Source organism: Dermacentor andersoni, chromosome 3, assembly GCF_023375885.2.
Source record: "Dermacentor andersoni chromosome 3, qqDerAnde1_hic_scaffold, whole genome shotgun sequence".
NCBI classification, from domain to species: domain Eukaryota; kingdom Metazoa; phylum Arthropoda; class Arachnida; order Ixodida; family Ixodidae; genus Dermacentor; species Dermacentor andersoni.
The window spans coordinates 20,192,587-20,336,765 of NC_092816.1; the positions used below are offsets into that span (position 1 = coordinate 20,192,587).

The 144,179-nt window shown below is 46.3% G+C and overlaps 5 protein-coding genes and 1 long non-coding RNA gene across 11 annotated transcripts; 4 read left to right on the top strand and 2 right to left on the bottom strand.

The window, feature by feature from the left end:
• The first annotated feature begins 7,173 nt into the window (after positions 1–7,173).
• On the top strand, positions 7,174–13,557 carry LOC140212837 (uncharacterized). The gene is made up of 3 exons (XM_072286697.1): positions 7,174–7,550; positions 12,329–12,558; positions 13,543–13,557. The coding sequence occupies exons 1-3, from the start codon at positions 7,376–7,378 to the stop codon at positions 13,555–13,557; spliced, it is 420 nt and encodes a 139-aa protein (XP_072142798.1). The 5' UTR covers positions 7,174–7,375.
• Positions 13,558–13,903: 346 nt separating this feature from the next.
• On the top strand, positions 13,904–24,164 carry LOC126519568 (uncharacterized). Its single transcript, XR_011892976.1, has 3 exons — positions 13,904–14,031; positions 17,057–17,186; positions 24,026–24,164. It is a non-coding gene; the product is annotated as an uncharacterized lncRNA (long non-coding RNA).
• A 687-nt stretch (positions 24,165–24,851) lies between these two features.
• On the top strand, positions 24,852–28,677 carry LOC140216330 (cholesterol transporter ABCA5-like). Its single transcript, XM_072286704.1, has 2 exons — positions 24,852–25,828; positions 28,173–28,677. The coding sequence occupies exons 1-2, from the start codon at positions 25,498–25,500 to the stop codon at positions 28,469–28,471; spliced, it is 630 nt and encodes a 209-aa protein (XP_072142805.1). The 5' UTR covers positions 24,852–25,497; the 3' UTR covers positions 28,472–28,677.
• A 2,724-nt stretch (positions 28,678–31,401) lies between these two features.
• Positions 31,402–66,408, top strand: LOC126519495 (phospholipid-transporting ATPase ABCA3-like). 4 transcript variants are annotated; one of them, XM_072287082.1, is made up of 11 exons: positions 31,402–31,556; positions 32,547–32,789; positions 39,644–39,973; positions 42,152–42,277; positions 45,108–45,398; positions 46,874–47,071; positions 48,763–49,181; positions 49,706–49,893; positions 53,240–53,413; positions 60,258–60,477; positions 64,864–66,408. In XM_072287082.1, the coding sequence occupies exons 2-11, from the start codon at positions 32,621–32,623 to the stop codon at positions 65,134–65,136; spliced, it is 2,388 nt and encodes a 795-aa protein (XP_072143183.1). In that variant the 5' UTR covers positions 31,402–31,556; positions 32,547–32,620; the 3' UTR covers positions 65,137–66,408. The 4 variants fall into 4 exon arrangements, with proteins under 4 accessions (XP_072143183.1, XP_072143182.1, XP_050024933.3 ...); XM_072287081.1 differs by lacking the exon at positions 31,402–31,556 and having other exon boundaries at positions 32,178–32,789; XM_050168976.3 differs by lacking the exons at positions 31,402–31,556; positions 46,874–47,071 and having other exon boundaries at positions 32,178–32,789.
• On the bottom strand, positions 66,207–110,986 carry LOC126519584 (cytochrome P450 4V2-like). Of its 3 annotated transcripts, none has more exons than XM_072287084.1 (11): positions 110,430–110,986; positions 88,264–88,382; positions 86,332–86,417; positions 83,011–83,147; positions 79,104–79,173; positions 77,915–78,041; positions 76,748–76,936; positions 75,962–76,135; positions 75,335–75,401; positions 70,743–70,922; positions 66,207–67,640 (listed from the first exon to the last, which is right to left on the bottom strand). In XM_072287084.1, the coding sequence occupies exons 1-11, from the start codon at positions 110,662–110,664 to the stop codon at positions 67,474–67,476; spliced, it is 1,551 nt and encodes a 516-aa protein (XP_072143185.1). In that variant the 5' UTR covers positions 110,665–110,986; the 3' UTR covers positions 66,207–67,473. The 3 variants fall into 3 exon arrangements, with proteins under 3 accessions (XP_072143185.1, XP_050024938.2, XP_054921506.2); XM_050168981.3 differs by having other exon boundaries at positions 83,011–83,204; XM_055065531.2 differs by lacking the exon at positions 110,430–110,986 and adding an exon at positions 89,292–89,582 and having other exon boundaries at positions 83,011–83,204.
• Positions 92,039–96,661, bottom strand: LOC126519463 (calcium-activated chloride channel regulator 1-like). Its single transcript, XM_050168972.3, has one exon. It carries the CDS (start codon positions 96,133–96,135, stop codon positions 92,980–92,982), a length of 3,156 nt encoding a protein of 1,051 aa, XP_050024929.2. The 5' UTR covers positions 96,136–96,661; the 3' UTR covers positions 92,039–92,979.
• Positions 110,987–144,179: the final 33,193 nt, after the last annotated feature.

Sequence of the window (144,179 nt, forward strand, 5' to 3'; positions counted from 1 at the left end):
GATTTTTCTCATGGGAATGCACAATTTGTGGAAAGCGCAAATCGGATCGCAACGCCAAACCGATTGTACCAACAAGGGTGCATTTCATTCAGATGGCTGTGCCAGAGAAGCAAGCATTTTATTTCAGTTCAATGAAGAATTAGTATTTCGCCATTCCACTGTGATAGTCGAGGGAAAACGTATAAAATTACGCGCTAATAATTTTATTTTTTTGTGGTTACTGCCTTATTTGGGTAATAGGAAAAGTTTGAACTACGAATTATTTGCTGCTTCGGGGGGGGGGGGGGGGGGGCGGAACGGTGCTGGCGGTTATGAGGGCGTGGGCAGTGCTTCACTGCAGATTTAAGTTGCATCCGACTATAGCAGCGTTTTTTGAGTTAGCTCTGGAAGAATTATAAATATATATTTGCGGAACAATCACAGTTCTTCTGGATCCCTCGTTTACTGCTCTACCAAGTTAAGTGCCAAAACCGACTCGTATTGTTATTTGGGGAGTTGCGTAGTGGCCGCTAGTCCCGTACAACCGCGCAGAGCGCAGGACGCTGCGATTCTAGACGTACTGTGCCCACCGCAGAAGGCTACAAAAATACCTACATAATCACAGCAGAGAAGTGGATAGATACGTCAGGTGGCTTGACTGATAGCTCTAGAAGCGTCATTCAAAACACACGGAATCATTCTCCATTTCCGGCGGCGTTCTCACTGCTTCCTTTTTAAATATGGTTTATGTTTATTCATAAATATTTTCACAAACAACCGTTAAATGTGTTAATTTTCACTTTTCCTTCCTGTTTGGCTGTTGCCTCGGCTCTCTCCCTTAGTAGATCGCTTAATTTGTCAACTCCTTGCTATTCTTGTTTCCAGTTGCCAATTTCGCACGAAAAGTGCTGTACAATTAGGGAAAAAACCAGACGGTAACAGCCATATTACTTATGGGTTTAAGGGTTATTACAGGGTTTGAATATGGACGCTGTCTCGCATTATTTTATTTTTCACCTTATCTAACCTATATCGCGGGTATGTGGTTCCGAGGATATGCCAGCGTCGCGGCGAACCGTCACTCGAGGAAATAATGAAGCAAAAGCAAAAGTTAAACGCAACTGGCGTTTTTTTCCGGCCGCAAATCGTTCCACGAGCATACAGACCAGCCGATCACGAACCGAATCCCTTTCCTAGTCCCTGGATCAGTCTAAACAAAGAATGTTGAACTAACGAAGCAACACCGATGCGGCGCGTGACCGTTGAATAGGTGGTGACAACTGAACGCTACTCAAGTTAATCGCGCAAGCACCGAATCGATGAGGAAACTGGCCTTCACAGCCCGGGAGATGCCGATTACTACCGCTATCCAAAAGGAGTGAAAAAAGCAGCACATTGTTGGCTGTCGAAAAGCTGTCAAGTCTCAACATTGATTTGGCGGCGCTTTATGGAATGTGTGTGAGGAGTGGTGGCCTAAGCGGGTAGGGGGGCGGGGGGGTATGCCTCTTAATATCGGGGGGAGGTACCATTACTACCATGCACGGTAGTAATGGTAGTAATGGAGGTAGCATTACTACCAGGCACGTTATCCCCCCCCCCCCCCCCCCCCTGGGTACGTGCCTGGTAGTAATGGTAATTTAGATTCATGGTAGTAATAAGAGTAATGACAATTTTTACAGCACGCCGCCGCCCATAGCGGTGCTGCAGCAACATTGAAATCAGTTGCTAGGCTGGTTATTTTATATACGAAAGGCTAGGCACGTCACTCCCCATGTCGCAAGCTGCCGTCGCTGCGGTAGCTTGCGCAACAGTAATCTTCACCGAGAAACGTACTTCGCATTGTTATCTTAAGCGCCTTGTCATCAGTTATTTGATTCGGATGCTTTGTTTCGCGCTTGTTCTTTGTTGAGACGTATGCTGTTCTGTATGTTGTATACGTGATTCCAAAGAATGTATGCACTGTTCGCTTCACTTTGCGGTGTGCTTGAAGACTCTGCCTTATTGGGGTACGAGCCTCTGTTCCTGGCCTTAACTGCCGCCGGGATCGCGCCACATTTCTGCTAACGGACGCGGACACGAAATATGCTGACTACCGACCTTCGCTGTAAAAAAAATTAAAACTTCAACTGTTTTTCTATTTTCTTTGCTGAGGTATACTAAGAGCCAGCTCTTTGCACGTGTCACTTCAGCTTGGGACCAAATGCCTTAGACCATGCAATGCATAATGTTCGCGTGTACTCAAAGAGTCAAAGGTATACTTAGGCCCTTTAATGAGCGGGCCCGAGATCGGCCCGGGCCCGTGGCTTCAATCCCGACCCGGGCCCGTGCCTCATGCCGGAGTCCCGCTCGGGCCCGCCGAAAATCGATTCGGACGGCCCCGCCCTGCCCGCGGGCCAGGTCGCGCCCGGGCTTTCGGGTCGGCCCGGGCCCGTGCAGCGCTCAAGGTTGTGCACCTAAAAAATGTTTATGATGAGTGTGATATTCAACCGAGACTGGTACCTCACTTTGGTGAGGGGCCTAATCCTTACCGCAGTCCTAAAGCGCAACCTGCATTTTCACTTAAAGTATGAACAGTGCTTGTGATTGTGCCTCTTCTGTGTGACTGTCACTGTGAACCCCCCCTCCCGCTTTTCATAAAAAAGAAGTAGTGATCGAGAGCTAACACTTTTCATTGGCAATCGAGGCTGCGCTACTATTTTTTCTTCGATTTTTTTTTATAGACGTCTCTAAAACACTTCGGGATTACTTCGGCAGACGTTCCGAAGACTAGGCTATACTCGGTGACAGCTTTTTGTGGCTATGAAGGGAAAGCTACGAGTGCGTGGCTGCTGCGCAAGTGTTACAGCGCCAAGTAGTCCGGCAGCGTTTGACAGTGCTTTTGGCTGCTCGGAACAGACGCTGAATCGACGCAGCGTCCACGTGCAACGGTTTCGCGTTTCCCAAGACGCGGAAGGGAAAAGCGGCAAAATAAGTAAACCTTTTCACTCAGTGGTGTGTTCTGTCTTATTGAACTGTTGATGATAAGGTGTTTACGTTTTCTCTTCCCCAGCCTAAAGTTACGTGGATTAAAACGCGGGACTATTTTCAGAAGCGTACTCACTTGTGCGCGCTTTTCATCCGTAGGTTTCTCTTCATAGCCACAGAAAGTTGTCCGCGAGTATACTTTTGTAATAAAAGATGTTGTAAAATAAAGCGTATTCTGTTTTTCGGCCAAATACGCATTGAGAGAAAAAGGGCGCAATCACAACAAAGAATGACCCTTTCAAACGGATGTATAAGTTCGCCTAAACACCCTTTTCTATGAGTGTAACTGTAAGGGGATTAGTTATAGAGAGTCGAGAAAACACCCTTAAAGGTGCAATTTGCTTTATTGCGTGCGCATCTCAAAGACAGCTCCCCCACTCGCGGCCCCGTTGTGGGCAAGTGCCTTTACAGAGGAACGACGCCACCTATTTGAAAAGACGACGAAACAAACAACGAGAACGAGCCTCCCTCGAGCTCTCGCCGCGCTCGCAGCAGTAATAATGTCTTTGTGGTGGCTCCACCTCCGCTTGCTCTTGTGGAAGGACGTCTACACGTACCAGTTTCGCCGGCAGAGGTTTCTGACCGTGCTGGAGTTCCTGCTTCCAGCCTTCATCACCTACGTGTACATCTACGTCGCTTCGCTGACCAGCACCTCCGCACACAAGAGGAACGCGCGGCTAGGCCTCGGTGCGTATACACATGTATAGTACACGACGCAGACTGTGGGCACACGCACCCAACACACGCGATGACTACGTTCATCGTGGTAAAGCTGCGGTACTTGCGGACGCTTTGATCAACAGCAAATACTTTCTTGGGCTATCATGTATCTTCCTCTTCTTCACTCCTTTTTCTGCTCAAGGGCAGGTATACAAGATTCGGCCCAGCGCTGGGCGTTCAAGGGATGACAACCGTGCCTATTGCGTTGTTAAAAAAATAAAAAAAGTACTGAACGTTGTAATATAGTGTCCTGAAGCCATCGAAGTCAGTTGCATTGGAACGAATTTGCGTTTCACACCGTATGCAAGATTTGCAGGATTTCCTCCATGCGTTACTGCACACAGCATATGTTGAAGTCACATGAGGCTATGCCTAAGGCAGTGCTTAATGTCTGGGGGGGGGGGGGGGGGTGGCACCCCTTCATTTTTTAAGGAGGGGCGCGGCCCCCTCTAGGCATGTCAACTGTAGCACTGCGGCACCCATTCGACAAGTTCTCTAGGATATAGTGCCTTATCTGGGGCAATTCTAACTTTCCAATTTTTTGTTTGGTCGTTCGGCTTCAATATTTTGGTTGGTTTTGGTTTTAGTCGCAATTAATCGGTTGATGTAACGAGCAAAAACAGGAAAGCAGATATTGTCGTACTGCTGCATGGGCATTTCCCCAAGGCACTGCACATGACGCTCACCACCCTTGTTCGACTAAAATTCTTGGCACAGAAAACTGTTTCATAAGTCACCTGAGCGTGAGGCTAGCTGCTTGTCAATGAGTGAGGGTTCACCTTGGTTTCTTTAGGTTTTTACCAGTTAATTTTAATTCGTTTAGTTCGTTATGAGTGCTGTGTTATGCCAAAGATGCGTGTACTTTGTACCCTTTTGTAGGTAAGTAGGTGTGAAAACAAACTATATTGTTGTAGAGCCTGAGCTTATCAATGAAGCAAGGCAATTAATGTTCTGTGTTGCAGCTACACTTAATTGCTTTGAGTTCACATATCTCTAAACCTTTACCTCCAAAGCTGTGTTTGAAAATGCGTTTCCAAAATGCCAATATTGTCCAAGTGCTTGATTGAATGGGCCCATATTAATAGATGCCCGAAATACACTCATAATAATATATTTATTTCCATGAACATCCTCAAAAGTTTGGTTAAATCTAGGGAAAGTTGGCTTCACTACACTGCTTGAAGTTGACTTTTTCTGCGCCAATAAAGTAAACACAAATGCACGTCTCAAACAACTTCTGTGGCCTGTGAGCGTTGCGATGAAACCGACTGTCACGTAGAATCGCATTTAGTCATGTAGAGGAAGGCCCTAGCGCGTCACATCAAACCCAATATTACAGAGAGAGTAATTCCACAGTCCTCACAGCGCGCATGCGTGTCCTTTCTTTATACTTTGTCCATAGTGTCACTGTCGCTTTCGACTTCAAATTTAGTCTAAAATTAATTAAATTAAAATCTGGGGTTTTACGTGCCAAAACGACTATTTCGATCGAACCACTAATGTCGACAAACACACACACACACACACACACACACACACACACACGCTCGCGCGCGTGCGCTGTGGCTGAGCGTCATGTAAGGTGTTTTTGTTACAACGCACTTTCCAGACGTATTCGCCTGGGCAGCTTCTTTCCTCGGCGCCTTCTCAAGTGAGAGCGAAAACCTGATCCCGATGGTGAGTTCGATTTCATCAGAGCAGAGCTGCATCGTTGTTGGAAGTGTGTAAGGCGATGACTCCATTCACTAAGCAAGGACGTATCACTTGCAATTTAGAACAGCCTTTAAGAGAACATTGCGATATAGTTGTTATAGCAAGCGAGACGATGCATGTCCGACGACGTTCAATAAACACGGTATGCAAGTAGAGATATCAAAAGAGAAATAAACAAAGTACATTTCACCGCATGCCGAACACATCCCTGAAAGTGACCTTGCGGAGTCCCGTTTGCTTCTTTTCGAGCCACATTGTTAAATCTGCTTCGTTAAATGCTGCCGACAGGAGGGCGACGACGCGTACAGCATTCAGCAACCGCCGGAGGCACTCGATGAGGAGCTGCTGTTGCCGGGCGACGTGGAGGAGCAGAGCGCGACCCGCAGCGACGCTACATACATCAAGATCATGTTCGGCATTTTTCCCTGCTTGGTCAGCATGTGCATGATTCAGCCTTTCCTGGTGAAGAAGACCGCCTCTGAGCTGTGCTCGGGCACTAAGGTAAGCGCGCGGAGGGTTTTGTTCCAGGAGTAGCGTTTATGACAAAAGCAGGTAGGTTCCCGATTCGGAATGATTGCGTCCACCTTCTCGTTACCTCATTCATTCATTCATTCATTCATTCATTCATTCATTCATTCATTCATTCATTCATTCATTCATTCATTCATTCATTCATTCATTCATTCACAATTAATTTATTTAAAAAGCGGTGCGTCTTTCAATGCAAAGAAAGTGAGAATGAGTCAAAAGTGTTGAAATCGCTGATGCGTGGAAGAAACAATTGTTGGAACACGAAAAACGAACCGCTCATCGTGTCAGGACAAATTATGACATGACCTACGCACTGTGTTAGCAGCAACCGTCGTGTATAAGCAACGGATATGCGAAGTGGTGGCGGCGAATGTCACTTTTGTGTGAAACGCAGGAGCTGATGGTAGCCAATGGGCTGTCCGAGTTCGTCTGGTGGCTGGGCGGCTTCTGCTGGTCCTTCATCATACTGCTCATGGGCTCGCTGCCCGCAACCGTGCTCACCAAGACGCACGCGTTGCTGCCGCGCTCGAACATCGTCTTGTTGCTGATGGGTGTTATCATGCATTGCGCCTCGAGCTCCCTCTTTTGCCTCGTTGTCGCCACGCTCGTACCCAGGCGTGAGTGTACCACCACCACCATCACTACTACTACTACTACTACTACTACTACTACTACTACTACTACTACTACTACTACTATCAGTAGTGGGTGGTAGTAGTAGTCACATTCAATTCTCATCCACCTGAATGTACCATAAGGCTACAAGTGAACTTAGACTGCAGCGTAACACATTTGTTTTAGCAATTGAAGAAAAATGTAATCCTAATCTGGTGTTTAAACCGAACACCACAGCCTGCCCATGCCAGTCACTCTACCAATCAGGCTATCTGTTAATTTACTGCTTGGTTGTGGGAAGGCGAGTTAATAGACAGCTTGAAGCGTACCTACACTTTCTTTTAATGATTAATGCTACAGATTGTGGTCTGCTTGCGCGTACTGCCGTCACTACCACCTATAAGGTGGTCTTTTCCCCACAATGTCTCTTAGTGCGGAAAAGCCAGCTTTAACGAGTTCTTTTAAGGGAACAAAGAGCACTTGCAGATAAACTGAAGCACACCGCTTGTACAAAATGGAATGTACAACATGTTAAACGCTGCTCTAACCCTTCGTGACGAGGACAGAGAGAGAGGGAGAGGGAGTAGAGGCAAGGAAAGGCCACGGAGTTCCGACGTCTATGACTACGTTGCGTGCAAGGCAGGGCCGCGTTGGTGCGGTCAAGAGGTGTCTTTTACTGCGGCGCTGGTATCGATGAACATTCGAAGCCCTCTTAACCGCGCGCACTGAGGCAGCCGAGGACTACAGATATGACTCTCTCACTTTCGTCGCAGCGTCGGTGGGCCTGGTCACCATGTCGTTCGTGGTGTTCGGGTCTCTGGTCGTTCCTTTCGGCCTCGCATCGTCCGTTCCGTCCACCGTGGCTCGTGGAAATGTTCTGGAGAAGGTCATTACCCTCTGCCTCCTGTTGCCAAATGTGGCCTTCAACTACTTCCTCATAAACGTCGGTGATCTCGACTATCAGGGAGGTGAGAGGCCACCAGTTTCTCCGATATCTTCGCAGCATTTGAAGAAATATAAATTTGTGTATATGCGTTCCGTTTTGTTTCGCATGACAAGAACGGCATCGCCTGAAGCAGAGCGCGTTACAGAAATGTCCGTTTATGTCGCTCGTTTACCTTGCGCATTATTGTACAGCTGTTACTCAATGCCCGCACAAACAATGCGATAGAAAATATGCAAATCCAGCGCACACATAGGCATATATGGGAAGTGAAGCTTTAGTGAAGAGGTTAATTAAATGATTTACTACTAACGGCGATGCCTATAGTATTGCTTGCTTTCATTTTATGCGTCGTGTTATCTCATGTATTTGGTTTATGTTTATTCACCACAAAGGTCACAAATTTATTGACGTGCAGTTTTATAGTGGAGCTGTATATGTATACCCTCCCGTAGATTTTTCAATATTTGTGCCTCAAGGCTCCCGCGCACTTTCAAGGTCGCGCCATTGGAAACTGCTGGCGGTACTTCTCGGAACGCTCATTCGTACTACTTCGCGTGCTGGTATATGCGTTCAGACCGCTCAAACGGTATTTACAACTGCATATGACATGTATTTATGCCTTAGGAAAAGATGCCGTTCTTTTTCTCCTTTGTTTCATTTTTTTAATACCGCTTGGTGATTGCGCGTGCATTGCGGCCGCGGTGTCGGCTTTCATTCTACTATGTTTTTGTATGGTTCCCTGTGGAGAACAGATATCTTTCTTCTTCAAGCAGCATGCACCTCTCGTGTGTATTTCTGCGCACATAGTTTTCCGTCAGTAGGTCTTGCGAAACACAGACGGAAAAGCACATGTAAACTTCCCAATTGCCGCTTCAAGCAAATAAAACATATCTGCCCCATCCGGCGCCCTGCACTCAGATTTACGGGAAGTATTCTTATAAATAAAGAAAAAAAAAGCTGCAGTGCAACATTCCAGTCATGTTTCCGTCTTCCTCGCGTAACAGAGCGCGGAGTTACTGGTACGGGTTCTTCTATAGCGGTCGGACCTCGGGCGCCGAAAACAGTTTTAGGTAGCCGTTACATACACTAATCGTTGGGCCGTAAGCCATGTGAAATTTTTTGTCCAGTTCATGCTTATCACACACACACAAAAGCGGCGCGGTTGCCTAATTAGTGGCTACATAGTGGATATGGCGTTGCACTGCTAAACTCGAGCTCACGGGTCCAAACCAGGTTGCAAAATTCGATAGGAACGAAATGGAAAAACACTCGTGTACTTCTGTTTAGAAGCACGTTAAAGAACTCTAGGTTGTGAGAACTGAGCCTCATATAACCATATCGCCAAACGTAAAACGTAAAACGCCAGAATTTGTTTAATTTAAAAAAAAGGAAGGTATAGCTGTCTCCTTCGGCTTTTTTCTAGGGGTGTAAACGAAAGAAATTATTTCCGAGTCTGATTTCCGAGAAAAACATGTTGCGCTTAATTTATATTTCCTACCTATATGTGATGCCTTTTCCAACTGTACGTCGGCTCAACTAAGTAGCTTCTGTATTATAAACAGCTGCTTTCAGTTATCCGGTGCACTATCATAAGGACAATAATGAAACAACTAAAGGAGCGGCATGCCTCACATACGCGTAGACGCACTTGTAGATCTGCTGTGTTAAGTTTGGTACCACATTGGACACCCAGTTTTCATGGGTTGCAGACATGGCGAGACTGTTAAAAAATGTATGTTTTTTTTTGCCTGAATCAAGTTAGCAGATTTACAGGCTGCCCCGAAACGGGGCGTTTATATTGAATGACAGCTAGGAACTTGTTCAGCGAAACCGATCAGCACCCGTGCGTGAATTCTCTCAGGAACGGGTGCGCCTCTGCGCAAAAGCCACGGCTCTCCACCAGGACAATCATTCGGACTAAGAGTCCTCACTTGCATCGGCCCCTCCCCTTCGAGACTTCAAAAATGCTGTTATGCATTACATTCGAACGGAAACGGCTATTCGATAATTTTTCATAGTGAATTCTGAACTCGAATGCGATCTGAATAGCAAATACCATTCGGTTAGACTGTATGTTTCTACTTTATTTAAAGAGATCGCCAGTGAAGCCATGGAGATTACATTGGTAAAGACCTCCCGGTCTCCCCGATTCAGTTTGAGTACATAGGCAATATCTTTTCCCTAATACTGTTGTTCAAATTAACGTCCAATGATTGCCTTGATTCCTTTTCTCGGAAAGTCGATTGGTTCACCTAGGGTTGGTGCAGCTTTTAAAAGAAACACGTTTCTTCTGGTCGGGAGTTTTCACTTTTTTATTTAGAGCATTTAGAATATGCGGAATTTCTCTTACATATATGTAGTGTACATATATATGTCTAGTGCCCTTACATTTACCTAGAAGTGCACTGATAATCTACATTTAATCGCGCGACGCAGTAAACCTGGTTTATTTCATTATAACATTGTTTTCGTTGATCATTCTCCCCGATCGACATTCCACCAACAAGAAGCGTGCGTAAAATGACATGATATCAATAAAATTTTCTTACGTAGCTTCACGTCGGAGATAAACTGCTTCTGGCAATAAATTACGTGTTACTCTCAGAAAACAATTTTAAAAATAACAGTTCACCTGGCTAATACTATTGATACCGGCCGCCAGGAGTCGCAGGCGCACCAGAGCAAGTAAAACAATAAAAAAATTACTGCACATACTTTCTGCCAGAAAAACTGGGCGTCCGCCAGCGTCCGCGCAACGAACGCGTGCTCGCTGTATACGCTGGCTGTATCAAATATGTATACGTAGCAGAAAGGCGTCAATATAAATTTGCAATTGAAATAAAGCACCATTATAGAAGCGTGCGTGCGCAGTCGGTCTCAGCACCCGCAGCGAAATTACGTTGAATGTGCCGCGAGCCGCGTGTCCGCCCCAAGCCAGTTCGCTCGCAGCGCCCTCGCACATTTTTTCCACACGCGACGCCTCAGCGGGAGAGCGCTGTTCGGTCCACTCGACCATTGCGTAGTACACTCTAGTTGACAGCTGCGCCAGCGCCGCTTCCGCCAGGGAGGGAAAGGGCAGGAATTTAAGGGTGTCGCGCGTGCTGCCGCCGGCTTCGTTTCCATTCAGTTCCGTGTTGGAGAACAAATGGGACGGCCACGCGTTGTGCGTTCCCCTGAAGAACGGGAAGCCTTCGACGAGCGGCGGCGAGAACTCGCCCGTGAAAGCGCTGGCCGTAGGCGTACCGATCCAGCCGTTAGAGCCGTCCGAGCTCAGGCAATTCGACAGAAACGAGACGATCCCGAGCTGAGGGAGCGGGAGACCGAAGCAATCTGGAACCTTTACCTGTGGGTTACTTAAATGTCACGAAGGTTAGGTGCAAACAGGACAAGCTTCGCTTACCCCCATTTCCCGGTAGCGGAAGGGTTGGTCTTTTTTGTTTTTTGTTTATGCACTGCAACGTTCACAAGATATATGCTGAAATGCAAAGCTTAAGTCAGGTAGATGCACAGTGTGAGATGCATACGCAGCGATGTCACCAGGAGTAAAAGAAGAATGGTGATGACAGGATTACGCACAAAATAGTGCGGCACGTATTAAGCAACATTTAGGTATTCTGTACTTCTTGTGTCACAGTGGGACATGACCATGCATTCTGGAGGATTGGCAATGAACGGGCACACCCCCAGTGGCACATGCCGAACGGCTAAATCAAGTAAAGTAAATCAAAGAACCTGCGAAATGTGATTCGCCATTTTATGAACAGATCGGTGTGCTTAAGAGATACCTGTGAGCCGACATGTGTTCCTATTTCATGTAGGAAGTTATTTTTTATGTTAAAACAGACGTTTTGGCGAGTTGGTAAGACATATTTGAAACAGAACAGCGCGGTATTCACGGGGACAAGAAGGGAGCAAGAAGGGAGACAAGAATTGAATACCGTGCTGTTCTGTTTCAAATATTTTTATGTTACGCAGAGAAGAGCTGGACATATGTGGTTAGCATACAAGGTTTATATGCATGAGCCATTTCGTGGGCACCTTCATATAACCTTTGTATATATTTGCACAAATATGTCCGCCGAGATAGCGGCCAACCCAACAGCCAGGAAACCATGCACGTCAAATTGGGGAACGTTGGTAAAGAAAGATTCGTTTAATAACCAAAGTGAGCCAGTGCGAAACGATGCAGCCCGTTTTATTTGCCACGTGAAACTGACCGTAACTCTTCGTTGCTTTTAGAGTTACCTTCTTCAAATTTGAGCAAACTCTTTTAGTGGTTATATTCAACTGTTGATATTTTTCTCGTGGCAATGAATTATCCATCATATGCATTCCTAACTTAATGCACAGAAAGAGACACGGATTAGCGATGTCCGTGCCTCACCTGCTGCTGCACTAATCACGATCGCGCCGTATTCGTAGAATCGGGCGCGACCTTCAACATCTGCGACAGGCAAAATCACGAGTTACAACGATGCGGGAGTGAGAATAAGAAGTCGCCCCGAGTGCCATGCAAAGCCCGCGGCGACCTACGCCAAGCGGATGCACGAGACGAAAGCCTCCCCGATGATGAGACAGTCTAGCGAGGAGCTCTCGGATGAAACGCATGAAACGCTATACTTCTACCATTCATTCTTTCACCGCACGCGGCTTCTCCGCCTTCTGAATCTGTTGTTATAAACAAATACACGCTCTATATTTTACACACATACGTGTAGCAGTCTTCGATGGTGGAAACATTCTTTCGTGCCTCACAGACCCACGAATACGAACGGCTGCCGCGCTGAATGCTGCGCGCAGGTCCCGGCGCGCACTTCTTCAACCTGGGCCGCGTGGGCCTGCACGGCACCAGCGTGTACCGCGTGCTGCACGCCATGGGCGGCTCGTGCCTCGTCAGCGCTGTGCTCTGCTGGTACCTGAGCAACGTGTGGCCGCACAGCTACTCGTTCCCGGCGACGTACTGGTTCTTCCTTCAGGTGAGCACACTCCCAGTGTACTCGTTCCCGGCGACGTACTGGTTCTTCCTTCAGGTGAGTAAGCGTGCGCGAAGCTTGCACAACGCCCGCGTTGCATTCTCCGTTTTTCAGTGTAGCTCGCATAGAAGAATCCACGCTGCGCAGCTGAAGCTATATGCGGGGTGAACCGAGATGCTGATTAACCAAATCGTAAAGGAATTTAAGTTTCTTGCATTCTGCCGGTGGCACTTCTTTACTTTATATATTGGTTTACGTCAATTTTAGGCCGTTATCTTACGAGGACATGGCTAAAGGTAAGCTGTTGCCTTGCTGGGCAGTGATGTCATGGCGTTGTGCTTACCTTGTGTGCCTCTAAATATCCTCCTCTAGAACTAAAAGTGGTAGTGAACAACAATTGTGTGCGGGAATTACGGTGTTTCGAAGTTGAGAGAGAAATTAAGAAATTAACAATATGGGCGGACTACATCATTCATGCAGGCATCAAGCTCATGCCTGTGTCGCACCTGCTGCGTTATACTCAGTGGCTGCAGCGTTGCGCTTCTGAGCTTGAGACCGCGGGCTCGAACCCCGCCGTGGCGGTCGCATTTCGATGGGGAGCGAAATGCAAAAACGATCGTGTACTTCCGGGCACGTTGAAAGATCTTAATCCAGCGTCCCTCACTGCGGCTCGCCTCATAATTACGTAGATCGTGGTATCGGCGCGTGAAACCTCCAAATTTAATTCAATTTTAACACCCGCGTCGCTCCATTCCGCTCGCTTACTTGGATACTAGCTCGCACCTGTTCTTGAGACTGCGTTTGGGCTCAGGTACGACGTGTAGCTTAAAGAAAGCAAAAGCGACGTAAACAATCACAAGGGCTAGCTCCTTGTTGTGTTCGTTCGCGAATATAATAATCGATGACGCCCAAAAAGGTTTCTGCGGTGATTTCTGGTTACAGGTCACTTCAAATGTATGATTGCGGCCATTTTTAGCAACAAGGAGAAAGTTGTGCGCACTGGGGGCGATATAACACGATATACACTATTTTCTTGTCCAGGCGGCCGCGGTGTGATACGGCCGCAGCCAAGCAGTTAATCATCCAGAATGGCATTACGCCACATAAGACACCAGTTATGAGGACGAGAGACGGTTAAAATTGACTGTTTGAGCTTTACATCGCAAGACTGGACACATTATGGACAGAAACATATTGCTTGCTTTAAGTCTAACGGAACACGAGGAGTAAACACAATTATACACCATGTGTCCCAGCAAAGAACGCGTCAACGTGTTTTAAAATATGGTAGCAGCCAACAAGCCCGTCTTGCAGTAACTGCATGATGTGTATTTAACTCGATATATGACTGCATTTGAGCGCTCCAAAAACACTTTCCTGCCACTTCCCACGCAGCCTTCGTATTGGGGTCTCTGGCGACGCGTGGACATCCCGGAGGAAGGCCTTACTGAGATCAAAGAGAATACGACGCTCTTCGAGCCTTTGCGCGAGCAGAAGCAGGCGCACCTCGTCATCTACAAGCTGAGTAAGGTGAGAGCTGCCATCGAACTTTTTAGGGCCGTATTCAACAGTTCAGCACGTAGCGTCAAGCGTAAGCGAGCAGTCAAGCGACGCAGAGCAAGAATAGCTGGAAACCCGAACGTCTCACACTCGCGCCAATTACTGGCGATCCGGCTGGCTCACTGAGCTTCACTGCAGACTTCGCATCAACGATTTGGCTGACCTTGTCCGTACGCTCTTCTTCAACAACAAATCTTCCCAGTCCCCAGTAATTAGAGAGTTTTAGAATACGGGCCTCAAATGTTTTGGGGCCCCAAACAAATAGCGTCGAAGCCACTGCGCATGCGCAAGACGCAAACTGCCTTTGGGTTTTGCGTTGGGAACGCTATTTCACCGATTTAGCGGGAGCCCAAATGGACGTCAGACTCTGGAGTTTTGCAAGACGCGTAGCGCCACCTGTCGTTGCGAAGAGGCAGTAATTGAGTAGTGCGAAGCCCGACTCCCCTGCTAAGTTGCCTATGCAGCTAGCGACTGCGAAACAACGATTTAACTAGATTTTGGTCCATATTGCGAGTGTTTTGCGCATTTAACACCCAGACAGAGAGCTATGAATTTCTACGCTAGTCGGACGCGCCGCTGAACTGCCATAAAGCGCTTGCTGGCTCACTCTTCAGACTGATGGCGGAAACAACGGCAACCGCGATAGCTCCGCGCGCTACGAAGAAACGCCGCAATCGACGTTACTGTTGTGTTGTAAATTGCCATGAACGTGAAGGACGGAATAACAACGTTCAGTTTTACCGATTTCTATCGCGATCGTATGAAGGGGAATGGCGAGAGCGCTGGATACGGGCCGTTCAACCTGTTGGGTAATCGAATTACTTGCATTCCCCACAACACAGCGGCTCGCATGAGAAAGTGCGACAATTTTGTTCTGTAATTGTGTTGCGTAGCCCTGACGGAGGACAGTGGTAACCAAGCGAAAACTCAAGAATATGCAGCCCTTCGTCGGTAACAAAAAAAAAAAAAAAAGAAAAAAAAAAGAAAAGAAACGATGTTGCGAACCATCCTGCTTATGTGCCATCGATATCTCCACCTTTAGCAGACGTCCGCCTCCGCTTAACTCAACTAGTGGAACGGAGACATTTGGCAGGTCAGCTTATAACCAAACATTTTGGTTCGTTTATGAATTCAAAATCCTGTTCTAGAGCATCGTTGTATCGCGAGCTCATTTCTAATTTCGGTATTTTGTATGTCCTGCGCCGATGCAACAAGCACGCTTCGCAACGTGCTGAGCCTGCTCGACTGCGTTTTTCAAATGTGAGCAATAAAGTTGCTGTAGAAGCACTGGATGAGTAATTGCGAAGTAACGCACGTGTGTAAAGAAAAAAATGTCGCGTTTATTTACATTTATTTGTGCGCGCTTGTTGCTCGAAGCGTCTGCGAAAAGTTCAAATTAAGGTACTGAGCGATGCTGTAGATCCTGCGAGAAAGAAAGATGCAGCGCGCAGTCACTGTAGGAAGCTTACTTTCGTTATGATCGCACGCTGTTTGCTGCCTTGGAAAACGTTTTCTCTTTGCTGCCCTGGAAAAGGCTATGAAAGGATTTACTCTCTGTAAATAATTGCGAGACAAAACATTACGATAAAATACATAAAAATATAGGAGATACTTAAGTCTTGTGTTCAGGACATATTCAATATGAACCAATGTGAAATGCTTAGATGTTTATGCTGATATGCATATAGACAAACCTGATGCTCTCTGTACTTGCGAGTTGCAGCACGCCGAAATAACACTTGAGACTTTATTTTATATTGTACACGTACTTCGCCCTGCTGAGCTTCCTTTCCGAAGAGGGGATGGGCAGAAGAAGCTTTCCAGGTCCTTGATTTTTAGGAAACCGTGCCTCAACACAAACGAAAGAGAGGAGTCTATTGTGGCCTATGCACCTTCGCTTGCGGACAGCTCTCCTTGCACTACTCAGTTAGCGCTAAGGCTGCGATGGGGGCGCTGGTGACGGGTTTTTCCGCAGCGCCGCCTGGGCAGAGTCTGAGGTCTATAGCGGTCCCGAAAGTTTTGCGTCGGCAAACATGGCGGCACCCATCGAAGCGACGGCTCTAACCTAGCAGCAAACTGGGTTCGGTTCGCGGTAACGCGTGAAGTTCGCAAGCTAGGAGAAGTGACTGCGGTTATCGCTTTCTCTCAACTAGCGTGTGTTATGAAGATTGACTCATTAGACGCCGCTGATTTTGAATTCGATCGTGGATTTTATGGCTCGTAGGCCTAACACGGCTAAGCTTGGCTGGTGAAGGCTAGTAAAGTTGGTTTACTCAAAACTAAGCGCAACTAATTGTTTGCTGCTTACAGAATAACCTCTAAATTGTAATTAAATGCGAATACACGAAAGTCAAAATTATTATTCCTATCATAAAATGGTATATTTTATTTAATTATTTCTAATAGCTTTTCTTTGACGCCGTAGTTGCGCTGTCAGCGCAAGACGCTATCCACAAACGTAAAACCCCATTCTAAAACTCTTCACTCCTACGTGCCCCAACGCTAACACCCGCAAAGCTCTTTGGGGCCCCAAACTATTGGGGCCCCTATTCTAAAACTCTCTAATAGCCTTCTTTAGGCTTCGTTCGATAATAACAGTGCCGACGGAACTGCATTATTTTGCATTGAGCTGCGGGCATATAGACGCGAAAAATGTGGGCCATTTCCACAAGTTTCGAGAGTTTCAAGCAGTGTTCGGTTAAAACATTTTCCTGAGGCGGACAGGGTTGCGTAAAAACGGCTTCAAGCGCGTTTTCGCGCTTGATGTGTCCGTTCACGCGGATGTACTTGGACGCTGGAGACTTCGATGCTTCGCACGCTTGCGTTTTTTAGGCCACCGACACAGGCACCATATGATATTGTGCGATCTGCTGCAAGCGGTAAATTTTGCAAGCTTATTGTTCAGCTAGCTGTGAGCTGTTATCGCAAGCAGCGTGAAGCGGGTGCTGCAGGCTGAAAGCTGGCGTTAACTACATCCTTATTTTTCTACCCACAGGTCGTTAATCCGTTGTACCTGAAACATTACATCATTAACAACGTCACGATAAAATGTTACATGGACAGCATCACAGTCATACTGGGAAGAAACGGTTGCGGAAAGTCAGTGCTGATCCGAATGCTGGCAGGTAGGTGCTCAAACTGTAGCTTTACTCATGATCTGTTAAATTCTAGTCGTTTTAGTCCATACACGTTCCTTATACGCTCATGGTGGAAAGTCTGAATACCGCCGCATATGCCACTATCGGCCATGTACACTCCATTTGCTATAAAATGTCGCTAAGCCGTACCTGTATGGTCAACGAAAATGTGCGCACTAACCGGTAATACGAGTTAACCGAAAGCTACAGTGTTCCATTATAGTACTCACCTGCGCAAAGCGAAAAATTACGAAACGAAACGCCCACAATAGACTATTTCACTCAAAACAAGAAAATTCAGTTGTTTTAGCCTGCGCACGCGGCGGTATGCGACGACTGTACCCTCAAACTTGTTCTGTAAAAAATACGCTGTTTTCTGACATGTCGCTCTTAGTGGCCAAGAGGCGTATGATGCATCAACGCATGCTTATTTACTGCAATTCTCGCTTGTTCATGTCGTCAGCGTCGTTGTTCACATCACTTGAGTTATCACAGGTCTGTCGACGTCTGAATGCGTTCACGTCGCGACAAAGTTAATAGAGTGTTTTAGTTGAGCGTCTTTACGGTACGCTCCGCTCCGAGTGGCCCCGCCATAGAATAAAGAACAACTTTAGAGAAGGGAAACTGTACCTTCCGCAGTGGTTCGAAAATAAGCAGCGGCAGCGCATGGAACTTACCTAGGTGGACGCCAGATGACGCTGCTAAAACAGGAAGCGGAAATCCGCATATTTTTTTTTTTTAGAGCATTATTCAATATGGCCGCTTTTTGCCGGTCGTGTACGCTCGCTTGTATCCGCTCGTACGCGCCGTACTCGCCTCGGCTGCCGCGTAGCCGGTGCGTTCTAATTGCCAGGAGACCAAAGAGCCTCTACTGACGCCCATACAAACAAGCCACAAGTGAGTGAACAGAACGTGCGACTTTATTGGCAGAAGACAAGCAGTGTATGTACATCCTCGTGCAATAGCACAAATAAAATTTGTATGTCGAGATACACTGGAATCTTTGACGCGAGCTCGTAAACGGCTCACCGTCGTCGTCACACATGGCGGTCTAGTAACGAGCGACAACCAGCGGCTCATGCAGATTGGTCAGTGTCCCGCTTGTTTGCAGCGGCAGTCGCCGTTAAAGATGAGCAACTTGCACTGCGAAACAATCGGGTGAACCAGGCATCTGCTGCCGCAGCCAACACAGCGACATGGACTACCCGGCATTTTAGCCTTAACTCCTTTCCAACCTGCACGTTACTTTTCTTTCGGAGGCCGCTAATGTGTGGCTCGCACTTGGTGTCCCACATTGTCTCAATATGGACAAGTCGCTTTCGTGGGCATCACCTTCATCAGCCACTTTTGCGGGCCTTTGCACCCAACTTCACACACGTCGGACCATGTAAGCACGTATGCCGCTCTCCGTTCGTGCTTAATCGCGGCCGAGAAAGGCAACAGGCACAATGGAATTTGCCCATGGCTGCAGCAGGAAAGGCTGAACGTGAACGGGGAGCACGAATCACGGTGTGTAAATTGGGAGTCTAAATATGTCGCTGTGCAGATTGCAGGAGCAAATGCTTACTTCGAGAAACTGCTTTCCAGTGCAACTGACCAGGCCGCCAGATCCGATAAGCATAACACGGCGACCGTAACCAAGTGAGATAACATCATTCACCACATAGTGTTCAGAGAATACGTTATACATTGGCTACAAACCATATGGCAACAGTGAGCATTCACATACACGGGTCTCTTAGGATACATTCAGCCGCCTACTTACAGGCATAATGCTTGCCTTCGTCGCATGTGGTGGTCTGGTAACGAGCGACAAACAGCAGTACAAACAGATTGGACAGAGCGTCGCACCTGTTTGAACCGACAGTTGCCGTTGAAGATGAGCAACTTCCATTGCGAAGAAATCGGGTGATGCAGGCATCTGCTGCCACAACCAACACAGCGAAATGGACTATCCGGCATTTTAGCGTTAACTCCTTTCCAACCTGCATGTTTCTTTTCTGTTGAGGGCCACTAATGTGTGGCTCACATTTGGCGTCCCACTTTGTCTCAATATGGACAAGTCGCTTTCGTGGGCATCACCTTCGGCAGCCATTTATGCGGGCCTTTCCACCCATGTGGCTATGAACTTCAAACACGTTGGACCATGTAAGCACGTATGCTTGTCTCCGTTCGTGCTTAATTGCGACTGAGAAAGGCCGCAGGCACAATTTGCACATGGCTGCAGCAGGAAAGGCTGAACGGGGAGCACGAATCATGGTGTTTAAATTGGGAGTCTATGTCGCTGTGCGGACTGCAGGAGCAAATGCTTACCTCGAGAGACTGTTTTCCAATGCAACTGACCAGGCCCCCACATCCAATAGCATAATACGGCGACCGTAACCAAGTGAGATAACAGCAAAAATAAACGGCAATCATTCACAACATAGTGTTCAGAGAATACATTATACATTGGCTACAAACCATATGGCAACAGTGAGCATTCACATACACGGGTCTCTTAGGATTCATTCAGCCGCCTACTTACAGGCATAATGCTTGCCTTTGCACATGTGGTGGTCTGGTAACGAGCGACAAACAGCAGTACAAACAGATTGGACAGAGCGTCGCACCTGTTTGAAACGACAGTAGCCGTTGAAGATGAGCAACTTCCATTGCGAAGAAATCAGGTGATGCAGGCATCTGCTGCCACAACCAACACAGCGAAATGGACTATCCGGCATTTTAGCGTTAACTCCTTTCCAACCTGCATGTTTCTTTTCTGTCGAGGGCCACTAATGTGTGGCTCACATTTGGCGTCCCACTTTGTCTCAATATGGACAAGTCGCTTTCGTGGGCATCACCTTTGGCAGCCATTTTTGCAGGCATTTCCCCCCGTACGGCTATCAACTTCATACACTTTGAACCATGTAAGCACATATGCTGGTCTCAGTTTTGAGCAAATCATGGCCAAGGTAGGCCACAAGCACAATTTGCCCATGGCTGCAGCAGGAAAAAATGAACGGGGAGCACCAGTTATGGTGTGTGTACACTGGGAGTCTATGTCGCTGTGCGGACTGCAGGAGCAAATGCTTACCTCGAGAGACTGCTTACCAATGTAACTGAGCAGGCCCCCACATCCGAGAAATGTAACACGGCGACCACAACCAAGTGGGGCAGCAAAACCAGATTCTGCAATCTATCATTCAGTGTAGCTTGCGCAAAGACCCAGGCTATCGAGGAAGAAGAGCAACCATCAACAAGACTAGGAATATGGAAAATGAGAAGGCTTGCATTCAAGAGAAGCCACCCTGCTCTGCAAGCATTGAAGGCCAAAAACACCAAGAAAAGTAAAATGGTGCATAGCAAACAGTGCGTACGTTAGTGCAAGAAACATGTCGATGTTGCATCAGCTATTTCAGGAGAGGAATTGTGAATGACAACATGCACTAAAAGGTACTGCTACAGATATGTTATGCTACTAGACAGTGACTGGTATTAAGTATCAGCGAAGAATCGGTTGACCTTTATGTTTGGATGAGGATGAATGATCTCTAACGAGAATGGGCAATGAAAAAGCTTGCATTTATAGAAAAAAAATTACACTTGGCACAAATGGAATTGACATGGCCAGGAAGCTGATTAAGGGCAAACTAATGGAACTCTTTTGGCCAGCATCATCCGTGCTTGATCAGAAGTTGCAGGCACATCTGAAGACGAATTTCCATAAAGTCCTTTTTGAGTTACCTGGATGACTCAGCCAATTTGTCCGCGCTGGTGGAATGGTGGCTGAAGCTCTTTTCAGTCTTGACATAGTGCTCTGCAGACTTGATATCTCATGTAAATTCTTCTGCATGCGCTTCTTTGTTCGTGGTGTAAAAGCCTTGCAAATTCAGCTCCAGCCCCTTTCTGTTGGTGTGGATAGGAGCTCCTGTGATGACCAAGGTATGCTTGGCATGGACTCTGTTGGGGCAGAACGGTGACACATGAGATACAGCACAGATTAGCCAAACTTATGTGTGTTTTCTTTTATGTTCGAACCAATTATACTGAACCATAAACATGAGCAAACATTCATTTCTGCTGCAAACAAATGACTTGTATTTCAAGACTAGCAAGACAATACAGCATATATCAGGCATACTTATTTCTGAACCACATGTTGTTTACCTTGTAGTAGCAGCCAATGGCCTTGTTGTAGTAGGCAGCAGCTTCTGTTTAGAGTGTGGAGTGTGTTGCTTTATGCTGGTGCCATCCTCATTACTGCATGTCTGGAACAGAAATTTTGACTGAATCAGAAATTGAAAAAAGCACAATTTTGCAATATGAAATGCAAAAAGGTGTGACATATATATTGTAATGGTTTGCGACTACAGAACACATGCAAATATACCCTGTCTGTTCTAGGGCGCTTAAACAGCACGTTAAATAAATATTGCTATTGTCCATAAATTTATGCCTGCCTAACTATACAATGCATGTAAACAGTTTAAGTATTATTAATATCACAAATGAGAACATTTGTGCGTTCATTTATACACTGGAAGAGATCACACTGCTGGTTCCACAAGCAAATACATGAAAGTCATGAAGCTATTAGAACTGATGCATTATTTTTCTGCACGAACGTTATGCACTGCTGCACTACTGCAAAAATAAATGCCCTACGGTAAACCAAACTGAACAGCAAGAACATTTGGAACCAACAAGTACGAAATATGAGTGAATTATCACGCTTGCAATTGTTTAATACATTAAATTCTGTACTTTCACATCATTTTACCAAAGGATTATTCGATTTTGTGGACGAAAAAAATTGCCGGCGGACTCGAAAATAAGTTTTACATGTATATTGTTAAGGCTACCCAGTCACCTATGGCCACGGCTACAATAAGATGAAAAATGAGGCGCGCGTTCCGATATCGCTCTTTCTTTCCCGATTGTGTGTGTATAACGACAGCCTCGCAAGTAACGGTTTATTTAGAAACAGCAACGGAGGATCCCGACTACCATATGCTGTGCAGGATCTAGTTCGTTAACTTGTCTCCGCCTGTAAGTTAATGAGACGAATATTATATAACGATTCAAGCAGCGGTGTTAAACGACTCACCGTTATTGCCGTTGTCAGCCGCACCAGAATCCAGCTCCCGTTTCGATGCAGACGTGTTCCGAATGGCTCACGACCGATACCCAACTTTCGGGCTTACATGTCCGCTTGCAAACACGTCACTTCACCCCAGGTTAAATAACGCGTGACATCGAAGCGCAATAAACTAGTTTTAGCGAAAACGAAGCAACCAACCTGAGCGCACGAACGAATGAATCCGTGCCGCCATGCACTCGAAAATACCGGTAAAAATTTTAAATCCAGGCCAGAGGTCACGTGAAAGATCGATGATGCTGAACGCTATTTGCGTTTATAATGACAAAGAAACAATGAACTTACTTACAAAGAATATAATATCAAATTAGCAATGATAATTTCGCCCTCTTTTTCATGTAATAAACGCGCTTCGGTAATTGTAGGAGAAAGCTTGCAAAAAAAATTGCGCTTATTACGGCGCCTCCAGCGGAAAATGTTCAAACTAACGTAAGCATCCCGAAGTGATATTACTATGCTGGTTTTGTTAGCAGCAGCGCGCGGTCGATTTTTTCGCCCTCTGTGGCCATTTGTTGAACTTGAGAGTGTGCGGGGCCTGGCCCCGCTAAGCCACAGCGGAGCGGCGGGCGATTTTCACGTTTTCACGTTTTAGTTGCACGTTTAGCGTAGCGGAGCGGACGATGGATGGATGGATGGATGTTATGAGCGTCCCCTTTGGAACGGGGCGGTGGCTTGCGCCACCAAGCTCTTTCGTAGTTGCAGCGCCCCCTGGCTAAATTCAGAGTAATGAAAGAAAATAAAAACACTTTATGATCACTCTTATACCGTAAAACGTATATATGTATATATATAACTTGTTTCTGCATGAAGTATCTAGACGTGCGCTTGTAATGCGTTACTGGTGCATTTTATCCAATGGAAAATAAAGCGCCGTCTTGGGGAACGCCACGTGTTAGCCAGCGCGCTTGCTTTCTGCATCCAATCCAATCCGTTCTGACGCCAACGCTAGCCAAAGTGCTGCGCGGCACGCTCCGCTCAGGCAGCTTCTAAGCGGACCGTGTTCCTCGCTCCGCTATCCCGCTTACGGCTAAGCGGACGACGCATGCGCATTCGCGCCTCCGCTCCGCTTAACTGCTTAGCGGAGCGTAAACACGCTCAACTAAAACACTCTAAAGTTCGAAATACGGAGCTTCGTTCGAAGCCCTGCAGCTAAACAGTCAGCTACTAATTTTTTGCAGGCTTCATTGTCATACCCTCGGCAGTGTCATTCGTGCGCTCTTTAAAATTATACACGCGGGAAAGCATTCTGCACCGTCATAGAGTTGACCTAACCGAGTTGGTCGGTCTCTGTACTGGTTGATCCTTCGTCGTATTCACGAAGGTGCGATTATAGGGACAATGGGTCTTTTCACTTCGATCATTGCAAAAGCGTGAAATTCTCCAAAAAGAACTGCTGAATTTAACACATAGTCATGTTCCTTGATTAGACAGGCCGCGCGCATGCGCGCGTGTGTAATAGGGGGGAAAAGAAGGTCGTACAAACTAATATTAATGATAATAAATAGTGTGGTTTTACGTGCCAAAAGTCGGTGCAGCTGCATGTTGCTTTCCGGGCCACCAACCTGTTGTTTAGATGCGGAACAGGAGTAGTGAAATTAACAACACTGTACTTAGGATTTTTTCGTTACTGCTTGCTGTTTTGGGAATGCCCCCACTTACAGCGCAGTCTCTCTCTGTCCTTTCGAAGGTGCGATAATGCCGTCGTCGGGGACGGCGTTCTTTGATGGCGCGGACATGCGCACCAACCTGTGGAAAGTGCGGGCAAACATCGGCTACTGCCCGCAGAACAGCACGCTCGTTCCATTTCTCACGGTGGAGGAGAACCTGCTGTTTATAGCACACGTGAGCCACTTTTTATCGCCTCATCTGTGGCGCCAGAGTTTCGAAAGGAACAGCAAAAAAAAGTTGCAATGTGGCTTACGTTAGCTAAACAAATAGTTTACACCAATAAAACGCTAAGATACAAAAATTCAAAAATTCAAAAATAAGCGTACTAATAATACTAACAGCAATAAACATACTAGCAACAAAGGTGTTGTAAGTATCCAAGGATACACAAAATTATGACATATGATTCGGATACACAGAACTATTCACTAATATGTTCATTGAAGGCGTTACAACGAAGTGGACAGCGGGAAAAAGAAATGGTTCATGATGATGCTTCTGCAGTTGTTTGGTTTTTTAATGTTCTAGAAATCTTCCAACACACGATGCATTCACGAATGCTTCTCCGCTTTTCGTTACAGTTGCGCGATGCTCCGGACATCGAAGACCTGATACTGACGCTCCTGATGCAGTTCCAGTTGATCGATCAGAGGGAGAGCCTCGCAAGCAAGATTAGCTACGCCGAGCAGCGGCGGCTTCAAGTGGCCATGGCCCTGCTCGACAGCCCAGAGGCGAGTCTGCCATGACCAAGTCACATATGCATGGCGGCAGTAAGAACGCCGGATAACGCAGCTTTGAAGACTGCTTATCGTTTTGATGAAAAATAAATGATGGACATGCTCGGAGAGATGGAGAGCAGCGTGGCTTTAAGAATAGAGAGTGCTGCAAATGTCTTCGAAAAAACAACAAAACGAATTGAGAGGGTGTTCTAACTGAAATTAGCAGAAGAGCACTTCGAGCGTCATGTGATGCATCGGGCTGATTACCAATGGTATGTTAGTGACAACGACGTGCAACGTATGTGACATATTCCAGGCGCGGTGATGCCGCTGCAGAGCGTGACGTTACAAAGAAGTGGTGGCGACGCCGTAACATTCCGTGCAGGAAATAAATAAAAATAAGAAATGTGACGTATTATATTGTCACGAAACTTTTTTCCTAAGTCAAAGTTAATGACGTGACCAAGTTTTCAGAGGTTTCAGGGTTAACATTGCCGCTTGTTCAAAGCTGCGAGCAGCGAAGTGGTAACGATTGAGCTTTCTATGCAAGCGCTTTTTTTTTTTTTTACAAGCATGTAGGTGTGACAATTTGAAGCCACAGCTGAAATACGTTCTATGAAGCTGCCGCTGTAGGCCACTGAGAGGATGGGAATATTGTCGAAGACGATTAAGGATAAAGTTGTCACATGGAGCGACGCTCAGGTCAGTGGCTGTCGGCTCTGTCGGCACCTACATTTTGGAAATCTCATTTCTTAGCTCGAAAGTTAGTGAGATGTTATCGCGCGCAGGCTGGCTGACATTAGATCTACGAGATAAGTTTCCTTGTCGCAGGTGGCGCGGGCGCCGTAACTGCACCGCAGTCCGAAACGAGCTCTCCTTTTTTTTTTTTCAGTTCGCCTTTTTCGACTGCCCGACGGAGGGAATAGACTCGGACTCGCGAAACGTCATCTGGGACGCCATACTGAAGTGCCGCGCCCAGACCACGGTGCTCCTCGCTACGAACAGCACCGACGAGGCTGAGATCCTGGGAGACCGCATCGCCATCATATCCAGGAGCCTTATAAGCTGCTGCGGCTCTGCCATTTATCTGCGCAAGAAGTACGGTGAGTGGTCCCCATAGTATTTACGGCAACCCACTAAGACGACGTATACCCTAGGCTGCGTAAACTATTATGGGAGTGAAAGTATTCACGAGGGGTTGCTATATGTGGGCTTGTTGGTAATGCATCTTCAAGGGGTCTACGGTAGCGCGAATAAACGACGGGACAAAGAAGACACACAGGGACACACACAGCGCTATATAACTTCCAACAATGTTTATTATGGAAAACCAGGTCGCACCTATACTCAGCCAACATGAGTCACAGCCACGTGAACAGATAAACATTCAGAGCGAGACATTTTTATAAGTGATATGTTAAGCCATGCGCAAAAATTTCAGTTCTTTTTCAGAGAGAGCCAATGCCGGTTTGCTGATACAGGAATCTCCTAGGAAATCAATCTGCTCGGCTTCTATTGTAAGTCTATAAGTCTTCTATTGCAGTTCGCACTCGGCAGTTCGAAAGTATTGGGTCGTCTGCGAGAGGAAAAGCCCGGCGCACGTGTATTTCTTCGCCGCTGCTCTACGCTGTACCTAGCCGTCTCTCGAGGCCTACTGCCAGATTGATTTGCAGAAACTTCTGTTTACCTTAGTAATGAATTTGTATTCGTGTCCGCCCGGATGATATATATGATTCTGACGATGATTGCAAGTAATATGTTTTAGCGCGTAACTTGCATTTGTTCTTTTGATTTTGAAGGTTCGAATTTTAGTGAACTTCATTAAGAAGAACTGACGGCGTAAATAAAAGTATTGTGCAGGACCCATCGACGATGATTGTCAATGAATTTAAGCGTAGAGAACGAACGAACGAACGAACGAACGAACGAACGAACGAACGAGCGAGCGAACGAACGAGCGAGCGAACGAACGAGCGAACGAACGAGCGAACGAACGAGCGAACGAGCGAACGAGCGAGCGAGCGAGCGAGCGAACGAACGAGCGAGCGAACGAACGAGCGAACGAACGAACGAGCGAACGAGCGAACGAACGAACGAACGAACGAACGAACGAACGAACGATTTTCTTGCCGAATCCGCGACCACCGGTCGTCGACCGTCACAGAAGACCTCCGACCAACCACGAGAACGGCTGAAAGAGCCAAAGAAAACTATTCGTTTTAAAACTGTCCCACCGAAAATTGTTCGACTTCGATCTTGCTTTCCCAGTGCAACATACACCGTTAAATTTGCTTCACTGGTTGCCGAGCAAAAGGTTTTCTTTCTCCGTGTAGGTTAAGCTCCCTCTCAAGGGCATTTCGTCTCTTGTTCTCTGGTGCAAGTTCTAACATGAAAAAAAAAATGGCAGACTATGAATCACGGAATATCGTAAGAAAACACGTTTTCTGGGACCAAATGAGCTATTTTCTTGCAATAGTTAGGCATTGCTAGACTTTTGTTTGACTGGCTGCTAATTAAATGCTTTGCTATCGCGATGTCGTTGTTAAACTGTTGTTTTATTGCACACATGATGCACATAGTCATGCACAATGGGATAGTTACTCGGTGGACAGGAGGAGGATCGCAGACTTGCACAAAGACCGTTTTGTGGTCCGTATAGCATCGTCCGAGGTGAATGGAGGCACAGCCGGCCGTTTCGCGGGCACAGCCTCTTCGCGCGTTTCCCGCGAATGCGCGCGGCTGCATGAAGAGGCTTCAAACAGACAGAGGCGAGTTGCAGGTTGGTAGGCTAGCAGTGCTTTCTCACTGAGACAAATAGCCGGTAGCACGTACCACATCAGTGAGCTACAGCTTCGACAAGCCAACCTTTTCTGACGCTGCCTTCAGGACCGATCTGCGCGCTGACTTTTGGCAAATAGACCATATGCATGGTTGCCCGACATTTTAAGGCATTGTTTGGTTCGTGGTAGCACTTACCGACGCCCTCGTCACGATCGGCGCTCTCCTCCCTCTCCCCACGCTACACTCCCCCCTTTCCGCGCGCTCGGCGGCTAGAAATTGCCGCCTGCCTATCACGCGTTGAAGGCCGACTTTCCACGAACATTTCCTTCAGATCATTTTATTACTACGTTGATGCTCCCAGCTGGACTTTTTTCTTCATCCATGAGTTTTACACCAATACCGCCCTACGACGTGCGCGTGCCCCCAGCCAGTTTAATGCAAGTATACAATATGAATTGCAACACCGGTGCCCGTGGTCGAAGGGGCTCCAAGACTGTATGGCTGAGCAGACAGGGTAAGTTCCAGACCTAAGCACAGCTTCAATTAGTGGTGTTTATTAAACTGCTATTTCGCATGTCAGAGCTGCTGCGCAGCCCTGGAGCCCCTTCGACCACGAACAAGAGTGTTGCAAGTCATATTGCATGCGACTGTACGCACAAATCGCAGGCCAGGGCTACCGTCTGCAGCTGGCCGTGTCTTCCAAGTGCGACAAGTCGCTGGTCTGCTCGTTCATCGAGAAGCGGCTGTCGACGGCGCAGAAAGTGCTCGAGCGGCGAAACATCCTGGTCTACTCGCTCGGCTTCACCGACGCCGCCGACATCGTGCGCCTCCTGCAGCAGCTCGAGGACAGCCGCATCAAATTGCGCGTGAGGAGGCTCTCCGTGAGCGCCTCGTCGTTGGAAGACGTCCTGCTCAGGTTGGGACCCGATGCGCTTTTGTTAAGCACGAGGCGCACGTTTGACTGACTTGGTATGTGCCATACTTAAGCACCACAGCCCTGCACAAGAAGACAGGTTTCGCCTACGGGCGAAGAAAGAGTGCTTAAAGGGTCCCTCACCAGATCACAGCAAATTTTGGTTATACGCTGGAAGTTCTTACGTGACCTTCAGGGAGCGCTCTATAGCAAGAATTTTTCAAATTGGTTTAATAATAGCCGCAGTGGAAATATTTCAGTCCCGCGAACCCATGATTTCAGGAGGCGAGCGTCACCGCGAACACAGACTCCCTCCGCTTGCCCCTGTCTAGCTTCTGCAAGCAAAATTCCACCCCTGCGTTCTCCCATACCGGAACTGGAGGCTCGCGTGGCACATAAGTCACGGGCCGACCCTCCTTTTGTTTTCTCGCTTTTTTGCTGCGCGGTGCACTTCCGCTGATGGTCTCACGCCTGAGCTGTTGCGTTTGTCTCGTTTTGTGCATTAACAACCTTCAAGTTTTGCTTCCTGGGATGGTATGGTAAAGCTTTACTCTGGTCCTTCGGAATGCGCGTCAGCACGTAGCGGGCCGCTCCCACGTCGGTGCAGAAAGGCCGAGCCTCTCTGCTGCGTCGCGGGTCCGACGGACAGCCCCTAGCTGTGCTTCGAGATCGGGGCTGCTTAGGGCAGCCTCCCATTTGGACGGCGTGACGCCGTCGCGTAACGCGGGACACCGCCAGAGCACGTTTTCTAAGTTAGCTACGTCTGAGCATAGCTCGCAAATATTGGTCGTTTGTATCTCCGGATAGATTCCGCTTCCTGGGATGCAGAATTTAATTTCGCTGTTGTTTGTTTGGATAGCCAGTATCACGAACTTATCAAGTAAAAAAGAAGAAAAGAGCAGGGCAGGACACGCGCGCAAATATACAGATCGGCAAATGCTGCACGGTTTGTCCCAGGAAGGCCACAGTTTCGTTTGCGCTCTATGTTATATAAAATCAAAGTGTATACCGTGCACTAGTACGAACTCGTCCAAGGTTGAGCTCCTGCTGGTTGCAGAGGTTGATCTTGCATTCCAAGTGGATTCAACAGCGCGCCAATTTGTCACGAGACTTGCACTTTGAGAGACAGCGGGAGAAGCGAGAAGTCGTGACGCTCTATACCGTTTCCTCACCTAGACAGGAGCCAGACATGCCAACAGCAGGCTATGTTGAGGAATATGTGTGCCATATTGAGAAACGTTTACTTTGTAATCTGTTCTTTATTGAGCCGTTTCTAAATTGCGACGGAAGGGCATACTTAATGGATAGCTGTCACTTTAGAATATAGACCAGGCCGTTCAGGGGCGAGCGACTGACCGCACCATCACCGGTTCTTCTACCGTTGCTATAGCCACTTCGGCGCCCTTGCTTATTATTTACCCCCTCAGGCAATCGCAACTCAAGTGCAGTTCAGCTACAATGATAAACACCACTTAAACATATGCATGTGTGTGCGTCGTTCCTTTTTTTTTTTTTTTTTACAGCGAACGTGTTAAGGGCTAGCTTCCCCAGCATCGTGTCCGCGTGTAGAAAAAACTATCGTCATCGGGATTGACTCTAGCGACGTCTTCTTCCACAGCTGGCTCGTCGGCGCGTTCGGCATTCATTCATTCATTCATTCATTCATTCATTCATTCATTCATTCATTCATTCATTCATTCATTCATTCATTCATAAGCACAAAGGCGTAATCAATAATTGATAAGGACTTTAATGCAGCGTTGGGATTTACCCAGTGATAAACACCTGGGCCGCACGTTTCAGCTTCGCTGGTTAACCATCTGTACGGAGTGCTTGGGCTGATAATTTTTCGAACCCAACTCTCTTTGGACGTATTAGTAACTAGCAGCACCGAGGCATGATATCGCCTCATCACTGCCCCGAACAGCCCATATGATTGATCCATAGGTTCAATACTGGTACTGGCTTCATATGATAGCGCTTATGAAAGGCTTACCTGTTTACATTCTCGTGTGTGAATATTGAACCTGTTACATAGGCTCTGTTGTGAGGCCCGATGGAGCAGCATAACAGGCGAGTGAGCGAGCCGGAGCAAGTGTCAAGAGGTCGCGATGCATGTTCCCGTATGTGACATCCATCTCCTACATGACATCTGGCTGTACCGAAACTATAGCCGTATATATATATATATATATATATATATATATATATATATATATATATATATATATATATATATATATATATATATATATATATATATATATATATATATATATATATATATATATATATATACACACACACACACACCCGCCGTGGTTGTTCAGTGGCTATGGTGTTGGGCTGCTGAGCACGAGGTCGCGGGATCGAATCCCGGCCACGGCGGCCGCATTTCGATGGGGGCGAAATGCGAAAACACCCGTCTACTTAGATTTAGGTGCACGTCAAAGAACCCCAGGTGGTCGAAATTTCCGGAGTCCTCCACTACGGCGTGCCTCATAATCAGAAAGTGGTTTTGGCACGTAAAACCCCATAATTTAATTTTTTTTAATATATATAATTTAAGGCGCTTTTAGATTTGCCAGCTTTCAAGTAGGTATAGAGGTGTGGAGCCCACATATAACGCAAAAAATAAGGTATCGAAAATATCAAGCCAGTACACTCCTTTAACTTGTAATTAATCAGTTTATTCTAAGCATTGCAGTTGCCGAATCGTTTCACGTATTTCACGTTTATCAAGCGCATTTTCCTTAATGATAATGCTAATACGTGATGTTAATAAGCGTATTTTTTTTTATCAAACGTCCCCGGTTAGCGTAGTACGGCACGAGAAATAATTACCAAAGTTCACCAAAAGTGACTCTCCCACATAACGTGAAATTAAACACGCGATGGCGATTATTCGCGTAACTAATGCTCCGATTCCCACGCTATTCTTCGTGTCACTTTTCGAGCCGGCTATATATGGTCACTTGCCCGCGAAACGTTCCAGCGCTCTGCGAGCCTTGGCACCAGTCATCTCGCGAATGAATAGGGCGTAAACACGTCTTTTTCATTCGGCTGGGTTTTCTCTTGTAACAGGCTGGACGAGACACTCGAGAAAGGCGACACCGCTGCCGCGGAGGAGGACAAGGGTAAGTGACAGTCGAGTGGCGCTTCTCAAAGCTTTCGAAAACCTTCAGCCACTTGACGTGTATCTGACGAAAATAATTCGATCTTACGTGCTCTTAGACATGCAAGGTGTTTGCTTTTATACTTTGCTGAGCGTAGCGAACGTGGTGTTTTTGTAGAGGGGTTGTGAGTTGGGGCGGACGTACTTTGCCGCGAATAACGTAACTTTGAGAAGACTAAAAAACAAACTTTTGTTAATTAACTTCTTTCTAGAAGCTCGTCGGGGGGGGGGGGGGGGGGGGGCAGGTATTTATATGGCAAAGCGGGAGGCAGCCACACTTCAATGCATTCCCACTTTTATGTTTGTATTAAATGTCACACCCAGTTCGAGATATTCACCATTAAATTCCAGCGCTTTATACAAACAATGTCCAAACCGAGTGCACCGGGGATGTAAAAAAAAGTCTCTACGAGAACGCCCCTTGACAAAGCGTGGGACGAAGTTGATGGCATGTCACGGCAGATATTGATAGAGCACGTCGCAGAATATGTTTTACAGGCATATGTTTTACAAGCGCCGTATCAGTATCTGCTTCTGCGTTCGGTACAAATATTTTATTAAAAAATCCAACAACAACAACAACAACAACACACTCAACTCAACACTCAACACACAAAACGCACTCGGTGTGTGTGCCGTTGACATACTGCAGCATCTGAAGCAAGATTCATCTTTACATCGAGATATTCCTGCTCTTTCAATCTGCAGACTTTCTCGCTTTGGAAGCAATAAAAACGAGGTATCGCGTGTAACTGAAGAGTTCCTGAACTGCATTGAGGATCTTCTTTAAGTCTCTCCTGCTGAATTAATGAAATGCGAGGGTGTTACGTGCCAAAACCTCGATATGATTATGGTGCACGCCGTAGTGGGGGCAGGCAGGCAGGCAGTGAAATTTATTTAGGTCCTGAGGAGCGACACGTGTTGCAATGTTTCAACGGACTGCATGACGCAGGCGACGTGCCGTCTCCGGAAGCGAAGGCGCTCGAACTACGGACGGACCTGTTCAGAGCTCAAGTTGGCGCCATAATGACCAAGAAGACGACGTATCTGCGGCGCAGCTACGTGGTGGTTCCGGTGCTGCTGCTCCTGCAGGTGTTGATGCTGGGGGCCGAGGAGATGTACCTGCGCACCGGCACGCTGGCATGGGCGCGCGTCGAGGCGCTGTTCCCAAATTTCAAGACTCCTCAGGGACCGCGTGAGTCGCCGCGCTGATGAACACGCTTTCCCTTTTGGTTTTGTTTCCTACAGACACGGAAGAGAAAGAAAAATGAGTTCAGCTTCTGTGCAGTAACGAAAAAGCCACTCTTAAAAAAATAGATAAGATGATGAACAGCTAAATCTAAAGACCGGTGGCGACGCCGCCTTGAGGTTCATGCACCAGCCCGCCGCGATGTCATAGATTTTGACAGTATCTGCGCAAGCCTAGTTAATTTTTTATCGGTAATCACGGACTGCATTGCATTTTAACAGAACGAAAAGCCTAAACTTAGCAGGCTTAAATAATGTCTCCGCCACAACGGGCCAAATATGAAGAAATGCTTTAAAATGTGTGCCGCCACACCGACGTGTCGGCACTGATTTCGTCGTGAAAAATAAAAAAAACCCTTGCTTCCATTTTTTTATTCCGGGTCCTTTGGTTTCTTTTTGTCTCGTTCATTGCTTGGCGATCTAGCGTCTCAACTCCGGCAAGTTCGATTGCCTTCAGGTAGCATACGAGTGTTTATTGGTCAGCTGCTTGCTCCTAGAGGTTCATGTAGTACGTGATACCATCGGTCAAAAGGATGTTGCACATTCACCACCATGCTCATGACTGGTGCTGGCTAACAATTCCTAGCTGAGATATTGGATGAATTCTGGAGTTTTACGTGCCAAAACTATGATTCGATTATGAGGCACGCCGTAGTGGGGAACTACGAATTAATTTTGACCACCTGGGGATCTTTAATGCGCATATGAATGGGACACGGGTATTTTCGCATTTCACCCCCATCGAAATGCGCTGGGATTCGACCCTGCGACCCCGTGTTTAGCAGCTCAACACCAAAGCCGCTAAGCCACCACGGCGGGTCCGGCCTGGATCTTGTACGCATACATGAACACATGCAAATATTTGATATTCTCGAATATTCGATCGCATATATGACATTCCATAATCGTTTCGGCTCGAATTTCAGTATTTGAGGTTTTCGAAGTATTTGAAACAAACACATGATTATTTTACCCCGAATAACCCGCAGCCCTAAATGCAACACTTCGTAAAGAAACGAAACGTGCGCGTATAATCCGCGGAAACGACTGCATACTACACCCAAACCTTTGTAATATGCAATCTTCATTCGCGTTAGCGGCTCTGATCCCCACCCCTACGGCGCCGCTGATGACGAAGGACTTTGCCCTGAAGATAATTTCACGGCAGCGTAGGTCATACTGCCGTGAAAGCACACCTCAAGGTGAAATTTGCGCTGCCGTGAACCCACAGTTAAGTCGAAATTAGTCTTCGCGAATCCCGATTTTCCTGTTAAATAATTTTAAAAAAAAGTTTGGTGCGTGTTATTCGCGCAGAAGTATGATAAATTTTAAAACATACATAATCGACAGTTTCAGTTTTGGCGGGCAAGTCGCATCGCAGCGGTGGACGGCAAATGGTCGCGGGAAGTTTGCCGCTTCGCAATGACGGGCGTCGAGACATGCGCGCAGGCTAGACTGCGCTTACAGGAACGAAATGGCTAAGCTCGCGTGTACACGAAAAGCATCCAGCTGAACTTTCCCGGCACAGCATAAACTGCCGGCGTCGAGCAGTCGCACTTCACAGCACTGCTGCGACGACGCACGACGTGCGACCGTGGCCTCAACGCCCACAAAACTTGAAGCAGACTGAAGCACAACATTGAGTGAGCAAGAGCTTGTAAAAAAAAAGAAAAGCCTCTGTTTCCGGTACGTGACGGTGCAGTAAATGAGTGGGAGTGGGAGGACAGAATGACAACATATAATGGCATCACGAAACACTATAGGTTGCAGAGGGGCATATTCCCGCGACCTCACCCAAAATTGACAAAAAAGCAGGCTGTCGCATGGCGGCAGTTACGAACTAGGACGTATGAATCCTGCGCTCTTGCACATTATATATCCGGATATATATCAAACGGAAAAATGCAACACGTGTGAATCCAGAGCCACTCTGGAGCATATATTATGGGAATGTCGAGAGATACATAACAATAACGAGAACGCGGCCTCTAGCAACAGCCTTCGCACGCGCTGGGAAGCCACGCTGCTCAGCCCCTCCCTTGAGGATCAGCTATGGGCCGTCCAGCGGGTCGAGGATGCCGCCAGGACCCACGAACTCCTTGCCGTCACCTAGGCGGGGCCTTTGGCCCTCCCCACCAACTCGCAGGACACGCAATAAAGCTATTTCCTCCTCCTCCTCTGCTTCTGGAGTTGTAAGAGATATTCAGCTTGAATTTTTCCAAGAAAATGCCTGAATGATGGCACTTTGAAAATAAACACTCCAGAGATGAACCAGCATCTCTTACGACACGTAAAGAGCCAACTTATTTTAAAAAGTTTGTCGACATCTGGCTCTTGCGTCGTTTTTATGAAAATGTGCAAATATTCGAACTATTCGCTTCGAAATTATACCACACTAATTACTATTCGCTTCGACTTCGCCTAGGGCCAAAAATTTGGTATTCCCACGATCCTAATAAATACCCAAGAATGTGGACGTACGAACAGTCGCCGCCATAGCTCAATTTGTAGAGCAACACGCGCGGAACGCCGGGAATGTTGGTTCGGCTCCCACCGGCGGAGAGCTGTTTCTTCGTCTACTTTCATTTCCCTTTAGCTTATCATTCCTGCACCTTCATTTCATTTCACTTATGGAAGCCTTAAATGCCCGGAGGCATTACATAAGGCGGGGGCAAACAATGTATGAGGAACTCTTCATCAAGGAGGGAAAAGAGGAAGAAAACATCGACGAAGCTCAGGAAGGAACCGAGAAAGCGGCACTCGTCGGAATCACTGTGTAAAAAAACATACATGCTATGCATGATAATGAATCAGTAAGAATTAATTACTTAACAGGGGTCAAGTAGGAAATGCATTTTTAACAAAGCATTCTAGGTGAGGTGGATTGTTAGTTTCTCACGGAAAGTAGTGTGGTCGGCGGAAGAAACAATACAGTCGGTAAGAGCGTTCCACAGCGCTATTGCATTTGGGAAAAAAAAATCCTTCATCGAAGACGTGCGGCACTGAGTGTGCGCGATTGGACAGCTGTGGTTGAGGCGGGGTGAGATTCTAGGCTGGGATTGTAGTCGAGGGTGTCTGGCTATTGGGCGATAGTAGAAAGAGTGAAGCATGCAGAGACGCGAGATGATACGACGTGATTGGAGACTGAGAAGATCGAGTGTGCGTTTTAGTTAGTTATGCTGGTTTTACTTGAGTAGTTTGACATGATAAAGCGTGCAGCACGATTCTGAATGGCTTCTAATTCGTAGGTGAGATGTGCTTGTGAGGGGTGCCAGATAAATGAAGCGCACTCTAGTTTCGGCGGGACGTATGTCTGATATGCGAGTTTTTTAATAGCGGACGATGCAGATTTAAGATTGCGACGCAAAAAACCAAGTGTGCGTGAGGCGTTTGCGCATAGTTTCAATGTGAGTAACCCATGATAATGACGATGTCAAGTGAACACCTAGATACTTATAGCAGTCTGCTCGTGGTATTTTAGTTGAGCTTATATGGCACGCGTAATTTGTGATGCTGCGCTTACGAGAAAAGGACGTACATTGGCACTTATTAAGGTTAAGAGGCATGAACCATTTTTCACACCATGAAACGATAGTGTCTATGTCTTTTTTTGTAGGTCAGTGGAATCACCAGGGTTATGGTGGCGTTGTAGATGACGCAGTCATCAGCAAAAAGTCGAAGTCTGGTTTTTGTGTTAGATGGCAGGTCACTGATATAGATTAAAAATAACAGGGGGGATAAGCCTGCTCCCTGGGGGACACCGGATGTAACATCAGAATGGTGCGAGTCATGAGAGTTAGTGGATGTGTGTTGTACGTATCCTTTTAAGAAATGTTCGGTCCAAGTAATCAGTGATGGGAGGATTCCAAGAGTAGATAATTTGGCAAGTAGGTGATTGTGGGGGACACAGTCGAAGGCCTTCGAAAAGTATAAGATGGCGTCAATTTGTAGGTGATCATCCATGTGTTGCAAGATTTCATCGGTGAATTCAGAGAGCTGAGTTTCGCAGGATAATAGTTTTCTAAAACCATGCTGGTATTAATAGAAGAAGTTAATTGATTCAAAACAACGAAAAACCTGTCGTATGCGTTCCTTGGCTTTATTATTATTTTTAATTTTTGGCTTAATATGGTTGTGACGAAGAGAAATCGGGTCCTTTGGTTTCGCTTCTAACTACCGAAAATATGGTTTCGAAGCCGTATCAGTCTAAGCAATTTGGGCGATACTTCTTTAGTGTGCCTTTAAAAATTGGGTGAACTCCAGGGGTCCCCCTCTCCACGCTCTTCGTGCCCACTTATGACCAGATGGCTTTGAACACGGGAGCTGGTGACATCTGGTACGACCAGCGCAGTATAACGGCGGCACCAGATATAGATTTAAGCATGCGGAGCACGTGCGCTCTGATAACCTACCTTCGCACGATATGCTGCGTCATCGAGGCCTGCACGCGTCGTCTGCTACGCAAGTTCCGAAGCAGACGTAATTAAGTGCTGAGCTACACACCAAAGCGGAAATTCCCTTCGAGCTCCCCTTCTGCTTGTGACATCTTGTTTACGAACAGCGGGAGGAACGGTGCAGACATTGTGCTTGCTCGGTATAACTCACTTCCGTCGATTGTAACCGCCACTGTTCGAACACACGCCCACGTGACCAAGTATTGATCAAAATTTTAGCAGCGCTTAATGAGGGTCAGAAGCTCTTGAAAATCAGTAGGCAGTGATTTCTTTATTTCTTTATAAACGCAGAAGTCTTTAGCGTGTTCTTATTGCGATGCCGTTGAGCTTCTCAGGGCGCCGTCCGTATACTTTACCTTAACTCACCGGCTAAACAATGAGGAACTCGCTATGCTGCTTTCTTTCGGCGTCAGCTGTAAATATCGAGTTGCTACGCAACCTCATGACGCCCATTAAGATTTTCCTAAGTACCCGAAGCAGATGACAGCGCGCCGCACTCATGAGAGCAGAGCAACTGAAGTTCAGCGAACTCGAGGTGAAGGAATTGAGACAGCTGTAGTAAACAGAGAAACATCATCAAAATATAAATTTGAAAGAAAGAGCTGTGGTTTCATTGCGCTCATAATTAATCTATAACTCTTACGAAAATTCAAACAACATTTAACCTTTAAGCTCTGAAATTTCGCTTCAATGATTACTGGTACCCGCGCTGACGCAACAAAGCCACCTACGGAACAGCATGTTACTGTAGAAACAGATTACAGCATATTACAGCAGATTGTAGCAATGGTGGTAGAACTGCAGGTTACAGTAGAAAACGAAACTCGAAGGAACAGAGAAAGTGTTCTGTTTATACAAAGTTTCGTTTAAGCGAAGGACGTGAAAATTGCCCAGAATCGTTTTATTCGAAAAGCATCGGAGTGTTTTCATACTACTGTGATGAAAGAGAGAGAGAGAGAGCGACATTACATGCGCTTATCTTCTAATACTGTAGCGTCTTTTGCCCACAGTAACGCACACATGGGACAGTAATATCTGTCTTCGTCAACAGATACATATTCGTGGTTACGAAGTTCACCGATAGTATTTTTAACTGCCTCCTCAACTGAGGTCTCTTGTTCCTGGTGGTATGAACGAAGCAGTTCATACGAAACACACACACACACACTATATATATATATATATATATATATATATATATATATATATATATATATATATTGACACGTGTGCTTATCTTTTCGGGCGACCACGTTTCGCCTCCTAACAAATGTTATCGCACAGCGCGGACGCGCCTGCATGTATCCGAAGTTTCTGGAAGTTAACGATGCTTCTATCCGCTGTCTGTTGTCGCCGAACCTTGTGTTATCTGCTTTCATCGCCTGACGCGAATGGTGTAGAACTTTGTGGAAGGCACGCGGGTCCCAACGATTAGTCTGGAACATTCGACGATTGATGTATAAAAGCCGACGCGCTTGACCCGTTGATCAGATTTTCGACGATCGCCGACCGTGTTCGCCGCAATCGTTTTGCTATAAGTGTAGCCTGTCTTGTGGGCACAGGTTCGCCCAATATATATATATATATATATATATATATATATATATATATATATATATATATATATATATATATATATATATATGTGTGTGTGTGTGTGTGTGTGTGTGTGTGTGTGTGTGTGTGTGTGTGTGTGTGTGTGTGTGTGTGGCGCTCTCCGCTCCGTAGCGCTCTCTCCCGCTTCAGGTATCATTATTCGCCTTGCGAAGACCTCGTGAGGGAGACACCGTTGCAATTTCGACACCGTTAATTTGCATTAAGTTTACCGCTACTGCCTGATGTATTTGCCTTTTTTCATTATTTATAGCATCACGATTTGACATGTTTGTCGTACTTTTTCTGTTACGTACGCCGATGAGGCAGGCGGTAGTTTCGGTTAAGTTCAGTTTAACCGGAGTCACAAAAAGATGAGTTCCGTTTAACCCAAGTTTGCCAACATTGTGCCTATTGTCCGCTAATCAAAGCTGTCACCATTGTTCCGTTTATCCGGTACTTCCGTTTAAGCGAATGTAGTTTATCCGGAGTCCTCTACCTATAATACGTGACTGCTGTGATGACGTATGCGCGCAGAAAAATCTGGTCTCGAGCACAAAGAGCCTTTGAAGCATCGTTGTACGCTGCATTAAAAAAGCATAAGCATTCGTTACGCTCTAATCCTATGACTGGTGTTTCCGTTTCCACATTAAAAACAAACAAAATTAAGCAAAAAATGAAATTAGCTATAGCACCCCAGGGCCTCAGCGCTCAGACCGCGACTGTGCCTGTATGTGCGGCGCCATTTTCCCAGCGGACAAGGTGAACCAGGTGATGGTGGCAGCGGTGGACAGCGCGGCGTTCGAGATGCACACGGCCATCTTCGCGCAGCGACTGGCCAGCATGGTGCTGGTTCCGGTGTCGATGTCGCTGACCGGTTCGGCGTACGTCGACCTGCCGGTCAAGGAGCGCGTGAGCGGCCTCAAGCTGTTGCAGCTCATGACCGGCCTGTCCTCCGAGCGATACTGGCTGGCCACCTTCGCCACGGACCTGCTGACGCACGTCGTGTCCTCCCTGTTCTGCACGCTGCCGCTGCTGTTCCTCGACCGGGACATATGGTTCTGCAGGGACCACTACAAGCTCGGTGCGCGCTTGACACTCGAGTGCAGGGTTGCTCACCGGTGTCTTCGCGCTGTTCTTGCATGTAAAAATAATTTTGGTGCTTTGTGACATGATTTCTGAAAGCTAGTAGCCGTCGCTTCTTCAAGGACTTCGCCGCAACGTTGTCCCACCGTGGCCGGTTCAGTGACGGATGAATAAGTTTTCCCAAAACGCAGGTCTCACTAGCGCTGACTTTCAGTCACATATGGTTTATTCCTCTCCTGCGATGTCACGCCCTGGCGCCTGTACGTCCGGTTGCTTTGTAGCCTTGAATATAAGCGGAGAAAGTTAAGCAAGTAAGTAGGGATTCGTGTTTACTGAAAGGCAAACGTGCTAGCCGGGCGAAAGTACGAACGAAGTGCGTTTGTTTTGACGTCTTCGTTCGTATACAGGATTGCCTCTGTAGCGGAGAATATTGACTCTGTATCGGCCTGTTGCACTGTTGCAAATCGGGATGCAGCATTAAAGAAATTTAATTTTTTTGCCGAATTGGGAAGGTGGGAGCAGGGGAAACGTTGTGGGTTCGCTGAGAGTAGAGTCTAAGCTTGTCCGCCACAGTGCTTACATTGTCAGGGATTCGAATCCTGCAAAATCTGACGGGCGACCGCATCTCTCCAGCAGTTGTGCGCCCCTGGAGTTATTACGCCACTGCGTGCGCATGCCTTCGTGAAATGATGCAGAGGGATCGAGGCATCGCGATAGCAAGAGGGAACCCAGGGGGGCATGTGCCCCAGCATCAATGGCGCGGAAGGATCTTGTCGAAAGTGAGGACACGGCCGGTCGTTCGATCAATGACAGTGCGTGATCGCAGGGTTGCCTATAAAAAAATTACTTAAGGGAAATATTGTCTACGAGAGCTGCAAATACGCATGGCGGTTCAGTTAGCATGGCAATTATCGGTAGTGCATAATACCTAAGGCTAGTCCACGCATGCGTGTCCCTTACATTACTTTTACTTCCGACGAGGAACTGCTGAATGGTTGAAAAAGACATATGCAGTATATATCTATGGTGTGTATTTACAGTATATTTTATGTGTATGTCATATAGTTACAGTATGTTTCAACGTATATGTACGACAGTATCATAGATGTATAAGAGCGTACATAACAGCATACGTGTCAAACGCATAATTTTTGAGACAAGAAATAGCTGGCGCCGCTTTCGTGCGCCAAACATGTTTTATCTTGCCAATAATAAAGAAAGAAGATGAAGCTTTGAGGCAGCATAAGCGCCATATTACATCCCGTGCAGTGACTTCATTGAGCAACTTGGATGCGTGAAAGTCTTGTAGTACATAGTATTTCTCAGTGGATGTGCACCGTGTCTTATCTGCGAGTTCATTATCCTCAATAATTTAAATCCTCTATCGTTGCAGGCTACTGGGTTGTGTGGGTAGCTTTTCTTTGGACCACGAATGAAAACTTGAGCAACGATATTAATGAAAAAAAAAAGTTTCATGAAGATGCGTGCCCGCTTACTTGCGTACACATTTAGCAGGCCTTTATAGCACTCTGTGTACTTGGCCACTTGTATGTTATTTCTCATTTTCGCTCTACAATGTGACCTAACATAATAGCCTAGGACGTTGTAGGGCCTTGGACGAAGCGGAGCGTAGACGAGGTATACGTCAAGTTCGAACAAAGGCAGGTTTATTATGACTGCCTGTCACGTGCCAGATGCGCCGGCCACTACGAGCGCCAGCGCACGCAGCTCGAGCCTTCATACCGCGGCGACCGACCGTGGTGCTGCCGCAACATTGTATCGCGCCTACAGCGTATTGAGTGGCTAAGACGTATCTCTCTATTGGAGTAGGTGGTACGTAGCATTCGCAAGTGCCATTCATTCATTGGGATTGAGTCACTAAATGCAGCACTGAGGCTGTCAGGTATATGCGGTAGTAGAGGGCACCGATCTTTTTTTACCGTCTGGGATTCCTTAACGTGCATCTAAATCTAACGCCACTCTAATTCGACCGCCACCGCGCGGAATCGAACCCGCTATACTGTGCTCAGTAGCCGAGCGCAAAAGCCATTGAACCACAGCAGCGAATTATTCGCGAGTATATCAGCACAATTTTCCGCTGTGCTTTTAGGAACAGCGTCCTTTATCCGACTCTGGTATGCCTTTTGCAAGTGTCTGACGCCACTTGTGCTCGCAGGCACCACCTTCGGGCTGTACTTCATGTTCGGCTGGGCCTTCTTCCCAGTGACGTACATCTCCTCTCTCATGTTCGAGTCGTCCCTGCTCGCCTACTTCTCTCTCGTCAGTTTCGGCGCTCTCTTCGGTGAGACCTCTGCTTGTGCAACATCGAGTATATGCATACCGCTTCCAATCGCGGAGCGTACAATGTTGAATTTCAAAGTGCGCATAACTTTACTGGACATATTGGAATCAAAGTTCATTTACATGAAGCCGATGCGAGCCTGTCGAGGAAGAAGTCGGGATGAAACAGCTATAGAGCAGTTGCTGCGACCTATAGCTGTTTACGTACGTATTAGGGACGAGTACAAAAATACAAAGTGACAGGACACACTCAGCGCCAAGCGTGTCCTGTCACTGTTTCTTTTGTCCTCGGCCACGATGCGCTACGTTTATTGCTCGGAACGGATCACCAACAAGCCCAGATAGCCACTCTAGTAAAGCGCTCGAGGCGTATAGCCGCGTTTGCGCGAACTCACTTCTGTCGCTCTGAGATCGCAGTGGTCGAAGCGAGAAGACAGAGCATGCGCAAAGAGGTAAAAAAAAATAAATTATGGGGTTTAACGTGCCAAAACCACTTTCTGACTATGAGGCACGCCGTAGTGGAGGACTCCAGAAATTTTGACCACCTGGGTTACTTTAACGTGCACCTAAATCTAAGTACACGAGTGTTTTCACATCTCGCCCCCATCGAAATGCGGCCGCCGCGGCCGGTATTCGATCCCGCGACCTCGTGCTCAGCAGCCCAACACCATAGCCACTGAGCAACCACGGCGGGTATCGCAAAGAGCTTCCGTGGTTCTGTTGTGAACATTGCCAAATTCTGCCATATTGTTTGAATTCACCATTTTGGCAGCTCTGATTGGCCCACCGGGCTGCTACTGCCTCTCTGATTGGCTCAAACTACGCCATTGCAAACTGACAACATGTAAGAATTTGACAATGGCCGGAATACATGGGGGAAGAAAATGAACTGCAGGAAAGGACATTACGTCACGCAGCCAGCCTTGTCAAGCGAACGCTCCGTGAAGCCATCCCCTTCGCTTTTTGCCCTCGCAGTATCGGTCCAACACGTGACTTCTTAGACTCCGCGCACTGGCCGTAAATGTTTGGTTCGCGGTGGTTTTTAATCAATCGGGAATTTGTTCGGCTGCCCTGCCGCCTGCAGAGTGGGAGCGCTAAAGCCTACTGCGCTCTTTGATGTTACGATCGTGTGTTGAGCTGATACGTATGGCTTCAATCGTGTTGCACAATGCTTTCTATAAACTGTTTCCTTCTTTCATGCCGGAATACCACTTCCGGTCACTATACCCTCCCGCGTATAGTGGCGGGTGAGAGAGAGAGAGAAGAGAGAGAGAGAGAGATGTACACCGTGCAGTAGCCAAGTGAATGTTCATGAATCAATTTTAGCTAGAGCTGTTACCGCGCCACCAATAATGTGCTGCCGAGGAGATAACTTATCTAACTTTAATTTAGCTCAATCTTTAAGAATCACTTGGTGTAAGGAGTGTACTCATTATGACACATAACATAGCGTGTACACTCTAAACACGGTGAAACAGCCCATTCTCACATTTATATATAAAGGGATCTATTTACTGTGATTATTGGTAGCAGCATCACAGGCATTGATGTTTTGTAATTTCTTTTGTTTCTATTTGATTGTAGAATCGTTATTGCCGTAAAATTTAGAGGGGCAATGTAAATTTTACTACGAGCCATGATCGATGACAACATTACAATAGTGATGAAAAATATTCCATATGCAGCCCGATTTCTGCAGATATTTACATTATCTAGGGCAAAAAGTGCTAGCTAGCTATACAGTGCGGAAAGGTGCACCTTTAACGACATACTAAAGAGAAAAATAATTTGAGACGTAGTAAATTACCCTTCTTAAAAAAACAAAGAGAAAAAAAAGCACTGTTGCTGTGAGTGAAAGCTCGGTAAGCCAGAAAAGACGCAATTTGAAGTTCACCCACCAGCACGCCATGACGTCACTCATTCTGACCATCTCTTCTCGGGCCTAGTTAATTTTTTATAGCCGGAGATGGACTGCATTTTATTCTAATAGAGCCAAAGGCTGAACTAAGTTAGCTTCAACACATTTCACTGAGCTAAATCACCCAAAACACACAGAGGGCAACTTTGAATTGAGTGACATCACAATAAAGTACAGGCGCTGGGCTTTCAGTGCCAAATTAAAGAGTTGAAAATTTGACCTTCATTTTCTCTTCTAACAATCGACTTATTATCACGAAATTTACGAAAATAGAATTTTGAAAGAATACGGGGTTTCTCTAGACTGATTTAAAGCGTCTTCTTTTTCTAAATACTGCCCCTTTAACACTGTAACGCCCAAACTTAGTTCAACATGACGGACAATTAGAAGAGCATGTTCACCTCCATGTCTGGCTGTGGAAGGTACATGTGTACAAATATCAGTGAAATGTTATTTGAGTTATAACTTAATTTGTGCAGTAATTGTTAAATTAGTAATTGGTTTGCTGAACTGTGTACAACTGAAAAATCTCAAGCCTACCAAAACCGCTATTATAGGTTACGCGTTAAGTTCTCTCTGCTTAACCCTGTAATGCCTATAGGCACAGTTCCACGTCACGGAAAATTAGAAAAACTTCTTCGCCTTTACTTTTGGCCATGCAGAGTGTATTTGTACGAGAACAAAAAGAAATGTCATTGGAGTTCGAACCTGATTACTATAATAAATAATTATTATTTGGTTTTTTGAACTATCCGCAACAAAAAGCCCGCTCCAGCGTATCGAAAAATCCCAAGTCATGTGCTAAGTTCTTAGATCACACTTTTGAGGCACTCGGCACACTATATGCGACACGCTTGCGGTGGTCGGGCCGGGGGGCGAACGGCGTTGTTTAATGCGCATGGTCGCGACGCAGGCACGGTGCTGAACGTGTGCATCAGCGTGTTCGCCCCGCGCACAGTGTCGACGTACCGGCCGAGGCGCGACCTGGACGGCTACTTGGAGATTGGCTCGCTGCCGCTGCGCATCATGCCCCAGTTCACGCTGGCCCGCGGGACGGGCCAGTTGCGCAGCGCGTACCTGGAGTACGTCGCCTGCTGCCACCTGGGGACGAAGTTCCTGTTGCACGTCTGCAACTACACCTTCCTCAGCCCCACGACGCGCGGGGAGGCGCACATCGTCTCCAGGATACTCAAGTGCTGCCAAGGTAAGGGTGGTGATGATGATGATCGACGATTCCTGATGGCATACACCCTTTGAAACGGGGCGGGATTTGCGTTATTGCAGTCGTGCATTTTGTCTATCTCTACTTCGTACTCTTCGTTAAAACCTCATCCTCTATACTGTAACGTTACCTATGTCTGTAACGACGCCGGGGGTTCCTGTGACCCGAGCGTACGCGATCAACCGGAGTCGAACAAGGAATGTCTCTCTATAGTTAACGCTTCGACAAGGGGACTGTCAGGGCAGCAACTGCTTTCTTTAGCAGCCGTTTACGTACGTGTGGCTCACTCTTTCTCTCCCTATGTGGGGGAGTCTAATAAGGTGGTGCGCGGAGTAGGTTGTCAAGAAAAGGTGGGATTGGGGTGGGATAGGGTGAGGTTGGGAAGAGAAGAAAATGCGGTCGTGGTGATGTTTAGTTGTGATAGAGAAGGAACATACGTAGGCACCTGTTGTTGGTAACAGAAACAGACGATTCATTTAGAGACGAATGTGTGTCGGTGCCTGTTATTCGTATCTTGTCCGTCTCTGCGCTGTAGTCGCAGCGTACGAATAGAATATATAGTTATACTGCTTACAAAGGCTATTAAGGCGCTATAGCGAAAAGACGTCTGCTGTGCCTTCATAGTAGTCACTGTTAGCGATGACGTTATAAGCGTCGCCTTTGAAACTAGCCAGTGTCACGTGCCACCAAGCTCCTCGTCCTTTAGACATTTCGTCTGCGTCTTTACCTTTAAATACTTATTACGTTAAATTAAATAACTTAAACGTCTATGTTTGCTTCATTGGGTGTTTTCTCTTATTCATTTGTGCCACTAATCATTCAGTGGCCCCTTGCCAGTCTGCACCGCAGATCCATTTATACGCAAGTCTCCAACCGTACGGGCCACTGGACGGGCAGACGAACTTTGTTAGCCCCTCCCTTTGAAACGTAGCAGTGTCTACTGCCACTATAAGCTCGTTTGTTTACCTTCGCGCTGCGTTTACTCTCTGTCCTTAAAGCGACACAAAAGAGAAAAATAATTATGTGTGTATTGGTGATTTACCTTTTTTACAATAAAAAAAAGAAGCATTCTACTGTAAAAAGGCTTTCCAAACCAGAAAAGACTCAAACACGAAATACGGGTCACGATGCCGCCACGTCATCTCGCCAGCCCTCCGTGACGTCGTAAAATGTTAATGGCGTCAATTCGGCTAAATTAGGCTAAAAAGGGGCTAAATTCTTTAAAAGCCAGAAACAGAACCAGGCAAGCTTCAAAATATTTTCACTGAGCCACATTGGCCCAATTACGCACAAAAATCGCGAAGTTCAAGAAATCAAAGTCTGAATTTCATTTCATCTTCTGTGCACAATTTACAGAAGCGCGAAACGAACAGACAATGGAGTTTCGGAAGACTGCCACCGCAAACTGATTCGCCGTTTTGCCGCATTCGGCGCACCATTTAACGCACACCGCGCAGTTCGGTGCGACCACATCTGCCCCGTGTACGAGGAGCAGCACGCCGGAATCGCGCCGAGCAGCAACTCGCACGTGTGGGACCTGACCATCTTCTTCCTGAGCGGACTGCTCTACCTGATGCTGGTCGTCGGCTGGGACATGCAGACGCAGGGAAAGTTCGACCCGCACACCCTCGAATCGTTCTTCGCCGAGGAGCCAGGTATAGGGGGCACCGCGCGGTTGGGCCAGTCCCCGTTGGAGACGTGACGCTGCGAGCGACCCAGGGGGTTCGGGAACGTACTGTGCATATGTGATCCAGGAACAGACTGTGCAACTTAATATATGCACGGGGACCTCGTATTTCGCAGAGACTGCGCGTTTCTGCGCATGCCAGCGGTTGCATTTCTTTATTACTATTGTTATTTGTTCAGGCCACTTTTTTCGGGGCGTTGGATATGTGGAGTGTCCCTAAGTTCATCTATTAATTTATGTACAGTAGTGCATCGGACAGGACGCTGTACAACTGTCCACCCGTTTCAAAGTGCAGAGCCACACATCATCATCATAATCACCTTAATAATAATGATGATGGTGATCATGATCATTGTCATCATCAAACAAAACGCGAACGATGAATTGCAAAGTAACTGCTTAGTCGCAGCCTTAGTGCGCGCAAGAAAAATAACTGTTGTCCGTAAAGCGCGTAAGGCTCGACCGAGCACGTATGATGTATACGCTTATCCGGTAGCTTTGACAGGACTGTTTATGTGAATGATCACCTGTCTCCCGAGAATAAAATAGTGTTTGTCAAAGCCCTTCAAAACCACCCTTGTAATTAGATTTAGGTGCACGTTAAAGAACTCGAGGTGTCTAAAATTATTCCTGAGCTCCCCACTACGGCGTGCCTCATAATCAGATTGTGATTTTGGCACGTAAAATCCCATAATTTCAGATATCAAGGCCCTTACACTGTTAAAAGCGCACACATGATAATTCTTGTGGACAGACAATTGCCGTTTCAAGGCTCGCAAGACTGGTGATAGCAAGGTATATTGCATTGTCAAAGAAAATGACCGAAGCGTCTTTACATAGCAACGATGTTCTTTATGCATTTTTGTTCTGAAAACTTTTTCGTTTCCATCTTTTCGTGATGGCTTTGCTATCTCCTGAAGAGGCGCATCACATGCCAGCTGAAAGTAATCGTTCCCTGGCATATTTTAAAGCACGAAACTCCGGAAGGATTCAAATAATGCCAGTAACTTTATAAGTTCTCTTGCTGATTCCTTCTCCATCGGTTGCATTTCGAAAACTTGGCTATGCTCGTGTGACGCGAACCTTTTCGGCCTGCCATCGTACGAAGTTGAGTACTGCCACCGTTCTTCAGGTAGTTATGGTGGCTCAGCAGTCTTTATCACCCAAGGTATACCGCAACAAGATCTTGCTTTAGAAGTCAGGGTCCCGTTGCTTTCTTGTACTTGGGAGCGTCGTCTGTATATTTTATATGCTGTAATTAACCTGCAATATAATAATAATAAATTGATTGATTGACCAGGCTTGCGTATGGACGATGTGCGTTCGTTCACAAAAAAAAAGAAAGAAAGAAAGGAACAGTATGCTGCGCATGTTATGTCTGAGTGGCCCCCGTATATAGCATGGCCGCCGAAGCGACTGAAGGGACGGAGCAAGTCAATCACGACGTCATGGGGCATCAACTTCCCGGGTAATATTTGCAAAGCGTTAATGTTTGCCGGTATTTTTTCTTGCCGGTATAACGCAATAAAAGAAAGTGAGAATCGCGTAGTCAGCTGTACGCATTGCATTAATTACATTCATCTTGAGGCTTGTTTGCTTTAACTATTTGTACACGATTGCGCGAATAAACAGGGCACATCGTATTATACCGTAACGCAGACAAAGCGGACAAGCCCGGCGGCAAGGAGCCGAGCAGCGAGGAGAAGAGCGTGACGGAGGAGAAGCAGTTCGTGGCGGGCCTCATGCGCTACCTGTTGCTCAACGCGGAAGTCAAAGGAAAAGGGCCGCAGGCCTCGCGCTCCTCCGAAGGGGACGCCAGCGGCCGATCCAGCGCCGGGACAGCCGAATCGGTCGCCGACCTGCACCGTGCGCCCGCCGGTCTCGTGGTGCTCGAGGCGACCAAGACGGGCACGCTGGGGCCTCTCAGCTTCCACGTGCCGCCGGCCGAGGTGTTCGGCATCCTCGGCCTGGGCCAGGCCGGCCGCTCGCTCCTGCTGCGCATCATCGCCGGCATCGTGCGCCCCGACGCCGGCAACGTCTTCATCAACGGCATCGACGCCCGCCGACGGCCGCTCAACGTGAGCCCCCGCGTTTCGTTACCCACGCTCCGGGCGAAGTGCAGAAAACGCTAGCGACCTAAGTGCGCGTTGAAGAAACCCAGTTGATCCAAAATGAGTCCCGCATCACGGCGTGCCCCGTCGATCGGATCGTAGTTTTTGCACGTAGAACTCCCAGAAGTTGATTTGCCTCCCGCTCACACTTTTTAGCAAATGGGGGTTTCGAGCTGCCGCGGTGGCTCATCAACTATATATGTCGTCCAACTGCCGAGAACGAAATCGTGGATCCTGTGCGCCGAGGGAAAATGGGTCACGCTATACGCCGGAGAAATGACATAGTTGGACGTTTAACAAGCGCGCACCTTATAGACGGGACCTAGAAGTAGACAGATGACAAGCGCCAGGGTGTTGTGGTTGCTTTTTTGTCCCGTCTAAAGTATATGGTGCAAAACTGCAAGTTTTAACCACCTATCTCAGCGACACGCTCTTTGAGTGACGTAGTATATGGCAGCTATTAATATTCCCGTGATCCACGGCGCTTGCAGTACCAGCAGCAAGTGGGCTACTGCCCCCAGCAGGACCCTCTGCTGGACAAGTACACGGGCGAGGAGCTGGTGCTGCTCATGGCGCGGCTGCGCGGAGTGCAGAAGCAGGAGCTGCAGGCCGAAGTGCACTACCTCGACTCCCGTCTCGGGCTGCGCAAGGCGCTGTCGCTCACGGTCTACAACTGCTCGTAAGCACTGTATAAGTACACACAGGGGGGATCATTTGTAAGTTTTGCGGAATTTTTAAAAATCACCTGTTGCAGGTAACGTAATTCTAGGCCTTGAGTAGGACTATTCAGAGAGGCGGGCGTTACTTGCTCGAGGAATCAAAATACATAAACTATTTAACAAAATGTCACTAATTATCTTCTTAATTAATTACTTTACGGCACATGTGACGCATTTGCAGATTGTAACCGGTGAGTTTGCAAGGCGTATCTGCTTAGAACGAATTTCCAGAATGAGGCCAGTTTGAAGATATATGCGCCATCGAACGCGCCGCGATAATGCACTGTTGTTCCATTCACTTTTTTTAACAAGGCGCTCTTTTATGCACTGCAACACGCAAGTAACTGGAACGCCCATGTATTTCGTCCCACACTTTGGGAAATAATATGTCGAAACTGGTGTAATCCGGGAAATGCATTTCCAGTGGATGCATCTTGCAAACTCACCGGTTACAATTCGTAAATTGCAATATGTGCCGTAAAGTAATTAATGAGGAAGTTGTTTAGTTGAATATGTGTTTCGGTTTCTCTTGATGTCCGCCTCTTCGAATAATACAGCACTAGGACTAGAATTACTGTTACTGCAGGGGTAGATTACTGAAAGAAGCTTCAATCAGCAATTTCAGCCAGTGTTATCGCAGTGCGCGTTATTTTTGGAAATAAAGAAGCTGTTCTGCGCCTTTTTCTGTTTTTTATCGGAATTTTTAATTAAGTAATAATTATGTACAAGCCAGATTATAATAAATTTCTAATATAGCAAACACATTTTATGCAACGAAGGTGTTGGCTATATCCAAGCTCGACTTACCGAAATAAAATTGGGAGGAAGAAAAGGAAGAAGAAAGCTGGCCAACGAAATGCATCACTTGTAGTTGGGCCAATGTAGACCCTTTGTAGGGTCAACCTTAACCGATGTAGGCATCACCAATAGAGGTTCAAACTGTGATTTATAGACTTATTTCTTTAACGTCGCCTACGACAGCACTGTTTCATTTTTGGAGTTGGACTACTCGAGAGGTGGTTATTACTTGCATTATAAATTGAAATACATAATTGAATAATGAACAAAATTAACATTCTAAGTAATCACTTATGGGCACATGTTACAATTTATGAAGTCGGTCAGTTCTCGTGACGCGTGCATCCGCTTGGAATGGTTTTTAAACGAGCATCAGTTTTCTTATAAGACCCGTCAAGCAAGAATGCACTGTTCTGTCACTTATTTTTGCACATGACGGCGTCCTGAGCAGTAGAGGACATATTTAAGTGACCAATTCACTTCGTCGCGCATTTTGGGAACGCATGCGTGAAAGCTGGTGCTAGCTCAGAATTTGTTTTGAACTGACCGGCTCCAATTCCCAAATTGCAGCATGTGCCATAAAGTAATTAGAGAATGTTTAATTTGTGAATTATTTTGTTAGTTAGTCCATTGCAATAGAACTCATTCAACAAAACCTCAAGAAACCGGAGAAGCAGGTTCCTATTAACCGGAGTTCCGTTTACTTACGAATACGTGCAGAGGATTAGCGCAGTACTTATGTCATAGATAGATAAATTAAGCATAAAAATGGAATTTTTGAATTATTTTGTTAGTTAGTCCATTGCAATAGAACTCATTCAACAAAACCTCAAGAAACCGGAGAAGCAGGTTCCTATTAACCGGAGTTCCGTTTACTTAAGAATACGTGCAGAGGATTAGCGCAGTACTTATGTCATAGATAGATAAATTAAGCATAAAAATGGAATGTAGCAGCTAGTTTGTTCCGTGCTTTACGCATGGTCAACAACCACGGGATTGACTACGCTTCGTTCGCTGCGGTTTCGAGGAGGTGTCGGGGATGTATTGAAAAAAAAAAAGAAAGGAAAGGAAAGAGAAGGCTAACCAAGTGTCGACGTACCTGAAGGTTCAAATGACTTAATGATTAAAGGGCAGCTCCGGCGTTTTTTTTTAACGATATTAGGATATTGTCATATTCAAATGGCATTGACAGTCCTGTCACCGTTAGAGTGGTTCAAGTTGCTTAGAAATTCATCAGTAATTTTAAATAGCCAATAAACGAGATACCGAAACCGAAACGGGTAGCTGCTTCGAGTGACGTCACGATGAGTCGATGACGTCAGATACTACACTACCGTAATGTAAACACACAGAACGCTTGCTAAACACACAGTGCACGTGGCGCCTCACGCCAGAGAAGCGAAGCTGATGATGCCTCCTGACGACACAGGGAGCTTTTGCAGATTTTCCGAACTAGACAACGGCGATTTCAGCGACAGTGGCGGTGCAGTCTCTGACGTCACAAACACAGGGTGGCCACCAAAAAGTCATGAGTCGGGAACACGCAACCCATTTTTAATATTCATCTTCAGAAAAACTAAATGATTTGCAGCCATATTGTTTGGCACAGACAATCAGAGTGCAAAAGAAAACGTATATTCAAAATTTTACTGATATCAGCGTACATCGAAAAATCGCCGGAGTTGCCCTTTAAATGTTGGTTGTATCTGTCTATTCTGTCTCTTTTTCATGTTGATTATTCACTCATTCCGTATCTTGTTTCACACGCATTACGTATACCTTGTCTAGCGTTGACACTTGTTTGACCCTGTCTTTCTTATAGCGTTAGCAGCACCAAAACGACAAAAAAATGTATGTGTGTGGGAAGTGTGGGAAGCCGGCCACGTGGTAGAGGTATATAGTGCTACTGACGGTGGTCTGCTCCCAACCACCGCCAGTTGCACTGCGTTCCTCGAAGAGACAAGATGTATCGAATGAGTTCCACAACGACACTTTGTAATGTGGTGAACGTGGCTTAAATAATAAATCAGAGACCTCAAAGAAGTGCGACGCTATGCTAATGCATTTCTCTCGCATTTACCGCTAAATCACCACTGATATTTTTTTTCTGGAAGTGATTACAAGATAGCCAGATCCCAGATACGCTAAATCCATGTGAAGTCAGCAAAGTCGAGGGTTTCGACGGGACTTGAGAGGCACAGGCTCCTTTCCCAGGCATATCACCTGAAGAAAGCCGAGCGCCAGGCCGGGGAACGCTTGTGCCCACGTTCAACGGCGAACCGGTGGGTGCCCGGCGGCCGTAGGAATCGAACCCACGCAAACTCGACACGCATGGCGGGAACATGCCGGATATGGCGCGCACGCGTGAAGTTAGCGCATACTCGGCACACCGCGGGCACCTGCCCCCCCCCCCCCCTCCTCTCCCCAAAAAAGATTCCTGGCTTTGCACTGCAAAGGAGCATGGTCGAAGACGTGAAGACCCTATGGGTGACCTGCACGTTCTTACAGAAGCACGCACCGGCGCAAGCTGACCGTGGCCATGGCGCTCGCGGGCCGACCACCTGTGCTCGTTCTGGACGAGTGCACGGCGGGTGTGGATCCAGCCACCCGGAGCCGCCTCTTCCAGTCGCTGGGACGGGTGCACAACGAGTGCAACCTCACCGTACTCTTCACCTCGCGCCGGTGAGGATCCCGAAGTGACCGACTACTCTGCGTTTTTATTCTGATGTCTTTGAAAAAAAAATGATGTTGCGCTTACGGCTGCTTTGTTCTCGCTTGTACTGAGTAACGAGATACCATGATACCGTTTTTTTGTTCGAATAGTTTTAGAAAGCATTCGGAATCTTTGCTTGCGTGGTTCGGCATTGCATGTGTGCTTCGCCATGGTCGAAGGGAGCTGCTGCGGAAATGTGAACTGGTTTCGCTGCCTGTTAGAGGCCTAAATGTGCGGTCGAACCAAGCAAACAAGACGGGGTGACAGAAAGATTTGTTATCAGAAAGGGTCCGAAGAGTTCCGCGAAAGCTGTTTTAGGGTCCTGCGAGCGACCAAGACGAATCCACCAAACCCCCTTTTGGCGGATGTTTACGTTAGAGTTCAAATTTCTTTCTTTCTCTCTCTCTTTCTTTCTTTCTTTCTTTCTTTCTTTTCTTCTTTCTTTCTTTCTTTCTTTAAGACAATGCTCAGATTGTCTTGGGGACACGACTAAAGGCAAACATTTCCCTGACTAGGCCGTGCCACCCGTACATTGGCAGCAAAATGGCAGTGGCAGGCTTTCAGGAAAGCACACGTGAAATTAAAGTAGTACACATTTTCCACCACTTGAGTACACAATTCACGTAAAAAGAAAGAAAAAAAGGTTAAATCTTACACCGTTTTCTAAGCACTTGAAGCACACAAACAAAAACATGTACGAAATTCTTTGTACTTGTAGTTGAACATTTCTATTAGTCTTCGGGTAGTAACAATTCTTTTACCGTCTGCTTAAAGCTTTGCTTTGAACTTCCAGAATTTAGCAGGTCGAATACCAAGGGGTAGTCGTTTAGAAGGTTAGGAAGTTGAACTGCTAGTTCTTGATCTCCGTATTTTGTTCTGCAACATGGTTTTCCTCTCAGAGTTTTTCTGAGGTTATAGCTTGTCATGCTGCCATGGTATTTGCTTTGGAAGGAACATTTGGTTGCCCGGAATCGCCGTGAAATTTCAAGGAATAATTTGTAAGTGTGAAGTTTTGATGCTCTTAATATTTTATATTTGTTATAGTTTGGTTTAGTGGTATCAGTACGTTCTAAGTTACCTATCGCGCGCAGTGCGCGGTTCTGGAGTGTTTGAAATCATTTTAAGTTAGCTTGTGTAGTGGTTGACCAAACCAGGAAACAATAAGTTAATCGCGAATGTATAAGCAGGTTGTAAATGTGGCGCTTCACATTGATCGGTAGCAAATATCGCAACCTGTTTAGCAATTTACCAATCTATACCCCCCCTTCCGTATTTCAGTAGTCTTGGCAAGAAAGATTAATTCATCGCAACAATCATCGCGAGGCTCTGGATAAGCACATGGGTGGAAAAAGAAGTAGGTAAAGGGGGGAGGTTCCGCAGCACTCTGGGTAAGCAGGTGGGGTTCTCCAAAGCCATAAAGCTTGGAAACTTCTTTGAGAGATAAAAGACAAGTCCCCTTGTCGAAACGATGGCTCCAACAACATTCGTTATTGGAGCACTATTTTTCTCAGCCAGCTTGTGCCAAGTGTTTTATTGAACAATGCTGAGTGAGTGAGTGAGTGAGTGAGTGAGTGAGTGAGTGAGTGAGTGAGTGAGTGAGTGAGTGAGCGTGTGAGTGAGTGCGTGAGTGAGTGAATGAGTGAGTGTGTGAGTGAGGTGAGTGAGTGAGTGAGTGAGTGAGTGAGTGAGTGAGTGAGTGAGTGAATGAGTGAGTGAGTGATTGAGTGAGTGAGTGAGTGAGTGAGATAAATGCTAAATGATTTTTTCAACTTGCCAGAATAAAAACATGTCGCTGTAGACAAACTGCAGAGCACGATGTCACAAAGAAACTGCCGCCACATTCCATCCAGATAAAAAATTGAGAAAGACGAAATACTATGGGAACAAATAGGAACGATTTATAGACGTACGTGGGTTAAGTTTTCAAAAGTTTGTTGAGTAAGGTTCAAGGCGGGGAACTGACGAGGAAAGTGCCAATGAGTCGCCTGCTTTCCTTTCCTGCACTGTACGAGCAGACAGCTTATCAATAGCTGAAGACCTAAGCGTTTTCGATCTAAAGCTGGTACAGCGCAACATAGAAAGGAAGAAAGAAGCCGAGCCGGCCAAATGAAGGGACAGAGCGCCGACTTCCAATTGTTTCTTTCTTTCTATGTTACGCTGTACCAGTTTTAGAATGCAATACCAACTCGCCCCATCCTCAACCCTAGTAAGCGTTTTAAGCTGCAAAATCACGCCATAAGGTCAGAGCCCATGAAAAGGCTGTGACGCAACGGTGGCGACAATTAGCGTGATATATTTTTTTCCAGAGCTTGATTGTGGATTGGCTCTTTGACGTGACGTTCAGTTCAAAACGTGCAGACCTGCTGTGGTGTGCGGCTGCTGTTGTGACCCGCTTACTATACAAGCGTGGATTCGGCCAGAAAATGAAGATGATGCTTCTACTTTCAGATACATAGTAAAAAAAAAATGCTTCATCTAGTGAAGTTCTTACCGATGTGAATAAAATTTGTTTCATTAAAGAAAACATCAACTTCTGCTGAATGTTTTGAGCAGAATATTTGGTAAACTTCCTAGTGCATTTGAATAAAATTCGTTGTAATTAAATACACAGTTCTGATAAATATCTGGAGCAGATTTAATACTTAGGACCTGTATTTGTAGGCACAAGATAGCTGAAAACCGTAAATTACAAAAAAAGATAAGTCGAGCTTTTAGTACTGTAACATTGCAACGAAATTGGGTATCACAGTTTTTTTACCTTAATCCACTAGGGTGTCCTAGTCGGACAAAATTGCGGTATTTTTTTCCTTCTCGTAAACAAATAAACCAGCTCATGCAGTCTAATGCAATGTTATAATTGTCCGTTCTAGATGCCCTAAAGTTCTAGCTTACAGAATAGAGCTAGCTATCTTTTCGTTGCTCATTTACACAGCTGTAAACTTCGTGTCTTAATCTATTTTCGGCAATTGCAAAAAAAAAAAAAAATTGGAGAACGCTTAAGCTTCGCCTTGAAGTGTGGAACGCGATAGCGTTATCGCACCCCGTTCTCACCGCCTACTCATTCGCTCGGCATGCTCTTGACGAGACGAAGGGGAGAAGCGGGCGAGTGGCGCGCCACCTGTCGGGGCAGCGCCGTACATTGCGAGGAGGGGGTCTTCTGTGTTTGTCGCAAGATGGCTCTGCGCGTGCGCTAAGCGCAGAAGAAATGTAGCGGAAACGTACTTCGCTACTCGTTTAACTGCGACTTCTGTAATTTACATGCTCATAATTACTGATATACACCGCTTTATAACTTTCTACGGCACGCTTCTAAGGCAACACCGCATTCACTAGAGGCGCTTTTGTCCCGCTTTGAACTATCGAACTCATGGCTGAGTGGTAGCGTCTCCGTCTCACACTCCGGAGACCCTGGTTCGATTCTCACCTAGCCCATCTTGCAAGTTGTATTTATTTATGAATTGCCTTCAGGGATTTTTCGCTCACGGCCAACGCCGCCGGCGCCGATGACACCGGCTTTTCTGCGACACGAGCTCGCTGTCGCGTTAAAAATAAAGAGGAAAAAACAAGTTAGTGCCAGGTCAAAAATGCCGCGCTGGACTAGTCGCTGGAACTCCAAGTTTTAGCGCGAGAGCGTCAAGGGCCCCGTGTCGCAAAAAATCCAATGCAGGTGTCGGCGCCGGCGGAGTTGTCCGTAAGAGAACATTTCCGTATGTATTTGGGTATATGTATATGCCACGCCCTGCTATATGACATGCGGTATATGCGGGGTGTATTGTCACGCCATTCTATCACTAAAGTGGCTCATACCTTGTCTTACATTCTTGACAAAGTTATTCCTCTGAATTTTGAGAATGACAGCCCTACAAAGAAATGTCATTAAACAAAACACCGACATCGCATGCCTTTTATGTTAAATCTTCTCAAACTGAAATGTTAAAAGTGCCAAACAATAACAAAAACCCGAAAATGTCAATTTTTTTTGGCACGGCTGTGCACTACCTCCGGGATCGGTCTACGCAAGAGGCCGCGTTTCTACCAAAAAGCTCACCTTCGTTCAGCGTTCGCCGCCAGCGTTTACCGGTAAACATTACGGTTACATAAGCTGCAGTTAGCGGGAAGCGTGAGGAGCATTCAGGGATCTTTGAAGGCGATCGCGTTCCACTCTTAAAGGCGAAGATTAAGCGTACTACAATTTTTTATAATTAAACACAACAGATTTTATCCGAGTCAGATACGTCAGCGGTCTTCTATATCGACGTAATCTGTGTTTCACATTTATGATATTAAAACACGCTGTCGATCCTTCCAAGTGTTGTGGTTACTGTGAAAACTCGCACACCTTTTTATATCGTTCAAGAGCGCATTTTTATAACGATATTTCCGTAGAGCTCCTGTTTATTCGCCGTATAATTCATTGCAAAAGTCAGTTTTTTCTTCGAAAGAGACGTCTGCAGACTTTGGCCATTACCATTGACTCCCACAGTTGAAACTTTACGTGCTCTTGGATACATAAAAATTTCCGTGATGAATGATATCGTTGCTCTCGTGATTTCTAGTCTCAGATTTTGGAAACGTTTGTGTCGTGGTAAAACCCTGCTGGTTGCCTGCGGCATTGTACTATAACAAGAACGCTTTTCCGTAAAACTGTGCAACAGTGAGCTATTGTGCAACCGCTCCTGTTTGTAATTCGCGGCGGCTGGAGACGCTCCTCGTTGATGTCTGGTGTAAAATGCAGCAGGATTGGCGCAGAAAGGCGTCGGAGCAGAACTGCCAGAGAATTAATAAAATTATGAAACTCGTAAATTTGCCTTTATGACAATGCGACACCACTCACCGCCGCTTACAAAGAGAAAATATCTATTTATTCAAAAGTAGCGAAAGTTGGGCGAGTTGGTAGGCCTTCATTTTCAGGAAAGTTACAAACAGCGCGAAAAATAATAATAAAGAAACGCACACAGACAGGCATATAAACAGAAAGAATAACCGCTGCACTATCAACTGAAATTTATTGAAGCAACACGTTACAAATATAAAAAGAAGAGAGGGGGAGAATCATAGCAGAGTTTGCACTACACAAACTACAATAAACTGAGAGATCAAAAAATCAAATGAACAAGGCAGCAAGATATAACAGCGTACTTGAAAATTAGGCTGCATGACTTATGCTTTTCTCTGTCCCTCTGCCTGTTTTCTTTTCTTTTTTTTCTTTTTTTCGTGCCGCAGTATGACCGTATTTTGTAACGGTCCGCTTTGGAACGAGTTCGCTCTCACGAACGCCATTGATCGGCGCTTCGTTGTCGTCATCACTCGTAGGCGCGACTACAAATTTTGTTATCGCCACACAGGTTGTCAATCATTTGGGCAGGAACCTATCGTCTACTACGAGAATAACCGCGGAGAAGTGGTTAGCTCGAAGGTCGCGCTCGTCCGCGAGCATGATATCGAGGGTTGCTACGGCAACCGTGGCCGTCTGCTAGTCTCGCGCTGGCCGGCGTTACGAGAGGGGCACCGATAGTGGCTTCTTTGGTTATGTTGCTGGCGAGCGTTGGCCAAAGATAACGACGTGACGAGAGGCAATCGCGCCGCGTTCAACATGAGCTTAAGGTGAGTTCCGAAGGCTTTTTAGGCGCCCCAAAAACAGAATGCGATGAATTTGCGACGAGCTTGGATATCGCGGACCACAAGGTTTACTATCGTTGATAGTGCTACGAAAGTGCTGTGCGCGCTACGTTTTTCTTTCTTTCCTTTCTTTTTTTTTTTTTTTTGCTACGGCTTGTTTTCAGCGGTGCGTCTGGAATGTAGAAGCTGTTGGGTTGCCGCAACCGCCAGTCAGTCGCATCATTACCGTCGTCGCTAAGGTGATTATGGTTGAGGGAAAAGATAAAGGGGTGTGAGATTTCTCTCCACGCTGCAGGAGAAAGCCGCCGTCAAGAACGCTTCCTTGACCGCAGCAAGATTAACGAAGTTGTGGGATGTGTGGACGGAACTCTCGTCGCAATCGTCCGCCATAAGAAGCTCAGCCACGGCTGGTGACCTTCTTAAGGCGGACAAAATAATGACTGACAAACAAAAATGATGACGTGACCTTGCGGCAGAACGCCGCTCGTTCATTGGTCTCCCTCGCGCCGCGACGTCCCACTCTTCTAGTGACGTAACCCAGATGTAACAGCCAGACCGTACGCTTCCGAAGCGAACCGTTACAGAATAGGGCCCCTTCTTGTAGCTTTCGCATCTATCTATCTATCTATCTATCTATCTATCTATCTATCTATCTATCTATCTATCTATCTATCTATCTATCTATCTATCTATCTATCTATCTATCTATCTATCTATCTATCTATCTATCTATCTATCTGTCTGTCTGTCTGTCTGTCTGTCTGTCTGTCTGTCTGTCTGTCTGTCTGTCTGTCTGTCTGTCTGTCTGTCTGTCTGTCTGTCTGTCTGTCTGTCTGTCTGTCTGTCTGTCTGTCTGTCTATCTATCTATCTATCTATCTATCTATCTATCTATCTATCTATCTATCTATCTATCTATCTATCTATCTATCTATCTATCTATCTATCTATCTATCTATCTATGCATGCTGCTCACGGCTCAACAGTGCCAGCGTAAAAATATGGCACAGAAGGGCAAGCAAAAATCAATATCGGGTAAGTTTACTGGAAGGTCTGTTTTTTGACAAGAAGTTCCTCACTCCGTACGTAAGCCCAGAACTAAATACAACAATCGAGGCAATAAACAAATGGTGGCATTCGTGGACCTCTCCCAGCACATCCATCCTTTCTAATTCACGCACTGGCTGTGGCCGCAGTATGTCCGAGAGCGACATATTCTGTGACCGGCTGGCCATCCTTTCGTACGGGAGCTTCATGGTGCTGGGCCGCACGGTGGACATCAAGCAGACGTGCGGCCAGCGCTGCAATGTGGTCATCAAGATGAGCAGTGACCAGCACGGAAAGAAGGTCTCCAAGCTGATCTCGCGCGCCGTCGGCGACATGTTCCCCAACTCCGTGATCGCCGAAGTCCGAAAGGTGCATATGTGCTGACTGCTGCCTCGTTGCCTCGTGAGCGCTTTACTATGACCGAACGCTTGCGCGAGTCGTAAGAGTTCTGCCGCATACGTCAGCTTCTGTGAACTGTTATCGGTACAGAAATAGTCCAACTGACTTGCCTGACTTCATTTCCCTATTGTATACTCGTGGTAAAAATTTGAAATGGTAACAAGATAGAAAATTTCGGTTATCTAAACAAATATATAGCCATGGTAAAGAACTCACATGTATTCCTAATACACGAGCGTTCCAAATGAACAGCTTTTGATCTTACCGAACTGATAATCAGCCAGTAATGTGAACCTGCTCACACGCGCCCGAGCATGACTTCGCATAACTTGCAGCGCGGAGGCAGCGATGGAGGGAGGGGGGCCGGCTTCGACTCCGCTAACAAGTGCGTACTTTGCACGGCCGTGCGCGGTCGCGCGCGCTGCATCTTGAAAAGACGGCTCATATCTTTGTGCACGCTGTGTTCTCGCCGCTCTTGCATTGAAGCGATAGAAAGTACCCTTAACACTCTTAAAACGGTGGCACCCTTTGGGGCGTATATTTGTCCCACAATAATCGTCATCTGCCTTGCTTGCGTTTCCTTTCTTGAAAACTCGGCGCTTGCTACTTTCCTGTCGAGAATGATGCGTCACACTGATAACGCGCATGTCGTTCGTGTCTGGGAAGTGTCGGGCTCGCAGCGTTAAAGAAAGGAAACGCGGGCAAGACAAATGACGATTATCGTTGTGGGAGAAGATAAACCCCAAAGGGTTTAAATTTTTCTAAGTGTTAAAACAGTTGCACCATTTGGGGTGTATATTTGCCACACAACGATAATCGTCATCTGTCTTGTCCGCATTTCCTTTCTTTAACGCGGCGAGCCCGGTACTTTCCAGTAACGAACGGCATGCGCGTTATCAGCATGACATACACTCTAAGAACAGTTTACACCCTTTGGCGTGCCCCTTCTGCCACATAACAATAATCGTCATCTGCCTTGATGCGTTTCCTTTCTTTAACGCTGCGAGCCCGGAACTTTCCAGTAACGAACGGCACGCGCGTTATCAGCATAGAACGGTTTACACCCTTTGGAGTGCCCCTTCTGATAACGCGCGTGCCGTTCGTTACTGGAAAGTTCCGTGCTCGCAGCGTTAAAGAAACGAAACGCATCAAGGCAGATGACGATTATTGTTGTGTGGCAGGGGCAAGCCAAAGGGTGTAAACTGTTCTAGAGTGTAGCATTCCCGACAGGAAAGTAACGAGCGCAGCGTTTTCAAGAAAGGAAATGCGGGCAAGACAGATGACGATTATCGTTGTGTGGCAGAAGGGGCACTCCAAAGGGTGTAAACTGTTCTTACACTCTAAAAACAGTTTGCACCCTTTGGGGTGTATATTTGTCCCACAGCAATAATCGTCATCTGCCTTGCTTGCGTTTCCTTTCTTGAAAACTCGGCACTCGCTACATTCCTGTCGGGAATGCTACGTCACACTGATAACGCGCATGCCGTTCGTGACTGGGAAGTACCGGGCTCGCAGCGTTAAAGAAAGGAAACGCGGGCAAGACAGATGACGATTATTGTTGTGGGACAAATATACACCCCAAAAGGTGCAACTGTTTTTAGAGTGTAGAGTGAGTGCACAACGATAGTCGTCATCAGCGTTTCTTTTTTTGAAAACTCTGCGCTCGCTACTTTCCCGTCGAGAATGCTATGTCACGCTGATAACGCGAATGCCCTTCGCGACAAGACAGATGACAATTATTGTTTTGGCCAAGATACGCCCCAAATGAAAGGGTGCAAACTTTTTTAAGCGTGAGCACGAAGGTCGTTTCGCTCGCTGCTGTTGCCGCGCTTGCTCTCACCAGCGTTTTGACAGCGAGTGTCCGCGCTCATCGAGTGTGATGTATTCATGTTTGCTTGTGCGCGCTGACACCATGCTTGTTAATTCAGTTAGTAAGCGAATGTCTGCAAGTTTATACGGCTGATAAAATTACTATCCTTACTTCGTGTAGCTGTCTACCAATTTGCTATCGCAGTCGATGTTTCGCCTTTCGGGCGAAAACTGCGGCTTTTTTTTTTTTTTTAAGCGATGTGAGACAGGCACCCACCTACCCACCGCAAAGTGTCAACAATGAGGCAAAGAATGTTTCGCGTTAAAACAAGCAGGGTTGAAGAGGCACCTAGAAGGTATAGGTAAGTGAGTAGGCGCTCTATCATGGCACAGATATCATGTGTGCTCTTGTTTTCATTTGCTCCCCGTTGTGTCGCGCTGCCCATTCGCATCACGAATAGTAGGTTGGGACCACGTGATCTCCGAGCTCAAAGGAGCAGACACCGTCGAATGAGACGTGCCCAATACAAAATTGATCATTTATGTTACCGACATACGTCATCACAGAAAATGTTTCCAAAGCCAGACATGGGCTCTCAGCAGTTGAGGATTTTTTTTAATGTTCCTTCAGTGATAAAGAACAAAACAACAAATTCCAGCGACACAAGGCAGAATATTAGGAGAATTTATCCACCATGTTAGCCAAGTGGCTATGGCGTTGCGCTGCTATAGGCATGAGGCCGCGGCATGAAATCCCGGCTGCGGCGGCTGTATTTCGACAGCCGTCCGTATACACACAGATCTAAAGCTGCCTGTGCATGTCTGCAAATGTAATGGAACATATGTTTGAGTGATGAGCGCAAAGAATCAAAGGAACCGAGGGTTATGCAGCGGATTGGGCTATAGTTGGTATCCCACTACTTTTGCCCCCAATGCGTACAGCGCGAAGCAGCGAACGAGACGACGACAGACAAGCACAAGCGCTGACTCCCGACTGAGGTTTGTTGTGATGCGCCGCCATTTATATAAACCAGAATTTGGAGCGCCACTAGCTGGCAGCCATCATTTGCAGTGACTGCGGGGGAACTGGCGAGTGATCGAAAAGGATACTCGCTCAGCATGTTCTTGTCGCATGCCCGGGCTGTGCCGAAAGATGGTTCGACAGTAAAATATTCTGGTTAAACGAAAGTGAGAAGGCCAGATAAAAAATAGGCGCAGGAAGCTACGAAAGCTAAGGAACAAAAAAGAGGGAAAGTGGGAATAGTGGGGCGGGGCTTGTCTGTCATCGTTTACTGCTTTGTGCTATACGCTCTCGCAAGAAGAACCGAAAGGCTCGATTTTTTTTTTTTTTTGCACTACAACCACATGAGGCCAACAGACAAGCCGTGGAAAGCATATAGCAGAAATTGGACGAAGAGGCAACTTGTCGCAGGTCGGAGCCGTACCCACATCCCGTCCTCCTGTCCACTTTCTTGGGCATATGAGTTTGTGTACTATGCACCTAGCACAGGGAGTTTCTGGCCAGCCTGCCACTCATACGCGTTGCCATGCCGGCGGATGAGCAACATCATTTCAGCTGAAGACGTCACGTATAATATTTGAGAGCAGACGTCTGGCCTCCTGCTTACATGGTTTCATTAATTTGACGTGGCAAGCAAATCAACGAGATCGCCTGTGCTAGCTATAGCCCTGTACATCAAGGCACTTGCACAAGGAATGCTATCGAGTGTTACCTACAAAATACAGTTGGTACAAACATTACATGTGTCCACACTTTGGTAACTCAGCAATTTCAAGCCACTTCAAGGGGATTACTGAGCAGGCGGACAATAGTTGTGACAAACTGCTGTGTTCATTTGTGTTCCAATTATTATTTCTTCAAGAGCCACCTAGCTCCGCTAACTGCGGGACGATGCTATGTGTAACACCAATCAAGCATATTCCAGCATTTCCAGCAAATTTAGGAGATAGGTAGCTTTGGGATTTTAGGTCTTGTTGTTAACAGGCTTCATATTGAACAAATTGGCGAAAATATGTGCAAAAGAAATGAAAAAGGCACTCAAGAGAGAGGACAAATTCTTGCCCCGTTTATGTCGGCTCTTGTCCTTGCCCCTAGCCTCCCTCCCGCCCCCCGCACCTTTTCTTTTTCACCGAATATTCTAACCTGGGACACGACTGGGTGAGGTCAAAAGGAAGTCGCTCATTACTGATATCTGGCTTAACTTTTTGCGATTGGAACATGTACCCGAAAAATAGAAGATTGATAGAAATTTGTTAGCTAACTGAACGTTTCGATTTCTTATTGAAGTCATGTCCGCTATTTTAGTAATCCACCTGAAGAAACAGGATTGCTACACGAAATTAAAAGGTAAGCTGTTCCTCAGACACGCGCACGCACGCATTAGAAGGACGGCGAAGGGGCTGCCTAGGCTGCTTCGAAGTTTCGAGCAGGCCAGCGTACGCAACACGGCCGACGAAGTTCGAGGCCGTTACGCGAGTAATTTACGGCAAATTCGGATCAAATGTTTCCTGCGCGCACCACCGCAGGACCAGGTCTGGTTCCGCATCCGGGATGACGCCATCTACTGGAGCGAGGTGTTTGAAGGCCTGGAGACGCTCAAGAAGCGCCTCAAGTTCGGCGACTACCTGGTGAACGACATGTCGCTGGGCGAGATCTACCTGGGCTACGCGCGCGAGAGAAAGATGGTCGACTTCGGCACCATCGAGATCAAGTACTTCGACAAGCTCAAGCCGCCCATGGAGCTCGAGGCGCCGTTGGCCGGCGCGCCGCCGCCGCTGCCGCAGCTCGGCAACGCGTGAAGACGCGTGGCGCCGTCTGCTGCGGCGGCAGGGCGCGCCACATCACGCGTCAGCGCCTGCAGCGCGCCAGAGTGCGCAGCGTTCTCGCTGGCGGCCGCTGCAGGCCGCTGTACATATCATATCACGGCGCGTTCGCTGGGCGCCTAATGCAAAAGCTGCCATTATTCAGATGCCACGTAAAAAAAAACTATTAAAAAGCGCTTACGTTGTCCTTGTTTAAGCACTTTCCCGACACGTGAGGCACGTTTGAATGATGTTTCAAGATAGACCGTGTCGTTCCCTTACGTACAGGTAAAAAGGAAAGAAAGCAAATAACGGTATTTTGCACGGAATGGTAGACGCTTCAAAGTCCAGAGCACATGCACAATGCCTCCGGCTCCAATGGCGGGAAGCTTGCAAAGCTAAGAGACCTAACTTGACCACATTCGCATTCGTAGCTTTCTACGCACCCTACAACCACGTACAGCACACAAAACACAATGCTTCCAGCTGCAGCATTAGCAAAAATGATGTCTTGGACAAACATGTGCTTCCAGCTCCAATGGCGTGAAACATTGCAGAACAATATGACAGACTCAACCCAATCTAATCTAACCTGACCTGACCAAACCAAAGCTACGGTAACAAAGCTTAGAGATAAGACCGCGAGGAAAGAAATTACAGAGGCACTTAAGTCTCCTTACCTGCATTGCATGCGCAAGCAGTACGACTCTTCGGCGCAATATTTTTCACTTGGTCATGTGCATGAATTGGGCAATGTCAGTTTTCAGGCTGGGCCAAGTCAATTTTGGATTGGACCAGGTTGGTTTTGAACGTGGGCCAACTCTTTTTTCTAATTGGGCAAATTCAATATTGGGGTGGGCCACGGCGTCTGTGGTATTCCGCAGTGGGAGCCGCAGCAGGTCTAGCGCCGGGAACATGACGTCATCACTTGGTCACGTTGGTTTCAGCTTTATGCGGCATATATTGCTTTCACATTAATAAAGCGCAATCAAAACGGGACGAACCTGTACGTGCTGTGCATCAAATGCGGTTACAAACGCACTTGCCACGTAAAAAAGAATACATGGTGTTGTCGCTCAATCTTTATTGCACTGATACGAAGGAAAGGTTTAACACAGCTTTCATGGGGCGCCCGAATCGGGTGCCAACACGCCATGATGTCCTCGCACTTGCATCAGGTAAATCGAACATACACATACGATGTTCTAGCAAACATGACGCCTTGAAGTGGCGCTCGCTTCTGCCGCACGGCAGCGATAACGACAGGTATCGATACTTCAGATACGCGCCTCGATACTTCAGACAATGGTTGTCGAATACTGTCCGTAGCGTTCGGTAGGAATAGCAGTACTGCATAGAGTTGGCTGGTTGGTCGTTCGTTACTGTAATTTGCGCCGCCCACTTTGGAGGATCGGGCAAGAATCTGGAGGTGGAAGAAATCAAGAATATAAAGAGAATTTCGAGGAACAAGTTGAAGCGAAATTATTAACTAGATATATTGAAATTAAGGGTCGGCCAGTGCATATAAGGAATAAGGAATGTGTGACGTTTTATTGCAAAAAATGCCAGTTAATGAAAGGACACAATGTCTATACAGCGTGTCTACAGCATTTCTTCAGCTTGTCTACGTCGTATTACGACTCACGTGACGCCTTAAGGATAGCTATACCCATTAGGACGGCTCAAGAAAGCTTCGTTTTAGCGGGTACAACAGCGCAGCAAATGAACATTGCATATACTTCACAAGATGTCTCCGTGTGAACAGGGTGTGACTCGTGCGGCACTCGAGCGGCTGACATGCGCTACAATCGGTGATCGCCCAATAATGCTTAGGAATGACCCATAATGACTGGACATAGCATCGGCAATGACAAAAAAACAAGAGTAGGCAAACACGAACCGGGGTCACATACACTAGACACTAAGATGGACATAAAAGTTCGTATTTTTCCCGCTCACGCGTAGCACAAGGAAGTCCCCCGTCTTTCTACCGAGGCGTTCTTCACATGTGACAAAGGTGCTTTTAGGCGTCCTTTAGGCCCTCGATAGAGACAAGAAGCGTGTGGTTAAGTGTCTTTTGTGGGCAGCACCGTTTTGAGGCGGGACTTTTATCAGCACGGACAATGCAGAGAACACTCGTGTCGGCATCACTGCGTTGGCAGCGTTCGTACAACTTTGGTCCAATACACAACACTGAAAGCAGTCCTCCATGTGGTGTTTCCTTTGGCTGTGTGGACGTCGCCCAGCTCCACTTGGACGGATGAGACCTCTGTATTGAGCGTGCGCGTTGAAGGCAGCGTTGTGAAGAACCGGGCCCGGGCTTCCACGAAACGGCTACGCCGACTTCCTCGGAAGGAACTGCACCCGAAGTCCGTCCACCGGCCTCAGCACCAGCTCCCACGTGAGGCGTATGGTGTCGCGGTGATCGGGGCTGTGCAAGCGGAAGTGACGCAGTACTGTGGATATCACCACTTTTTCCTCTTGAAGGGCGAAGCGTTGACCTGCAAATAGAAGGGAAGCGCCACGGTGCTCCTGATCGTTCGTCTTCATATTGCAAATGACATACAACTTATCGGGCGACGCCGAACTCGAATGATGGCTGAACTGATGTTCAGTGCAAGCAGCATTCACACCTAGTATTCGCTGGGCTTTCAGTACAGTATTTTCTGTTTAGCTGCACCCTCGAAACGCCGAAGCGTGGTATGCTGAGGTAAGCAACATCTATATCAAAGTATAACTTAAACGTGACGGCCCGCCCTATCGAAAGAATGAAACGAGCGAGAAGTTTAGCTTGAGCTGCGTGTTAAAAGGACTCAAAAAAGGTATATTAAGTTGGGCTATACAGCTAAATTATGTGTCTGAAAACGCCAAAGGAGATGCCATTCACGCCATTAGCGAAGTATTAGTAAACAGAACAGATGCAAAGACGAATGGCAACGCCAAATCGAAGTTCCCGCTCTAACTCCTTTTTGACGTCGTGCATTTTGGCATCACCTGCACGGGTTTGCGCTTAATGATAGGAAATAATTATTTTACATTCTTAAAAAAGAAAGGCTGAACGTAGTGAGTTTCGAGAACATTTTTTAATAAACGAAATCAGTCTGAACATCCAATAATACGTTGAAATTCGTGACACCGTGCTAACATGCAATCACACCGGCGCTTGCCTTTACTAACAGCATGGACTATCATACTGGTGCTGACGTATAACGCTAATACAACGCACCAACACACCGGTGCTGCGGTTCGGGCGCGATGTTCAAAAAGGGAAATGCGCGCCTTAATTTTACCTGATAATAACCAAACTTCATTCCAACAAATGAGAAACGAGTCTCGAAATATAGTACCTCTGCTGAACACGCAAATTCGGTGTTGCTCTTTAATGTCCTTTAGGCTGAACCGACTTGGTGGAGCAAGGTATGCACGTTGAAACGCCCGAGGTTGAGACAAAGCCGCTGCTCCATTACCAGCGAAACTATATTCCAATGGATCAAATAAACAACGAAGTTTTCTGCTAATCTTCATCACTGCCTTGAAAGAAAATTAATTTGAGCTTTTGCTGGGAAAGAAGGTTAGCCATAGTTCGATGAACTTTACTTCTTATCTAGAAAGCAAAAGAGCAAGAGGATGCCGCAGTCCTGTACTGAAAGAACATAATACTGATGTAAGGGGCGGTCATAGAGAACAGAGCGATGACGTAAGGACACGGAATAAATTCGCTATCTTCTCCTTTAGATCGAGGTTATCCCAACCTGCACATCAAATAAAGCTTTATCTCAGGGTTGACTCGGATTTTCCATGTCAAATAAACATGACATGCAGAAACAACGTCTTTGAGCAGCCTGTTGCATTAAAGAAACGAAATTAAACTTAACCGACTGCTCGAAGCAATACCTTTAATTACTGCCTCAAAATTTCTGGCAAAATTGTCTAACAGCGGTAAACTTGAAGTAAATAGAAGCACCAAGTTTACAACTTCGTAACTCCGCGTCAAAAACATATTGCGATTCTGTAAACTGACTCTGTAAAAGCGTGCAAAGCCGACACATAAGGCGGGCTAGTTAGGTTATAGCTTACGTGATATCGTTATGTTGTTTATGAGTGTTCTGCAAAAGTATATTCGCAAATTGTAGACGTTTATGCCGTTCACAGTACTGTGATACCTGTTTTCATCGGGGAGTTACACGTTCTTCTTATTTGTTCTATGTTTTTATTTCCTGCAACTCTTGCAAAATAATAAAATGTAGACTAAGAATTTATTTCAAACTGTGTGTATAACTTAACCTTTTCTAATAAGTACTACAACCCTCACCAAAATTGGTTCAGTGGATGACAAACCGTAACATTTTCTCCTTTTCCATGCATTTAGCTTTGCATAAATTTACATACGTAAATGTTACACCTGAAACACATCTGCAACGTCGTCAGTAGGCGCACCACAAAACCCAGACACCACACGACACGAAGCAAAACTATTACTTGTTCTCCTTTATTTCTGATTACGGCGAGCATTCCTACCAAAAACAGTAAATTGTCATTTGAATGAACATTTAGTGACTATAGCAGTTAACTAGCAATTGGTTTGCTCAGCTGAACTAGCAATTGGTTTGCTCAGCTGTCCAAAACTGATACTTCGCTCCAGCGTGTTAGAAAAGCTACTAGGAGTCTTGCGCTAAGTTCGCCGAGCTATCAAACGCAGCGTATCAAGTATGATTAGGAGGTAACCGAACAATGCTCCAGACAGGACAAAGTAAAGAGGACAGACTACAGCTCTGACTAACAGCCAGTGTTTATCGCACTTGAACGGCAATATATTGGAACAAGAATCTGCGCAGAGAACAAAAAAACACAAGCCGCGGCAGACTCTCAGCTTTTTGCTTCAGAGGAAACAAAAAAGATGTGAAAAACTGGAATGTGAAAAGGAACACGTGCGATGCTTTGTTGAATGCGCATACGCCGTTATTTACAAGTTGCCATTTGCATGCGGGCGCTGTCACATTGGCCAAACAGGCCACTGCATCAATGATGGTCTATATATGGAAGCACGCGCACTAGCTTAAGGGCTCAGTTGCCAGTCATTTGGCTGAAAATTGTTTTAAAAAGATGTGGTTGTAAACCATTTTTTTGAAAAGAGCATGTTTTTTCAGGACGCTGCAGGGAGCAACATGCCCGAGAGATAAGCGAAGCATTTCCGACATTCCGACACGGTGATTCTTGCGTTAGCGTGGCCTTTCAATGCATCTCTGCAGCAGTGAACTAAGGTATATATCGAATGCGTGACTGCATGCCAACAATAGAGGGCGTGACATGATTTTGGCTTTTTTGTTCTCTGCGCAGATCCTTGTTCTTATTGCCTTTGAAGCGCAATAAACACTGGTTGTTAGTCAGCGCTGTGTCTGTCGTTTTCACTTTGTCCTGTCTGAAAGCGCATTTCGATTCCCTTCTAGTGAGGCACGAACCAGCGCAGTTCAGCAGACTCTTGTATCACATATGGTACGTTGGGCTTTGCGGGGTTAAACGAACGAAAGAGTGCGTACACTTGTGGACAATCGCCACTGCAACACGGTCTACGCAAATTAGTTACACGCACGACACGTGCGTACCGATGCAGTTGCGCGGTCCAGCCGAGAAAGGCACGTAAGCGTACGCGTGCCGACCGACGCAGTTCTCGGGCAGGAACCGCTCCGGACGGAACTCTTCGGGCTCTGGGAAGAACCGCGGATCCCGGTGCAGCGAGTACATGACGGCCAGCAAAGTGCAGCCGCGAGGGATGCGGTAGCCCACTGAAAGCGATCGGAAGAACCAGAAAGCACGATTAGACACGGCGACAACATTTGAAAATTTTTAACTTGTCCGTGAACCGCATGCCGTTCGCGGATTACTGGAGCCGTCGACGGCAGTAGCAAAGTAGCAAAGCTGGCAGATACATCTTGCGACGACTTGTGCAACTGCAATGCGTTTGAAACATTTCTGTGCTGCATGAGTTTTCTCGTTGAAGGAAAATTATAAGAGAAGTCCGCATTAACGATTACGTCTGTACAAACTTCTTTGCAGCACAACTTGAGTAGCATATGATAGGTTACTGCGGTGTTAGTTTTGTGTGTCCTTTGTTAAAACTCTGCGTCGCGAGGTATGTCGTTAACAGCGTTGTTGTTGCCGTACACTTTTCCGGTAACCCGGTATTTCGCAAACAGTATAACATGTTTACGGGCAAGCTAACACTCTCAATTAGAGAGTTTTAACTTGTCTGCGCGTGTGTTCTTGTTGCAGAATATCGTGTTACCGGAGACTTTTACGTGAGTATAGACGCATTAGTGGCGTCTTGTGGCATAGACTTCAGCCAAAGAGGACACACAGCTATTGTTGCATTAGCCCACCGTGTTCTAATTAAGTGCCGGTACAAAGAGCCGGTGCCAACATATTTGTGAACAATCAGTCCCTCTTTAAATTTTATTTGACGATAACACTCGCGTAACACAAAAAAAGTTCACCCACGTGATAGTCGGACAGAGCGTCACAAGGTGTCGTTACCTTACGCTGGGAAGGTTAGGGATAAGCCAAAACTGTTCATTGATGCAGTTCCTGCATGACGCAGGGGCTGAACACTTTCTATTTAGTTTTCTTGCTTGCGATAGCACCATAGCACGTTACACTTTAGGTTTGAACAGGTTTGTGAATCGTCTTGCCTAAAGCATATTGTGTGTCATACGCGCTTCCGGGATTAAAAATCAGGAACAAGTTGATATGCAAAAGCAAGTTCTACTTATTATTTGGGCGGCTTTGTGTAATGTCGTGTGGAAGCATTTTCTGTCATGTCTAATTGTGCAAAAAAAAAAAAAAGAGAGAGAGGAGAAGGCCACAATGCGGCGACAATTTAGGTTTATTCATTCCACTTGCCGCTGTGATAAGCATCCACGTCTGTTGCTTTCTCCAATGAAACCGAGATTAATTAATGGCGTGAATTCCGAAGCCGATGGCTGTATCGCTGCCCTGCCACTACAGCGGCAGCACGCTTAGTTAGAAGCGTTATTCATTCCCACTGTTTCGACTAGTGAGATGTCTTTGGGATGTTCGGTTTTATCCGAAGATGTGGAATTCACTTCGCTCGTGGAGGAGTAAGTGAACGTTGGGCTGGGCCCGATATCCAGTACGTTTTACAAACACGTTTATATTTACATATTTACGAGCAAATTCAAAGTAAAAGTTCATGCTGAATTTGTACAGCCGATCACTCCCGCCGCCCGTTGCTCCTTTTATGTCCTGCACGGTCATTGTTCAGTCACTTCCCCCAATACGGCGTCAGGTGACCGATGACATCAGACCCCACCAAACCGAAGGTCGGTTGCCCTTTCCCTCCGAAGAGAGCTTTTTCGGAAACGCAGGCACATCACTGGGCACAAACAGGAAAAGGGGGTGGGGGGGGGGGGGGGGGCGTACGCTCACTCCGATCGTACACTGACTCCGTTCCCTACGTGGACATGCCAATTTGGGCGGCTGCCAGGTGATGGACCGTGTCAGTGCACTGACCGTGTCTCCGGCGTGGACGTGCCAATTTGTGTGGCTGACAAGGGATGGCCGTATCCTTGCTGATTGCCCAAACCTCTACTGACCGAGGTGCTCCCGTATTGGCCATACATCATCCATTTTGAGAACCATTTTGACGAGGCCGTCGGCCCGTTCCCCATAATCGCATTAGCCGTGACCGGAAGTTGTCGCGGGGTGAACCGCCGATCACAACACCACGTAGATAACCTTTGATTGTATTGCGATCGCAACGCGCAAGCGCCTAGCCACGTGGGTTCTCTTATATTTAGTGGGCTTTTCTCATGACGTGGAAAAAAGTGCGCAGTCGGTAGAGGGCTAAACACTTCGAGTCGAGCGCTTTCTACAACGTCTTCAACTTCCTTATTGGAAGCTTTTCTCTAAATTCAAGGCTTCCACAGCTGGTTAACTAATATTGACAAACTGTGCAAATAAGTAGTATGCAAAATTGTTTTATTGCAGTTATTGCAAGCTTTTGCAATGACAACAGCAGAGGGAAAGGAAAGGAACAGAAACCACTGGCATGAGGCGTCGGGAGACTCCCTTAAAGAGATAGTAGTACTGCACCTCTGCAATAGAATGTTTGCATTTACGTCACCGTGGCCGCAAATCTTGGAGGTAGTAGCTGCGTAAACAAACGAGACAGCACGACGAGCGCGCTTTTAGTCAAGCGAAAAATCGATAGCAGTAATGATCCGGTGGGAAACGGTCACCGTCAAAAAGAAAAACAATGTACACGTGTGCATTGACGTTATCGCGAGCGCCATATTTGTGTACTAACATGGTGAGAAACTACGTCGTGTGTTGGGCTGCTAAGCACGAGGTCGCGGGATCGAATCCCAGCCACGGCGGCCGCATTTCGATGGGGGGCGAAATGCGAAAACACCCGTGTACTTAGATTTAGGTGCACGTTAAAAACCTCAGGTGGTCAAAATTTCCGGAGTCCCCCACTACGGCGCGCCTCATAATCAGATCGTGGTTTTGGCACGTAAAAGGCCATAATTTAATTTTTTAAAGCTACGTTGTGACGTCACGTGAAGACTATCTATACCAGAACTATCGGTCTTATTGTGGGCGGATTTTTATTTGGCAAGCTAGGAAAGACGCAATAGCTAGAGCTTGAAGTTCCCGCGTTCGATCTTTGGGATGTCATGAAGTCTGTTCACTGCCTGCTCAGCGCTCCACGCCCCGGCGACGGCCCCCTCTGGGTAACAAATACAGATCTCGAAGGCCATGCTTTTGTTGGCTGCAAGTGGCGGAAGCTATCGCGGGAGCCGGAAACACGCGATGGACGTCAGGTTCTGGATACCACATATTGGGCATCCTCGAATATGCAGTCCCGGACTGTCCGCAAGCCGTCTGCGGCTTCCGGTCTGACTAGCCCTGAAAGAAGAGCGCGTTACAGTCAAGCGATGCAGCTTTAGGGGCTGTCCGAGGTTTCGTTCGAACGCACCGTGACCGGAAGTTACTGTCCTGGCTGCCGTCATCTGCTTCAGCTGCTCGTAGAAAGTCTCCTACCCAGCGAATTCATTAGCGTGGCCTCCGAAATGGTGCAGCATCAGAGGCCACGTCGCCAACACAAGCATAAAGCTTGCATATTGGAATAGCAGCCTGAGCTCATAATACGTGTTCGCAAAGCGCAGTTTACGTCACGCTCTCGCTCTTCGTGCCCCTTAACCGCTGTATTTAAGTTAGATCATGGCCAGCGAAATTTAAGTGGAATTGCCACACGGACATAAGCAAAATAGCGGCCGTGCGACGTCGCTGTTCACGCAGAAAACACCCGATATTCTCTATCTACTAAAGTCCCGACGCGTGTCTAGGACAGAGCACAAGTATACCATCTACTAAACCTGCACTTCAAAAAGCAAACGCTCGAACTTGGCAACAAAAGGGATCAACATATATGTCGACAGCAATCGGCGAAACTCCGATTGTATACTACCCCAACTACCGACGTGAAATAGCCACATGTAACATGATATGCTTCCTCATACACCAGTTTCACTCACCTAAAAGAAAGATCTACCTGTTTAGTGTGCATTTAGCAATGAGCATGACATATTTCTGGAAACACACCAAGAAAAGGAAGCATGTGCGCACGATCGCTGTGTTCCTCTCTTCAAAACACGAAGGCTAAAGCTGCAGCAATTAGACCGCTCGTGAAAAACGCATGATGGCACACATATCACCGATGTAACAGAAGCGATAGCTGAGTGCACAATACGTATTTGCCGTTTGGAACGCGCTGAAGTACGCAACACAACATGGCGCCAAACGCCGCGCGCATCTATTTAGGACAGCCGTTGTCTGCTAGCTGCTAGCGCTTGCCCGAGCAAAAATTTACTGACAACTACAAAAGTTGGCGGACAGTCCGCGACTTCCGGTCCATGAAAAACTCGATTCTGGCAGCCCTCGTATTGGTGGGCTGAGCTTCCGAAGCTGTTCGAGAAAATCGAATCTGGGAGAGCAGTCCCATGCGGTACGGAACTGTCAGGGACTGATAATCGAAGAGGCCCATTGTTTATCGGTAAACGCTACCTGCTAGATTTGGTGCCAGCAACCGAGTTCCCGCAACACGTCATGGTGCCGTGTTGCGCGGCATCATGAAGTGCCTGCGCGGAGCCGCCGTGACTTGCACGACGAAACTTACGGATTTCGGCGTCTTCGTCGGCGTTCCGGGCCATCACCGGTACAGGTGGGTATAAACGATGGCTCTCCTGTTAGTGTGGAAGAAACGAAAAAAAAAAAATATCGAGGGAATGTCCCGTTAAACACAAAAGACAAGCGTCATAACATGTGTGTATATATATTCGCGTTGGCAACATTCAAAGCAACGAAAGAATCTTTCTTTTTTTTCTCTTTGTTTCTTCTGCCGATGGCGCAAACAATACCTCTTGACGTCGCCTTCATTAGCCACATAAAACACGTAAAATATCACGCGGCCGCCTTGAAGAAAGTGGGCCTTCCTATCAGAACGTTGGCCAACCATCTGAGCATATTACGATGATTTAACCTTTTTGTTAAGCGTGCAATTAGATAAAACGTAGTACAATTTATGTCTCTGCAGTGTTCCCAACCTTTAACTTGCTAAGTGCTACTTTTTCTGTGTGGCAGCACGAACAGACCAGTGAGTGGTGATAGCCCCTCAGCATTTCCATTAGACCCAACTGCAATCTGGCTGCTGCTACCGAGATCCCCTCCCACCCGCGACTTAGTTCCAGAGCAACCGGAAGCATGCATAACCACTGCAGTGCAACCACGGCGAGTGCTTCGGTACCTTGATGACGCACTCCAGGTAGCGCATCTCCTTGAGGTCCTCCACGGTCGCCGCACGTTCGACGTCCTCCGCGAAGATGGTCTCCAGTTCCTGATAAACTTTATCCTGTGCTTCCTTATACAAGCCCAGCAAGTACAGCGTGAACGAGATGCCCATCGCCGTCGTGTCGTGGCCCTGCGACAGCAAAGGCGCGCTTGAAACAACGTAGATTCTTCCACGTATAAATCTCGCCCAAAACAATACCGCGTTCACTTAATGCCAAGGATGAATGCATTGCCAATACAATATAAGCCTTCACCAGCAGAACTCCTGGATTTCTTTGCCTTCGGTATATGCGCGCCTTCGCCGCCACTCATCTGTTCAACGATTGGCCAACTCTGTTCTTAGGAACCGCTCTTAGGCGCGAACGGCTTTTGAATACACGTCCTGATCGTTTGTGTGTCATTCAGAGGAAAACTGTATTTAAGTGGAAGTAAAATAAAAGAAGTACACAGTTGATCACAGCCGGCGCATTTTCGCGTTATAACACCGCCGTTGGCAATTGGTTGTAACTGCGCTCCACCCCCTCACCCTCCCCCTACACCGAATCCGCTTGCATTTCCACTTTATTCAGATTGAAATCTTTGGTGCCTCTGTTTCTGTACTTTTCACCCTCTTCTCTTTTCCACGCTGTATCTCCCGCAACAACAGACTTAGTCTCTGACGCTTCTTAATCTCCTATTTTGCGCTTCCTGGCAAGCGGAGACTATGGAAAAGCCGCACTATCGAGAGCACTGTCCATCTCACCTCGAACATGAAGGTGTCCACCTCCTCGCGGATGCCTTCCTCGGTGAAGCTCGGATCCCTCAGGTGGCTCATGAGAAGGATATCGAGGAAGGCAAGCCGTTTTCCGCCGTAAGGCCGGCCCACTTCCTCTTCCGAGGCCGCGATAACCGGCGGGTTTTCCAAGTACTCGCTCTTGCGGGACTGGATGATCTAAAGGAGGACGAGTAGGTCTCGCGCTAAGCTGACGTCACAAGATCCCACGAAATTCCTCTCAATGCGATGCACGCATGTCACGATGTGTATACCTACAACAATTGTCACTGCACACGCGAGAGTATACATAGCTGTCGCGGAACCTTTAAGTGGGCTTCTGTACCACTTTCGCGACACTCAAAAATTTGTACATTATAAAGAACTTTCCTCACTAGCTGATACAGTGTCGTGCTCTTACATAGGTAACGTATGACACATATGACACGAGGGCACAGGGCACGTGCGAAATGTTCACTCCGGCAGGCGTCCGGCTGCGCAGCAGACAACTTGTGGTTGTAGACACTTGTGCGGGGTGCACTGGCGCATAGGTACAGCCGGCACTTGCAGTTGGAGTGCCTGTTCCCTTTAACAGGGGAAAGCACATTTCAGCGGAGCATCAGACAATACCTCAAACCGCATGCACGTCCACGGGGTACAGGAAATTGCGAGCTACTCTGTCATATTGTACCCAAGAAGACGTAAAAATTACGTCTTTTGAAGTCCCAAGGAATTTTCACTCTACCTATGCCTGACAGGCCAGACCAGAAACAAAAGTGGCCGTCAGAGCGGCGTCTACAGTGCTCAGTGATCGAAACGCGATAGTCGGATCGCGTGACTGCCGGCGCATTTTGCGCCACCGCTTAGCGGTATATAGGCCCACCAAGCTGAATAATTGCGGTATATGCGATGAAATTGAGAGCCTGTGTGACGCATTGTGACTGCACTTAGTTTCCCAGGGATGACCCGGCGCTCTCCTGTAGCGCAAGAAAGCGCTGGCTGACATGCGGTCCGAGTATCGTGTTTCGGCCGCTGAGCACTGTACGTGCAATATTATTGGAGAACGGCGCCTTACGTGCGGTTTTTGAGCAGTGTCAACGTAAGTGGACAAAGAATTAGGTGTAACCGGAGACTGCAATTACGTTTAGAGAGGCATACCCGTTCGGTGAAGCGGTGCAGGTAGTCGACATTTCGTTTGACATTCCACCCCGTAGGGTTGCTGAAGAAGAAGGCGTCGACCCACTTCCAGGGGCTGACGAAGCGCGACAAGAAGGATCCTGACACGCTGCGAGAAAGATGAGAAAGTATTAGCGACGCATTCGTCGTAAAGTGAGCACCCGACTCGCTCCCGTCCACGAAGAGGACTCGGGTAAGTTGCATACAGGAAGTTTCACCAGCATGTTAACCGTTCTTGCACGTGTAAGCGCAGGCATGTGACGACATACACGCGCCAAGAGCGTTGATGTCACGTGATGGTGCGTGTTTGAGCCTTTCTACATTTGTAATTCCTTCGAAATAAAATATGTCGGTGCCCAGCGCCCGTTAATTATGTCCACCATGTTCCTTGTCCTGCCCATTTAGCGCAATTAACGTGTTCCAGCAAACAACTCGCCCAGCATACAGCAGTAATTGCTAACACTAAGAGTTGTGAACAAATGATACAGGAACGCTGGTGTGCGAAGGTAGCCCATGCGTTGCTTTGATATGATCAATCAATCAATCAATCAATCAATCAATCAATCAATCAATCAATCAATCAATCAATCAATCAATCAATCAATCAATCAATTAGCTTATATAATGTTTTAATATACAAAAACGTGCCGGGCGTACGGAATTCTGAAAAAATACCCCTAGAAGTATAGGCACCGACTGAGAACCTCGTCTTTATGAGAACTGAGTGGTGTGGATGCTTCTGAGGTATCTGATGCTTCGCGCAACCCACTCTAGGCTAATAGCTATTCCCGCCTGGCAGTCTATCAATCTTGCAGTAGTAACTAAGGTACTAAAAGCAGGAACAATCGATGTTGTGACCAATCATAGAGAACGAAGCGATGGCATAATAACACAAAAAAGTAACACCCTCTCCGTTACAAGGGCTGGATTCCTTTACAAAAATCCTGATTTGACAGTGAATGTATTTAAATTTATGGGAAACTCTTCTCCGAAGTCTCAGCTTATACCATAGCCCATAATATGAGGTCGGTCACGCTTGTTCACATTTTACCAACTAGAAGAAACGAAACTCGACTGCAGTAGATCTCGAAGCCGGTTTCTATAGGCTCTCTGACCTATATATTCGAATAGAGCCAGTTCAAAGAAAAAACGGCGGGTGTGACTGACTTACACTTTAACTGCTTTGACATAGGGAGAATCATCGTCTTCCTGGGCTTTCACTGAAACTCCCATGGCAGTCTCTGTAAATAACAGAAGGCGCGTGCTGAAACGAAATGCACCTTGGTTGCTGTGTCGTCAAAATGTGCTTCCACAGATATGGCTAAATTCTGCTCAAAGGCGTCGAGGCCAATTTGGAAATTTTAGAGCTTGCTTATCTTTCGCACCAATGTACTGCTAAAAAGTTCGTCTCTCTCTTGTTTGGTTGGTTGGCACGTACTAGTACGTCAGTGTAGCACGCTTTAATGCGTTTAGATATCTTTGGGAACTAAACGCGATTTGTTGTGACTGTCTAACTGTTTTCGTGGGCAGATGCCGAATATAGTAGAGTGTAACACAGCGGTGAAAACCGCGTGGTGGTACGGCAACACTGTACCAACGTGCGGAGGTACCGGTGGTACCGTGCGGTATACTGCACGGTGGCACGGTGGTACGGGGAGCATTCATGCATTCTTTCCTCGTTACAGCTAGCGCTCTGAGACGCTGTCTTTGATACGCAGCGCCTACGGTCGAATACGTAGACGCTGTCGCTGGAGACGCTCCGCCTCATGCGTCTGCCCCCAGAGGGGGTCGCAGACGCTGCAAGGGGTTCCGAACTATACTTGAGGAAGTGGCGCTCGCAATACCGGTCGGCTCCAGCGTTCTGGTATGGCACGGCGGTGAGCGGAGCGCCGTGCAAAACACATAGTGCAACATAGTGCCACAAATACCCACCTCCCATAGAGTTTCTAAAAATACCCTAGAGGGAAATGTGGCGCTAGTGTCTACGGGGGTTCTCATGCGCGTTGCCTCAACCTACATGGGAATGATGGGAAGTACAGGCTTCGGATTGACTTCGGTCTTTAGACTAGTGGCGTTTGTTTCTGGCGCAGTAAACAAAGCTATACTCAAATATTATCGCGTAAAATCTAATTCTATTTCTGCAGTATGTTATATAATGTACAACACGCTGCATAAACTTTGTATGACTTTGAGATGGAAGCATGGTTTACTATGGTTTGTCACCAGGACACACCAGGGTATGCATACTTGTGCGATTCTGTTCCTAATTTAACGCCAAAGAATAATTATTTATTCATTTTTTTCAACAGCAAAACAACCGTGCAAGTACTTATATAAAAATACTCATCATGTATTTCTGGAAATAAAAATGTTGTATTGTGACAAAGTGTTGCGCCCTTGAGTGGAATGCTACAAGTGTCGTCTGCTACGACGCCTGCTCGCTGCAAACGCGAGTCTTTTCTCGCAGACGACAGGCACTTGCGAACTCTCTCGCTCTTTCGAAAGGTTGCGTCGGCTGTCACGATTGCTGAACGTCTTCAAGTACTTTTAAGCACATCTGCTGCACTGCTAGCTAGGACGCTAGTGGCCTCCTACGAGTATGCTGCATCATATTTTATATTGGCGTACCGCTTCCGAAGCGTTACAGCGTGGCTTTGCGGGTACCCATTGTGCGACACTAGACTACAGCTAGGAAGCAGCTATCTTTCCTACCACAAGTAAGTTTGTGTTCTCAAAGTCCTAAGACGCGCATTTCAATGAGCACATAAATGAGCACATAATGAAGCCCTCAATAAAATTTGATTGTCAAGCCACTAGAAGTACAACTGTATATGTTTTGTATCAGTAGTGCCTTCTTTGTCCTATTCTGAAGTTTCATAAAGCACGTAACGCTACAGTGCCAACGTAACACACTTAACAAACAAAGGTCCAAACGCTCAAAACATGTTCTTTCAACGTTTACGATGCCGCCGCTTTCTCGTCACGGCTTCGACGGCACACCGCGACACAAGCATCGTCCCAGTCGCTGGCCCAGCGCGCTATCGCCACTCCGAGCAACATAACAAAGGCAGATAGCTTTGCGTTGCACTGTCCAACTGCAGGTTATAGCAATTGCGCTTGGAGCGAAACCAAAACTGCCCAAAAAATACTTGTACACTAGTTCGCCAGTCAATAGAATGCCAATCCGAAGCCTGTACTTCCCATCATTCCCATGATGGTTGAACGATCGCAGCGCCAGATTTGCCTCTAGGTATACTAATATGAAACTCTATGCCACCTCCCAAAGCACCGGCGCTGGTTCTTCATAATGTTGTTTTGTCTATCCCTAAGCGCAGTGGCCATGCAAGCTGTATAGAGCAATGGCGCTACCCTATACAGATATGAATTGACGGCGCTGCAGCTCAACAAGTTGCTGTTTGCTCACATACTCAGGTAGCCTTAAAGTTACATTAAAGGTTAATATTAAGTCAACGTGGACTGTTGAAATACCATCCCAGAAACCTCGAAACGCTTGTTTCATGCGAAGAAGAGACTTACTTTAAAAGAATATGCGTTCTGAAGCGTCCGCGTACCTCTAGCGCAGTTCAAATCGCCCGCCCTCCGAGCGAGGAGTGGTGACGTCATGGTCTCATAGTGACGTTGCGCCGTCGGTGAGTAAAACGGCGCCCACAAACGGCGCTACGGCTTTTCTGCGCAAAACGCAAACGCGCGGCCAGAAACAGAGGCAAGACAGAGACGACAGCAGCGCGAAAGCGGAACTATGGTGGCTAGTGGAAGGGAAAGCGCGCGACGATAAGCTGATTCTTTATTTTATGACGCCAACTTTGACGCTCGTTGCAATAAACGACCCTGACAACGACACATTGGCTCGCGATGGCGGGCTCGACTTCTGCGATTTAAGCACTGATGAACGTGGCCTACTGCTGAGGGCTCGCGCTGCCGGCGTCGTTGCGTACTACTACGACGGCAACTGCACTATGTCATGGCTGTACGTCATGGCTGTACATATTCGCACATTTGTAGCTTTTCCTTCGTGAAAACAAAATGCTGCACTTCGACCTACAGTTGTTCTTGTTCTTCGGAGAATGCAGGCAAGACCGACGGAATAGCACTGCGGGAAAGCATTGCTTTGAAAGGCACTCCACACGACTTCAGTAAGTCGGCGTTGAACTCGTAATCCTCTGGACGAAAGTGCGGCGAGTACACTATGCGATTTTCCGGTTCTTTGCCAACGCGCTGTGGCAGAGGTACGGCACATAACCACTTCGAACGGAGAGGTTCACTCGTTGGCACACAGTGATAAGTAACGTTGAATTCGCCGCTGCAACTGCCCTTGGCCAAGTTCCGCGGACCGTTCGCGCATCCCACGACATCACATTGACGTGACATTCTCGCTGCTTGTTCCGAATGAAAGTTTCGCGAGCCACCAGAACCAGCGCAGCGCGACACGATAAGGAAACAACTGAAACTCCGAAGAGCGCGCGGCGCAGAGTCGAGCGCGCAGAGTCGAACGAAAACGAAACGTTTCGGCCACCCATACTAGTGAAGGGTAACGTCAAAATAGTATTTTTTCTTACAATCGAGCAGAAGTAGACAAGTAGCATTTTCTTCCGTCTTATAACCTAATGAAATTATCTTTTTAATACGAGTAGTTGAGTACTAGCGACATAAATTATGATAAGGAGTGCCTTCGTCATCGGGCTATAGTACCGGAGTGTCGCTGGGGGGTCTCAAATCGTGTCATACATTTACCTCAGTTTTTCGATTACTAAAGCTCTGTTCGCGATTATATTGACGCCTTAGACGTTCTAGAGCATTGCTTTATCACTTTAACTTGACTTCATAGTAACCTTTAGTGTCCCTTTAAGATCTGTCGAGGTGGTCCACTTTCTCAACGTATCAGGGCAAAAAATTAACAGCCGCTACGCGATCATTATCAGTGTGCGGACTGCGTGGCTAATATAATACAAGCTACCCTTGGACCGTGCACGCTTCAGCATTCTGTAAAGACAGTCGTATGCAACAAAAAAAGAAAGCGAAATCACAACGAACGTCGAACAAGGCACGAGTGCGCATACCGCAGACGACGTCCAGCGTGCAGCACGACACGAGCGGCACCACGTCCAGCGGCGCCTGCTGCTGCGAGAGCGTGCGCAGGCGGTTCGAGAACGCGCGAGAGTGCTCCACCATGACTGGCACGAAGTCGTCCAGCAGCCTGAAGTGGAAGGCCGGCGTGAGCAGTTTGCGCCGGGCCCGCCACTTGCGCTTCGGGCTGCATCAAACGGCGCGTTCGTTCGTTACAGGCGTTCCATGCCGGTTTAATTGCTGCTCTGCGCAGTAGTCGTCGCGATAGCGCGTTTTTTGTGGTCCTTGTTTCTTCGGCGTTTCATCTATGCTATTCTTTAACTGCGCCAAAAAGTTGTACTGGCTCTCCCACTTTCACAGAATTTGCCATTTGAACTCGTCAAATATGTACTTGGCAAGTTAGCATATTCTCAGCAGTTAAAGAGCGTAGATGAAACGCCGAAAAAACAAGCAAGTTCTAATGACACAAATTTTGCCACCCGGCTTTGCTTCAGCGTGATCATCAACTGGAACTGTAACACAAGGGTTGCAGTGAAGAGATTGAGGTAGAGAGTACCATGGCTACTCTATTTCTGTATAAGTTATGCAACAAAGAAAATAAATAAATAAATAATGACAATGTTCCTAATAAAGATAACAAGGCCGCAGCGGAGAGTCCACTTGGCGTCTGCCTCTATATGCGCTTTGTAGATGCTCCCCTTTTTGGTCAAAATATTTAATTTCCAGGTCTGTTGTTCCCGAAGCAAGCAATTCATAGAACCATCCGGTTGGCCGCCACTGCAGCCACGGCCGGTGGATTTATCCAGCGGCCGTGCTGCAGCGATAACAGACACTACTTTTGTAAGTCTGCTACAGGACATAAGATACTCGCAATTATTATTATTTTTCACGTTTGTTTGGCCGCGTATTGAAGATTTGTGATACGAACTCACTTTCTCTGCAACTTCCTCGGTGAATTAGAGAAATACATTAATAAATAAACTCTGAATGTCAAGAAGCCAATACGGCGGCACACCTTGAAATACTTATTTGATCATAGCTTATTGACACAGCCTATGACATTACTGCACAACTGTGAACGCTGCGTTAGCTGTAAATAGATTTCTCACTGGACTCACCTTACAAGGGTTTTAATGTGGTTGAAAAACGGTATTAATGCGGTTTCAAACATGTGTCGATACTGAAGGCGGCCTAATTGAATATGTGGATGTGCTGATTCTGGTAATGCTATCACATCGCGTATGCGCTATAAGGTGCACAATGGGGATCTGTCAGTATTTTTCTTTGAGTGTGTACTGTCAGCGACTGCTTCTGGCGATGGGCTTTTATTCTGAGTGGTGCACACGGTTGTTTTGTTTTTTCAAGCACAGACACTGCTAGACGTGTATTGATTGCACAAATGTGCTTGAATCTGCGCTGCGCGTAAGGTTAAACGTTCATTTTCGGCAAGCGTGCTCTGACACCTTATGTCTCTACGGCTCTGACTGAGCGTGGGATATTTATTTATTTATTTATTTATTTATTTATTTTCAAGGTCAACCAATACATTACAGAGAGGAGTGGGTAAACACACAAAACAAGAATAGAATGGGATAATACGGTTATACAATGATTCCCTTGATGGCAGCTTTGAAGGCATTTGTATCTGTGATTGAAGCAATGGGGCCGGGAATGTGGTTCCAGTCAGAGTTTGTGGCGACAACAAATGAATTAAAGTAGAAATTATTGCGGCGATGGGGCACATCAACTTTGTATTGCTGGTCAATGCGTTGGGAAATATACACGGATGGTAAGAAAAGCGAGTCACGTAGGACATGGTTAAAGTGATAAATTTTATGGAAAAGACAGAGATGGTAAATTTTACGTAAAAGTGAAAGGTCACGCAAACTGAGAGATGATTTCACTAGAGTGACGCTAGCTATGGCGTCCATATTATAGCTTGCGTGGTAGGCCTCGCTTGAATTATTTGACGTTTCATTCCTCTGACTTTATTTTCTTGGACTTTTTTTTTACGCCCTTTCCTGGCAGCTCGAGGTATTTTTGTTTACGTCTGTGAGACAGCGAGCCCTTCGGGGGCCAACGTTTCCACGTTTACATCATGCAATAAACATCAAGCACGCTGATGCATTTGCGATGTGTTTTGTTGACCTCTACGAAGACAACACTCTCGCCCCGTTCTTCCGACCTTGGTCACCGCAGAGACCCCGAAGCTGCTCGCCACTTATTCTTCGTCGATTATCTGACGGGCTGTCATGTGTAAGCGTGACGTTCAGGTACATTGATATGATGGCCATAGGGATATCACCAGCAGGAAATAAGGCTTCGCTCAATGAGAGTCAACTTAAATACTGCGTAGGCGCCTAACTGGTGACCTAGAGAGTCGACGCAACGTCCAGGCGGCTCGTACAGTTTTCAAGCGCGGCACGTACACGCAGCTTCGTGGCTTGAACTGCGTTACTCGGATTGTATGCGTCACCCCACGAGACCTTGCAAAAAGGGAGCAGCTGGGCTCAAGAACCGGTTCTCTCCAATATCCCCGCAATTCTCGTCCGCTTGTCAGCAAACATGTCGCATTCGACATACCTCAACTTCCGTCGCTTTGCACCAGATAAAGGCGGTCAGAGCCCAAATTTCATAAATACCTAAGACAGACTTCGAACACTATAACGCCTGGAACGTTCTAGGCCACCGGCGTTTGCGAGCTTCCACTAAATTCGTTAGCAAGAGCTATAGCTATCTGCGGTAGCGAGTCAACGCTCGCCGCTGCAACTGTTGCGGCTTTGCACAGGAGATGCGCAGGCTGCGTATTTGGTTTGGCAACACCACTCGTTGTCCATCCCATTCGGTAGAAAACGGCGCTAAACACTGCACAAAGAACGAGAACGTGCGCGGGACGCTGCGCATGCGTTCTTGTTTTCCGCCCGGTATTTGCCATCTGTTTTCTCCCAAACTGTGCAACACCTAGCTCACCTAGTCGCGTTATCTGCTAGACAGCGATGTCTCTCTCGTGGCTCTAACGGCTCGTGTCACTTGGCTCCGAAACAGTTCGGCGTCGCTCGCAATACAGAAATAAAAAACACGCAGTTTAGCGCCAATAGCCTCATTAAAGAACCGCATTAGCAGAGCTATTTTTGTCTTTTTGTACCGCCTTCGCAAGCCGTGATATTTTATTCATTATGAGCCGACTAGCGTAAGAATTCTAAAAGCAGGTTCATTCTCCCGAAGTACCTCGGTCGCGATACTTCTTGAACACAGTAATAATAATGGCCATGTGGGGACATAACGCCTCGTAATGCATAGAAACGTGCACATACCTGGTGAGCAGTCCCGTGCCAAGCCATGAATTCATCAGGCCATAGAGCAGGGCTTTGTCCAGAAGCGTGTTGCTTTTCATCAGGGCCTAACAAAGGAGATATAAGCGGCGTTAATGAACATGTACTAGAAAAAGTTTTTCTTTTTTTTGCAGGCCCCAGGGGCCGAATTCCCAAATCTATCCGTTCGTAAGTGTTCTTTACTATTGACCGCCCGTCTTCTCTAATAATGTGCCCAACATCACGACTGATTGGCACCTGCTATTAAGAAAAGTTTTATCTCAATAATCGTTTTTTTTATGTGTGCGTGTTTGTGAATACGGGTCCAATTTCTTTGCACATGCACGAATTCTAGACATTTCTGGAAATAACTGATGCTCGGCTCTGCCATCATGCGCTGCATGATCTTCATTGCCACCAGATACTCTTTAAGAGGAAGCTTTAGCTCGGGTATATAGTCCTATATCAATACATCTAAAAGCAGAATTCGTTTTTCTCGGCAACCACTGCACCAAATTTGACGAGGCTTGTTGCGTTTAAAAGAAAAACTTAAAATCTAGTGACTGTTGGTTTCGAATTTATGATTTAGGTCGTCAATTTTTTATTAAATATTGGCAAGTATCGCAAATGTTCAAAAAACGGAACTATCAAGTTAACAACTCTGTAAATCATCAATGAAAAAGGATATCATAATTATGTGAATTGCATCTAATAGTACCTCTAACGCAGAAAAAGTTTATATGTTACACATGAATCTAAAATAATTCAGCAATATCGAAATATAGCTTTTGAAGGACCCTCGTACACAACGTAACAAATTCACGTAAGATATAAATTGACATACCAAATTGTTCCGCTTAGAATTATCTGATGGATGCCGTTTTCAGAGCCGCCATACCTGTTCTTGAAGCAGAGCTAGTAATTTATAAACTTCGCGCATCTATTTATTTCGAACTTTCAATGTTTTGAATTTTCTTTCAACAAAATTCAGGCCCTAAATCAAACTTCCGCTTCCAACAGTCACTAGAATTAAGCTTTCTCTCTCAAATGCAACAAATATAATTAAGATCGGTCCAGGGGTTATCTCAAAAAAGCGTTCTTGCGTTTTTCATGTACTTGAATAGGCCGCGTCGGAGTTTGGCCCGAGCTAAAGCTTCCTCTTCAGTCTAAAATTTCGGCGATGACACAGTGACAAATCATTCTGCTCACCCTATTTACCTCCAGCCAACATACCCAGCTGATGCATTTGATCAGCGACGCGGCGAAAAATAACAGTACCAGTGCTTTTCTTGCTACAAAACTACACGTACATCTGCGACCGCAAAACCGCTGGGCTACCACGTGGGCGAGCGTTTACTGGTATTTGCTGTATCAGTAATTTCCCTAGACTTTTATAGATGAAATTCTGAGTGTTAAGCAAAAAGTAACAAGAAAAAAAAAGGATAACAATTGAGCACGGAGGAAGAATACCACTGCATACTTGTTGCGCAGCAAGGTGTGTTATTATAGCCTGATGCCTCTGTGATAAGACATTCATGAAAAGCGCGTTTCAGTGCTCTTTCAAGTTCGCCGTCGCCATATAGTGGCGCCGGTTGTTCTCACAGAAGGCATCTTTCTGTGTTTCAAGGCAATCAACGCACAAAGCCTCATTGCATAAGCAGCGCCCCTGCACGCCTGCGTCGTCTATAGTAGAAGTATACGAATAAATTGCTATTATTTTATTATTAGCATTAGTGGTGCATGCAGAGGCCACAACATGCAGTACGTCTCTGCTTCACAGAAAACTTTCTGTCGTGATCTACCTCACCGCTATTACCAAAACAGATATGTGACGTACGTACTGAAGTCCAGTGTCTAACGTGTTATTGCACCAGAGCGTGGCTTCGGATGACCGACAAAAATATAACGTCAAATCACGATATTGCAGGCACTCACCTCGACTGCCTCAGCCGAGCAGAGAAAGACGATGGGCCAAACTCCGATGTAGACCTTGTACAGGGCGAGCTTCGTTGACTGCACGATCCGTGTGAAGCCTATCACGAACTGTAGGGCCACTGCGAAAGTGCGGTTGCGCCACCACGCGCCGAACGTCACTCACGCGAAGGCGGATTGTGTCGGGCCACTAGAATGGAAATCACGCGAACATGGCACAGGGGCAACTTAACGCTGTACTTGCGTGCGTCGTCCCTGCCCTACATTTGTTGTTTTTGTTGTTTCTTAGCTATGCTATCAAAGCACAATTCATCTGTGCTGAGGAGAATCAGGTGCTGCGGGGACATAACAAAACAAGAGAAGAGCAAAAATACGGTAGTCGATGTGGTGGCGTTATTCGCTACTGTTGGAATGGGAGCCATATTAGCAGCATTGGACTGCTCAGTTCAAGTACGTCTGTGACTGACGGGGTTCAACGCCCTACTAGAGACCTACATGATTATATAGGTCTATGTGGGAACACATACGTTTTAATGCGAAACATCCTTCTCCGAGTCAAACCAGTTTTTGTCGTGTATCTGGATAGTATCATGCATCTAGATAGTGCTGTCTAAAAGTATGCGCCTCCGGGCCCACCGGGTATATGCCCCGGGCTACGTGCCACTGGGCCCACTGGGTACGCGCCATTGGGTGTGCCACTGCATCGATATGTGCTACTGTGTATTCGCACTATAGGTGTGTCTCGCTGTTCAGTGAACATCTTTGACGTCAAATTGTGTGTGTGCCATTGGGTATGTTCCGCCCTTCAAACAACCTCTTTGACGCCAATTTCAGTGCGTATCACTACAACATGCACCACCTACGGATTGTCATCTACTTGCAGCTTAGCGTTACCTAGGTGTCAGCTCGACTTCAGTCTGCTTGGCATTTTTATACAGGATTCCGTTTGATTATTATGTGTTATGAATATGGGGCATACAGTACACACGGCTTTTTCTTTTTTTTTTTAGACGATAGGGAAAGCTACTCACGGGACGTAACCCACAAGAGACTCCGGAATGATGCGACTGCAGCGGCTGGCAATGTCCGCGACCTGGTGCTCTGCAGAGGAATGTCAGAGCCACTGTATACCAGCACGGAGTTTAGTGCCTGTGTGATGATAACTGCGATCTGATTCCTATCGAACGCCTTTGTGTTAGTGGCAAATAATGTAGCGATGTAGAAAACCATGGCATAACTTTTTTATGGAAAACATACAGGCATCTTCGCGGCATCTGCGTAATAAATCAGCGTGAAGCTTTGCGCATCTTAAAAAAAGGAAAAAAGATCTGGTTTTCGCTCTCTCGGCCCGCATGAGTTTCGCTGAATTTAAAGCGTGCAAAGCGGTGCAGAAAAGTTCTAAACGCTGCAAGGGTGGATGTGGATATTGCGTGCGTGCGTGCGTGTGCGTGTGTGTGCGTGTGCGTGCGCGTGTGCGTGTGCGTGTGCGTGTGCGTGTGTGTGTGTGTGTGTGTGTGTGAATCAATGGCGCGCGCGCGCGCCATTGCGCTGGTGTTTTTCTGCTTATACATATATCACAATGTTGGCGCTCGTTGGCCACACCTGGCCCTTGCGCCAATAAAAACCAAACATTCATTCATTCATATATCACAATGATGGCTCAGGTGAAACACCGCTCAGTTGCTGTATGCGCAATTGAGCAGACACACACACGGGGACGGATAAATACGTTACGGCAGACAGTTCATCCGCTCTTAAACCTGTACACTTGGATCGTGTAAATTAAGTTATCGGATTTCGCGGGCCTTAACCACGATCTGATTACGAGACACGCTACATTGGGGGACTCCGGCTTAATTCTGACCAACCCGGGGTTCCTTATCGCGCACCTAAACCTAAGTACACGAGCGTTCTCGCGTTTAGACCCCATCCAAGTGCGGTCGCCACGGCCGGGATCGAAACCGCGACCTCGAGTTGGGCGACGCAAGGCCATAGCCATGTAGGCTGTATAGCGGCGGGTATGGCTCACGTGCGTGGTGATTACAGACGCCCCATGGTGGGCTGCTGCTCGCCGCTAATTCGCGCATGTCGGTTACCTGAACAACACCCAGACAACGAAAAAGAATTGTCAGCCGGAAGTTAATTTATCACTAAATTGGGCGGTGTACTGACAAATACGGTGATGTTTATGACGATTAGAGAAGGGGAAAAAAAGATTACTTAGGGGTACGGCAACAGGGCGAACGCTTTTCCTTGTCCACGCGTCTTCTTCTGAGCTACCGTATACTGATAATGAATAATTACCATTTAGGTCGGTCGCCAGTTCTATTGTCCGTAATTCCGATGACAAAAAGCACTCAATTCACGAGGCAAGCCGATGCGGTCACGTAACCAGGGCGTTGAAGTGCGTCCTAGAGCCCAAATCATTACAGTAGTAGACCTAGAAGCACCATATACAATCCAGACGGCTTGTTATTAGGCCTTTCCGACAAGATCTCCCTCGATGCCGCTAAACTATTCGCATGGCTATTGGGAAAACGCGGCACCACCTGTACATCCGAAGCGTCAAGAAATTCCCAGTACCCGCGCCTTGCGCCTTGTTTGCTCAGATTAAAAAAAAAACACGTATACTGACGCCCAAACGTCAAGTCAATAAAAAAGTAGGAGAAATACATATACAACTTCGAAAATCAATAAGAGGACAAACGCCTACATGGGTTTGAACCACGGCCACACCAGACTACAGCGTGAATTCGGTTCCACTTTGCTGATTGTCATTTCTGATGAAGACCGCCTTCTTTGAGCCTTTTCTGGCATACATGGTAAACCGCCGCCGTCAGCACCACTTGTGCCTGTAGGCGAGGTCATAGTATAATTGCTTAACTTCAGTTCTTCAGCTGTATACGTGGGCTGGACTTTTGACTTCCACCAGTGTTGCAGTGGGCCAACATCCTCCAAGAAAAAGGCCATCGCCAAGATTTTGGCCTTTCTATGACGTTGGCCTTTCTATGACGATGACCTCACCAAATGTTGGCGATAAAACAGTAATCAAGTCCAGATAAAAGCCAGTGCTCGGCTCGGCTGGCAGCCTTGCCGAAAAAAGGCAGGTGGTATAAACACATGGCACAAGGTTTCTGCAACACGGGACATTTCAAATACCAAGGAGAAAAAAAAATAACATGTGTTCCGCCCAAGTACTTCTGTATAAAGCAGAACAGCGAGAGGACTTTCAGCGATGCCGATGTGCGTACAAGCATTTTGGATAAGTGGTCACTGCGTCATTACGAACACCACGTGGTCGAATCGACACCCTCAACCCACTATGAATTCAAGGAACAACAGTAGGTGCTAGACAGCCGTTTAAGCTCTACGAACAGCGACAACCATGGTTTGCGGCTATGAAGCAGCCGAAGATTGAGAGGACGTGTGCAACCTCGAGGTCTATTGTTCCATTAACGACATCTTGCACGCACAAGCAAGTACTACTGAAGGATACGTAAAAAGAACGCTTCTACAGTAATTTCGACATTTTCGAGAACAAGTTCAACGTAAACTTCTGAGGGACATGGAGCGTGATCCAAGTCGATAAGGACGAACCAGCTCCAGCGATACTTTCCATTGTACTCGTGCTCGAACGAACGCGGAATTGCGCATTAAAATTGTGTAATCTCGGGAACACGCACGCTTCAGCAAAGGCGATTCAGTAAAGCTTTGATGCTTTTGCGAGATGATTCATGAAAGAGATAATAAAAATTACCAGCACCAAGCCATATACAAGTCCGGTTATTGACTGAAGAAATTGTTTTATTCAGCTTTCATTTCATACATCTAATCATACGACGGACTAGAAGCGGATGCGTTTGGCGCAGGCAATAAACTGAGCATATCAAGATGACATGCACGTATGGGAAGAACGCGACGTTGTCTCTTGGCTTCTGTTGAATTTTGTTCTCGCAGCATTCATACGGTAAAAACAACACACACGATATGACGCTAAACATTTCTAGCTATGATCGCATCACGGTGAACACACTGAAACAATACAGTATCAGCTTATGAGTACATTTACAAGGAGTAAAAATCTGCGCAAGGTAAAACGTACTGTAATACTAAAACAAAGACAGACGATACTATTTTGTACATATGCTCGGGTGGCCAACACCACGCACTCGCGGGAACGATATGAAAGGTGACGTGCAAGTGCAAACAAGTCCGCAACATGAACACTCGTCGAAGAAAGCATCTATACTATACGAAATAAAAAAAAGTTAGAGAAAATGGGGGGCTGCCGCACTTTCCTTACAGGTTCATATCGAAGGTGAACTAAATCGTCGGTACAATCGTGCATGCATATGCTTTAACGATTTTCTGTTACAAATGAGGTCGTGGACAGCGAGAAAAGACGCAACTGTTAGGGCAGCAGCCCAAGCAATGCAAAACGACTGTCTCAAGCTGTAAACAAGCACACACGCGATCGTCACGCAAGTGCCACAACCGGCCTTGTTGTCTTTCCTTATAGAGAGATGCAGTTGCATGCGCAGGCTGTGCAATATATGTATGCCGCCTTCCCTCACAGCAAAACCGTTCGTCTGCTTTCAGACAGACGCAGCTGTCGCAGGCACGGGCAGAACGCGGTTGAGGGGTCAACCCACTACACACAGAAGCCCGTAGCACTTGTAAAAATGCACTCGTAGGCTCTCATGCCGCGCTCTTTCGCAGTTACACAAACGTTTGTCTCCTGGGCACAGTCGAGAAGTCTGGAGGCAAGCGACGTGATCCTGGGCCATGCGGCGGGCTCTGCACGGGCCTCAGTTCGGTCACGTACGGCTTTACGGCCGGCAGCCCGATGTCGTCCCGATCGTCCCTGCCCTGCGGCGTCGACCATACCTGTTCAGGACGATGAGATCGATCTTCCGAGGGTGCATCTGAAGAGGAGGACAGATCAGCGCGCTGCGGCGCCGACGGCGTCCTCTGGGTTCCATTTTGTGCCGCCCTCTTGGCTTTCTCGTATTCATACTGGTCCATGAGGTAGTCTGCCGAGTAGGAGTTAATGGGGCTGATGCTGCTGCCGTTCATGAGCGACGTCGCGTACGGGCTCGCTTTGTCCTCTTTCTCGGGAGTCACCGAGCCCTTCTGTGCGATGGGAGAAGAGATGATGGGCCGCGCCCTCGTGGGCGGTGGCGGCGGCGAACCTTCTTGCGAGCCCTTGCCTCGTTTGCCTCTTCTCCGGAAGCACACAACCAGTAAGACGATGATGGCCAGAATCAACAGAAAGAGCAGCGGAAGCACGATGGCTAAGGCAAGTTGAAGGGACGTCAAACCACCTCTAGCGTAATTGCGGTCGTTCTCATTCTCCGTACTGGTTACGATTGCGTCTGGCGTTCCCCCTCCTCCTGGAACAACCGCGGGAGGTGTAGGTGCAGGGAAAGTCACTTCCACCACATTGGACACGGGACCCTTGTTCGAATTGTCGTCCGCCCGGATGGCGAAGTAGTAGCTCCCACCGCGATCACCGTGGTTAAAATTAAACGCGCACTTTTCGCGTTCGCCGAAGGGTTTCGGCGAGTCAGCAAGATTGTCGATGTCGTATTTCTCGATTCTTTTTCCGTAAGTTTCAAATAGTTGCGCGAAGTCGGCGGCGCTTCCGAAAAATCTGATTTCGTAGCTCTTTGCCGTACCGTGATCGTAGTCATTTCCAGGTGCAGTCCATTCGAGTGTGACACGATCGCCGACGCGGCTCGCTGTCAGGTCGGTGACGCGACTTGGTGGGTATATGTCACCTTGAGGCCTGTCGGCGATGCTGAAAAACGATCCGTATTCGAAATGACGCAGGAACGGTCCTGACGGCACTGACCCTTCTTCGGGAAACTGACTTCCACAGCATTGAGCTGGCGGTGATGTCGACGCTTCGTTCCACACGGCACCACCAACTATGACGCTCTGATCGGACCCTTCGGCAGTCACTGACAAGGTATAGAGGCCCTTCTTTGAAAATCCAGTGAAGTATCGGCTATAGATTCCATCTCCGGCGGTGATGTCGGGGATCCCGGCCCCGTTGTCCACAAGAGGAAATTCAGTCATGTTTCCCTCTGGATCGACCACTGTTGCAGTGGCGCTAACGTAGCGAATAGGGTTTGAGCCTTTCCGAACTTCGGCGTAGATAAGAAACGGCTTCGAAGGGTCTACATTCGAAAATTCGGAGCTAAGCCAGGCAGTGATCGTAACTGACGGATCGGCAATCGTAGACGTCTGAAGCCAAACTTCAAGCTTCACTGGATTGGGCATAGACGTCTCAGGCTTAATCCGCAGCGTCCACTGTCCGGCAGAAGCGTTCTGTATCTTGAATTGCTGAACATTAAACAGCTGACCTGTCAGTTCTGGGCTGTTTACATCATAAATTTTATCTGTCGGTGAATGGAGTACAATGTAGTTTGCATAATAAGACGCTTCATCTGTCTGCTCGAATACGATGTCCACTCCGAGCGTCATCAAGCCTTGCGAGTCAACATAAAATACCTCAGTGGTTTCCGCACCTTGTTCAACTGGGTCTATTACTTTCTGTTTCAAGATTATCGGGGCCTTAGTCTCCCCGTAAGACGTTTTGCTGAATGCTAGCGCAGCGATTGCATTCGTCTGCTGCGTGTAATCCAGCGCTCTTTTGTTGTAAGACTGGGCTAAAAACACATTGCCGTCGTATTCGGAGCAGAGCTTTTCAACATTGTTTTCAACGCCGCTTTTAGAAAGAAGCAGAGCGTGAACCCTGACTTGTTTACCGGCTAACTTTTTCCTGGCAGCGTTGAGGTCTTCTAAACGAATTTCGTCGTGAGATATTAGAAGAATAGAGCCCTGTGGTCTCGTCCATCCTTGTGCATTTGCACCCAGCAGTTCCAGAGCCTTGACGACTGCCCGCTCAAGAGTTGAAGTGACACGGCGAGATGTCGGATAGCTTTTGGCGAACAGTTCTCTCTGTTCCTTGGTATTCATGACAATGAGCCTGCTGTCGGCATAAAACACGCTCGTACTGTAGGCCACCAACGCCATCATCGAGTGCTCTGGGACCAGTGTCTGAGCAAACTTCCTGAGCGCAATGAGTGTCGTCGCGTACGGCGTGGGAGTGGACAGGTCGCTCGATTCGACATTCCAGACGACGACGAGGTGCAGCGGAGCCTCTTGGACGATATTCAACTTGGCGCGCTCGTACGGAGACTCGCCCATAAGATTGACGCCACTAAAATCGCCAGACTCGAGAATCACGCGCCGAGCGCTTCGCGTTTCGCAGAGAACGCCCTGCTTCGTGGCGGCCGCGTCTGGCGAGTACAGAGGGTCATTTGGCAAAGGCTCTTCGCTGAAGACGCCGTACCTGAGGCGGAGCCATTCCGCGGCCATCGCTTCGCCGTCGATCTTGACGACAGAGGAGAAAGGCAGCACCGTTCGCAGGCCTTGGACACCGCACGAGCCATACTGGAGGGTGTACGGGTGCTCACCGAAAAGGGCGCCTTTGTCGGGCTCGATCACGAAGTGCGAGGAGCTGAAGCTGGGTCTGGAGCTCACCGTGATTTTAAGGTCGTCATTGCTGCGGTTGCTGCCGACGATGTTCGAAGCGTTGAGTGAACTGGGAACGAGCAGGGTGACCTCTCGGAAAAAGGCACGACCTGGACCCAGTTCTTGGTACACTTTCTTCGATGCCACCTCGACGAGCTCGGCGACGGTGTGCGCAAAGTCGTCAGGCAGACTTCCTTGCGACATCCGCGGTGAGAGAGCAATGGTGACGCCCGTGTAACCGTTGCGACGAAGTACGACGTTACCTTGGGACACCACAGAGCCGCACAAGCACGAGATGACGAGCAGCAGCGGAACGCAAACACACGCGCGCATTTCCGGAACCAATCCTGCGACGACGGCTGCGTGGCCGTTACTTCGAAGCAGGGTCCATTTTGGAAGAGCGGGCTTGTCTGTGTGCACACCCGCAATTGCGGCTGATAAGGTTGCTTAGCAATCATCGGTCGTCGGAGATAAACGACCTCGCGGGGATGCCGGCTGGGAGATACGCTGTGGTGAAGAACAGCGCGATGCCACGACGCCCATGGCCTATGGATTCGGTCGATCGAGAGCTCTTAAGATTGCTGCCCCTTTCATGGCACGATAAAACCAGCGTAAGGCAAAGGACAGTGTGACGACGGGTGATTGCCACGCAATGAACTGGACGAGCGCATGAAAATAATCGGCAAATCAGTTCTGCGGAAGCCCGCAATATGGAGGAAAGTTCACGGAACGGAAAAATACCAGGGAAAGCTTTCCCTTGGAAGATAGATATTAAATGTACCACCCTGTAAAATTATTAGGGATTGAAACTCCCTCGGATACATAACGACAATCAATTTTATTTCGCCATAGGGCGCTTCGCAGTAGTAGTTCACTGGTCTTGAAGATTACGCTATTATTTTTGTGCCACGTTATAAAATCATGGATTGAATCAAGTTAGAACTGAATGTTGATGCTTCATATCGAAAAAGCACAGTCCGCTCAGGTCAAGAGGCTTTTAACAGTAAAGGCAGCAGCAGGCAGTGATAAGATGATAAAATGTGTGACAGCACCCACGCTGACTGCGTCACGAAGTGAACGTGAACCACTTGGTGCGTACGTGTTTCTTTTATGATTCAGCAGGAAGACTGATAGTAACTGATGCCAGGCAGTTGCACATCCTTTTGCTCCCTGTATATTCGCTTCATAAATTATAGCCTATCGCGTTTAGAGTTGGCAAGCTAACTTAATTTGAGAGATGCATGCGATCCAGACACTTGTTTCTCTTCTTCTGTTATTTTTGTTTGTAGCATAATCACAGGTTTGTTAAGAAAGTTAACATGTGTGGATTTTCTTAAACAAAACTGAGTTATGAGCCTGCATTTCTGTTTCACTTTTCTCATCAGACCCCTGTTTCCTTGCGTGTGTTGCAGTATAATACAGAAACATATTATTCCGCTAATGGCTGCGCAACTAATGGCACAGAAATTATCGCTCTCGTTCTTCTTGCTGATTTATGCATAATATTTAACATTCGCTATAATATCGAAGCAATGGCGCGACATAATCGGATCTAATGCTAGTGATATGCTCGTTTCTCTTATCCAGCGCAACAGTTTATTGTGAATATTATTGTTGAAAAATTTGTCCTGGTCCGGGTTAGAATTCCGGACCAGAACGACTTTTTCTAATGCGAAGCGTTCTTTTTGAGAAACCCGTATTGGTTTCCTTTGTAATTTTATGCTACATTCGGGTGGATGACAATTTTCCCTTTCATGATACTTCCTCGACCTTACGGGCTACCGCAGAGCTTGTTTGCAACATTTTATTGTGTTTGAATGAAACCACCGTCTTGTGCGTATACAAGAGTTAAGAAGCAAGAGCGGCACAAGAAAGGCGCGCATCTCAACTGGAAGGCACCAGAAAGAACCCAATCGTTAGCGTATTGTTATCATTGTTGTTATCGCTCGTATCGTAGTGGCGGTAATATGCTCACGTGGGGGACGCAGGCGCATACTTGCGCCTTAAGAAAATAGATGGCGCCTCGCATATATAGGCGGAAAGTTTTCATTTTTCCGGGCCGGGGAGGCCTTGTGCTCCTGGGAAATACGAGCATTCCGGAATATGGCACAACTCTTCTTATGAAAGGACCATAATATAGCATTGAGGCCAGCGTTTCTATGCATGCATTAGCAGCGTTTAACAGAAATGTGGCTAGGCAAACTCCCCAGGAGGACAAAGAAAGACGTCTGCTTGATGGTGTGGACAGTCTGGAAAAAAAGCGTTTCAGTGTATAGGTCAAGCCGTGATGTTGCTGTTATGCGGAAGACTGTAGCGTTTTGCAGAGATATTAACCTAGTTATTTTGGAAGCAAAGAGAGGTGTTTTGCGGTATTTTCTAGAGGAATGTACAACGAGAAAGCCGCAAAGGCTGTAAACAAAAACTTTGCACAGATTAGGAAATCTGAATCAAAGGTAAAGAGTAATGTTGTCAAGCTATGTAAGGCGCTCAACTTGGACAAGTTGGCCAAAGATATTAACAATGTGAGAGCTACAGCGCTAAACATATATTTCAGTGCAAAGACGCAGAAGCCCAATGTGCCGTTTAGGAGCATAGTGAGCGAACGAGGCACGTGGCAGTTGTTACTTAGTAGGCACATTCTAAATGTGCTAAAATCTGTTAAAGTAAATGACCCTTTCTCGACAGGCAATCCACAAGACATAGTGCAATTTCTACGAAAAAAACAATCCATAGGCAATGCGTTTTCTGTAGATGTTGAAGACCTTTTTTATTCAATTTTACATGATGTAGTTTTTGCTGCGCTAAAAACGTGCACAGAAGGAAGCGGCATCGTAGCTTTTCAAAATGCAGCCGGTGTTACGCTTGAGGACTTTTTAACACTATTAGAAGCCTATCTTGATAGTATCTTTATCTGTTTTGACAAACAGCTTTTCTTGCAAAAACGCGGAATTTGCATTGGTTAGTGTATTGCGCCGCTGCTGTGCAACATATTCTTATCCAGTGTTGATCGTCTGCTGGATGAGGCTTTTAAACGGGACAGCACTTTAAATATTATAAATGTTTTTAGATATATGGACGACTTCTTAATTCTTTTTAACTGACAAGGCTCACTGAAGCGCCGCGATGATATTTTAAACATATTTGAAAACAATGACAAGGGGCTTTCGTTTACGCATGAAGTGCCACAGTGTAACACCCTGCAATTTTTAGATTTAAGATTAACCTTTCATGAGGGCCAAGCTTGTTGGCAATACTTCCCACATGCCAAGAATGGGTTACTGCCGTATGATTCCTGTCATTCCAAAATTGTCAAACGTGGAATTGCCTTGCTGTGCTTGGAGTCGGCCCACAAGAAATCGTGTACACACACGATGCAGGCCTCGTTCGATAATCAGATCAAGCGACCTAAAGCAGCACGGCTCCCTGACTCGTTGGTGACATCAGTCACCGAAACCCTTTTACGGAACGTAAAAGGTACCAGCGCCACAAGGGAGGGAGAAAGAGCCAGAACCGTAAGACCTGCAGTGATTCCTTATGTTCATAAGGCCTGCCCTAACCTCATGAGGGCGGCAGGCCGGTATGGCGTACCCATTTCCTTTTCTGCCCCCGTCAAACTGGTTGAGCTCTGCTCGAGAAGCACTCGCGAGACCGGCTGGCAAGGCTGTGGCAAGAAACATGGCGCGTCTTACGGTAAATGCACCACGGGGGTGGTGCACTAAATTCCCCTTGAGTGCGGCAAGTCCTACATCGGACAGACCGGACGCTGCATAAATGAACGAGCCAGGGAGCACGAAGTAAATATAGTGAAAACTGGCGTAGCACATTTGCCACGTTTTCATAAGGTTAAGATTCTTGCCAGAAGCAGAAATCACACAGCACGTGAGCTAATGGAAGCGTATTATATAAAAAAGAAAGGTTAAAGTTGAATTAGCGATACATCTGTCTTGCTCTACAAATCGGAAACGAGATTCCTCGACCGCTCGATAACATAGGTTCGAGAACAGCCTGCGCATGCGTGTATGTGTATATATATTGCTGCGTTACCACCCAAACTAAATCAGTTGGAAGTGCTGCCAGTGTTGTCTTCTACGTGTCTTCCTTTTGTGTGTGTTTTAACTTGCGGCGAAAAACATTTCTTTTAGGAAGCACAAACTAGGCCAACAAACAGTTATGTTGCAGGCATTGATTGCATGTTTCAAAATCCCAGCTTTGCTCGCACCGCATCGACAGAGTGCGCACGCAGCTATAGTTCGCGACAGAAAGTTGCTTCGGACCGAAGCCAAAGTAAAGTGACCGATTTTGTTTTTCACGAGAGTGTATACGTGCTGCAAAAGCAGGGTCGTGGGAAAAAACAGAAAAGAAATAAACAGACTGGGAAGCGAGTCACGCGTAGAGAAAGGGTAAAAACGATGCGTTCCATAAATTAAGTAACCACTTCTAAATGAGCCGATTGGCAATCAGGACGCCTACACAAAAAGCAAAACAAAAATGCATCAGATTTTAGTCTGCCCTTATTATCATGAATTCGTAAGCACCGTTGAACACCAGCTGCTGCTACAGACGACGTGTGATGTCTAGCACTTGCGCTTTTCCTGTGGCACAACAGGCGTCGCACCGTCGCACGATGCGTGCCTGCCCAAGCTATATATATATATATATATATATAAATCACAGTTATATCTAGCCACCGCCATAGGCACAGCCGTCATACTTGGTTTTACGGTGATTTTATACCTAAGTATAATAATTACAGCTAAATCAAAGGTCAACCAAGTGAAACCAAGACTTAACCAGGCTAAACCAGGCTTTCGCTTTGCATATCCAGCGTTAGCTGAGCTAAGCCGCAGCCAAATTTTTTGTCTATGTGTGTGTGCACGCGTTTACTTAGCCAGCTTATGTTTACTGCAATTCATGGTGCACTAAATTAAGCTACGAACTTTAATTATTTCGTGCGATATTCTAACATGTTGCTAGATCATTCATTGTTTCATCCTTATGGCGAAATTGTTATTCCTTAAAAAAGTCGCCGTTCCGACCGAGAGACGAAGCACCGATTGCGATAGCAAATTAGTAGATAGCAGTACGAAATAAGGATAGTAGTTTTATCGGCCACTTGTAAACATTCGCGTACTAACTAAATTAACAATGAGAGAATTTATAAGCCAGACTCAACGAGGACATAGAAAGGAACACACACAGAGAGACAGCGCTGTCTTTGTGTGTCTGCTTCTTTGTCATTGTTCAGTCGCGCTTACATATTATATCCTGATTCAAACCAACTAGCCCGCAACGTGTTTTAATTAAATTAACCAGCACGGTGTCACGCGCACAGAGGTAAACATGAACGCATCTCGCTCGATGAGCGCGGAAACTCGCTGTGAAAATTTTAGGTGGAGGAATCGCGGCAACAGCAAGTGAATTGACCTTCATGCATCTTTCGCTTCAACGCGAACTAAAGGTCGAAAGCGCAGCGCATACGAAGCTACCGGTACTACACGCACTCTGTAAACATCGCAGATCGCTTTGAAGATGAGGCTACGTCGCAGGTTGCTTTCAAGACACACGAGCGCCGGCAACGCGTCCCTACGGCGTCCGCCAAAGACGTCTACTACGGCGTCCGGGATTCACGTGGCCAATGCCGCAGTAGACACCTCGGTTGTCTCCACTCGGTACCGAGCGGCGGGCGAGAAGGACATCTAGGCACCCTAGCAGCCGCCGGAGAATAGCGCCCTTCCTCCCTCGCCTGACCCCCCTACCTCGCACGCGACAGGGGAGGGCACGCGTCCGGGCCGCGTTCCTCGCTCGCGCACGCGAGATTGAACCGCGTTCGCCGGCTCACCCTCGCACGCTTTCACTCATACGGAGCCTCACGGCGACGCCGATGGCAGAAATGTACCTGGATTGTCCGTATAATTGCTATCTCAATAATAAATAAATAGGTGAATTTGTCCAACGGGCGGATTCAAACACAGGTTACAAGATCTGGCACAGAAATGTGATACTGTAACCATTACGTCACGGACGCTTTTCCCTCCTACTCCTCCCCCCCCCCCCCCCCCCCCCGCGAAGAGTGACGCGATAAAGCGCGGTGCGCACTGACTCAGACCCTATCTCATCCCCAACTATATATAACTCAGGAAGACGTTGTCTTTCATCGAATTCAACTGGAGGTTGAATCGCCTTCGAACTTTTTAAAGATTACATGGGGCAGATACAACTCTAACGTTTGAACTTGGCTGCTTAAAGAGGCGGATATTATTTGCACGAGAAATCGAAATCTATAATAGACTAATTAACAGAAATTTACTAATTAAGTTTCTAGCTAGTTACCTTACGCCTCATATTGCAATATATAAAATTTAGCTGGGAAGTTGGCAAAGCGGATCCAAATTGAACGAATTCTTGGCTAACAGCAGTTTTGAGACATCCAAACAAATTTTCGGTTTCGGAAGAGGAATGCCCGGCGCTGCAGCCACATCGCCAGTCGTCTGGGAGGCGCGAGCTCGAGATTGCCTGAGCTACTTTGGTTGAGACACGCTGCCTGCTGCTCTCTTGTACTGTATTCATATTAGATTCTGGTGGAGGTGCTGGGTGACGCAGTTGTCATCTTTCAATTTTTCATTTAGACGTCCAAAGTATAAGGAATAAGCACGACAACATAGATGAATTACTCAGACAGATGGATACTCGAGTAGACATCTTGCTTTTTAGTGAAACATGGTTATCTGATGCCGACAGACCTTTATGGCTCGAGCATTACAGAGCATTACACGTACCACGGAATAAACAGGAGCTGTTCACGTGGTGGCGGGGTAGCGGCCAATTTGCGGAAGGACTTTGATACGGAGGTAATTACAGATTTTTCACAAATCAATGAAAATATCGAATGCCTTACCATCCATCTTAAAACAGGAACAGTCGCAGAAGTCTACAAACCACCTTGTGGAAACAAAAGGGAATTCCTCTCTTACATGGATAGACTGTTACTTTACCTCAGTAGAACAGGCAGAATGTTTGCAATACTAGGTGACGTGAATATAAATATGGTGGCTGAGGACACAATTACTAGATAATTTGACCAGTCGCTACACGTTTATGCATGTTTTAACACTATAGCGTTGCATACAGGTTGTGACGTACAGCACAAAGTGCCACTTTATTAGATGTGTGTATCACCAATCTACAAACCCCTACTGTGACAGCGGGTGTCGTGTCCTTCGACATAAGCGATCATCTCCCTCTCCTGCTTGTTGCCATGTCCTCAAAAATTCATGCATAATGAGCTTGAGTATTCTTATCGCCCCATTGACACAACTGCGCTAACACACTTTCTATGTCTTATCGGCGAAATCAATTGGGAAACTGAACTCCTAGAAAGCGTACCAAAACAGTACTGTACCAAAACAGCCTACATGTGCCGAATTCTTTAGAACGATTTCCAACAATGTCTGGTGAAATAGAAAGGTGATCGCTGGCTTTGATAACAATACTACTGTAGGATTCCGCAGTATTACGACATCTCCGACAAAATACCTATCTGATATTATTTCAAAAGTCTTAACCTACTTTAAAATATAATGTTTGAATCTGGAATTCTCTCAAATAAAGTTAAGATAGCCAGAGTTTGCCCAGTTCACGAAGGCGGTGCTGACCGCTATGTAAACAATTTCACGCCAATATAGATATTCCCGCTTCTATCAAAGCTTTTTAAAACTAATATAAATACACAATTGGAAGTTCTTGTGAGGAAGTATGCTATAATTATTGAGGCACAATGTGATTTTCAAAAATATAAGTCTTGCGAACATGCGCTCTTAAATGTCAAACATAAAATATTACAAAACACTGAGAGACGATTACACACGATAGGCTTATTCTTGGACCTGTGTAAAGCATTCGATAGCCTGAACCATGGTAGGCTCCTGCCTAAACTTCATGAATATGGCATACGTGGAACTCCATTGGACCTAATGAAAATTTATTTAACTGAACGATATCAATTTCTTTCATTTAATCAGTTCACCTCGTCATTTCTCAATGTAAAGACTGGCGCCCCGCAGAGTTCCTTGCTTGGTCCCTTATTATCTACATAAACGATCTACCAAGCATTCCTTCCACACCTAACATAATTATGTACGCTGACGAGACAAACCTTCTTTCCCTGCAATACTTAAAAAAATGAATGCGTATTTAAATTTATTGGCTGACTGGTTGTAAATAAACCAGCTTAAAAAAAGACAAGCTGCAATTAAATGTTAATAAAAGGAAGTATACAATGTTCAAACCAGCAAACAAGCAATTGTAATATAACTGTTTCATTTCAAAGGAAGTGTTTAGTTCAAGTAAAAACACAAAAATTCTGGGGGTCTGATTCCAAGATAACCTCTCTTGGGACACTCATATCAATAAGCTAGCCAAAGGTTTTAGTAATGTAGTAGGTTGTATATATAGGATTAATGCTCTTGTTCCATTATGCCTAAAGAAAGCCATTCACTACACCCGCTTTTACTCTAAGCTCACTTGCTGTGTATTAATTTGTAGAACAACGACTCCAAGAAATGACGAAAAAATTATACTTTTACAAAAAGTGGTAATATGAATGTTTGAAAACTATCACGGTAGGCCGCGAGAACCACCGACATGGAAGCTGTTCGACAACTACTCATAGCTCCGAGCCAGCCAGATATATAAATATAGATTACTTTTACACATAAAAATCTATAGCCTTCATATCTCCTTCTTCATTGGGCAAACAAGCGGGAGCAACACCACTCACCCGCACAAATTATGGGCGTTAAGACTTACTATTCAGTACTCTGACTATTAGATATTGTTGAGCCGGAAATTGATTTTTATGCACTCCAATTTAAACATTATATAAATACTTTTTGTTGAACCATGTCATTTTCTACAAATAAATACGCTCCCTGTACTGTAATGCTGGTAGGGAAAAAATGATCTTTAATATACGTGTGGCTTTGTGATGCTTTTCAAATTTACCTGTTGTATAATTCATAATAATGATCTTTTTTAGTATGCAAGGCGCATGAAAAAAGTATGTCACAAAATGTGCGCGCGATTCATGTAAACATATCTTTGTCAAATGTGAAATGTAGCTGCATGCCGAACGTCAACAGGAGCAAAAGCATTTGTCAGGCCCCATGGCCTTTTGCTCTTGCTCCTCTTTGTTTTATAAGAAACAAATGAGCTGAGTTGAACTGAAATCCCCAACTGTGCGAGAAAATGCATTGGTGGCCCAGTTACTTTGTTTCAATGCGTGCAACAGCGTTTTGTTAAAAGAGTAAATGAAGCGACAATGCATTTTTACCGCAAATGTGATGGCGCATATCTTTAAAATGGTGCCATCCACATGTATTTTTTTTTTTTCAAGTGTATATGCAGTGCTGTCTCATCAGCTGCAATTTGTAAATTGCAATATGTGCCGATATGTAATTAGTTAAAAACGTCATTAGTGCATTTTTATTTATTAGTTCATTATGAATTTCGATTTTACGTGCAACTAGTGTCCGCCTCATCTTAATTAAGGACTAGAATTGTGCAACCTGCATAGACGATTCTTAAAAATTGCTGAATTTCTTCGCAGAAACACCTGGTATACTTACTATAGTTTTAAGACCGTTTAAGAAGTTTACGTCGGGGCGAAGGCTGCAACCGCTTCGTAGTGCATACACACATGCACTGACGAAGCTGGCAAGCAAGCTGAACCACCAAGCATCCTAGTTCGCTGCGAGTTGCTCTAAGTCGGCATACACACTCACGAGTTCCCGACTGGCACTCGCTTCACACAATTTCTTTCCCAAGCGTGAGATAGAGCGTTACTGAGTGAGGAAGGGAATGAGGGGATGAACGGGAGTGGGTGGCGGTGAGTTTGGGAAGACGTGAGTAGCAACGGGAGTGACTGTCGGCGAGTGTGAGTGGACGTTTGTACGTGAACGAGCGCCGGTGATTGGGCGCCAGTATAGGAGCGTTGGTGCTCATCATCGGCAAAGTGTAAATCAATCGAAGAGACCAGGAACGCGAGTGAGTGAGCCCGACTAAGAACTTGAGTGGGTGCCGTCGACTGTGGGTGCACACGAGTACGAGTGAGATCATGACCTGCAAAATATTGGTGAGTGAGTATGATCGAGTGAGTAACCGCTTACTCTGCCAACCCATGTATGGCTTTATGAGACAGCTGCCGAGAAAAATTAAGAAAATAGTGGTGTCCTCTGGAGATTGTTTTATCAAGTCCTGTAACAGCTGCTTTTAGTCCAGAATGAAGCTCTCCATAATACTAAAACATTATGACCACTTGTTGCCTAATCCCGCAAGGATTGAACAAGAGTGGAAAATGCCGCCTTCTTAAGTTTACCCGCGACGAGAAAGCCAAGTCCAAACAAACAACCTGTACTTGAAGAAACTTGCTAATTTGACAGAAAGAGTGAATGTCTATGACAGGCGTGGAATCACGTTTTGGTAGTGGTGGTGGTGGTGGTGGTGGTGGTGAATCGTAGCAACAGGCGGGTTTAGCTTGGCGATCAAGGCCGGCAATTGCTCCGCCCGAGCGTCTCGCACAATACCGCTGAAGGGTTTCCCCATGTGTTTTCGCACGGACTCGTACTGACTTTGGCCGACAATGATCGCATGCACATTGCCTACTCCTTTTAACCACCAGCATTGTTTTATGTTGTGATGCTTACGCTTTTTCTTTCTCCAAGTTTTGATTAATTGTTATCTCGTGCAGGAAAGTAAAGTATTTTCTTAATGTTAGTTTCTAGACGTTAGTATTATATTTTATACGTACAGTTGTGTCGTGATATATTTGTTGCGCACTGGCATTTAGTTTTGCCTCTGTTTAGTGTTTAGTAGATTTTAGTCTGTGCCCTCGGTATTTTGTGCATGCTACAAATGTACCATAATGTCGAAATAAAAATGAATTAACGAAAACAGTCAACCGCATCATTCTAGGAAAAATGAGGAAAGGTAGCGACTATTATGGCAGGGAAGAGTTTAGAGATATCTCCACATAGAGCAAACTCCAAGAAATATTTTACTGCGAAAGCATTATATGGCTCATGAGGCGGAAAATCCGGCGTTGTCGCCGTCGGCGTGACCAAATGATGGTCCAAAAAGTCAAAGGAGCCCAAGTGAGCCAATCGATGACGGCAATTAAGGCAAAGTTAATTAAGACAGAGCTAATTAAGACCAATGTAATTAAGGTTGATTTAATTAAGATATGTTTAATTAAGATAGAGTTCATTAAGGCACTCGAACCCACGACCACTGGTGGGAGTCGAACCCACGACCTTGCGCTGTGCGCACCTTGTGACGAACACCGTTGGTGGTCGCAATTGCACAATGCATCAAAACGTTTCGGTTATGTAGTTATACTCAACGACTGAAAGAGCAAAGGCATTGCGCGGTAGTCGCAATGCCTTCGCATTCATCCACATAGGGGTAACTAAGTTCCCCTTGAGCTTTATTGCGACAGCAATTATATGGACACTCCAGACGGATTTCTGCCTCGCCGTTGCCGTGAGGTTCCGCATGAGTGAAAGCGTGTGAAGGTGAGCCGTGAGCCGGCGAACGCAGTTCAATGCGCGAGCGAGAATCGCGGCCCGGATGCGTGCGCTCTCCTGTGGCGCGCGAGGCAGCGGGGTGAGGCGAGGGAGGAGGGGCGTTCTTCTCCGGCGGCTGCTACGGTACTTAGATGTCCTCTTCACCCGCCGCTCCGTACAGAGTGGACATAACCGCCGCGTCGACCTCGGCCACGCGAATCGCGGACGCCGAAGTAGACGCCTTTGGCGGACGCGGGGACGCGTTGCCGGCGCTCGTGTGTCTTGAAAGCGATCTGCGACGTGGTCCAGATTGCGCGCGCGCACGGGCCTCATCTTCAAAGCGATCTGCGATGTTTGCAGAGTGCACGTGGTGCCGGTAGCTTCCTATGCGCTGTGCCTTCGACGTTTAGTACGCGTTGAAGCGACATATGCACGGAGGTCAACTGGCTCGTGGCTGCTGCCACGATTCCTAACTCCAGCGTTTTCACACAGTTTTCGCTGTCATCGAGCGATGTGTGTTCATGTTTACCTGTGCGCGCGTGACACCGTGCTGGTTAATTAAGTTAAAACACATTGACGGGCTAGTTGCTTTGAATCCATGATATAATGTGTAAGCGCGACTGAACAAGGACGTAGAAAAAAGCAGACACGAAACAGCGCTGTCTCCATGTGTCTGTTTCTTTCTACGTCCTCGTTGAGTACGCTTACGCATTCTATCATTGTTAATTTAGTTAGTTAGCGAATGTTGCAAGTTTATACGGCCGATAAAACTACTATCCTTACTTCGCACAGCTATCTACTAATTTGCTATCGCAATCGGTGTTTCACCTTTCCGGCGGAACTGCGAATTTTTCGCCGCATTTCTAACGTTGCGATTGAACGAGCCGAGCCCTTTCCAGAACGAGTGACGCCACAACAGAAAAGCGGGATAAACGTGAGCTGAAAAGTTCAACGCCGTCCTTGAATATCAGCTTTCGCTGAGTCTGGCTGGAGCTGTGCCAATGTGAGCGCCAATATTATACTCTATCAGAAGTAAATGTGCCGCACAGAGACATCTGCTTGAGCTTAGGAGAGTAAACATTTATTTCTGTTTACGTAGTCTGTGCGAAATTGTGCAAGACAGAACAATTTTGAAAGTAAACAGCCAATCATTACTCTATGGGCCTCGCGATTTTATACCCTCCCCGCCCCAAAAGAAATTGTATTTCTGCGACCACATTTATGAAAACGTTACTATAATATAGATCGCAGTTCTTCAAGAAATAATTAGATTCTAGGGTTTTACGTTTCAAAACCACGATATTATTACGAAGCACGCCATAGTGGGGGACTCCGGATTAATTTTAACTACCTAAGGTTCTTGGACGTGCACCCAACAAATGGCACACGGCGTTTTTGCATTTCGCCCCTATGTAAATGCGGCCGCCGCGGCCAGGATCCTAACATAACGCAGATTTTGAATTGCGCGAATTGCAGCCGCAGAACACTGCTTGACAAAATATAAAACCCATGCAAGCGATCTTGCGCGCGACAGCGACAAGCGATGCGATGGACATGGCTGTTGCGTTCGCTCGTCGCCTAAAGGTCGTACCCCATGCGAACGACGATTTCGAGTGTCGTCTCCCCGGTGTTGTCGGTATGAGGGCAGCAACATACGCGCCGAAACTAGCATGACGCGTGCTTTATTAATTTAAGTTGGTGTATTTTAAGAGCAGCATAAAATATTTCTGAATGTCTTGCAGTAGGTTCTTGTCCTAGCACGTATAAAAATTCAATCGTTTGCTCGTTCCGTGCGACAATCGGTAGTATTTGATTTTTCTACATCCAGTTCCAACTTCGCGCTATTTGCTGGTAGCTCATAGCACTTCCGCGCGACGAGCGACGAGCGACGAATTCTAAATTTCCAGAACCAAGCGATCGAGCGCCAAGACCAAACGATGTATCGAAGCCGTCGCTCGTCGCCGTCGCGCACAATATCGCTCTCATGGGGTTTATCCTTAAATCACAAACATACAGTCCAATGCAAAAGTTTAAGGACCAAAGGTGTCGCTGAAATTATTTCTAGGCGTAAACGCTCAAATCAAGGGGTGCCACCTACGTGCACCTGTTTGCTGATGCCGTGCTTTCTAGACTTTTGCACTCGACTGCACGTGGAACGAAAAGTTACATCATACGTACAGTTGAGTGCAAAAGTCTAGAGACGTTCTTTCAGAAGACGTTTAATTAGAAAACGTTGCCTTTATTGCGACGCCAGTTACATGGACATTCCCGGCGACCTTACGCAATCGCTGTCACCGTGAGGAGAGTGAGCGGTCCGCGCGACACGTGTGTGTTGCGGCTGCGAGGGCACAATGTATTAGCGAAGGGAAGCGTGCGAGGGTGAGCCGAAAACGATGGTGGCTTGATGCGCGCCTTCCTCCCGCTCGTCAAATGTCGCATGGTTTAGCATGGGGGAGGCGGACATTTGACATGCCAAACTGCTACCATATTGTCTGCTTTTATTTTTACAGAACTAAATATTGAAAGGCAATAATTTACGAGAATTTAACCTTCGGGTTATTTTACATTCGCTATACGAAATATGCGTTAAGAAATGAGGGCGAGGCGAGGGGGGGGGGGGGGGGTGACACACCGAGCAGCCCCACCAGGTACCAGGAAGCTGAGTGATGTCCCTGGTGTGGCCTACAGAACAAAAATTTTTCTTGATCGACTAGCTCAGTTCGTCATTGCGTCCTGAGTGCAAGCTCCGTGAGGCCATTGGACACGTAGATTGTCGGCACCATGACACCGTAAGATTAGCAGCGAAGGCTTGATTATATGTGGTGAGATGCAGGCAAATGGTTTCCTACGCAGAAAGGCTGATTGGGCAAGTTGGTGATTCATAATCGTTAATCGCAAGTGTACCGCGCGAAGGTTAAACGTGGAATAGACAATGACAAGGACAAGCGTAGACCTGTCCGTACCACGTCCATGTTTGACATTCGCGCTGTACACTTACGGTTTCCTATGCTAGCACGTAACAACACTAGGGGAAGGAGTAGGAGAAGGAGTATGACAAAGCCAGCTTACGAAGCTTGAATTCTTCGGGAGTAGACGAGGCTCTAGAAATCGAATTCTTTGCTGACGACACGTAGGCCATGGGTAGCCAATCCGGGGGTCCTGGAACAGTCCTGAGCATCCTCCAGGCACGGATGAGCATAGCAACATGGTTCCAGGCCAAAGCCACCAGCGGAACCAACACGGACGCCAACAACACCAGCGCAACGTTCACTGGCATCGCGCCGGCTTGCCGCACGACATCCATCGCTGGAACACTCGGTGTTCCCTCTGAGAAGGGCTCGACACTCGTCGGCTGTTCGAAGAACCGGCACCTCCTCGCTTCTGGAGGTTTTCGATTTTCCTCCTTCCAAATTCTACAACCCCTTATTTCATGCACTTAGGTGCGGACTCTGCAAGGGTGTCTTTTTGTAGCCGCTTAAATCTGGTTTGACTAAAACGATGGTGGGATTTTCACCGGTCCTGATATAGCGCCGAGTGTATATGACGCTTCAGTTCTAGAGTGCCACTGTCCGATAAACTGAGCAATCTAGACGCATCCAGTCAAAGGGCACGTTCTTTGAGGGACTTTGGAAGAGCGCGCGATACCAAGTGAGAGGCGTCGCATGTAAGGGAGGGGCGGGGGTGAGAAGGGATAGATATGAGCCTCGACTCAGTTGCGCAGTTGTAAGGTAACTGCGACAATTGGCGGCCGCGTCGGATGAAAACATTACTTGAGAGGGTGATTGCAGAGAGGAAGAAGCGCTATTTTCTGCAGCCCTTTCTCAGAGCGGCGCGCGCACACGCGCACTTTGGGAAGAGGGCGCCGGCACGTGTCGGACACAGAGACCTTCCTTTCCTCGGCCTTTGTGCGGTCCGTTCGGCGATGGCGGGCGGTGAAGAAGCGCCCGCGGCTGCTGCCCCAAGGTCGCATTAATGCACGATCGTCATTTCACCAATACCATGCGCAGCAGCACCTCTCACGAAGGTGAATGAAAAAAGAAAGAAAGAAATGTGCGGACGCGTACACATGGAGAAACACAATTCAGATCAGAGAGCTCGCTGTGTTGAAAGGTCTTAGCAGCGCGGTTTAAGCTTGCATAGCTTATCGGCTCAAAAGCCCTGTTATGTGAGACCTGTCGGCGTCGAGAGGAAAGCTCACTCTCCGGGCCTCTCTCTCTCGACGTTCGGCCTTCAGATTCTCCTAGCCTGACTTTCTTTCTTTCTTTCTTTCTTTCTTTCTTTCTTTCTTTCTTTCTTTCTTTCTTTCTTTCTTTCTTTCTTTCTTTCTTTCTTTCTTTCTTTCTTTCTTTCTTTCTTTCTTTCTTTCTTTCTTTCATTTGCTCGTTTGATAGTCCTATCAGGCTGATCTTGTTTCTGCAGTGTTCTGTGTTGCGTGGCTTCATCGAACCACTGAAACAAGGCTGACATTGATCAAGCCCTAGGTTAGGGAGGCTGGACATTGTAAATCATTTATTCAGTGCATGCCTCTAGCAGTTACGGCGACGCGGTGATTCGACATACTTGCAGAGCACGGAATTCATTGCATATGGGGGACGATGAGCTGCCGCATATCAACGTACCCCTTACGCTGATCAAGGCCAGGCGTTGGACATGTCTGATCTCCAAGTAAGATAAGCACGAATGAGCGAAAAAAAGAAAGAAAAAGAAGATAGCGGCTCTGTTCCACCAGTCTCTAAAGCTGTCTCTATTGCCCATGGCAATATGCAGTAAAGTAGAGGCACGTGAGCACTACGGCGATGTCGGCGTACCGTAGTTTGAAATCTCGGCTTGCAGGCTTTGATGGCGCGCAGGGGATTCGCACACAACATGCGCTGGTTTAAAATCATCGGTCTTCCACGCTCCCTGCTTATGATTCCTACTCGTCAGGGCCTGACAGCTTCGATTCTCCGACGCATGTCGTTGGGAATCGAGTACGTAAAACTCCCGTGAGTTAAAACCTCAGCTATCATCAAACATTTTCATCAAATGAACAAATCATGGACGCAGATATGCCTTGGGCAAGAGCCAAATTTTCCTCAACTATAAAGCTTTCTTTCCGAGGAATCCGCATCAATTTCTTTTCTAGGTTCATGTGACCTTCACGTAGGTGCTAACTTTAGTTTAAATAAAATAAAAACTTCTATTGCTCCCTTAAAACGCTATTGCTCCGTTAAAAAACCGCGTCCCTCAAACCTAACGCGTAAGCTTTGAAACGTCAAACGCAATCAATCGTCAATCATAACTGTTATTATCGTTTTTTCCTCTTCTATAGTGGGCGTATAATCTTCGTATACAGAGGAAAGAATAAATACTGGCGAGCGAAGCTCTGTAGGCTGGTACCATTGCTGAACAGCGACACAACGCTCCAGCGGTCCCGTCGCTGCGGCATTTCTGTTCGTAAGCAGGAAAGCGCGAGCCGGATCACACCCTAATGCGTTTCTTTCATTTATTTCTCCTTTCTCTCGGTGCCACCACTCAAACATTCGCACGTGTTGTAACTGCACGACTGAAGTGCATTTTCCGGTGGCAATGGGTAGCGATTGCGTTACGGTTGCACGACTGCGTGAATCGGGCAACGACGCCTGCACGGTCAGAGTGGTCGTAACGCGCTCAAAAATAAAAGAAAGGCGGCCGAAGTGGGAAGGGGACGTGGTGGTGGTGGTGGTGGAGGGGGGGGGGGGGGGAGATTTACAATGTAAATCGATAAATGTGCTATCGCCTTGCTTGTGCGCACTGAGGTAAGACGTGGATTAAGAGACGATAAGCGACAGGTCCAGAAAAGCTCGAGCGAAATAGAGGACAGAGGCGAAGCATGCGAATATAGGAAGGGCCAAATTCGACATACATGTGTCAACCTCTGCGTTCGTATAGAGAAATGAAGGGCTATAAACAGTCCTCATGAATAAAGTATGCAGCGTGTCTCTCCATGCAAGCTCCATCTTAAGCGGGCTCAATCACTACCCAGAAGTCGATTGACGCTGCACTATAGCGATAGATAGAGAATTGTGTCTCAGCTTAGCAAAAGCCATTTGCGCCAAGAAGTGAACGCGTGCGAAAAGTTGTTATTCTGCCAGCAAATTTCTCTAAAGGTGTTGCTCAATGATTGACTACTGTTTTAGTGACGGCTGTCTTATTTTTAAAATACCTCGGAGTGAGTAGAAGTACCTTGGCCAATTACTTCCGATAACCTTTTCTTGGAGATGGCATCCGGTTTTTGTGACGACTTCAAAATAAATACGCAAGATCAAAATTCGAGCTTTCGAAACAATTGATTCGGGTGCTATCCAACGCTCAATTGTGCACTCCGCTTGACACCACTGTCGGTAGGCCGCAAATGTTACATCGGTTAATTAGCCCTAATTAATTATTTAGTATTGAACATAGAGAAACACAGATAGACGGATAAGATTTGCAACTGCTTGCAGGATAAAGTTGGCTCATCCAACGTGGAGTCCACTGTTGAGGCGATCGCTTGTGACACCTTTATGTCAAGTGCGAAAAGAAAGGGGGCTTACCGAGGGGCCGATTTTTATTAATCATATCATGAAAAGTCAATGAACAAAGACGCCAAGGACAACATAGGGGAAATTACTTGTACTTACTGATTGAATTAAAGAAATGATAAATTAATGGCAACGAAAGTGGATGAAAAAAACAACTAGCCGCAGGTAGGAAACGATCCCACGTCTTCGCATTACGCGTACGATGCTCTCGCATGACGCAATCGATGTCAAGTAGCCATTCATCTCATTCATACAATTATTCATTCATTCTTTTATTCGTTGATTTTAGGGTTCGCTCCTACGTTCAGTCTTTTGAATGCAGTTCAAGAAAATTTTAATAGTACTGATGGAGTTTCTCGAGTTGGTGCAATACTTTCTATGATGGAATACATTTTAATGTTATATACCTGTTTAGGATTGTCCAATTTTTTGACAAGAAGAAATGTTAAATAACTAAATTTGTAACGCATTTTAATACGGCAGAATTGTTCGGAGATCTGACGATTCTTTACGTTTCAGATTTGCTTGCAACACAACGCAAAAGAATGAACGCCTAATTCGTGACATTTTTGGCGTGAAAGATCTCTTGAATATTTCCCCCGAACATTGTGGTGTTGGAAATTAAGCAATGTCGCCAGTAATGACAAAAAAGACGACCCTTAAAACGCTTTCTTTTTCTTTTTTTTTTTTGGACGCGAACTTTCTGGCAGGACTTTTTTTATATAGGTAATTAATCTGTGCTCTGTGTTGTGTCTGGCACTTACACTGCTTTGTTTTCGTTATGTATTGGTCCTCATATTTGCCGACATTGTGTTTGAGGCAAACGGACAGCTGAATCGGAGGTGACTTAGAGGAGTCTTACGTCTCACTACCACCATATGAGGCACGCCGTAGTGTGAGACATCGGTATAATTTTCATCACTTCTAGTCTCTTTGACGGGAACCTAATCTAACTACACGATTTTCTTTTTGCGTTTTGCACCCCAACAAAATGGGGTTGCCGCGGCCGTGATCAAAGCCGCTATCTCGAGCTCAGTAGCGCAACGTCGTAGCCACGCGGCTACCGCGGCGGTTAATGACTCAGCGGTAGATTATGTATGTAGCACTGTATGTGCGCCTCTCATTCGCAAGTATGATTGAATCACACATATATAGTATTATGGAAACAAAAAATAGAAAGACACGGCAAAGGGTGGAAGTTAGAGCTCAATCGCTGGAGAGCATAAGGAAAATCTCTTCGAGGAAAAAAGAAATTACGCTGCCAGCGATCCAGACCGGCGACGATGAATTACGTAAAGTGAAGATACGTGCCTCTTGCAGACACCCTCCGGAACGCCGTCTACGAGCGATTCCCTATTATTAAGTAGCAACCTCGCTGGCACGCGACGTCTCTACACTTTTCTGTGACCTTGATTTATTGCTTATAATTTCTCTTCTTTGCGTTCCTATCATTTCTGTTCTTTTTTTTTTTTTTTTACATGGGCGACACAGAACTTCGGATTCTTATGTCAGATGAAAGGTATTGTGGCTCGATTGTAAAACTGGGAGAAAATGACATATGAATGAAGTATGTCTCACTCAACATAGCGTGGCCGAAAAAGTGAATCATAACGTTATTTAAAGCAGACGTAACTGAAATTTATCACGAGCCTGCCTTGATCATGCCAGGGTCTTAGCACATTAGGCTTCCTAAACGCTCAGAAGGAGCGTAAGCTGAGCGAGTTGGCGCTTATGAACATTGAAATTTCAGCGCCATTAGCAGGCGGCGACGGAAAGGAAGCCACACGACGCCAGCGCTGACTACAAAGACTGGCCTATATTTCAAAGGTAAATGCTCAGTTGTTGGTCAGCGCTCGTGTCACGTCGTCTCCTTTTCGTCATTGTCGATTTTTTTTTCCCCTGACCACCACGTGTAAGATCACGTTCCGTGTGACTTCCGTTCCTTCGGCGATTCGGGGCTTGGCCTCCGTACACGCCTACGTAGATGGAAGAGTGTTTTCAGAAAGCAATATCCTATCGACCAAACATGGCATCGCACGTCGCAGTAGTACATAGAGAGCCACAAGAGAGCTACTGCCTTTACTGTGATCCACCAGGATGAGTGATCGTTATTGACGCAGCGCTGAAAATTCGGTACTGCAGCGCGCATTAAATCTACGTCCCCCTTACTCATTCTCTTTATCCTTTTCCCACCACTCAACTTCCACTAGCTCACATAACTTTCATCTCTCTCTCTCTCTCTCAATTATCGGTAAAGACTCGGCACATTTATGGTAATGCACCACATCGTGCTGCAGGCCTCTAGACAGCGGCCTTCTGGTTATCAAATACGAATTCCTGAGCACGAATTTCATCTACATTTCTCGACTTTTCTGTCTTTTTTGTCTTTTTCGCTTCTATAAACAGTACTGAACATTCTTAACTATCGTAACGTTGCTGTGACATTGCACGAGGAAATAGATATGCCACCTGCTCCAAATGGGAAGCACGAATATTTCTTTCTTTCCTTTCTTTCGTTTCTTTTTCATTTTTTTTCCGTGCAGTAGAGACAGTCTTTTTTTTTGGGGGGGGGGGGGGGGAACACGTTAATATGAGTAGCGGCAGCGGCCATGACGAAATGTGCGAACACCATTGATTATCTATTTAGACTTACTGATTAATTTCTCAATTAATTACATTAGGACACTTGTTATTGCAGTACTAACGCCGTTCAGTACTCGAGGCATGTCCACTTAGTAGAAACCCTGAGACTAACATAACTTTTGAGATATTATTCCTCAAACTTTGTCACAACAAAATATTTCGGGCTAGTCCGGTTGGTTGGGAAAGGAAATTTCTCATGCTGTGCGTACCCTTCACGATTTTTTTTTTCGTGTGCATTCAATATAGTCTAGGTTTTACGTACATTAAGGCGATCATTGGTGATCAGAAACGGGTATATACGTATTCTGCTCACGATGATATCCTGCATTAAAGATTACGATTATTAGCCGAAACACTCTTCAATCAAATCAATCAAATTCCGTGGTCCTCCGTGCCAATCAAACCCACTATAGCTGATTATGCGAAGCGCGCCAGATATAGTGCGGGATTCCGGATTAATTTCCACAACCTCGAACTAAGCAGCGTAACGCTACTACTACTACTACTACTACTACTACTACTACTACTACTACTACTACTACTACTACTACTACTACTACTACTAATAATAATAATAATAATAATAATAATAATAATAATAATAATAATAATAATAATAATAATAATAATAATAATAATAATCAAAAGTGTTTATTAAACTCCCCAGGAACAACCTCGTGGGTCTTGGTGCTGGCGCACTCGGAAGAACAATGCAAGCTCACACGCACATACACACATACACACGCGCGCACGAATAAACAAAAATAATAATAATTTAGCGTATACAGGTTTTGACAGAGCATAAAATGTGTGCACGAAGGGAATACAAAGCAAAAGTGGCGAAACTGGAGTATTACAGAATGACGCAGCACACAACAGATATGAAAGGTTTTGTTCAATTATTTAAATACCTCTGCAACTCCTTTCGGGAAAATATTAAAATTAGGCACAAAGATATCCAGGCACTCTGAATGGGCGTCACATGTCGCCTGCACTTCAGATAGAGGGCCACAAAAATCTAAAGGCAGAAAGGCCCGCTGCTTCCTTGTGCCTTTCTGCGGAATGTAAAAGCGCTCATTAGAAAGCAAGTGCGATCAGCAGATTTTTCCATGTTTTAATTTGTGGAGAAAAAGAACATCCGATTTATTGCGTCTACAGGTGAGGGTAGGTAACGTGAATGTCTCTGTTAGCTCTATGGAGATGGAAGGCTTTCGACATAATCGATGTTTAAATATAGACGTGAACTTCTTTTGCCCATTTTCGAGAAGTTCACAATTTGACCTACAAGCGCCGCCCCAAACCACGGAGGCATACTCAAGAACTGGAAGGCATACGCTCTTATATAGATTTACAAATGACCCACGTTGTTTGGAGTCTCTCGTCACCCGACATACTGTGCCGAGCGTTAGAAGTGCACGCTGCCTCGTCTGTTGAGCGTGCGGCGAGAAACTCGGAGAGCTATCGAAGTGCACACCAAGGTCCTTCGTTCCCCGAGCTCTTGGCAAGAGAACATCTTTAACGCTATAAGGAAATAATGTCCTGTGAGTCTTCCGCGTGAAGCTTACAACTTTCGTTTTTGATGTCTTTATGACCAGGTTGTTTTCAGCGCACCATGACGCAAAATGCACAATGTCTTGCTCAAGAGCGGCGCAATGATTAACATTTTTTACCGCTTTGAAAAGTTTCGCCTCATAAGCATATAACAAAATTGAACAGTTTTGAATGACTGCCGAAACGTCCGTAATAAACAGCGAGAAAAAAAGAGGGCCCAGGACAGACCCTTGAAGAACTCCACTAGTAACCGCACAAAGTTCTGACCATTTACGCTAACGTAGCAGTACCGCTCGCGTAGGTAGCTTTTTTATAAGCGCTGTGAGAGAGTAGTGCAGATCAAGTTGTGTGAACTTTTGAAGGAGTATCTTGTGGCATACGACATCAAACGCCTTACTGAGGTCAAGATAAATGACATCCAGATGTCCTTTCTTATACACTACTTGACAGGCACGCATCATGAAGCTAACGAGGTTGGTAGTTGTGGAGCGTCCCGATATGAATCCATGCTGCTGAGAAATGATAGGATAGTTAATAGACGATGAAATTATTGAGTGCAGAGTTGACTGGAATAATTTATTGGCTGCGCAGAAGAGAGACCACATAGCGAATTAAGTTTTTTTAGTCCGCGCATTCGTGCGATTACTATACGTAGGATGTTGACAAAGCCGCAGCCGACAATTCTGCGGCTGCATCGGGTACATGAGCTCGAACTGCTGGTTACCGGAGCATTATTTACCCTTTACGCCCAGTCAAGCCGGCAGAAAGAGGGGGGCGAGGTCTTCAGACATGTATGACCCCCCCCGTCCCCAATTGGCACCTGGCACCCGGGGCCCACGGCCCCCCGGCCCCTCCTGTTACTACGCCGCTGCACACCACCGGTAGATATGTACGTGCTTGAGGGCTGTCCGGTGGAAGTGACAAGCATTGTGGTTTTGACAAGTAGTCCCACAGCTAAGGCAATAAAGATGCAGAAATACCGGTGTTATATAGTATTTAGAGCAACAGGGCATTACTGACGACATCAAATGCCTTGCTTAAGTCACAGTAAACAGTGTAAACAGTGTCAAGTTGACTCCTGTTCTCGACCGCTTCTGATGCGTGAACCATAAAGCTGACGAGGTTTCTTGTTGAACGGCCCGGCATAAACCCACGTTGATTAGGTATTAAAATAACTTCTGGGGTTTTACTTCCCATAACCACGATCTGATTATGGGGCACACCGTAGTGGAGGAATCCGGAATAATTTTGACCACCTGGTGTTCGTTAACTTGCACCCAGTGCACGGCACACGGGTGTTTTCGCATTTCGCCCCAACGAAATGCGGCCGTCGCATCCGGGATTTGAACCCGCGACCCCGGGCTTAGCAGCGCAACAACAAAGCCACTACGTCACCACGGCGAGTAAGAGTAGGTACTAGGCTGTTCCGTAAGCTGCATGGAGCCAATGTGTGCACAACAGACTCAAAGAATTTTGAGGTAGGGCATAGGAGATATATCGGTCTGTATAGTTCTATTCTGTACGTCTGTTTTCGAGCCAAATTTGTGGACGGGAATGGCACGAGAGATTTTCCATGGTATAGTAAATTCATGATTGTATTGCGCTATCACATTGACGAACATAAGGAACAAGACGCGGACGTAGGTGGCGCAAACTATCAACTTGTTTAATACTGTTAAAGAACACGCTTATATACTTTAGTAACGTCTGCTGCCGGGCTAGTTGGTACATGGCTTTTAGAAATGGCTTTAGGCGCAAAAAAATAAGGCACGGACAACATAATAAAAGACACGGACAGGCGCACACTCGCAAGTGATTTTTATTTTCCCCGATGCTTATATACCCTCAGGCATGCGAACAGGAACGTATACAGCAGAGGTCACATGAGATAGAAACCAACCTGATCATATCCTATCAGGCAGGAAGCTAAACTCATTCTCGTGAAGAGACAATGTCGGAACGCCGATACACTGGTCACTAAACTTTCCGATATACATCGCCTCTGCTCTAGTTCCCGTGCCACCGTATCCTTACTTTTTCGTTATATGCATGTGTTTTCCAGCAAAGGTTCACACTTGCACACTTTGCAGTGATACGGCAAATGCGAGCCAGTCCCATTGTTCATTGATAGCGCATGCTCTCGCAGGTGGTCATATATACAACGCCCAGTATGGCTGATGTATACCTTGCCGCAGTTAAAGGAATAGTACACACGACGCCAGTGGAAATTTTTTTCAAGAAACACTTTACGTGGTTCTTTACACACTCGGCCTTTTTTACACAAGACAGGCGCGCACAAATGCGAGAAAGTTTCCGAGGAGCCGAGAACACTACCGGTACATCGTAGCTAAAGGCAGCATTCTTTAACGAATGAGCAACTTTGTGTATATTCGGAATGACAACAGGACGCGTTTTCCTTTTCCTTTCGCATTCTTCCGAAGCATTGTTAGGCTCACGACAAAACTTCTTCAACAAAGCTTCGCTCATCGAAACAAAGAAAGAAGCAGGGAAGCCCGCCGAACCAAGCCTAGACACCCGCAAATCAAAGTTTTCCTGAATGACGAGGGGGGCAAGACCTAGTTAGAGCCAACTGTAAGCTAGTAATGGCAATAGCTCGTTTTGCTGTTTTCGAATGGTCGGAATGAAACGGCAGGAATTCTTTCTGTGCACGGGGTCGGTACATCCAACAAACATGGTTTTCATGAAGGCTGAGATGAAGGTCTACAAATTTAAGCTTGTCAAAAGTAGGAAGCTCATGAGTAAATTTGAGCCCTTGTCCAAGCACTTTAAAAGTTTACTCATAAGAGTTTCTTCAATTTGTCTTTTTTCGGTGTTTCTTTTTTTTTCTGTTCGCTCTGATTTCTGGCAACATGTTTTCACAGATGGAAATTGAAAAAACGCGTGGTGTTGCCGTACATGCATGGATTGTCACATAGAATAAAAAAGACAGCCCAACGTCATGCCGTTCAAGTACTGTTCTCCGCTCCGCAAAAACTAAAAGGCAAGAAGGGTGAACGCAGGATCCAAAGAAGGAAAAACGAGTGCTACATTCTGTCAGACTAAGCACGTGAAAAAAGTACGTGGAATGCGCTAGTTAAGTGGTTTACCAAATCCCACTAGATTGCGGGAAAGTGTACATTGGGCAAACCGGACGCTGTCTAAACGACAGGTTACGAAAGCACGAATACACGTGCCAGCTTCTGACAGCGCCTAGCAACATGGCTGCACACTGCAAACGGTGCAAATGCTCTCCGCTACTAAAAAGCACCACAGTCATTGGCACATCAAAAACAAAAACTGAGCGAGAACAATGGGGAGCACTTGCGATAGCAAAAGAAAGAGAGAAGTGCGTAAACACTCGCTCCATCGTGCTTATCGTACCTGAGGTCGAGTTTGCCAAGGCAAACGGGTGCAAGTGAACGATGTTTTTCCAGCCCACCGCATCATCACATGTCATCTTGTCATATCTTTGTCATATCATATACGTCACCTTGTCATATCATATATTTGAGAAGTTGATTAATTAATTAAGACTAATATTATCTAATTAGGCGGAAGAAAAAATAATTTGAGTATCTCCAAGCGACGGCAAACAACATTACGTTGGCTTTGTCCAGCTAGGGAGAATTTGCATATTTTTAAACTCTGGCTAATGTTAACTGGAACACCCTGTATACTTGTGAATGAGAGCGGTCGGTAATTTGTACTTCCACGAGAAGCAGCTAACAACGGAAAATGAGTATCTTGTTGAGTATTGCAGTAAGCGTAGATGTAACGGAATGTACATAAGTTACTCAGAAATTTTAACGCAAGAACATCGATACGTAAGTGAATGTGGATATTCAATGTTGCAGGATCTTTGATTCATAGAGGATAGACAAATGATGCAGAGTCAGTACGCTTGGCAAAACTATTTGTTTATAGCACTGTGTTCCGAGTAACCTGAATTAACTGTAAAGCTGACGGATACGTTTAGCCCATACACTGAAATACATTGTGTGACATGGAATTCTCGTACAATCACAGCAACAACGCCAGAGAACGGTAACACATGCAAGATTGGCCTATGCGCGCTGGCTATAGGGCGCTGAGCTTCCTCTTTGTTATTCGTAGAATGACAGGAAATTGGTGATGTGGCCACATTGAATTTAGTCCCGCCAACGCTTCTGTGTAGGAAAGCAGGCTATGTTTGACAACCCACAAAGTATAGTCTTTGCAGGTGCGTACGTGCGGCACATAGTGTTGCCTGAAGGGATCGAGGACAGTGCGAAAGGATGTCTCGCATTCTTTTACTCGCATATCTACGCGACATTGACCTGATGAACAGACGATAACAGGTTTCCGAATAGCTGAAGGAGACCCTCAGGGCAGAGCATCTTCCGGCCCGATTGCCGGGTTAACCCGTAACACTTCAACCGGCCAGTGACCACCAGCGACGGTAAGAAATAACAAGCACGGCCTATACGGCCTTGGTGGATAAGAAACCAGTCGCTTACCTTCATAGCCCCTGGCTGCGATTTCGCAACATCAGGCCTTTATTCTCTGCTAGCGACTTCCTCCCCTATTCCACGCTTTCACTGAATTGATTATTCCGGTGCGAACAAATGTACGCAGCATTCGCCTATCGCACATCTACCATCTATATCACCTAGATTAAAGGAGAGAACACGTAACGGCACCTTGTACTTCTTCCGGCATATCGAGGCCACATACGTAACCTCGCAATGTCGGAAGATGTACGCGATAACCTGTTAATAGGAGACACTTGACCTTGCGACTGTAGGCACTTTCATCCATTCATTATCTAAAAAAAAAAAGAACAGACACAGCGTACACTTACCCTGACACGCTCTAAAACTTCCTTTTTTTTTTTTTTTACCAAAACAGCAACGGAAACTTCCACAGTGCACCCTCTGGTGCTGCACGTTAAAGAGCTAATAAAGAGAAAGATTAGCTGAGCTGTATGAGCAGAAAGACCACCCCTATGCAAATGAAAAAGGCCACACTTACCGCGAGAAGACGTTTCATCGAAGCCGCCTTGACGTTCCCGCAGCTCCTCGCCGACACTTCATTTCTTCATGACGGCCTCCGTTCGCCTAGTTATTCCTTTTTATTTATTTTTTATGATTAAAGATGGACTACATTGCATTCTAAAGGAACCAAGGAGTAGACTTCGCGAGTTTCGAAAACATTTAAAAAATTAAATTATGGGGTTTTACGTGCCAAAACCACTTTCTGATTATGAGGCACGCCGTAGTGGAGGACTCCGGAAATTTCGACCACCTGGGGTTCTTTAACGTGCACCTAAATATAAGTACACGGGTGTTTTCGCATTTCGCCCCCATCGAAATGCGGCCGCCGCGGCCGGGATTCGATCCCGCGACCTCGTGCTCAGCAGCCCAACACCATAGCCACTGAGCAACCACGGCGGGTTCGAAAACATTTACTGCGCCCAAAAGGGCGAAAATACGGAAAGATAGTTTAAAATCTGTACATCACATGCACTGATGCACTGGCGCTGTGATTTAGACGCAAGATTAAAAAAAAAATCGAAGTTCTTCCTTCGGTCTTCTCGTAATCAACCCCTTACTGCTAGATTAAGTAAAAAAAGTTTTGGAGGAATGTTTTATTTGTCTATACTGATTTAGCGTTTCTTTTTAACCCTTTAATTCTCAGCCTATCGCATATGCTGCGCCAAGTTTAATGCCTCAAAATGCTGGTTTATTTATTTATACGTTTATCTCAGAGGTTCCAAAGTTTGGAACAATGAGTGAAAGAAGGATGGGAGGGGAGGGGGAGTACAGAAATAACAAGGCGAGTAGATGGCACATAGCACAAAAAATGCTCTATTTGGACAAATGTACAAATGTAGTAATATAAACAATTGAAACAACCTCTTAGTGAAACAAGTATTCAAAGAACGCATCTGTACAGTATGTAAACGACTACAAAAAAAAAAAAAACGAAAGCAGAAAACAAGCTTTATGCGATGAACTATAGTGAAAAATCTAAGACTAAATTAACTTTATGCATACTCGACGTAAGAAAATGAGATTACGAGAAAAATGCAATTAGCTCAGTTCTGAAAACTATTGGATGACGTATCTTAACAATGCTATCTGGAAGCCCGTTCTGCAGTTTAATCGCACGACGAGATAAAGTTGATTGTTGAAAGCGTGCCTTCGGACAAACGGACGTTGAGAACATGCATTGTTATTAGGGTTGGGAGAATATAATAGTGTCAACTACAAATTGAACATTACGCACTAACAATTTGTATTCGTATTTGACAGGAACCTTTCGGTATTTTCGAATATTTTAAACTAAACAAATATTGAATATTAGAAAATGATTGTTGAAGCCTGGCTGTATATTAAATAAACTATCGAGAACTGTATTAGGTGAAACAACTAGAAAAGTTTTCGAAGCAATGCAGAAACAAAGTGATTATTGCAAGCTCTGTTTTTGGTTTTGCGGCGGAAGCATACATTACAACCTGATATTTTTGCTTGTAGTCTGCGATTTAGTATCCGCCGCCGTGCCTGACTAGCTTTGCTGATAATTTTGAGGGCGCGGGATCAAATGCGGGCCATGGCGACCGCATTTCAATGGGGGCGAAATGCAAAAACGCCCGTGTACGCTCATTCCACCAACGGTAAAGAACCGCAGGTTGTCGAAATTAACCAGTCCCCACTATATCGTGCGTCATAACCATGTCGTGGTTTTGGCACCTAAAACCACAGAGTACAATTTAAAAAAAAATGTTAGGCGACCTTGGTCTTTGACTTAGGTGTCTCTTAGTGGCTCTCGCAACTCAGCGTTGGTGTTCTTTAGGTTAACTTTAGGTGAACGCAACACATGAACCGAACTCGAAAGCAACTCTTTTCCATTAATTAGCCGGTCAAATATCAAGCCACCTTCTTGTGTGTGACGCCATTCATTCCGCTTTCTACTTTCCAGGAATTTCGCCGAAGTGGTGCTGACGTGGCGGGTCTCTAATGTCTACTATTCTCTGCTTCGGTGTGCGGTAATCAGTGATTTCTAATTAATCCTAATTATTCCGGCCACTTCAGTAACTCAACTTGAAGCTAAACTAATGCTCTGATGTCACATCTATAATGAAACCCATAAGTTTTGTACTGCAATATTTCTTTCTGATTTATTTTGAATTTCGTCCCCGGTCGTCTCAGTGATTTCAAAATAATTCTAATTATTCCAGACACGACAGCAACTTGTAATTAAACTTATGCTCTGATATCTATAATGAAACTCATGAATTTTGTACTTTACCATTTTTTTTGTACTTTTCTGATTGAATTGAATTTCCTCCCACGTCGACACAGGAGGTGAATCGGAAGTGCTGCGCAAGAAACAAGAGTGTCACTCGTTGCTCGGGCCACTAATAATTCAGTGTTTTTGACACTCTAGTCATGTAGAAGTTTTACCGTTTAAGCTACTAGTGATGTTTTCCTTGCAACGGGCCCTTTTCCATGCGACTACGGCGCACAAATTCTTAAGCGCTGTTGCAACTTAGGGCGGCGTTAGTGCAAGGAATCTACCAAGCCCATCGACTGCTACGTCATGTTATAAGAATGAAGGGAAAATTGTTTATTAGCTTAGTCACACGGCTCCAGTTACGGAAACCCACTCCATGCATGAGCAAGTTAAACGTCCGCGTTCACATCAGGCTACCGTCTGTCCCACTGCTCGAAAAGTCTCCGCCTTTAATACCGTCGTCTTCCCTAGGCGAGTCGGCTAGGGAATGTGAAGACTGCCCAGCACCACATCACAATCGTCGGATCCTTTGCGATGGATCCACGCACATGCTCGCAACACTCCGCAGTAACCCCGCCTCCGAAGCTCGATGACATGAAATATGCGGTAGGAAGGCAACCTGCGAATCCCAGGTCCCCGTCGTTGTTTGGTAGCATTGGATGAGGCCCCCTTCAATTTTTGCTCAGCAAATTATCCGCAAGTATGCTTACACTATTGCAAAAGAGCAACAACATGATATACTACTCCAGTGAGATCCTAGTTATTGTGGAATTCCAGGGAATGATGCTGTAGATACTTTAGCACGCGAGGCTCATAAGAAGGATAAAATTTGGCTTCTTCCTTTGTCAACAAGAGTGGCGCGCTGCACTGTTAATTAACGAAATCTGCGCCCGAATTACAAAACGGACTTGATTCAATAATGGGACACAACGTTCAACATTATTCAGGATAGATCCGCTTCTGAAATTCACTATGCCTATCAAGGTCAACAACGCTATATAGGGTGTCCCAGCTAACTTTAGCCAAGCTGTTCAACGAAAAAAGAAAAGATGGAAATAACACGCTGCCAGACGCAATTTTAAGACCTATGACGTTCTGTCACCAGAGGTCTGGCGACCTAACACCGTAACTCTTATAATTCTATCTTCCAACCAGTAAAAACAATAATTCCCAGATTACGACTCGACACAGCCTACACGAAGTGCTTCCAATGGAGGATCGGAAAAGCTAGTAGCCCGATTTGTACCTGTTGTGAAGAAGAAGACGCGCCTCGCGGCACAGACACATCGCCAACGCGCGGCTCGGCTCCGCTCGCGCTGTTGATTACTGTCGCCTTTTTTGGACAGTGCTTCGGGCTGTCTCGCCGTTCCCGGTCGCTGCGCTTTTGCCTTAGGAGCCGCCAATAAACCTCTTCTCAATTGGTGGAGGTGCTGGGACTCAAACCCCGTCGCTTGTAACCCTGGAGCTGCGATCAAGAACGCTGTCGCCCGCCATGACCGACATCTCATCCCAAACGGCGCCGACGCCACAGTCCGTCACTTGCACCGGCGTTGCACGACAACGCGACCCCAAGATCTTCAGCGGTGCAGACGACGACGACGTAGAGGACTGGTTGGCGTCATATGAACGGGTGAGCGCGCACAACAAGTGGGATGATCCAGCGAAGTTAACCCACGTCATCTTTTATCTGGCTGGTGTTGCCCAACTCTGGTTTCACAACCACGAAAGTGACTTACCCACATGGTCAATCTTCAAGACAACCTTTACTGAAGTGTTCGGCCGACCCGCTGTTCGTAAACTGCGCGCTGAACAACGCTTGCGCGCCCGAGCACAGCAGACGGCAGAAACATTCACGAGCTACATTGAAGACGTCGTGGACCTGTGTAAACGAGTCAACGCGGCAATGTCCGAAGCTGAGCGAATTCACCATATACTGAAGGGCATCGATGACGGCGCTTTCCAGATGCTTCTAGCCAGGAATCCGCGCACTGTGTCTGAAGTCGTCAGCCTATGCCAAAGTTATGATGAGTTACGGAAGCAACGCGCTTCGACTCGGCGTGCTCTGGGCAGCGACGACTTGGTGGCAAGCCTTGACAGCACGTACGACCCATGCTCATTACTTCAACGGGTCAAGGACTTCGTGCGTGAGGAAGTTGCCCGCCAACTTTCTTTAGTCCCCTTCACTCAGGAGCCCACCTCCCGTCTTCCAAACACGCTCCGCACTTTCATCTCTGAAGAGGTCGCTCAAGTTGTCCCTTCCGCACACCATCAGCCGCCTGCAGCCACGAATCTCAACTCTGCTCTGGCAGTGCAGCCTGTCGCGACTCCTCCCACCTATGCGCAGCCAGTCCTGCCTGTGGCTGCGCCTCTTACGTACGCGCAGGCAGTACGCAGGCCTCCGCCTGCGTCTTTCGCGACCCATTCCCAACCGGTGCCACCGGAAGCCCATGCTGCATCTTGGACCGCACCGAGAGCTAATCCTTGGAGGACGCCTGATAATCGTCCCATCTGCTATTCTTGCTGCACTCCTGGACACGTCGCCCGATATTGCCGACGTCGACCTCAAGCGTTCGGCGACGCCTCTCGGCCCTTCCAGTACGGCAGCCAGCCCTTTCGCCAATACGCCACTTCTTCCCACCAACCGTATGCTCGTGCTGACCTTCCAGAATTTCCTTCGCGTCGCTCGCCATCCCCTCGCCGACGCTCGCTCTCCCCAATGCGTCGGCGACCCGCACCACCTGACCAGGAAAACTGAACGTCGCAGTTCACGAGGCAAGAACTGCGCCCCATTCGAACTGTCTAAGTCCTCGCGCCTGTCCTGCTAACGTGGTCGAAATTAGTGTAGAAGGTGTTCCTGCATTCGCTCTTGTGGATACCGGCGCAGCCGTTTCTGTGATAGCCGCCAAACTGTGCCGTTCGCTGCGCAAGGTGACCACGCCGCTTTCTGGACTGTCGCTTCGTACGGCAAGCGCTCAGCACGTCACTCCGCACGCAGCCTGTACTGTACGTGTGCTTATTCACGGCATTGTTTACATAGTGGAGTGCATTGTTCTTCCCACCTGCTCGCATGACGTCATCCTCGGATGGGACTTCTTATCCCGTCATAAAGCCGTGATCGACTGCGCTCGCGCCGAAGTTGAATTTTCCCCTTGTGACGCACCCTTGCACGAAGATTGCGACCGCCCTTCTAAACTTACCGTGCGCGAGGACACAGATATTCCACCTGGCTCCTTCGCTCTCGTACCCGTCTCTTGCGATGCCATCACTGATGCAACGGTCCTCTTCACACCTTCCGACGTCTTCATGAGCCGTAAATCTCTCGCAACACTACCCTTCGCAACACTTGACATGGCTGGCGGCTGTAGCAATATATACTTCTGCAATCCCCTCTGTGCGCCTATTACATTGCTCGTTGGTGAATGCCTTGGCATCGTGGAACTCCTCGACTCTTCGTCTTTGGTTGACGTCCCCGGAGACTCTTTTGATGTCGACTCCGGCCAGTCGTCTTCGATTTCCGCGCTTGAAGAGACGTCCAAGGATGCATTCTCGAGTGCCATCGCCGATACCCTCACACCTGCCGAACGCGCCGACCTTCTTGATCTCCTGCACCACTTTAGAAAATCATTCGACGTTTCACAACCTCACTTGGGCCGCACGTCGGAAGTGCAGCACTACATTGACACCGGTTCACATCAGCCGTTACGTCAACGACCCTACCGCGTCTCGGCCGAAGAGCGTCGTGTCATTACCACCCAAGTCGAAGATATGCTGCGCCGTGACGTTATTCAACCTTCGCACAGTCCCTGGGCATCGCCTGTCGTTCTCGTTCGCAAGAAGGACGGGTCTATTCGCTTTTGCGTCGACTACCGTCGGCTAAATAAGGTAACGCGCAAAGACGTCTATCATTTGCCGCGCATCGACGACGCCCTCGACAGTCTTCAGGGAGCAGAATTCTTCTCGTCCCTTGACTTGCGTTCGGGGTACTGGCAGGTACCGATGGCTGCAGCCGATCGCCAGAAAACCGCATTCATTACGCCTGACGGCTTATATGAATTTAACGTAATGCCGTTCGGGCTTTGTAACGCCCCTGCCACCTTTGAACGACTCATGGACAACACGCTGCGTGGCCTCAAGTGGTCCATATGTCTGTGTTACCTCGACGATGTCGTGGTTTTCTCGCCTGATTTTCCGACTCACCTGCTCCGCCTCAGACTTGTTTTGACCTGTCTAACGAACGCTGGCCTCCAACTCAACCTCAAGAAGTGCCGCTTCGCCGCGCGAGAGCTCACCATTTTAGGGCACGTTGTGTCCAAGCACGGCGTTCTACCCGATCGTGCAAAACTTCGAGCAGTCGCCGAGTTTCCGAAGCCTCAGACCATCAAAGACCTTCGGAGCTTTGTGGGCCTATGCTCATATTTCCGGCGCTTTGTTCGGAATTTCGCATCGATCATGGCGCCATTGACTCAGCTTCTGCGCGGTGACACCACCCTCTCCTCCTGGTCCCCTGCATGTGACTCCGCCTTCGCTACGCTGCGTCGCCTTCTCACCTCCCCACCTATTCTTCGCCATTTCGACCCGTCGGCTGCAACTGAGGTGCACACAGATGCCAGCGGAGTCGGTCTCGGCGCCGTCCTCGCCCAACGAAAGCCAGGCTACCCCGAATACGTAGTCGCCTATGCGAGTCGCACGCTGACAAAGCCTGAGGCCAATTACAGCGTGACCGAAAAAGAGTGCTTGGCCTTAGTATGGGCACTTGGCAAGTTCCGACCATACCTGTACGGGCGCCCATTCGACTTGGTCACAGATCACCACGCGCTTTGTTGGCTTGCCAACTTGAAAGATCCCACTGGCCGCCTAGCCCGTTGGGCATTACGCATCCAGGAGTACGATATTCGCGTCGTATACCGCAGTGGGCGAACACACTCCGACGCCGACGCCCTGTCTCGTTCACCTTTACCTCCAGACTCGGCCTGCGGAACAACTTCCGCACACTCCATCTCATCTCTCGACATGGACTCCTTTGCCACCGCACAACGTCGTGACCCGTGGATCGCTTCTCTTTTCGACTATCTTTCTGGATCATCGACCATCCCTGTATCCCGAACCCTCCGACGCCAAGCAGTTCATTTTGCCATTCGTGACCAGCTGCTCCACCGACGCAATTACTCTCCTGAAGGCCGTCGGTGGCTTCTCGTGATTCCCCGCAGCTTAAGGTCACAAATATGTGCCGCTTTCCACAACGATCCACAGTGTGGCCACGCCGGAGTCTTCAAGACGTACGAACCAATTCGCCACCGCTACTACTGGCGCGGCATGTACAATTTTGTACAAAAGTTTGTTCGGTGCTGTCTTGACTGTCAACGCCGCAAATCGCCGCCTTTACGCCCGTCTGGTGCCTTGCAGCCGCTCCCGTGCCCTGCCACACCCTTCGATCGCGTCGGCATCGACCTATACGGCCCGCTTCCTATGACGCCAGACGGCAATCGGTGGATCGTAGTTGCTGTTGACCACTTGACACGCTACGCCGAAACTGCTGCTTTACCAAGTGCTACGGCACCGGATGTAGCCTTTTTCGTTCTACATCGCTTCGTGCTTCGACACGGCGCACCTCGAGAACTCCTCAGCGATCGAGGTCGCGCCTTCCTCTCCGAAGTCGTCAAAAGTTTGCTCTCGGAATGCCGTATTATTCATCGGACAAGCACAGCATACCATCCCCAGACTAACGGACTCACAGAGCGATTTAACCGCACACTTGGTGACATGCTGTCGATGTACGTGGCATCTGATCATGGTAACTGGGACCGCATCCTTCCATTCATCACGTTCGCGTACAACACCGCGATCCAGGCCACTACGGGATTTTCACCTTTCTTCCTCCTGTATGGCCGCCAGCCTACGCCTACCATCGACACGCTCCTTCCATACCGTTCTGACGCCTCCGAGTGTCTACCTGTGTCTGACGTCGCCCGACAGGCCGAAGAATGCCGCCAGCTAGCGCGCTCCTTTACGGCCGAGCAACAGCAGCGCCAGAAAGAAAACCGCACCGACACGCTTCCGAACTCCACCTACGCTCCAGGCGTTCTTGTGTGGTTGTCTGTGCCTTTCCAGACTCCGGGGCTTTCCTCGAAACTCGTCCCAAAATTCGAAGGGCCTTACCGAGTCTTGGAGCAAACATCTCCGGTGAATTTTCTTATTGAGCCACTGTCACCACCTGAAGACTTGCGCCGGCGTGGACGTGACATTGTCCACGTCTCGCGTCTCAAGCCCTACCACGACCCTCTCCCTCCTGATTCTTAAGGCGCCAGGATGGCTCTTTTTGTCCGGGGGGAGATTGTGAAGAAGAAGACGCGCCTCGCGGCACAGACACATCGCCAACGCGCGGCTCGGCTCCGCTCGCGCTGTTGATTACTGTCGCCTTTTTTGGACAGTGCTTCGGGCTGTCTCGCCGTTCCCGGTCGCTGCGCTTTTGCCTTAGGAGCCGCCAATAAACCTCTTCTCACTGTGAAGAATTCGATGAAAATATAGAGCACCTTCTTTTACACTCAACAAATACTCAACCTGCCGCCAAAAGTTGTCACGACAATTACATATTCTTGATAGAAGACTGCTGTCGTTAGAGAAACTCTTGGGTGCGTGGTAAGCAGAAACATTCCAACTAAATACGGGCAGTATGTGTATTTGAATATTTCCGTGATGAAACGAGAATCTCGGAAAATTATGAGATATTCAAAGCAGTTTGGAAGATGTAGGACTTCTTAACAGGCTCATATACGAACATTGACTAAGACATGTGCATCGACATTTCGGAGACTTGAGACAGCATAAATCTCAGATATGTGACCTTGTGCATGCATTGGTCATTGTACGTTCTAATATTGTAGTGTATGGTATATTCTCGTCGTGCTCTATATGTTATTCTTGACAGAGACATCGCAATTCCATATTGGACGATACGCCAAGAATCAGGCGGTAGGAAGGAACAATGAATTTTTTTAATGAGTTATAAGCCGAGCGTGGGTACAAAAATAAAATTCTCGGAGAATAAGTCGGGGAGGAATAGAGAGATCATTGTTACTATTTGGCTTGGAGATTACACAAGGCGAAAAATTATTATTATTATTATTATTATTATTATTATTATTATTATTATTATTAGTAGTAGTAGTAGTAGTAGTAGTAGTAGTAGTAGTAGTAGTAGTAGTAGTAGTAGTAGTAGTAGTAGTAGTAGTAGTAGTTGTTGTTGTTGTTGTTGTTGTTGTTGTACGGTGGCACGGCTTGAGGAATTTTCAAATTATTTGTTCTCGGCATTCGATCAGAATCTTTTCACGTGTGATCTTTGCTTGGATGTAGCAATAGCGTTTGACACTTTGAACCACGAAATCTTGTTAAGTAAACTGTATTTTTGAGGATATCGTGGGCTTTTTCACAACGCTCTCGAAAATTACTTGAGCAACCGATTTCAAGTGGTCCCTACGGATGGTAAGGGCGTTTTCAGTTCTAAATTGTCGCTGAATGATAGTGTTCATCAGGGGTCAATTTTATTGCCATCGTTGTTTAACATCTTCGTTAATGACTTTTCTTTGGCAAGTTCCAAATCTTTGGGGTTCCAGTATGTTGACGACACTGTGTTACTGGCAAAACATCTTTCTTACAAAATTTCCACTGAAATGTTGCAAAATGGCGTGCGCAATGCAATGCTATGGTTCACTAATCATGGAATTGTTGTCAATGCCCCCAAAACACAACTTGTTTGTTTTCGCTCTACTCAAGACTACAGTAATTAATATGCCTATCTACTTACAGAAGTCGAACTGTGTTACTTGTAAATGTGGATACGTGGATTGTGTTAAATTTATTGGAATATCGTTGGATAGTAACTTATCTTGGCAACATCACTTATCACTTATTTGTTCAAAACTGAGGTCAGTCGCTTGGCTGTTGCTTAATATCAAAAGTTTAGCGCCCATGTCTGCAAAAAATTGTCGTACATGCATTGGGTTACAGTGTCTTGAGATACGGCATCACAGCCTTCGGCTTCTGTTCGGATCGTTAGACATGCAGGGTAGACAGGACTGCACAAATTTTCCTTAAACTATTGCCTACAATCCTCCAAAAATAACAGCTGCAAATATCTTCCGTGAATTTGGTCTACTGAATTTTCAATCCTTACTCATCGAAACAGTTGTTCGTCAAACATTATTGTAATTCCGCCTTCAAACAAAAGGATACCGCCACAAGGGAACTTCGTAAACGCGTCCGTTATGTGGTTCCTCGTTCATCCACGAGGTATGGAGCGGCCAGACACCGTGCATATGCGCCGGACATTTTAACAAGTTACGGGATGAAGTCTTTAACGCGACTTCGAAAACCATACTGAAAGAATTATTGAAGGAGCTATGATGAAATTAACTTCCAGAACACTATGTCATCGTAATATTTACTGCTTCAACTTCTTTTCAGTAGAATAGCCAAATGTTATTTTCTTCTTTTCCATTTCTTGTAATTTATTTTTTTCTTTTCTCCACGTCCCATCGATGCTTGTATTTCATTCACCATATGTATCATGTTCATAGACGCGGTCCTACAAGCCAACTGAGGCTTAGACCGGCCTGTTCGTGTTGTTCCGCATTTTTGGCTGGCAATAAACAACAATAATAATAATAGTAGCAGTAGTAGTAGTAGTGGTAGTAGTAATAGTAGTAGTAGTAGTAGTAGTAGTAGTAGTAGTAGTAGTAGTAGTAGTAGTAGTAGTAGTAGTAGGATGACTGTTCACTAACGTGAACAGTCATCCCACTCTTACTACTCTTTCGTATGGTCCTGATGACATTCCGCTTGCTTGGATTAAGACGTACGGGTCCTTGCTTGTTCGAGTGCTTGTATTTCTAATTCTGCTTTAAAGACGAACAGATTCCCAAAGGCTCGGAAAACAACGCGGGTCGTTCCCTTCTTTAAGTCAGGATGAAAACTGCTGCGAGTAACTACAGGCCTGTTTCTCTCCTACGTGCAGCATCTAAATTATTCGAGTCAACTCTGCACTCAATATTTTAATATTCTATTAAAGATACTACCATTCCTCAGCAGCATGGGTCCATATCGGGACGCTCCACAACTACTAACCGCGTTAGCTTCATGATGCATGCCTCTCAAGCAATGTATAAGAAAGAACGGCTGGATGTCATTTATTTTGACCTCAGTAAGGCATTTGATGTCGTATGCCACAATATACTCCTTCAAAAGTTCACACAACTTGATCTGCACCACTCTGTCACGGCGCTGATAGGAAGCTACTTACTCGAGCGATACTGCTACGTTAGCGTGATGCTCAGTCGTCAGAACTTTATGCGGTCACAAGTGGAGTTCCTCAAGGGTCTGTCCTGGGCCCTCTTCTTCTCTCGCTGTTTATTAACGACATTCCGGCAGTCATTCAAAACTCTTCAGTTTTATTATATGCTGATGACGTGAAACTTTTCAAAGCGGCAAAAAATGTTAGTAATTGCGCCGCTCTTCTGAAGGACATTAAAAATTTTGCTTCATGGTGCGATGAAAACAAGCTGGTCATAAATGCATCAAAAACGAAACTTGTAAGCTTCACGTGAGAGACTAACAGGACTTTATTTCCCTGTAGCATTAGAGATGTTCTCCTGCCAAGAGCCCAGGGAACGAAGGACTTTGGAGTGTACTTCGATAGCTCTCTAATTTCTCTTGTTTCAAACATTACTTACAGCGCATACTTAAACAAGGGACCAAAAGAACGACGAAGACAAGCGCCGACTCCCAACTGATTTTTATTTTGAGAAACACGCATATATACTGAGACACCAAGACAAAAGCGCCCCCAACAAAGCATCTATTTCGTGCATCTAGTTATATCGGCGAGACAGGCAATTTCGAACAGCGGTTGAAGCAGCATGTCAACGATGTGAAAGAGAAAAAAGTCGCATCAAACGCCTTGGCAGAACGTACAGGTGACTTGGGCCACAGGATTGATTGGGATAACGGCAAGATATTAGAAAAAGAAATAAATTTCATTTCAAAACACCACTTGGAATCCCTCCTAATCCCAATGACAGATAGCAGCCTCAACCGGAATGACGGAACCCTCCTCCCCATCTACACGCGCTGCTTACGTCATATTTTAAAGCCATATAAACATTGTTTCGCACGTCCTTGATGTTATTGTGAACAAGGCTCCCGTCAGGGGAGCCGAAACGACTTTTCTTTTATTCTTTCAGTGGTCGGTGTCCTGCTTTTCACCCTTCTTCGTAATGCCTCCTGACCAGACGGGCTTCCGTCAAAACCTCGACTTCACGAATTTCAATAACTGAACAAAAACTATCATATCTGTTGTGTGTTCCGTCATTCTGTAATCCTTCTTTCTATTTCTCCACTTTTGCTTCGTATTCTCTTCGTGTACGCATGTTATTCTCTGTTAAAATCTGTATTCGCGAAACACACTTGATTGATTGATTGATTGATTGATTGATTGATTGATTGATTGATTGATTGATTGATTGATTGATTGATTGATTGATTGATTGATTGATTGATAATACTATTGATGGCTGTCGCATTCTTCAGTCTGACCTGTTTTCCTTTTCTAAATGGTGCAAATATTACAACCTCACCTTGAATCTGGTCAGACCAAACTTACGACTTTCACACGCAACACAGCAAGCATTTCTTTTTCTTATTCTGTAGATTCTTTACCATTGTGTAAGGTCTGTGGGATCAATGATGTTGATGTACTTTTTTTATACAACCTTACACTCTTCGGCTTACACTAAACGCGTAGCAATGCGGGATATGAGCGATCTTGGCTCTGTTTGCAGACTATCCACATAATTCAATTCTCGTACATCGTTCCGGAAGTTTTACACAAAATTAAACGCATCGCTCGTCTGGAATGGCATTTCTAGATCAAACAGTGGCATAACAGATAGAATCCAGAATAAGTTTCTTAGCATATATCATCACATCTTTGCTGACAAGGACACTGGACCTCGTTCTACCCCTTTTGAATTATTGTCATTGCCCTTATTTCGCTGCCGATGCAATGGCGCTGGCCTTCTGTTTCCTTTAAAACTCCTTTACTGTATCCTCACCTGCCCCGAACTCCTCAGTTGTATCATATTTCGTATTCCGCGGAAGATCACCAGAGAACACAGACCTTTCCATGTTCCTGCCTGTCATCACCAACACTCAACCGTCTACAGAATACAGTCTTTATAACGCTTATTTTCATGATCTCGATATCTTTCATAACTCGCTGTCACTGTTATTTTCCAAGCTTTGCGTTGCTGTGTCATATTTTCACAATTGTTCACTACTCCTCTCCTTTTTTTTCTCTTTTGCATCTACCTTGGGCATTGTAGTATGTACTCTTCTTGCCAAACTTTTATTCAATTTTTTTACTTATGTTCCCCTGCAGTTTTTCTTTAATGTTTGCGCGCGCTAGCGCTCAGACCTTAGAGTTGTTCTGTATGGGCACGGTAAATAAATTATTATTATTATTATTATTATTATTATTATTATTATTATTATTATTATTATTATTATTATTATTATTATTATTATTATTATCGAATATTGATATTCTTAATCCCACTGTAACCTCAGTATGCGATTACTAAGATATCATTGCAAAACATGGCCTTGAAAGTATTATCGATATTCCAACTAGGGAAGAATTGCTTCTTAATAATTTAGTAAAGTCTTGTATTGATCACTTCAATATCCGCACGGAGTCTACTTCAGTTCATGGTGCAGTGTTATAACAGAAAGTTGCCGACCATTACTTCACAGCTTGTCAGTTACGCTTTCCTTCTCGGTCGTTATCATGTTCTAGCCCCAACACCTGCCACGCTGTTACCGATACGGCTACTTTTGATAAACTGGTCGCCTTGTTCGACTGGCCAAGCCTGCTTAAAAATACCGACAGGCTCGAGCTATATAATGAATTTTCACGTTCGATGGACATTATATATAAATCCAGTGAAAGGACAATTTCCGTTCGCCAACGCCGCCCGAACCAGCCCTGGTTGAACAGCGTGATATTATACGCTATCCGCGAACGTCTGCACCGCTTTGGCAGCGATGCAGACGTTCGCCTTGTGATTGAATTCTGCATACACAATTTAAAACTTCTCGAAATAAAGTAAATGCCCTTATTCGTACAGCCAAGCGTTCGTACAACAGAAATCGCTTTTATGAATCTCGTAGAAATCCTAAGAAAACGTGGTCTCTGATAAACGAGGTGAGAGGATTACCTTCAAATTCGGCTAAATATATTCAGAATCATTTTGATTCAAGTTTATCAACAGTCGTTGACGATTTTAACCAATTTTTCTCTCAGTTTTCTGGGGTGTCTAAACAATCATGCTACACTGGTAGCACTGCTAGTCCTGTAATTGAATCCGCTTTCCTACCCACTATGAGGGAAGAAGAGCTTTACTCGTTATTGGGCAGCTTTGGCAGGCATCAATCACCAGGTATCGATAAAATTGGCATGTTTGATCTATACAGGAACTTCGGCGTTCTGAAAAATGTCTTGCTAGAAATCCTAAATGGGATAATTACAAGCGGAAGTATTCCTACGCGGTTAAAAACGGCCGTAGTTCGACCACTTCTAAAAGGCGGTGATGCTAAGTGTGTGCATAATTATCGCCCCATTTCTATCCTGCCTAGTATAGCAAAAATTCTAGAAGAACATATATTCTTAGTAATGAACAGCTTTATTAACAAAGCGGGGGGTTCTCCGACTGTCAATACGTTTTTATTGCAAAAAGGGGCACTCAGACTTTATTAGAAGAATTGAGTGACCATTTATTTTCTTCACTTGAAAAAAATCTTGTATGTTGCACACTTTCTTTAGATGTGGCAAAAGCCTTTGACACGGTTTGCCATTCGATTATGCTAGAGAAGCTCTACAATTTAGGTTTTCGAGGACCTTTCTTCCGATCGTTACGCAATTTCCTTACAGATCGCTCCCAGATTGTTTACATTTCAGACATTTGCAGTTCTCGTGTTTTTCTGAAGGCCGGTGTGCCACAAGGTTCCATACTGTCTCCCTTACTTTTTAATATATACGTTAAAAACATGTGCAATGTGCTATCTGTCTGCAAGTTATTTCAATATGCAGACGATACTGCACTTTTAGCCACACATGTGAATTTTCCAGACGCATTCTCAATCCTTCAAAATGACGTCGGGAAATTAATGTATTATTTTGGTGCAAATGTAATTGACATCAATCATTCTAAATCAAAGTTGGTTTGCTTCCATAGCCCACTCAAGCGTGTTTCACTTTCTTCTTCACTTTATTTACACAGCTCTCGATGTATTAATTGTTCCTGCCCCCCAATAAATTTTTCGGACTCTGTGAAGTATTTGGGCATATGGTTTGATTCTAGTCTTCTTTTTTCTACTCACTTATCTTACATATGTGCCAAACTTCGTAAAATCGTCTGCTTACTGTACCGCATCAAAGTGTTTTTACCCTTGTCTGTTGGGAAACTTTTGGTCCACTCGTCAGCCTACAGTGTGCTCAGATATGGCATTACAACATTCGTACATTGTTCTAGTACGTGGCATAAACGTGTAAATAGGTTGCTAAAGTGTATGTTAAAAAGTGTTACTTATGACGTATAGAGACCACAAGAGATGAACCTTTTTCAGATGCTAAAGATGCCGAACATGCGCTCACTGTTTGTTCAAACAGTGGTACTGAAACACTTCTGGACGGATACCTTTAAAATCCCCACTGTGCCTTGCCGTCCTTTACGGCGTGCACCTGCTTTTTCAGTTCTCCACACACGTACCAGATTTGGCAGATATACACGAGCCTTTTATGTTCCAGATATATTCAATGCCCTTTCTTCTGAAATTTCTTCGTGTAAGTCTGTACGCGACATTCGCAAAAATTTAAAGGCATTGTACACGGAATGATTATAGGCGTCATATCTTTATTTTTCCTGTCATTGTTCAGACATGTCTTCGCTCTCTGGTCGTTTCATCGCCTTTTTTGTTTTCTTTGTATTTTTTTCGTGATCCTCTCTCTCTCTCTTTTCTTGCCTTGTACTTTATCACTCGCTACCTTAGTTTTCAATGTCTTTGTTTATTTTTATTTCTTGCAAAAGAAAGAAAAGTCAGTTTCTGGCTGAGTCTTGTTACTGACTGCCGGGTTTCGCGTGACAAGCCACTGTGATGGCTTAGGCGAACCCGATTTCTGTACTTATACTCGCAGATTTGATAATAAATTATTATTATTATTATTATTATTATTATTATTATTATTATTATTATTATTATTATTATTATTATTATTATTATTATTATTATTATTACAGGATATATACGTTTGAAAGAGAGGAAATGGAAAGCAAGGAGCAGGCCGGCTATTGCCACCGGAAGGGGCACAACGACTGCCTACTCATCAGAAAACACACAGACATACAAATGGAAGATATGAAGAAGCGAAGGAAAGAGGAAAGAAGTAAAAGGATGACCCCACGTCACAAAAACTAAAGGAAAACTGCGAAATAACAGTACGGAAGCAGAACGATAAAAAAAGGATGGGCGGTAGGGGAGGGGGGAGTCAACGCTGGAAGAGAGACATAAAAGTCAGAATTACGACTCGTATGTGCGGCAAATATAACAGTCAGCCCTCACTCTGAAAAACGTTTGCACCCTTTGGGGCTTGTCTCAGAACATGATATCTCCATGGTATAACAAATATTTAAACCGACTTTCTAACAAAAAGAAACTACTTTTTCGAACTGCAACGCATTCACGAAAACCTGCCCACTGGACAGAATGCAAGATAGCTGCTTCAGCATATTCACGAGTGCTAAAGTCTACTAAGTCCTTCTTTAATGTAATCCTCCCGAACATCCTCGAGACTAATCCAAAACGTTTCTGGAGTATAACACCAACAAAGTTTCATTACTTGCACCTACCGGCGACCCTGTTCCCGACCATCTTTGCGCAACTGTACTAAATGATACTTTTGTCAAGTCGTTTTCTTCATCCAAAGACATCCGACGTCCCGAACTTCAATAGTGCAATCATTTTGCTATGAATCCTATCTTGTTCGACTCGCATGGAATCGTACCGATTATCAACAATTTGAAGCTAACATATTCTAGCAGAATCGATGGCATTAATAGCAAATTTTTAACGGAATACCAAAGAATACAGTTCTATCATCCTTAAATGCATTTTCTCAGAATCGTATCAGGATCGCGTACTACCTAAAGACTGGAGGACTGCAGTGGTCATACCAGTACATTAAGCCGGAGATAAACATTATCCATCGTTAACTATCGACCCATATCTCTTACATCAATACCATGCAAAATAATGGAACATATAATATTTACTCATCTTGTTAATTTTCTAGAGAATAACAGTTTCTTCTCTTTAAATCAGCATGGCTTCCGAAAATTTTTCTCTTGTGATACTTAACTCCTTTCGTTCAATAATGACTTGCACTTCCATTTGGACAGTGCTTTTTCAACTGACTGCATATTTCTTGACTTTGTTAAAGCGTTCGATAAAGTTAACCACTCACTGCTTTTATATAAACTAAGTGTTCCAAAAATTGGCCCTGCAGTTTCTAACGGGATTCGTGCATTTCTATCTTTTCGTGTTCAATTCGTCAGCACTAACGACGCTAATTCCTCTACTGGATCAATTGACTCTGGGGATCCTCAAAGATCTGTAGCCTTACTATTCCTAATTTACATAAATGACTTACCTAGTGCTATTACCTCCAGAATTGTTTTATTTGCTGATGACTGTGTGATTACCGTAAAATAACTAACGATTCCGATATTCACTAGCTACAGGTCGATCTCAATAGCATATACTTGATTGGTGTCATATTTGGAAAATGGAACTAAACATTAAAGAGTGTAAGTCTATGAGGGTTTCTCTTTTTGGTCCAACTTATCGGCTTCACAGTCATCCCCTTGAAAGCGTAACGTCCTACCGGTATATCGGCGTCCATATAACTAACACCATGTCCTGGACATTACATACGGAATAGGTAGCATCAAAAGCAAACAAAACCCTGGGTTACTTTGGAAGAAACTTTTCTCTTGGTCCGTCATCACTAAAAACATTATTATACACCACCGATGTGCGACCACAAATGGAATATCCTTCATCAGTAGGGGACTCTGAACAGGTCACACTAGCGCTCATGCTGGAAACTGTGCAGAATCGTGCAGCTTGTCTTATCTTCGCTAACTATCATCGTTCGGCTAGCATCACCCAAATGAAAACATGTTTCAATATCATCCCACTAGCTACCCGCCGAAAACACACCCGCATCCGTCTGTTCCATAGCATTTTCTACCATAACTCTAATCTTCGCTCCCGATGGATTCAACCAGCACCTTTCATTTCTCATCGCCGAAATGATCTATACAAAAACTATCGGTGCCCCATTGCCACACCGTTACATGTGCACAACCACATTTTCCAAGAACTTGTAAAGAATTGAATTCCCTGCCCGCATCACTGACAAGCATCACTGATTCTATTCAATTTAAAAATGTCCTTACAACGCTGATTACCTAATCACCGCTTTTGTGTTTTGTCCATTAACTTAATTTAGCATCCTGTTTTGGTTCTCTGCCTAATATTACCGTTCATAAACTGTCTTATAAATTTGTAAGGCAATTGTTAGGATTTTAAATCATTTTTCCTCTACTGTTTTATATTCTTGTATGGAACGTGCTTTCTGTTCTTTTCCATTGTTGTGAATTGCCCTTTCCCTCTGAAATGTACTCTGTACTCTCAGGGTAAAATAAATAAATAAATAAATAAATAAATAAATAAAGATGTAAGATTTTATTGTCGAAGTACATGTAATACATTGCATCGTGACATATATATATATATATATATATATATATATTTATATATTGTCACGTTTAATCGACAGGCTACTTCCAAAAGAGGCCGTTCAAGTCTGAGTCGTCGAAGGGGCCGCCGCGCAGCACCGACACAAGGCCAAGGCGCAGCCCGTCCTCGTCTTCTTCTGGGAGCAAGCGGCCCATGCGCGTGGCACAAGCGCGTGGCAATACAAATACAGTAATGGTCAGGCGCTTTGCTTGCGTCTTCCTTCTTGAAAACTCTGCGCTCGCTGTATACTTTCCTGTCGAGAAGGCTACATCACGCTGACCACGCGCTTGCCGTTCGTGACCTGGAAGTACCGGTCGCGCACCGTTAAAGAAAGGAAAGGCGCGCGAGATAGATGACGATTATCGATGTGGGACGAAATAAGCCCAAATGGGTGCAAACTTGCCTCAGAGTGCTGTACCTGACCTATATGACAACTCTCGAGAGCATCCAACGCGGAACTTCACGACATGCAGAGTTCGAACTGGTGCAGATTACATTTGCGATTCGCCGCCTCATTCACCCACGCGCAGCGAGACGTCGACACACGTGCCGTGCTTGCCTTCTATCCTCATTGGAATGCAGAAGCCGGACTTTGGCAAGATAGGCCGCTCTTTCCTAGCAACACGCAAGAACGAGTTACGCATGCTAGTCACGTACCATTCGAGTGTACAGCAACACGTCGTCACTTCGCTTTTGGAGCTATTTCACGACCTCTTCACTTGCATCAGGGGATAGCGGCGTGTACTTAATTCTGTCGCACCTTCTTATGACAAGCGGTGTGCCAAAGGTGCACACGGAACCTTGGCCGAATTCTTGCCGTGTAGGCGCAGCGTAACTCTTTCAGAGATAAGATCTCGTCATGAGAAACAAGATTTGCAAGACACACCCACAGGCCATCGGAGACATCCATCTACGAATATAGTGCTACCTACGGTCTCGCTCACGCCCTCGTGGCGCGAACTTTGATTGCGCCTGCTGCAATGGTATACTTGAATAATATCGACTTCAGTATTGTCTCAAACACTGCTAATGTTTATCCTCAAAGGAAAAGTTAAGGGTCAATAAAGAAAGGGGGCGTACACGCGCGCATTGTCAATTCGCAGCAAGCAACCGCTGTGCGGTCCTCCTACAGTAGTTACATATAGACTCGGTGGAAATAAGAGCGAGCGAATATCTCTCCGAAGACGCCGCGATTTCAGCAATAGCTTTTAGAAATTCAAACAGATCGAAGACAATCCAAAGCACGATAAAAGGGATTGCGAGAGAAAAATGTTATGCACTGCCAGAGGTACACAGTTGTGGTGCACTGGGAGCGTCCTGTATATAACGTTGTGCCTACATATGTAACATGTGGAAGAAGACACATCCGCAGGATACGAAGGCCAGAGCGCCAACTTTCATACGCTTGTTTTACAAGCAAGAAAAACGTGAAATGTAGCAGTCGAAAATTAGGAGTGTCGGGCATCCGCACTAGAAGAGGTTCGTGGGTCGTGCGATCGAGGCGCACGTCCGCGAGATAAGCGATATCGCACGGAAAGACGCGTGTCGACCACATATGGGGACAGCATAAACAAGACAAGCTTGTCACGTTCGAAAGTCAGCCGCTTTCGACATGTCGTTTGCATGCACCGTTACCAGCATCGCTCCAGTTTGCACCGTACCAATATGCAGCGTACCAGTTTGCGCCAGCATCACGCAACCAGCATGTAAACTTCTGGCACGGGTTTCGACACAGGTTGTTGTGGTTTTAGAATCGCGCTGAGACGCCAGGATTCACCGCTGGTTCCGTGTCGCACGAAGACGATGGACGCTATCAATTTCTCGGCCTGCACTTTAGCCGGCGAAGCACCATCGGCCCACAAGCACCATAAGGTGCTTGTGGGCCGAGGTGGCGAGAATT

Coding starts and splice junctions, on each gene's coding strand:
- LOC140212837 (XM_072286697.1), top strand. CDS start 7,376: ATGTCGTTCGTGGTGTTCGGGTCTCTGGTCGTTCCTTTCGGCCTCGCA. Junction 7,551..12,328: donor TGATCTCGACTATCAGGGAG/GTGAGAGGCCAC, acceptor TGCTGCGCGCAG/GTCCCGGCGCGCACTTCTTC.
- LOC140216330 (XM_072286704.1), top strand. CDS start 25,498: ATGTTATCGCGCGCAGGCTGGCTGACATTAGATCTACGAGATAAGTTT. Junction 25,829..28,172: donor TTATCTGCGCAAGAAGTACG/GTGAGTGGTCCC, acceptor CACAAATCGCAG/GCCAGGGCTACCGTCTGCAG.
- LOC126519495 (XM_072287081.1), top strand. CDS start 32,408: ATGCGAGGGTGTTACGTGCCAAAACCTCGATATGATTATGGTGCACGC. Junction 32,790..39,643: donor CAAGACTCCTCAGGGACCGC/GTGAGTCGCCGC, acceptor CCATTTTCCCAG/CGGACAAGGTGAACCAGGTG. Junction 42,278..45,107: donor CAGTTTCGGCGCTCTCTTCG/GTGAGACCTCTG, acceptor GTCGCGACGCAG/GCACGGTGCTGAACGTGTGC.
- LOC126519463 (XM_050168972.3), bottom strand. CDS start 96,135: ATGCGCGCGTGTGTTTGCGTTCCGCTGCTGCTCGTCATCTCGTGCTTG.
- LOC126519584 (XM_050168981.3), bottom strand. CDS start 110,664: ATGGATGTCGTGCGGCAAGCCGGCGCGATGCCAGTGAACGTTGCGCTG. Junction 83,205..86,331: donor GGCACGGGACTGCTCACCAG/GTATGTGCACGT, acceptor CGTTTGATGCAG/CCCGAAGCGCAAGTGGCGGG. Junction 79,174..83,010: donor CACGCTGGACGTCGTCTGCG/GTATGCGCACTC, acceptor TGTTATTTACAG/AGACTGCCATGGGAGTTTCA.